General features: G+C 40.2%; 1 protein-coding gene across 1 annotated transcript; it reads left to right on the top strand.

The window, feature by feature from the left end:
• Positions 1 to 13,338: 13,338 nt before the first annotated feature.
• Positions 13,339 to 101,311, top strand: TSBP1 (testis expressed basic protein 1). Its single transcript, XM_036356259.1, has 9 exons — positions 13,339 to 13,375; positions 16,159 to 16,257; positions 16,999 to 17,031; positions 17,788 to 17,820; positions 19,259 to 19,291; positions 19,372 to 19,401; positions 94,558 to 94,578; positions 95,860 to 95,874; positions 100,321 to 101,311. The coding sequence occupies exons 1-9, from the start codon at positions 13,339 to 13,341 to the stop codon at positions 101,109 to 101,111; spliced, it is 1,092 nt and encodes a 363-aa protein (XP_036212152.1). The 3' UTR covers positions 101,112 to 101,311.
• The last annotated feature ends 29,879 nt before the right edge of the window (positions 101,312 to 131,190 follow it).

Genomic DNA, 131,190 nt, shown 5'->3' on the forward strand with positions numbered 1-131,190 from the left:
TGACCTTAGTCTACATGAATATATAGTTACATGTGTGGATTACTATTTTACAAATCTGTATATAGGACCATGTGCCCACTACCCAAAGTCAAATCTTCTCCTGTCACCTCATATTAGGACCCCTTTCTTCCTCCACCTCCCTCCTTCTGGAAACCACTACACTGCTGTTTGTGTACATAAGTTTCAGTTTTATATTCCACATATGAGTTAAATCATATATTTCTTAGCTTTCTCTGTTAGACTTATTTCAGGTCTCATAATGTTCTCAAGGTCCATCCATGTTGTTGTAAATGATGCTATTTCATCTTCTTATGGCCGTGTAGTACTCCATTGTGTATATATACCACATCTTCTTTATCCAGTCCTCTATCATAGGGCACTTTGGCTGTATCCAGTCCTCTATCATAGGGCACTTTGGCTGTATCCAGTCCTCTATCATAGGGCACTTTGGCTGTTTCCAACTCTTGGCCACCATGAATAATGTTGCAGTGAACATAGGGGTGCATATATTTTTGTGTATAAGTGATTTTGAATTTTGCGGGTATATGCCCATAAGTGAGGTTATTTGGCCATATGGTAGCTCTATTTTTTGAGGAATCGCCAGTCTGCTTTCCATAGTGGTTGTACAATTCTACATTCCCACCAGCAGTGAATGAGGGTTCCCTTTTTTCCACAACCTCTCCAACACTGTCGTTGCTTGTCTTGTTGATAATAGTCACTCTAACTGGTGTAAGGTGATATCTCATTGTAGTTTTAATTTGCATTTCCCTGATCGCCAGTGAAGTTGAACATCTTTTCATATATCTATTGGCTGTTTGTATATATTCTTGGGAGAGGTATATTTTCAGGTCCTCTGCCCACTTTTTAATTGGATTGTTTATTTGTTTGGTGTTGAGTTTTATGAGTTCTTTATATATTTTGGAAATTAAACCTTTGTTGGAGCTGCTGTTTGCAAATATCGTCTCCTGTCTGGTTGGCTGCCTATTTGTTTTGTTGTCTGTTTCTTTTGCTGTGCAGAAGCTCTTCAGTTTGATATAGTCCCATTCATTTATTTTTACCTTTACCCCCCTCCCCCCCTTGCCTTTGGGGTTAAGTCCATAAAATGTTCTCTATCACCCAGGTCTATAAGTTTGGTACCTATATATTTTTTATGTGACTTATAGTTTCTGATCTTATGTATAAGTCTTTGTGTGGGGAGCCGGCATGGCCATGGCATACTCAGCCCCAGGGCGCCTTATGTGCCATGCCAGCTCAGCCTGGTTCAGTGACCCTGAGTTGGGGACGTGAAAGGATTGAGAAAAGATAGACAAGAGAATAAAAGCTGGGTCTCGGTGGGACGCTGCCTCCCTGATGAGGAGACAACGATGGCAGCCATAAGCCATGTCTTTATTTTATAGCAGATGTCACGAGGCAAAGTAGGGGCATGATCACGTTGTTTACAGCATTCTTGTGAGTTTTAACCTCACTTAACTACATGCACCCGAACTCTATCACAAGGCGTGTGGGGCCACATGTTTGGACCATACGTTCAAGCTTACAACCACAGCCATTGGCTATGATTGTGCTGGGAGGGCCCTGCCCTCCAGCTGGAACTTGCATGTGGCAATGAGAGGACCCTGTCCTTTCATTAGTTCGAGGCTTGAGCCTGGCCAAAACACTAAGACCATCGGAAAACACATATATAATTACATATTGTTTTTGTGATTAATCACTATGCTTTAATTATGTTCAATTTGTAACAATGAAATTGGGGGTCACCACAACATGAGGAACTGTATTAATGGGTCAAGGCATTAGGAAGGTTGAGAACCACTGGTCTAGAAGAACTGTCCAGGGAAGTCAGAGGGGTTAAAGCCTCCTCCTATGACTGTATTGTTGTCATTTTCTCCACTAAAGTCCTCTAGAAGTTTGTTGTTGTTTTTTAATATATGTAGGTGCACCTATATTGGATGCATAAATGTTTACCATGGTTATATCCTCTTATTGGATTGATCCCTTTAGTATTATGTAGTGACCTTTGTTGTCTCTTGTGATGGCCTCCATTTTTTTCTTTCTTTATTGATTAAGGTATTACATATGTGTCCTTATATCCTCATTGCCCCCCTCACCCCACTCCCTTTCATGCCCTCACCCCCCTGGTGTTTGTGTCCATTGGTTATGCTTCTATGCATGCATACAAGTCCTTTGGTTGATAAAGTCTATTTTGTCAGATATGAGTATTGCTACTCCAGCTTTATTTTTCTTTTTCATTTGCATGGAAAAAATTTTTCCATCCCTGCTGCGACCTGCACGGCATGGTTCAGGATCTGAAGGGGCCAACACACAAATGAAAATGCTAGACAAAAATATGAATTTTTAAGGGGTGGGGGGCAGGTAGAGCCTCTTTCTTGAAGAGACACTAAGGAGTCATGGCATAGTCTGCTTTTATTCAGTTTTAGATACACATCTTGCCCTCAGTAAAGCACGGCAAACAGGTAGCAGACAGACAGTCTCAAATGTCAATAAAGATCAGTAAGGTCCAGTAAACATTTACTTGGAAGCTATCGGGTCAGGATATTGCTTCGAGTCACCGCTATCTCAATATGAACAATTGGTGCTTAGTGTAAGCCCTGCTAACGCTCAAGGTCATTGGCCTCCCGCATTCCTTGGTGCACATTCATGACAGTGTTGGCATGTGGTGGTTTCCCACACATCCTTTCACTTTGATCCTGTGTGTGTCTTTTGTTTTGCGGTGGGTCTCTTGTAGACAGTATATAGTTGGGTTATGTTTTTGTATCCATTCAGCTACCCTACACCTTTTGATTGGAGCATTTAATCCATTAACATTTATGGTTATTATTGAGACGTACTTATTTATTGCCATTTTAATTCTGTATGGCTAGGTTTCTCTCTCTGTTTCTTCTTCTCAGCAATCCTTACAGCAATCCCTTTAGCATTTCTTATAATGCTGGCTTGGTGGTGCTGAACTCCTTTGGCCCTTTTTTTGTCTGGGAAGCTCTTTATTTGACCATCTATTCTGAATGATAGCCTTGCTAGCTATAGTAATCTTGGTCTCAGATCCTTGCTTTCCATTACTTTGAGTACTTCATGCCATTCCCTTCTGGCCTGTAGAGTTTCTGATGAGAAATCAGGTGTCAGCCTTATGGGAACTCTTTTGTAGGTAACAGTTTTCTTTTTTCTTGCTGCCTTTAAGATTCTCACTTTGTCTTTACTTTTTGGCATTTTAATTATGATTATCTGGGTGTGGGTCTGTTTGGGTTTTTCTTGTTTGGAGTTCTCTGTGCCTCCTGAATTTATGTGACTTTTCCCTTTACCAGGTTAGGAAAGTTTTCTACCATTATTTCTTCAAACACCTCTATTCCTTTCCCCATTTCTGACTCTTCTGGCACACCTACTATTCTAATATTGTTACATTTCACATTGTCCCACAGCTCCCTTAAGCTTTCCTCCAGTTTTTTAATTGGTTTTTTTTGGTTCTCTAATTGAGTGATATTTTCAACTCTGTCTTCTAATTCACTGATTTGATCCTCAGCTTCCTCTAATCTGTTGTGTATTCCTTCCAATGTGTTCTTTATTTGTTATGTTATTCTTTATCTCAGACTGTTCTTTTTTCATAGTTACTATATCTTTTTTCATACTGTTGAGCATTTTTACCATCATTACTCTGAACTCTGTTTCAGATAAGTTTCTTATCTCTGCTTCATTTATCTCTTCTGGAGAATTCTTTAGTACTTTTATTTGGGGGTTGTTTCTTTGTTTCCTCATTTGGTTGTCTGTTTGGGTTTGTGACTATGTATTAGGTCAGTGATAGCGAACCTTTTGAGCTCGGCATGTCAGCATTTTGAAAAACCCTAACTTAACTCTGGTGCCGTGTCACATATAGAAATTTTTTGATATTTGCAACCATAGTAAAACAAAGACATATATATATATAATTTATTTTTTATTTTTTATTTTTTTTTTGCGATGGGACCCTCTTTATTTTCCGCAAGAAGGCTGCACCTGTCTCCTCGCCCCATTATCAGTGAGTGTCACTCACAGGGCTGAGCCCCCCCTGGTGCCCGTCTGCATGTCGCCTTCTCTGAGCAGAGCCGCCCCTGGAGGCCACCAGGGAAGGTTCCTCCCTGGACAAACAGACCCTGCTCACTCCGGGGCTGGACGGAGGGCCCTGTGTTCAGGGGACCCTGCTGTTCCTCTCCATGCAGATCACACCTAAGTCTTCACTCCAGCCCCCCGTCGTGCTGGTCTAGACCCCAGCTCCCCTGGGGCGTTCCCTAGCACCACAAACACCTGTGACAAATGACCACCAACTCGGTGGCTTAAAAAGAACTCATCTTGGTTCTGTAGGCTGACCAGACCCAGGCCTCCAGGGCTAAAATCGGGGCTGCAGGGCTGTGCTCCCCGCTGAGGGCTCTAGGGGGCAGTGTTTCCCGGCTCTTTCCAGCCTGGCGCTGCCCACAGTCCTGGCCCACAGCCCCTCCCCCACCTTCGGGACCGGCATCATAGCAGCTCTCCCGCTGCCCCTGACACACCTCCCTCACACCCGCTTCCTCTGCTGCGTGTGGGCCCGCGCTTACCGTGGCTGCACCTGGGCGGTTTGAGATGATCTCATCCGAAGGTTAGTGGGCAGCTGCCTTCATCCCTTCGCCAGCAGCCTCACGTCCGCAGGTCCTGGGCGTCTTCGGGTCAAGCCGACTGCCTGCCTGAGGCTTGTAGCTGAGTCCCTGGTGTGCCTGCCCAAGGGCTGGTGACACCATTCTCCCGGAAACAGCGTGTGATGCTGCCTTGCCAGGAGCCGGTCCATCCTTGCTGTTTCAAGGGACCTGGCGTATATGGCATACTGTTCCTAATATGTTTGCTCCCCTTCTTGGCACTATGTGTTTCAACCAAGGTCACCTCTCTGAGAAAGGCTGTCTCCCCAGGTAGGGATTTTCCCCTTCAAGACTTAAATTTTTGATATTTATTTTATATATTTAAATGCCATTTAACAAAGAAAAATCAACCAAAAAAATGAGTTTGTGTGTCACCTCTGACACACGTGTCATAGGTTTGCCATCACTGTATTAGGTACATCCTATATACTCTCAATCTCTACTGTAGGACAATGTTAAAGGCTGTTTCTGACTAATTGGATCAAAGACTCAAAGCCTCCAGAGACCACCTCTGTCTACAGACTAGTAGGACTTGAATTGCCCCCAGGCAATCATCCGCATGTGTGGCAAGAGTTTTTTCAACAGGGTACAGCGATTGCTTCTGCCTGGAGGCTAATTGTTACTTTTAATCTCTTAAGTGGCTTCAGGGCAAGGTGTTTTCCAATAGGGGTGTCAACTGTCTTCCCTTTAGGCAAGGCAGGTGTCTATGTGGGAAAGATGTCCTCTGCTGTGTGAGGGAATGACTCAGCCCAGGAAACTTGGGGTATCTGCCTTCTGAGCTCTATCCCCCGAGTCCCCAGTCCTGGGTTCTGCTCTCACAGGTCCAGTCCACTTCACCCTCCCTCTGTCAGTGCACAAGGTGGGTGGCTCCACAGGGAATTTTTGTGGTTGGCCCTTCAAATGGGTGCCCGAACTTTCAACTGCCCTTCCCTGGCAGACAGCACCCACGGCTTTTCACAGCTAGATGTTATGTGGGTACCCTCCTCAGATTTGGTGCTCTCTTCTGGGAAGCCCAGCTTCAAGATTAGATCCCAGAGTTCTCAGTGGCACCACCTTCCCCCCCTCCCCACCACCACCACTACAGCTGAGATATCTCCCCAGGACTTCAGTTGCTGTTTGTGGGTGCCCAGCAAAGCCCTTTGCCCCTCCTACCAATCTCTATGAGTCTCCATCTTCGGTCCTTGGGTATCAGTGTTCTCTCTCCATTGATTATTCAGGAAGCCTTTCTGTAGTTCAGTTGTAATTCCAGCCTGGGAACATGTCCATGCAGGATCCTTCTATTTTGCTGCCATTTTTAATCTCCAGCCTTGTTCTTTTTTTTCAGGATTGCTTTGGCTATTCTGGGTCTTTTGTGGTTCCCTACAAATCTGATTATTTCTTGTTCTATTTCTTTAAAAAATGACATTGGTATTTTGATGAGGATTGCATTAAATCTGTATATTGCTTTGGGTAAAATGGCCATTTTAACTATGCTGATTCTTCCAATCCAATGAACACAGAATATTTTCAAACAGGTTTTCTATTCCTTGCTCGGTTTCCTCTCCTTCTGGCACCCTTATTATGTGGATGTTGTTTTGTCTTTGTTGTCCCAAAGCTCTCTTAGACTCTCCTCCTGCTTTTTTTTTTTTTTCTAGTTGATGCGCTGCTTTGATGTTTGTTCTATCGTGTATTCTAACTGGCTGATTTGGTCCTCAGCTTCTTCTAGTCTACAGTGGAAACCTTCCATTGTGTTCTTTATTGCACCTATGTCATTCTTCATTTCCTTGTGGTTCTTACACATGTTGGTGAATTTCTTATCCAAATGTTTGAGCACCCTTATAATCATTACTCTGAAATCTTTGACAAATTGCTTGACTCTATTTCATTTAGTTCTTTTTTGGGTGATCCCTCCTTTTCTGTCATTTGGGTGTTGTTTCTTTGTTGCTTCATTTTTCCTATTCCTTTGTAACTGTTTCTATGTATTAGTTCAAACTGCTATGCAACCCAGATTATTTGAATTGCTCTTATGTAGTAGATGTTTTGTGGATCCCAGTGATGCAGTCTCTCAAGTCTCCTGGGCTTCAAGTTTTAGGGAGGCCCCTACTTGTGATATTCGGGTTCTCCTGATATATTTGGTTATTGAATGTTATTGACCCATATGTGGATGAAGTCTCCTCTCAGGGTGTCTGATTATGTGGCTTGCTCCCTACCATGTCATGTCAACTATTGTGTAGTCACCGACCAAAAAGCACAAAAGACAATACAACAAGACACAACTCTGAAGGAACAGAATACAAATGTACACAAGACACCTATAACTACAATAAAAGTGACCATCTGAGAAAAGAGAATTAGGAAAGAGAAAAGAGAACAGGAATGATAGTGGGTGGGGGGGGGAAGACTATGGGGAGAATACACAACAAAACAAAAAAAAGACACAAAGCAGGTGGTTGGCCCTGCTTATGGTCTTTCTCAGGGGGCTTCTTTAGGCAGATAGGCCTACATTTAGGAAGTGAAACAAAATAAAATAATAAGAGGTGAAAAGAGCAAGAAAAGAGAGGAAAAAATAAACATTGAGTAGTAAAAAGAAAGGTAAGAGAAGGGGAAATGGAGTAGGAGCAAAGAAGAGAAAATTAGGTATATGAATAAACCAACAGAGACTAGAATAATAACACATCAATAAAGCAGATAAAGAAGATCTATTTTTAAAAGGGAAAAAAGGAAATGAAGAGAAAAACTAAAATGGGGAAAGGAGAAGAAAAATGGGTGGAAAGAAAGGGAAGTGAGGAAGAAAAGGGTGCAAAAAAGTAAAAAATGTATATTTAAAATAAAATAGGACAAAATGAAAAATAAAAATAAAAAATTTAAAAATAATAAAAATTTAAAAATTAAAAAGTGAAGTGTCATTCGCTTCAGCCAAGTTTTAATGCCCCATAGGAGCTGGTTAAGGACCCCACTCTTCTGTCTGCTAATTCTGGGCTTTTAGGTACTTTGGTGCTGGCCACTGTCAGACACTGTCTTTTGGCTTTCAGCTCCCTGCTTAAAGCTCCAAGCCATCCACAATTCCTCTGTTTGTATCCGTCTCCACAGGCCTTGGCTGCAAGCAAGCCAAGCGGGACCAATCTGCCTTCTTTGCCTATCTGCCAGCTATCAGACTTAATCACTTAAGCATTTGTTTCTGACAGGGATTTAGGTGGGATTGGTGGATTTTAGCTAGATTATGTTTAGTTTTAGTAGATATTACTGAACAGTTTTCAAAAGTCGCTATAATAATTTGCACCCTAAAGACAGTCTATAATAGTTCTAATTGCATTTACATTTTAAAGATACCCCAATTGTTGGTTTACAAGTTAGTGCTTAGAGGGCATGGCATTAAAGAAAACTGACTTCATTCATCATGAATTTATTTAATTAAATTGCCAACCTTAACTATATTACTGTACCTATTGATGCATAACAAATTAAAAATTTATTTTATTTTTTAAATTAAATCTTTATTGTTCAGATTATTACAGTTGTTGCTCTTTTTTCCCCCCATAGCTCCCCTCCACCCAGTTCCCACCCCACCCTCTGCCCTTACCCTTCCCCCACTGACCTAATCCATAGGTGTATGATTTTTGTCCAGTCTCTTCCCACACCCCCCGCACCCCTTTCCCCTCGAGAATAGTCAGTTCATTCCCTTTCTATGCCCCTGATTCTGTTATATTCACCAGTTTACTCTGTTCATCAGATTATTTATTCACTTGATTTTTAGATTCACTTGTTGATAGATATGTATTTGTTGTTCGTAATTTGTACCTTTACCTTTTTCTTCTTCCTCCTCTTTTTAAAGAATACCTTTCAACATTTCATATAATACTGGTTTGGTGGTGATGAACTCCTTTAGCTTTTTCTTATCTGTGAAGCTCTTTATCTGACCTTCAATTCTGAATGATAGATTTGCTGGGTAAAGTAATCTTGGTTGTAGGTTCTTGCTATTCATCATTTTGAATATTTCTTGCCACTCCCTTCTGGCCTGCATAATTTCTGTTGAGAAATCAGCTGACAGTCGTATGGGTACTCCCTTGTAGGTAACAGACTTTTTTTCTCTTGCTGCTTTTAAGATTCTCTCTTTGTCTTTTGCTCTTGGCATTTTAATTATGATGTGCTTTGGTGTGGTCCTCTTTGGATTCCTTTTGTTTGGGGTTCTCTGTGCTTCCTGGACTTGTAAGTCTATTTCTTTCACCAGGCAGGGGAAGTTTTCTGTCATTATTTCTTTAAATAGGTTTCCAATATCTTGCTCTCTCTCTTCTTCTGGCACCCCCATAATTTGGATGTTGGCACACTTGAAGTTGTCCCAGAGGCCCCTTTCAATATGTTTATATTTTTGGATTCTTTTTTCTTTGTGTTTTTCCAGTTGGGTGTTTTTTGCTTCTTCGTATTTCAAATATTTGACTCGATTCTTGCGATCCTCTAGTCTGCTGTTGGGTCTCTGTATAATATTTTTTATTTCAGTCAGTGTATTCTTAATTTCTAGTTGGCCCTTTTTCATATCCTCAAGGGTCTCACTATATTTCTTGAGGGTGTCACTCAGCAGCTCAAGACAACAAACATTTATTATTCCACACAGGGTTTGAAGAAAGGAATTTAGGAGTGGCTTAGCCAGGTGGTTCTAGTTTAAGGTGGTTCTAGTCTCTCTCAAGATTGCAGTCACGCTGTTGACCATGGTTGTAGTCATTTGAAGGCTTCTCCAGGGCTAAAGATGTGCTGCCATGGTATCTTACTCATAGGTTGTTGGCAGAAGGCCTCAATTTCTTGCCATATGGTCTTCCTCAGGGGGATGCTTATGGCAAGAGAGGTCAGATGGTTAGCAACATTCATCACCTGCTACTTTAATTCTCCTTTGCCATGTAACCTAACATACTCTAGATTCTAGGAATTAGGACATGGACATCTTGTGAGAGGGTGAGCATTTGCTTACCTCTTTCTATATATCAGTCTATCTAAATTCCAATCAATATATCCAACTATCTATAATCTTAGCATTTCTTTAAAAGGTTTCCAGTCCACCAGACTCACTGATATATGTCCACTCTGGATTCACAAGAGTCTATTAGGTTTTAGTGCTTCCATCAATTTGAAAATGTTCAGATTAAATATGAGGATTCCTCTTAAAAATTAACACCATTAGTTGCTGTTGCCAATTCCTCAATGTCTTGCCTCCACTTGCCTTATGACTATTTTTGTATAGTGGGCAAATAATAAATTTCCCTATTATTCTTTTCACCATATTATTCACTTCCACACTCATCATCAATATGTTATCAAAATGTCACAAGAGGTACCCTTGCTTAATATAAGAAAACTTGTAGGAATAAATTAATGGTAAAAGGTTATTGAACAAAGATGTCTGGATTATATAATCAGTAGCCTTTAAGATTTAGTCAATAGGGATTAAAAAAAATATTTTTATTGTTGACAGTGTGATTATGTGCTTGGAAATTTCTCTTTTTAGTTTTAGAAATGATTAGAGAGACCACTGTATTTTTGTAAAAGGTCAGAGAAACATGAGGGATGTGTCAGAGGCAGCATGCTTCGGATTTATTGAGTTATCAGCACCCTCGGAAATACTAACAATTTTAGAGCAGGAGGCTTTAAAGAGAGATCAAATGATGGAAATGGAATGCAAACACTTCAATTTCATGACAGATTGGTGTCACTTTCTAAAAACAAAATCATAAATGCTAAGTGCAGGGCCAATGCAATTTATAAAATTTTCTAATTCTGTCTCTTCCCATTACTGCCTCACAGTCAATCATTCTTCTATCTAGACCAGTGGTTCTCAACGTGGCACATGCCCCACAGGGGGGATGTTTGATTTTTAAGGGGGGCAATTTGAGAATGAGTTATTAAGAGCAAATTGTTTGCATTTCTTATGGTTCTGGGAGCCTCATATATAGTATATAAATACATATTGTGAAATATTTATGTATTTCAGTTCTCAGTTATATGTTTTGAAACTTTATTTGTTATTTTTTCATATCACTTCATTTTATTATTTTTTAAACAATTTCTGTGATATCTTCCTCAGTACTTGAACTGTCCTTTTAATCTTTTTTCTTTTCTTTCATGGATGCCATGTTCTTTAGAAGCTTGTTTAGACCAAGTTAATGGCCTTTTAGGCTTCCTCCACATGAATAGGAGTTCAGTTTTTGAATAATAAGAATTATATGTCACGGGGGGTGGGGCATCAGGATTTTAGAGATGCTTAAGTAGGGCATGGCCAAAAAAAGGTTGGGAACCACTGCTCTACACTTAATGTTCCTTTATTTTTCTAGAAATGTGGAGAGAAAGAGAAAAAAAATATCCATGTGAGTGAGAAACATCGATTGGCTGCTCCCCCAACACCATATGCGCCTCGACCCCAACTAGGGATCGAACCCACAACTTGGGTATGTGCCCTGACATGAATTGAACCTGCCACCTTTGGGTGCCTGGGGCAATGCTCCAATCAACTGAGCCACACTGGCCAGATCAAGGCTGAGTCTTTTAAAGTGCCCTGTGAACTGAACCCAGGTCTCTTGTACCAAAGTAAGCAATGAGGTGATATTTATAGTAAATCAGACTCTCATGTCATTTGGGAAATGTGGGTCAGGCTGACACTGCACTAAAGTGGACCTGTGGCTCTCTGATGTGTAAACAATGAGGCTGTGTCACAGTGCCCGTGATGCCAGTCCCAGGATGCATTGCATATGGTTTGGTGTTCAGTATGAACACATAGTTACTTTGTCATTAGTATACTAGAGGCCCGGTGCATGAAATTTGTGCACAGTGTTGAGGGGGTCCCTCAATCTGGCCTGCACCCTCTCCAATCTGGGACCCCTCAGGGGATGTCCGATTGCCCTGTGAGATTGGGCCTAAACTGGCAGTCAGACATCCCTCTCACAGTCCGGAATTGCTGGCTCCTAACCGCTTACCTGCCTGCCAGCCTGATTGCCCCTAACTGCTTCTGCTTGCCAGCCTGATCGCCCCCTAACTGCTCCCTTGCCAGCCTGATTGATGCCTAACTGTTCCCCTGCTGGCCTGATCACCCCCAACTGCCCTCCCCTGTTGGCCTGGTTGCCCCCAACTGCCCTCCCCTGCAGGTCCAGTTGCCCCCCAACTGCCTTCCCCTGCCAGCCTGATTGTCCACAACTGCCCTCCCCTGCCGGCCATCTTGTGGAGTCCATCTTGTGGCAGCCATCTTGTGATGAAGTCACCTAGGCTTTTATTATATAGGATAGTCCAGGTCTCTCTATCCCAAGAGATAACTGTAGAACTGTGAACAGCATTTGTGATAGAGCATGAATTAGAGGTTTTCTATGAAAAAACAGAGAAGGAGCAGTACTGCTCTGGAGGTGGAACTTTATTTCTCCTTGTTAGAATCCTGTTCGCCCAAAAAGGCAGCCTTGAAGGATGAGAGTGGTTTTGATAGAAGTTCAACGAAATTATCTTTGGAGGGTGTAGGCTTTTGCTTTAAGCCTGCTGATTTATAAGGGGACTTCCTCTCTTTAGATTCTGTCTCTTAAGCATATAAAATCTATGAGAGATTAACCATAAAATGGGAAGATGAGGCTTGGATAGTATATTGGTGTGTTTTTTTGTTTTGTTTTTTAATGTACGGTCCCTGCTCTGGCTGGTGTGCTCAGTGGCTAGAGTTTCATCCCATGTACTGATCTCTCTCTCTCTCTCTCTCTCTCTCTCTCTCTCTCTCTCTCTCTCTCTCTCTCTCTCTCCTTCTCCCTTACTCTCTCTAGAATCAATGAAAAAAACAAAAACACCCTTAGGCAAGGATTTTTTTAAAGAAAGCATGGCTCAAAACATAAGGTTTCGTAGCCTGTCACAATGGAGTAGAGAAATTTTCTGCTTTTAAAAAGAAAAAAAGAGTCTTGCCCTTGCCCAAAAAGTTGCTATATGGCTGTATATCAAGAGTATTTAAATTATATGGACCTCACGTCAATCAACAATTCATAATATGTGTACTTTAGATACTGGTTAGTAATATTAACATTACATTTCCTCTTCTTATCCAAATGCCTAAATGAAAGGACAAGGATGCCTTTAATCTATAAGCCTTGATTACCGCCAGAGGCAAACAAAGGGGATGCTTGCTATTCATTACTCTACACTTCTTAAACTATAACCTCAATCAAGTCAAATCCACTGAAAGTTACATATCTGAACTCTTTCACATTATTTCTTTTTCCTTATTCGTAGTTTAGAATTCCTATTGTGGGTGATCAGTTTTCTAAAATAGATTAAATGTCCTCCACCCCCTGGGACTGTAGAGAGGGCCCATATGTAGTTTTGCTAACACATACACTATATCATATTGCGGACAATTCGATATTTTTAGCAAAGGGGTGTATAAGTCAGGATCCTCCAGAGAAATAGAATTTGAAGATACATATAAGGTAATAAATTAAATAGATTTATTTAAGGGAATTGGCTCACACACTGGCAGGGGGGCAGGGGGTCTGACAATTCTGAAATCTGTAGGGTGGGCCAGCAAATTCATGTAAGAGTTGATACTGAAGTCTTGCGTTCAAAGCTACAGGACAGACCAAGCTGGCCAGAAACTAAGGCAGAGTTTCTACGATGCAGTCTTAAGGAATATTATTTTTTCCTTGGAAAATCTCAGTCTTTGCTCTTGAGACTTACAACTGATTAAAGGAGCCACACACGGATTATGGAAAGTAGCCTGCTGTACTTAAAGTCTTGTGATTGTAAATGTTTATCACATAAAAAAAAATCTTTCACAGAAAATCTAGACAGGTGTTATAGCCTAGTCAAGTTGACACATGAAGCTAGCCATCACAGGGGTAGCAGTTTTGTTGCTTTATTTTGAGTTTGGGTTCAGATTTTATGAGGATAGTAGTAACTCTGAGTGTACTATCATAGAATTACCATGTTTCCTCCATTCAAATTTTGCTGTCAGTTTACATTTATTCTACGGTTGGAGAGCTACAATTCAGAAACCATGCTGAGGTACGAGTCTATTTTATAAAAATGTTATGTAATTAAGTCCTAGTGATTCTATTATGATGTACTATTACCCAAAATTATATAATTAATCATTATAATTGACTATTGGACTTATGATGGTTCTGAACACTTTGTAGTATAATAAGAATGAAACTGTCAAGAGATGAGTCTTCACTGAAATAAATTGTGGGGTGATTGTTGAAATACTAGCAATTTAAATTTATATGTGTAAAAACTTTAAATGACTCCTTCTCCATCATCAACCTAGAGCATATAATAGACTAAATAAGGATTTCAACTATCAAAGTTTATTTTAAAAATTAAGGTAGTCCCAAGCTTCCCAGACCTGGAAGGTGAAGCATCCTGAAACTGGAAGACATCACTGTCTCCCCGAGGCTGACTACTTAGCCTGAAAAATAGCATCATGGACAGTCAGCCTCCAAGACTGAAATGAAGTGTGGCTTTGTGAATACTGTGGGATTTGGAGTCAGAAACTGCCATTTGCTGGCTGGGTGAGTTCAGGTGCCTCAGTCTTGAAGGTTCTCATTGTGAAGGTTATTGAGGATTAAATGAGTTTGTACTTGTAAAGTACCTATTACAGAGCCTGATAGGTCATAGACGCTCAATAAAAAGGGGAGCTATTACTCCCCTGTTCTCCATACTGGCTAGGAAACCCCGTCCACTGGCTCATTCTTCCTATCATCACAAACCTCTGACTTTGCCTTACTATCTAACCCCAACAACTCAGTTTACCCTTTATTTATATTCTTAATATAAATATAGAAATTTGTCTCATTTTTAATCATCAAACATTTATTAAGTGCCTGTTCTATAGGAGGTTCTCAGACACAAGAATTACAAAGATAAATGAAACATAAGCTCTGACCTCACAATCTCTGCAAAATTAAATATTCCAGAGCTCAGAGAGAGTAAGTTTAAGGTCCTCCAAAGTATCCTGATATCTTCCCAGAGTCTTGAGCCTCCTCCTCCTTTCCTCTTGCCTCTCTCAAGTTCTAGTTCTTTGTTATGACACAAATTCCGGAACCTTCATAGGCCACACTTTTATAGCCTGCCCAGGTCTGATCAACCTGAGTCACACAATTCCTCTGTGACTCTCTGCACCTTTGTCTACAAGGGCTTTCCCACATCCAAGTTCACACTGCTCAGAAACAGTGAGCGTGGGTGTTGGTTTTATCTCGGCCGCCCTCTGACAAAGACACCCAGATGACACAGGACCCACCGAAGACAACGCCCAGGAAATGGCAGTGTTGGGTACGGACGGACTCCCCGAGGCCTCCTCGGCACTCTTGGCTCAGGAGTTTTCTCTCTGGGGACCGTAACACAGCTGTTTACCTTTCTTGCCTGCTCTCTTTCAAATTCTCTTCTTTCACTCTTACTGATGCCTCTGGGAGCCTGAGTCACCTCGGCTTGATTCCTCCTTCCGTTTCTGGAGTTTGAACTGCTCAGAGAAAATAACCATCATTCAGAGCAACAGGAAAATTCCTCAGCCTATCATCTCACTTCCTCCAGTATTGCTCACTTTATAATCTGCTCAATTTGTCTTCTTATTTTCCTCATAAATGGAGATTATCTTCTATAGCTAGAGCATCTCACACATCAGTCAAAGGGAGCACTACCTTCCAGAGGTCTGATCTGAGTATACCACCTGGTTATCTCTTCTTTCCCTGATCATTCCACATCAGTTACAAATTCTGTCTTGCATGATAAAGGCCAAATTGATTATTTGCTGTTCATTTATTGGTCCATGACGAGCATATTTTTGAAGGTTGATTTGGCAGGAGATTTTTATCACATAACCTAACACCTAAAAGATTCAGTAGACATTTGCCTAATCTGCCTCAATTGGCAGAGTCATTACATCTTGAGGAGAATTCACCTTTTGATTTTCTGCAGTAGCTTAATCTTGGTATAACTAATTTTCTTACCTTTCAGAGTTCAGTTTTTTTCAGCAATTTTTGCTGTCACAGGCATATTTATTATTGGTTCATTTGTTCATTCATTCATTTACTCACTGACTCTCTCCCTTCACTTCCTTTCTCTCTATTTTAGCATGCAGTTCTTCTATATGTATATTTGTAAATATTATACATATAACTAGTGTACTAATATAGGCTTTAAAATGGAAAACCTAAAAATTTCATAGCTAATAAATCTAAAATTACATAAAAATAAAAACAATATTTTTTTGCACACCCAAGATTGCTTTGCATACCTCTGATTCTCCCTAATCTTCCCCCACCTGCAAGAGTAAGGAGCTCAGTTGTGGACGGAATCTTATATACTCTAAACGAAGGTTACACAGCATCCATGGTTCTCAGTATCTGAGCAAAAGAACCTTCATAAAAGCTAAGAAATGGCCAGGTGAAGAAGTGCGAGGAGGGTAAGATGAGGAAGATAAAAGGAAAAAAGGAATTGAGATAACAGATGGAGGGTGTCTATCTGGTGACAACAGTAAGAGGTGACCAGAAGTCTCTGATAGTGCATGAGCATAAATACAGGTGAGTTTTTGTTTCAGAAATAACTTTGGCTGTCATCCTGACTCTACTGGGACTTGCTATTCTGGCTATTTTGTTAACAAGATGGACACGACGCAAGCAAAATGGTGAGTAACAATGAGTCAAAATGGAGATTCCCTGTGAAAGTCATCAAAGGAGGGATGCCAAGATGCAGTCTGAGTTCATTTCTGCTTATCAGACAGCTAGAGACTTTGCCAATATTCTGGAAATTGATTCCAGTACATGAATCAATGAATCTCTGACCTATTATTGATATACCCTGGCTTTTTTAACTCCCAAAGATCACATTAACAATTATGTCAACTAAAAAATTCAGATTGAGTTTAACAATATTAATAACAAGAATACTCTAAAAGAAAATGATCTGAGCTCCAAGGGAAATTACCTGAGGAGAAAAATGGGAGAGAAGACACTGTGCTCCTAGACATCACTAGCTAGTAATTTAGTTACTTAAAATTGGGGAGGTAATAAGAACAGACAAATATAGAATAGTACTTGTCAAGGAAACGAGGTGGGGCTCATAAAGGCAATGACCTATTTCTAGGCCAGGAGGTCTCTCCAGCATTTTTCTCAGTATCTTTCCTACTTCCTTCTAGTCAGCTGCATCCCCCTCTATTTCTCATCCTCAGTCCCATGGTCCCTCAGAGACTAAGTGGTGTGGAAGGGTAGGTAGCACAGGGCTGGTTGGAGACATTGAAAGAGGTAATGCATTGGATCAAAAGGCTACCTTGGGAGCAATGAAGTTTAGAGTGAGGAGAGTTGGGACAGGAGAAAGAACCTCTCTCACAAGTAGCCAACAGATATATTTTTGCTTAATTCTTCCACAGAAATGGATGTCTCAAGATACAATTCAGAACAAAGTAAGTACTTATGCCAATGAGAAAAAGAAAGAGTGAGCAATTACGGAATTTGCCAGTGACCAAATCTGTCTTGTTCACCATTGTACTGGCAGCTCTAAGTTACTGGGAGAGATCCACCAGCGACTTCTATGGAGCAACTGGCTTGGGCAGAATGAGTTAGTAGCGGAGGTCTGCGCAATTGTGAGGCTCTCTTCAGAAGCCTGTGGTCTGAGAGCAGCACAGAGACTCCAAGCCATGGAAATAGCCGACTCCTCAGGTAGTGAGGCAGAAAATCTAAATTTGACAGCTACGAGGGCCTCGGCAATGTGGCCTGGGAGAAGAACCTAATGTAGCTAGAAATAATGAGAGTGAGCACGACTAAGATCATCATGACTGATAAGGAGAGCACCAAGTTCAAGAGGGGAAGCAGGATTTCCATGGCAATGTCCAGTGAGATGCCCAAGTTGCAGAAAGATAACCCAGAAATAATAAGACAAGGAAAACAGGAGCTAGGTGCTGGTGTGCCAAGAAGGAAAAGCAACTTTGAAGCCCCTTCTGATTATTATTTAGCCTAGCTGAAATGAAACTGTTGACTGGCGTGGTCACTTGTCATCATCTACTCCTGCTACTTATGCAGTCTCTAGTTCCTACAAAGTGAATTAATTTCCATCATTATTCACTACCAGGAGTTCATGTCTACCTTAGCTCTCAGATTCTTAAAGGCCCAATAATTTTCAAGAAGCAAAATCATGAAGCTCTTTCTCCTTTGTTCTCCAGGTGCCAGTCTTCTGGACTATGAGCATGGTAGAGGTAAGTAGATTAGAAACCACTAGAGAATTGATGGAGGAATATGTTCATTAGAGAGCAAAGTATGGTTTGTTAGGTCAGCACATCTTGAGGTGTTAGAATATCCAACCGCCAATGAATTTCTCTATACATGTATATATGTGTGAAACATTTATGCATTTCTTCAGAAGAGGCAAATATGTCCCCTTGTTAAGAGCATTGAAAGAATTCTTTCCAGCCCTAGCCGCTTTGGTTCAGTAGATAGAGCATTGACCTGCGGACCAAAGGGTTTCAGGTTCAATTCCAAATAAGGGCATGTACCTCGGTTGCAGGTTCCTCCCCCGGCCTGGGCCCTGGTCAGGGCGCGTGCAGGAGGCAACCAATCAATGTGTCTCTCTCACATCAATGTTTCTGTCTTTCCCTCTCTCTTCCACTCTCTCTAAATCAAGGGGAAAATATGCTCGGGTGAGGATTAACCAAAAAAAAAAAAAATTCTTTCCAGTTCCTTTTTATCCCAAGATCTTGAAAGGCTAAGGACTCTCTCCAAAACAATTCCTGGATGTGTAAAATAGGAATAAACTACATAATTCATGGGTTGTCATGAAGATTGAATAGCATACATGAAAAGATACTTTGTAAGCTATAAATACAATATAAGAGGTGAACACAACTTATATTATTATCTCCATTTTAGAACATACAATTGATGCTCAAAAGTTAAGAGGTTTACCCAAATTCATGGAAAACGAAGGAGTTGTCTAGGGAACCCAGGTTTGTGGACCTGAGTCCAGTACTCATATTCTTACACCATACTATCCCCACTTGATTTAAGACAAAAACATGTATACTGAAATAAAATATACTATGTTTCAGTATTTCCTCTTAACAATAGAATTATACTCTGTCCCTCAAATCAGAACATGTGGTCTGGAACAAGTAAGGAATAATGATAAAGATTATTTTAAATAAAACATCCAGAAATCTGATGGTTCTAAGGAGATTCCAAGGCACACTGTACTTTTTTGTAGGGACACACACACACACACACACACACACACACACACACATACACACAGATACACACACACATACATACATACACACAGATACACACACACACATACACACACACACACACACACACACACACACAACAAGCGTATAGACTCGTATCTCCCAGAGGAAAGAACAGAGGCAGCTTGGTACTCTGTTTGATGTCCACACCCTACACATGGTCTCTTGATCCATTAATTCTCTTCTTAACTCTAATTCAACTGTCCTGACCAACGAGAATGAGGAGCAAAGGACAATGGCATCCCCTCTTTCTTTTCTGAAATGGATTCCAAAGGAAATGAGAACATCTGGGAAAGTAGAAAAATCTCTTAGCAGAGAGCTTTAGACTAATGATGAAACATTTCTTGATAGGCTGTAGTAAACTTAATCTAGTATTTTTCCCGCAAAGATTTTTCCTCTCAGAGATCTGAAGGAGGAAGAGGTAAACATTTACACCTAATGAGAATATAATGTAGACATAGTGGTCAAGGTAGGTCTCATTTTTTCCATCTTTTCTTTTAGGACTCCGACATTCATATTCGACAGAAAGTGGTAAATAAGCTAGTTACCAAGTTATTAAGAAATTAATACAAGAATATGTTTATGAGAAATTAAGAATCTTATGTTCTTCCTCAATCCTCTAGACACTTCATATGATGATCTACGTAAGTATATTTAGAGATTATAGTAAAATTCAAGGATAATCAATGTTTTTCCTGTTATAACATGAGGGGCTGTAAAACCTACCCAGATTAAACACAAGAAACCAAGAACAGTATAGAAAATTTTGAGAAATGTTGAGAAATATTCATTTTCATATTATGAGACAACTTTTCCCCAGTGCTACCAAGTTCTTCTCCTATCCACCTTCTAATCAGTTAACAAAAAAATCTGAGTACTCAAGTGTAATTCGATGTTGCAGAGTTCAAAAATGCTAACCATTCGGCATGCCTTTCTTAATAGAAATGTTAAGAAGTGGAGGAATAAATCCCTGAAAATATTACATAGGGTATAACATATGCATTGAAATTCTAAGGGCACAAAGAAGTGCTGGTATTTTCTACTGTTGTCACCTATATCTCATGTTTCTTGAAAAACAAACCTCCTCATTGGAACACCATATTTAACCAAGGAGTAACCTGAATGTGAGGAATTGAAGGATACACAGATAAGTGAAATAAAACTGCACACTTGGGAAGGAAGAGAATTAGCATGCACTTGGCACCTACCATATGCTAGTTACTCTGGTGGTCATTTTAAATTTTATTTTATTTTATATTTATAACAGCCTTAGCCCTGCCAACCACACAAGGATGAAGAACCCAAAAAGTTCCCCATGGCTGCCCAAAGCCTCTACTAGCTTATCCGTTACTTTGGTGTGAATTAGAGAGGAGTTCTCCCACCAGGTAGATGCAGCCCCACACCAGAGACGCTGGTAGGGATTTCAGTCCCCATATCCCTTTGTGCAGCAAACAACCTATACAATCATTATACAATGGTCTTGAAGATGTATGAGGCATTTCCATCTTAACATGTCCAAAATCCAAGTCCTGATTTCTACTACACACAGCTACTGGCAGCTGTATCCCCCCAATTGCTCAGGCCATCTACCTTGGAATCATCCCTCACTCTTCTCATCCAATCCACCAGCAAATGCCATTCCTGATATTTTTGAATCACATCCCAAATTAGACCACTTTTTGGCATGATAACAATCTTAACCGAAGCCCCAACCTCTCTTGCCTGAACTACAACTGCCTGCTAACTGGTTTCCATGTTTCTACTCTTGCTTTCTTACTATCTATTCTCCTCACCAGTCAGGGTGAACCTTAGTGAGCAGTTTTTAAATAATCAATTGATTTTCTATAGATTGTTATCCCTAATTTATACAAGAGAAGCATATGCATGAAAAATGTTAGTGACTGGCCCAACGCCATAGGGATGAACATAGAATTGTCTAACTTCAAATTTCATGTCATTACTTTATTCTTACACAATTTAGTGACAATTATTAATTTCCTGGTTACAGCTCTTCAGTTTACAGTCTGCAATCTTAGCTCTTTTCCATTCCAGATTACCCTTGCATTTTTAGGAAAAATGTGCTTTGGTAAACATTTATAGTTGTCTGAATAAGCCATAATTTAAAATTCATAAAACCAAATAACAATTTATTTCTCTGGATTTCCAGTCACCTCTAAATCTCAGTCATCCTAAATATCTCAGTTGCCAAGCTCTACTAGTCTTCCAGACACCATTTCTTGACATAGAAATAGAAATTTGCTCATCAACTTGTGACAATGGAATTCTCTGACAGGGAAATATTAAGTACAATCATTATATTAGTTTAGGTACATTAAATTTAGTACTTAAATCTAAGTGAATTTAGTTTAATTTAAACACATCACATATTATATATTAAAGTTGCTATGGTAATTCAAAACTTTTTAAATGCACTGAATTTATTTTTAACTAGAGGCCTGGTGCATGAAATTTGTGCAGGGGGAGGGGAGTCTCTCGGCCCAGCCTACACCCTCTTGCAATCCGGGACCCCTCAGGAGATGCCTGACTGCCAGTTTAGGCGGGATTGGGCCTAAACTGGGAGTTGGACATCCCTCTTGCAATCTAGGACTGCTGGCTCCTAACCACTCACCTGCCTGCCTGATAGCCCCTAACCACTCTTCATGCCTATCTGATCACCCCTAACCACTCACCTGCCTGCCTGATAGGCCCTAACTGCTTGCCTGCCTGTCTGATTGCCCCTAACTGCCTCTGCCTTGGCCCCCGCTGCTGCGGCTTTGTCCAGAAGGACGTCCAGAATGATGTCTGAAAGGTCATTTGGCTGTCCAGCTAATTAGCATATTATGCTTTTTTTATTATAGATATCAATTTTTATAGCAAACATAAGTACAGCACATGAAAGTATTTATCATCTCTTAATAGTTACTTTCTTTAGTATTTATTATTTTTAAAATACCCACAGAACCATGAGAAATAAGTAACATTAATGTAAAACACAGATTTTTATGTGTTCTGCACTTAATTCCCATCACAATAGCAACCAAGTATGGAAGAAAAAACACTCTTTTTCCAAAAATAAGCTGAGAAAAAAATACACCTTGTCTTTACATTTCTAGATAGAGTTTAGCTACTTATATTTGCATAAACTATCAAATGCTATCATGGTATAACATAACTCAAGTCGCTTCCAGTTTTTATTTATTTTTACACTTTAATGAACACATGTCTGGTTTTCTGGAATTTGCTTTGTCCTCAGATCTTTTAGAAAGTCTGTTTCCATGACATCACTAAGAAACAAATTTTAGGTCACAGGACACTCATGCAATCACCGTAAATATATACATATGTATTCATTATAATTTGCTATACCTTCATTGAACTTATATTCTCAATCAGCTAAGTAAATATTTTGCCATCTTTCTCTTACATGGCCTCAATTTATGTTATAATTAACACTAGAGGCCTGGTGCACAAAATTTGTGCACTCGGGAGCTGGGAGTCCCTCAGCCCGGCCTGCACCCTCTCACAATCTAGGAGCCCTTGGTGGATGTCCGACTGATGGCTTAGGCCCAAAGCGGGACTAAGCCATCAGACAGACATCCTTAGCACTGCCATGGAGGCAGGAGAGGCTCCACCACCACCACTGTGCTTGCCAGCCATGAGCCCTGCTTCTGGCTGAGTGGCACTCCCACTGTGGTAATGCACTGACCACCAGGGGGCAGCTCCTGCATTGAGTGGGATCAAGCCAAAACCGGCTCTCTGACATCCCCTGAGGGGCCCTGGATTGCAAGAGGGCACAGGCCAGGCTGAGGGATCCCACCAGTGCATGATCAGGGTCGAGGAAGAATACGGGAGGTTGGCCAGCCGGAGAGGGTCCACGGGAGGGCTCCAGGGCATGTCCAGCCTGTCTTACACAGTCCCAATCAGCCAAACCCCAGAAGCAAGCTAACCTACCAGTCAGAGCATCTTCCCCTTGGTGGTCAGTGCATGTCATAGCAAGCAGTTGAGTGGCCTTAGCATATTATTAGCATATTACGCTTTGATTGGTTGAACGGACAACTGGACAACTGGATACTTAGCATATTAGGCTTTTATTACATAGGATACTCTCCTGTTGCAGTGCTTCCATATACAGGTTACCATTTCTCCTCATTACTCATTTAACCTTTGCTGCTTTTTCATGTCCTTTGACTCATAAATTAAGCCCCGAGGAAATTGTGCCTCCAGTTTCTTGCCTATTTGGATATTTGAGGTTGTTGATTGGGTAATTGTCTGTAATAATATCAAAACTATAGAAATACAGGGTTGCCCAAAAATGTATATACACTTTAGCAGTTGACAGCTCAGTTTTGAAAATGAAATGTATTTTAATAAATACTGCCTTATAATTATATAAAATGTGAATATATGTTTTAGGGACACCCTATAGATAAAAAATGGACTCATAGATACAGAGAACAATAGATTGATGGCTGCCAGAGGGGAGAGGGGTTGGGGTACTGGTTGAAAGAGATGAAGGGGTTAAGAAGTACAAATTGGCAGTTACAGAATAGCCACAGGTTGTAAAGGACAGCATAGGGAATATAGTCAATAATATTGTAATGACTATATATTGTGCCAGGTGGGTACTTGAAATACCAGTGGGATCACTTTGTAAACTATGTGATTATCTAACCAATATGCAGCACACCTGAAACTAATACAAACTAATACTGAATGTAAAGTATGACTTAAAGTTAACTACAGAAATAGAAAATCCAAACTGATTTTTGTTTTGTTTGTGGTTTAGAGGGATCCAGAGGAGGCTGTAGTAAGCACTCTCTTGTTCCTCAACAAAAATGTGCTTCCCATTAGTAAAATTTCTTTAGATTTTAAATGCTTTGAGGAAAAAGAAACCCTACCAGTTCATGTAAGTACTAAGAGACAGATAAAGTCTCCTGGCTGTACTAGTTTAGGATGGACTATTAGTAACAAACAAGTTTCCAAATTTATTGAGAGGAAAGGGAAAAAATAGGGGAAATGATAAGTGAAAGGGGGAAGTGATAGGGATTGGGGGGAAGAAGAGAAAAAGAGACAAGAAGGAAAAAGGGAAAAGATGAGGACAGAGAAAAATGTAAGCCATGAAGTTTCACAGGAATAGCATCTGTGAACTGAAAGATGAAACCCTTTATAGAGATTGAACGGATGAGCGATAGCTGGTGGGGTGATCTCCAGTACCCACCACCAGGCCAGCGGATCTCCCTGGCCCAGGGCTCACCTTCTGAAAGGAGGTTATAATGACTGAAGCTGATACACTAAGGTTAGCCATCCAGATTCTGATAATTCACCCAATGTTTCTGTGTGTGTGTGCATGTGTGCGTGTGTGTGCATGTGTGTGTGTGTGCGTGTGTGTAGCACCATCAGCCAACTCCCCAGGTAAGATTTTGTGTTTTTCTTTCAATTCTACTATCATCTGGTTTGCAAGTCCTGTGTTTCTGTATTTGTTTTTCTTTCTCTTAAAGAAGCTATAGATATAAAATACAAAAATAATTAACACATAAATTCACACTCTAGATTTGATAAATGATATTTTGTCATATTTCTCAAGTGGCAGATAAAATAAAAGTTTTTATCCACAAACCTAGATCCATTCTACTCTTCATAAGACTTATGAATGTATTAAATTCTTTTAAGCATATTTTCATATGTTTATATAATCTCTATGTATCACTGAATGATATATAGAATTGTTTTGTATGTATTCTTTTAAAAATTTTACTAAAATGGCATCATTCTGAAAGTATCATTGTAAGATCTATGCAACTGATCTTTTAATTTCTCTCAGTAAGAGGCTCAAAAAAAAAAAAAAAACAACCATACCATTGTAATATGGAGATATATAGAAATGCAGGTTACGCATCTTAATTGTTGAAAAATATTCCAACTTATGAATATATGACAGTTATTGTATTCTTTCCCCTACTGCTGCATCTTCAATGTTTCCAATTTCTGCTATCATAAATAATGCTGCAAAATGTCCTTAAGTAAGTGGGAAGCAGCTTATCCGGGGTACACACCCTCAAGTGGGATGCATGAGTCACAGTGTGCCTGACATTGATGTCATTTGGGCACATTTTAACTTACTAGCTATTGTCTAATTGCGCTCCTTGGTAGCTACACAGGAGGCACACTAACATGTGTGAAAGTGTCCCGTTGCCTGGCATCTGTAACAACCCTAGGTTTTGTCATCCTTTCACATCAGTGCCACTTTGATGAGCATAAAATGTTTTCATTTTCATCTTCCTGCTCACTCCTGAAATTGAGCACCTTCTCCTGTGTTTACTAGCTAATTCGGCTTCACTTTATACAAATTGGAAGCCCCCGGCTGAAGCAGTTATGTAGTAATAGTTTGCTGCAACAAAGGATTTTTCAAATATAGAGGAAAAAGGAGAAAGAAAATTGAAGAGAGAGGAAGAGGAAGAGGCAGCGAGAAAAAGAGGGAATGAACGAAAGTAGCAGGATCAGAAGTAGAAGAAAGATAGAGGCAAAAAAGTTTCCATGGACTGAGAAACTAGTGATACCCAAGATATTGTTAGCCTTACTGAAAGAAATTAAAAGATCGGTTGCATAGACCTTACAATTCTACCCTACCACAGAGTGTTCCTGAGAAAGCACACAACATTTGAAGTGTGTACCCCAAAGCAACCCATAAGTGGCTGTCCACCTGCCTGCCTCACTGCATGGCAACTGACACTAGAAAAGGAATGTGACCCTTGCTGCCCGCTCCACACCCTCTTCCTGATGCAGTCGCTTATGCAAACGAAATTCTCCCTGGAAACACAGATCTCATTCTCATTTTGTTTGTTTTTTCAGCACCATCACGAGCAAGTATTGGTAAGTGCCTTACTTCTCATCACTGTATTGACACTTAGCCCTATTTAATCCTGGGGACATTTTCCTAAATGGCCCAGACGTCTTCACTGAGGCACTGCCAAAGCCTTAACTTTAATTTCTTTATTTCTTTTTTCTAAATAACCCAGACACCTCAGTAATTAACCGAAAGCACAGGAAGTAATGACGCTTTCTAGTGGCTTAGCATGATGACACGTCAGCGGGAAATAGGAAACATTTCCAAACGCGTAGTGCTGGGGAAACAGGGAAGGAAGAGGGCAAGGAGCCAGTGAGAAAGATGAGACAAGGGATGTGACACAGTCTGAGAGACAAGAGTCTTATCTGCCTGTGAGGGTTCCGACGCTTTGTGCGGCTGAGCGGTGCGGTGTCCCCACGTCCGGCTGGTGCCAGGCGTCTGATTCCTACCTCCTGTGCGGGAACCACACTCGGGGGTTGGTGCTCCTGGGGTTCCCTGATCTGATGCTCCCAAAACAAACAAACAAACGCGTAGCTTTTGAGCCAGACAACCACATAAACCTTTAGATCTGTGTCTCTTTTTAAGAGAACAATGGGCTGAGGTCCTTTTCTAGTCCCAATTCCTATTCTGTTTTGTGTGTCACGGGGCTGGGATGGTACCCTAACCGCCCAGCTCTTGTCCCTCATCCTCTTCCTTCCCCACCACTGAACATTTATCTGAAATTAATGAAAATTTTAATAACTGAAAAACCTACTTATTAAGAACAAAGAGAGGCCCTGGCCAGTGTGGCTCATTTCACTGGAGCTTTGTCCCATTCACCAAAAGGTTGAGGGTTCAATCCCCATCAGGGTACATTAACCCATGTTGCAGACTAGATTCCCCCATGGGGCACATACCGGAGGCAACTCTCCCTCTCCCTCTCCCTCCCTCTCTCCCTCTCCCTCCCTCTCTCCCTCTCCCTCCCTCTCTCCCTCTCCCTCCCTCTCTCCCTCTCCATCTCTCTCTCCCTCTCCCTCTCAGCCCTCTCTCATTTTAGAGATTTTACAATAAAAACATATTCTCAGATGAGGACTAAAAATTTTAAAAATAAAAAAGGATAAGAAGAGGATTAAAATGGTTTTAGCTGGCCATGATGGTCCCAGCAAAATAATTTTATCTTCTTTGAGATAGAAAACAAAAGAAGAAAGTGGGTTGTGAAGAGGGCAGGAAATGGAAGTAAAGGATGAGGGGAGAATGTAATTAAAGAAAGCCATGTTTATTGAATCCATATTTAAAGGAATTACAGATGAGAAAATTGAAGTTGAAGGACATTATTTAACTTGCCCTGCGGTACTTAGCTAATGAAGGTAAAACTGAGGTTCTAAATTCAGTCTTTGGATGCCAAATTCTGTGCTTGTCCAACCATCCCCAGGACACCATTAAATATATTGAATTTCCAATTCAAAGTATCTTTCTGAAATTAAAGATTTCAAGAAATTTGGGATATTATGCATCTGTAAAAAATATTCAATTTTTAAAATGTAATTTGGAAATTAAAAAGTGTAAATTAACTGAATTTCAAAATTATTTTGCTAGTTCAATACTGGGACATAACCCAATCCTACAAATAAGGCTGTTTTATGTTTTATCTTATATATATATATCATAAGAGTGCCCTTGGAAAATATCAAGCTCAATGTTTTACTACTTTTATAATCAAAAAAGGTTTTATTCAGTTTTGCTCTGTTTCCATCCAATTAAGTCATCAAAAGGATAATTTACTATAGAAACAAAGTAAAACAATAAGCTCACATCTTTCATTTCTCTTGCACTAGTTCCAGGCTCTGTTGCATATGGTTATGGGATCAAAATTGGCCATTGCTCAGAGGGCTGTAGAGACAGTATTTCAAAGGACCATGGGGCTTATTTTTAAAAAGATGGTGAAGAGAACAGCATGGTTGTTGAGATTTTAGAGCGTAAGGAGGGATGGAAAGAAAATCAGAGTAAGGGTTATGCCAATCATTATGATGCTAAACTGTGAGTCACCCTCTGATGATGAAGAAGGTAGAGTGTTTAGCTGAAAGTTGCCTGGGGCCACCAGGGAGCTATTTACTCCTGAAGTTCAATAGGATGTGTGGTCCTGCCAAGTGAGGGTGGCCCTCTTGTGAGATCACCTCACCGGCAGCTCACGGGACTGTGGTAAAATGGGAAAGCGGTCCCAAACCGGGAACTCAAAAGGCTTAAAACTATTATTTCTTTGAAAATCTCAAGCCAGCAGAGTGTCCAAGGCAGAGGAAGCTATGGTCCATCCCTCCTGAGGGACACATAGATAAAGACTGCAATTTGAAACAATAATGTAATAATTAATAAATATATTTAGTGTATGTGCCATGCTCTGCCCCAGGCCCTCTACATCTCCATAGCACTTGTATGAAGTAGACACAAATCCTCTATGTAAAATAAATAAACTTAGGTACCAAAAAGTTAAGGAATTGTGCAGGCTCATACAGCTACTAAGTCAAGAAACTGAGGTTCAAACTCAAGCATTCTAACATCTGGGCACTCGCATTACTTAATGAGAATTAGGATCCCCTTTCTGAAAAGAGTTCAGTGAGAACTATGTGCTTTTTAAACCAATTAATCCAGACTTCGATGGATTTTAATTTTTATTCTTCAGTGTCAACTCCAGGAATCATATTTAAGTCTCTCTTCTATTTCTCAATTTAGGAAACAGAAAGGAGTAAATGGGTAAAAAGAAAGGAGTACATAGGGCGACTAAAGAAAGTTTAAGCTAGACTAAGTCATCCAAGTTCCCAGAAGAGCTTCAACTTTGCAAAGGCTGAAACGCAAGAGGAAATGGCCTCCATGCTCATCACCAGTCCTCCGTCTCTCCGGGCCATTTCCACAGCCAAAGCACAGGATCCTTAAACATCAGTGACCAAATCCTGCCACAGGTGGCATCAAGGATGGAGGGAGCGCAAGGGCTTCTTCCTGATGCTTCTCTTCAAAGGGGATTAACTTGCGTGCCTTTTAGCAGCAGCCCTCATGAATGTATCTGTGTGTCCACTTAGCACAGCCACAAGGGGACTGAGCAATGCCTGGCTGTTCTTCCACCATCAACCCTTGGTGCCTGGGGACCTTGCTCTGCCCGTCTGCTCTTTTCTAGGCACGCCCTACGTTTAGAATGCCAGCCCTTTTGTTCCCCCATGACCCTAGATGTTATCAGGTAAGGCTGAAAGGCCCAGAAATATAGGACTTCAGTTTGTGAATTTGACTAAGTAAAGCATTAAAAGTTGAGCTGAAAAGAGTATTGTTAAACCCTGTCATTTTAGAGATTAGTTAAATAAGGTCCCAAGAGATGGTAGAAATTATCAAACTTCACTAGCAACTTAACACCAACGCAGGCAACTAAGACAAATGCTCAACCTTCTCCGCTGAATACTGCGGGTGCATTTCATAGTAGTTTGCATATTACTATTATTTCTCATGATTAATATCATTAAAACTCCCATGTCTTCCCTATAATTTACATCATTTTTCAAGAGGAGCACTACAGAAATTAATAAAAAGAACAGTAAAATTAGGAGAATCAATATGTAGGAAAAAGTAAATTACTATTTAAAGGAATATTCCAGAAAGAATAGAAAGAGGAGAAAATGGTTTGAAGTACAGAAGAAAAGTACACTGAGTATAGAATCAGAATGTTGGAGGCTAAAACCGCCTACAGTAGTGTCCTGCCTTATCCATGGGGAATACGTTCCAAGACCCCCGGTGGATGCCTGAAACTGCAGATAGTACCGAACCTTATGAAGACTATGTTTTTTTGCTGTACATACCTAGGATAAGTTTACAGCTTCTCCTTGGCATAGCCAAATTGCCAGCATCACTACTCTTGCACTTGGTGACCATTATTAAGTAAATGAGAGTTACTTTGAACACGAGCACTGTGATACCTCCACACCAACCTGATAACCCAGCCAGCTACTAACTAACAGGCAGGGAGTGTCTACAGCATGATGCACTAGACAAAGGGATGATGCACGTCCCAGGGGCACAGGCCAGGACAGAGCAAAATTTCATCACACTTCTCAGAACAGTGTGCAATTTAAAACATCTGTATTGCTTATTTCTGAAAGTTTCCATTTGATATTTATGGACTGCAGGTAACTGAAACCATGGACAGTGAAAACGTGAATGAGGGGGACTATTGTATGATTTCAGCATACACAGGCCCAAGGCTTCCCCTCTCAGACTCGGTTTTCTATTATACGGTTGAACCTTTCTAACATTTCTTGTCTCTGGTTCTTGAAGCAATCCCATTATGGACAGGAGACTTCCAAAATGAAAAGAGGAAGGAAAGAGAGGAGGGAATGAAAAATACGGGATACTGGAAGTATAGTAAACCTGAATTCTCTGCAGAAAACTTGCACTCCTGGCTAGAGTCCAAGGGGGAAGAGGACTCCACACCAGCAGGTGTGCTAACCCATGCGCCCACTGGGCAGTGGAGAGCCTAATGCATTCTGGGGCACATTTCTGGAAAGACTCTTGGGATATGGGTGGATTATTGGAAGCATTAACTCTAGACTGATTTAAATATTTCTTATTGTTCCTTAGCGTTACTGCAAGGATCTGTGAGTAAGTTTTTCTTCTTGTTTGGTATTGTAGGGCTCCTGCACTAGGCACAGAATGCCTCCCTGTTCTACCTGCTCCCTGCATGTCACTCTGACGATTCTCCACCTTCTCCTTCATTACTTACCTTACCCATATCATGCTCACCTGTCTCACTTTTCTCTCTAGAACAATTAAACACCCATGTTGCTTTCAAGCAAATTCCTCCACTCATGCTTTTGACCTCATCTCCCAACCTCACCTACCTCTTCAGCAGTCATAGCTTCTCCCTTCTATCTATATTTTCTTCATCCATTAACAATTCCTTGAAGTACAGAGGTCTGATTTTCTTCTACCCCAAAGAGACTTCCCTTGACTCTGTGTCTCTACCTAAATTCCACCCACAAAGGAGGAAATTATGCTGTCCACTTTGGCTGTGGGCTTGGTAAAAGGTTGTCTTTCACCCTTGCTATGGGAACCATGCATTATTTCTCCAAGAACTGAGAATAGGATAGTAAGACCTCCTAAAAGCCACTTGTAACATGTTGGTTAATTGAAGTGTTTCAGGTACACAGGGGGACTGTTGCCTAGCAGTGACGCACACAGCGCTGCAGCCAGGTTGCCCCGAGCTGCATCCAGCTCCCTCCTTACTGATTCTTTGAATTTAGACAAGCTATTTGAACTCTCATTTAGGTATTAAATCAGTTACATAACTAATTTCAACAACCAGTTGAAAAATTAAAGAACTGGGCAGAGTAGTGAGGGAAATTAGAAGAAATAAATGGAGAAGGGGAGAAATCAAGGTGATAGACCTTAAATCAGTGTCCTAGAACCAATTTCCATTTATTGTCAAAGCAAAATCAACACAATTTCTAAAGGAAGAGAGAAGATTGAGAAATGAGGGACAGAAAAGTGAAGAAATCACCCACCCTTGGCCCACCTCTCACCCTCCCTCAAGCCTCCTTCCCTCTGGCCATCACCACACTGTTGTATGTGTCTATAGGTTATGCATATATGTCCTTTGGTTAATTCCTTCACCTTCTTTCATCTTGTCCCTTCTGAGACCTGTCAGTCTGTTCATGTATCCATGCCTCTGTTTCTATTTTGTCTGTCAGTTTATTTTGTTCATTAGATTCTACATATAAGTGAGATCATATGGCATTTGTCTTTTATCAACTGGTTTATTCCACACACCATAATAATCTCTGGGTCCATCCATGCTGTTGCAGAAAGGTACAATTTCTTTCTTTTTTATGGCCACATAGTATTCCATTGCATAAATGTACCACAGTCTTTTTATCCACCCATCTACTGAGGGGCACTTAGGCTATTACCAGATTTTAGCTATTGTAAGTAATGCTGCTATGAATACAGGGATGCATAGATTCTTTCTGATTGGTGTTTTGGGATTCTTAGGAAATATTCCCAGAAGTGGGAAGGCTGAGTCAGTGAGATAGTTCCATTTTTAATATTTTGAGGAAATCCCATGCTGTTTCCCATAGTGGCTGCAACCGTCAGCATTCCCACCAACAGTGCACGAGGATTCCCTTTTCTCCACATCTTGCTGTTGGTTAATTTATTGATGGTAGCCATTCTGGCAAGTGTGAGGTGATAATCTCATTGTGGTTTTAATTTGCATCTCTCTGATGATTCGTGATGGTGAACATTTTTCATGTCTTTGGCCATCTGCATGTCCTCTTGGGAGAAGTATCTATTCACTTCCTTTGCCCATGTTTTAATTGGGTTATTTGTCTTCCTGGTGTTGAGTTAAATTCTTTATATATTTGGAGGTTAACCCTTATCAGATGTATCATTTGCAAATGTGTTCTCCCATACATGGGCTCCCTTTTCATTTTGCTGATGGTTTCTTTTGCTGTGCAGAAGCTTGTTAATTTGATGCAGACCCATTTGTTTATTCTTTGCTTTACTTTCATTGCCCTAGGGTACATATCACCAAAAATGTTGTTATGAGACATGTCTGAGATTTTACTGCCTATGTTTTCTTCAATGATTCTTATGGTTTCACAACTTACTTTTAAGTATTTTATCCATTTTGAGTTTATTCTTGTGTATGGTGTAAGTTGATAGTCTAGTTTCATATTTTTGTTTGTATCTGTCCAGTTTTCCCAATAATATTTATTGAAGAGACTGTCTTTACCCCATGATATGTTCTTGGCTCCCTTGTCAAATATTAATTGACCTTATAGGTGTGGATTGATTTCTGGGCTCTCTGTTCTGTCCTAAATCTATATGCCTGTTCTTATGCCAATACTGGTCTGTTTTTATCACAATGACTTTGTAGAATAGATTGATATCAGTTATTGTGAAACTCCAACTTTGTTCTTCTTTCCCAAGATTGCTAAGGTTATTTGAAGTCTTTTTTAGTTCCATATAAATTTTTGGAATACTTGTTCTAGATATGTGAAACATGCCATTGTTGAATCCACAGATTACTCTGGGTAGTATGGGTATTTTAATTATGTTAATTCTTCCAATCCATGAACATGGAATATGCCTCCACTTATTTGTATCTTCCTCAATTTCTTTCTTCAATGTCCTATAGTTTTCTGAGTATAGGTGTTTTACCTCCTTGATTAAGTTTATTCCAAGATACCTTATCTTTTGTTGCAATACTAAATGAATTTTCTTGTGGGTTTTTTCTTTCTTAACTTCATTATTGGTGTATAAAAATGTCACTGATTTCTGGGTATTAATTTTGTATCCTGCTATTTTGCCAAATCCATGTATTAGCTCTAGTCATTTTTGGTGGAGTCTGTAGGGTTTTCTTTGTATAATAATATTATGTCATTTGTGAATAATGACAGTTTTACTTCTTCCTTTCCAATTTTAATGCCATTTATTTATTCTTCTTGTCTAATTGCTGTGGCTAGGATTTCTAGTACTATGTTGAATAACAGTGGTGAAAGTGACATCCCTGTCTTGTTTTTGATCTTAGGGAAATTCTTTTAGTTTTTGCCCATTGAGTATGATACTAGCTGTATGTTTTTTATATGTGGCCTTTATTATGTTGAGGTATGATCCCTCTATTCCTACTTTGTTGAGGGTATTTAACATAAATGGATGCCAGATTTTATCAAATGTTTTTTCTGCATCAATTGTTATGACCTTGTAAGTTTTATCTTTCATTTTGTTTATGTGATGTATCACATTTATTGATTGGTGAATATTGTACCAACCTTGCATCTCTAGGATAAAACCCACCTGATCATGGTATGCAATCTTTAATGTATTGCTGGGTGTGGTTTGCTAATATTTTGTTGAGGACTTTAGCATTTATGTTCATCAGAGATTTTAGCCTGTACTTTTCTTTCTTTGAAGTGTCTTTATCTCCTTTTGGAATTAGGATAATGACGGCATTGAAAAAGAAAAGGGGGGGGGGGGAGTGTTGCCTCCTCCTGAATTTTTTGGAATAGTTTGAGGAGTATAGGTATTAGTTTTTCTTTGAATGTCTTAAAATTTGCTTGTGAAGCCATCTGATCAGGACTTTTGTTTGCCAGGAGATTTTTTATTACTCAAACATCATTAATTGTTAACAGTCTATTCAGTTTTTCTGATTCTTCCTGATTCAGTTATGGAAGATTGTATGTTTCTAGGAATTTGTCCATTTTGCCCAAGTTTTCCAATTTGTTGGCATATAGTTGTTCATAGTTTTTTCTTACAACCTTTGTGTTTCTGTGATGTTAGTTGTTACTTCACCTCTTTCACTTCTGATTTTATTTTATTTGGATCCTCTCTCTTTGCTTCTTGATGAGTCTGTCTAAAGGTTCATCAATTTTGTTTATCTTTTCAAAGATCCTGGTTTAATTGATCTTTTGTATTTTTCATTTTTTTTTTTAGTCTCTTTGTTACTTATTTCCATTCTGTTCTTTATTATTTGTTTCCTTCTCCTTACTCTGCTCCTTACTCTGGAGTTTTCTTGTTGTTTTATTTCTTTCTAATTGTTTCAGTTGTTGAGTTAGATCATTTATTAGAGATTTTTCTTGTTTCTTGAGGGAGGTATGTAATGCTATGAACTTCCCTTACAGGACTGCTTTTTCTGTTTCCCCTAGATTTTTGGGTTGTTATGTGTTTATTTGTTTCCAGGAAGTTTTTAATTTCTTCCTTGATCTCATTGTTAACCCATCCATTGTTTAATAACATGCTATTTGGCCTATTATGTGTTTGAATGTTTTGAATTTATTTATTGTTGTTAATTTATAGTTTCATGTCCATGAGATTCAAGAAGATGCTTGGTATGATTTAAATCTTCTTGAATTTGTTAATACCTATTTAGTGGCCTTACATGTGGTCTGTCTTTGAGAATGTTCCATGTGCACTTAAGAAGAATGTATATTCTGCTGCTTTGGAATGAAATGTTTTGTAAATATCAATTAAATTCATGCAAACTATATGTCATTTAAGGTCACTGTGTCCTTGTGGATTCTTTGTCTACAAGATTTTTCCATTGATGACAGTAGGATGTTAAAATCCTATGCCATGATTATATTGCTGTTGATCTCTCCCTTAAAATCCACCAAGATTTTCTTTATATGTTTAGGTGCATATTTTGGGTGCATATATGCTTACAAGTGTTATATCCTCTTGTTGAATCAATCCCTACCTCATGTTATGGCCATTGTGTTGAACTTTATTTTGTCAGATATAAGTATTGCTACTCTGACTATTTTGTTTATTTCCATTTGCATGGAATTTTTTTTCCATAACTGGGAGAGGGAGAGGGAGAGGGAAAGGGAAACATCAATGATGAAAGAGAATCATTGATTGGCTGCTTCCTACACACACCCCCACTGGAGTTTGAACCCACAACCCGGTCATGTGCCCTGACTGAGAATTGAACCGTGACCTCCTGGTTCATAGGTCGACACTCAACCACTGGCTACACTGACAGGGTTGTATTTCTTCCTTTTTAAAAAGCAGTCCCCTTAACGTTGCTTGAAATACTGGTTTGGTGGAAATGAACTCCTTTAGTCTTTTTTGTCTGGAAAGTTCTTTACTACCCTTTACATTTTAAATGATAACATGCTGGATAGAGTATCTGTTTTTCATCACTTTGAATACTTCATACCAATCCCTCTGGCCTTAAGTGTTTCTGTTGAAAAATCAGCTGACAGCTTTATGAGAAATCTCTTGTAGGTAACGAAGTGTCTTTCTCTTGCTGCATTTAAGATTCTCTGTCTTTACTTTTTGCCATTTTAATTATTATATGTCTTAGTATGGATCTTTTTGGGTTCATCTTGATTGGGACTGTATGCTTCCTGAGCTTGTGTGACTTTTTCCTTTACTAGGTTAGGGAAGTTTTCTATTCTTATTTCAGCAAACAGGTTCTCTATCTATTGTTCACTCTCTTCTCCTGCTGGTACTCCCATTGTTATGCTTGGTGTTATCCCAGAGGTCCCTTAGCCTTTCCTCATTTATTTTCATTCTCTTTTCTTTCTCACGCTCTGCTTGGGTGCTTACTGTTATCTTGTCTTCTAATTCACTGATTCAGTCCTCTGTACTCCTCATTTCAGATATTGCATTTATCATTTCTGACTGGTTTTTTTGTTTGTTTGTTTCTATGTCCATTTTAATACTTACTATCTCTGTGTTTAAGTTCTCACTGAAATCATCCATTCTTCCCCTAACCCTGAGCATCCTTATAAGCATTATTTTAAACTCTGCATCTGGTATTTTGGTTGTTTTCATTTCATCCATTTCATTTAATTCTTTTTCTGGGGATTTCTCCCGTTCTTTTATTTGAGCGCTTCTCTTTGTCTCCCCTATTTTTTTCTGTGTATTTGGTAGATCTGCTGTGACTCCCAAACTTGTTATTATGGTGTCTTGTTGGGCTGATTAGCACAATCTTCCAGATCACCTGAGTTCTGTGCTCCAGGAGTATTTCTTGTGGGTTCTGTGCACCCCCTGTTGTAGTTGAGTCTTGAATGCTATTGGCCTTTTTGTGGATGGAGTTAACCTTTCAGTATGGGTGACTACAAAGGTAAACCTTGGGACACTATGCTGGAGCAGACCCATGAAGTGGGGTTGTTCCAAGCAGGGTCTTGTGCCTGATGGAATCCCCCTTAGGATGTGCTGTTTGTGTGGCTAGTTGGGTCAAATTCTGGTAAGGTCTGAAGCCCACAACTGGTTGTGTTTGTTCTGGGTCCACTTGTATGGGGCCCAGGTAGATTTTGTGTGTAACTGGCCTTGAGATACCTGCCAATAGCTACCAAGCTGTTCAATATTTGTGTCTGCATCTATTGGACCTTAGTGTGCATGAGAGGGGTCAATCTGTGCAAACAAGTCAGCTTTTTTTTTTTTTTTCAGCTTAAAGCTGGGAGCAGATGTATAAAAAAACCAAGGCTCCCTGGAGTCTTCCACCACTTGTCAGTTACTTTGCCTCCCCTTGAGGTTGTCAGTCTTCCTCTAGAGCCTTTCAAAGAGAAGCTGTAGGTTGAGCTAAGCTAGCTGTGATAGGGCTTGGGGGATCAAGCAGTCAGGCATTCAATGAGGGGAAAGTAGCCCCTCATTCAAAACCAAACACTTCAGTCTCTGCCAGAGTCTCCAACTCTGTTTCCCCCATGGGAGCTTGCCGAAGGTTCAGATTGGGTACAGCAAACCATCCCCTCTTCAGGGTCACAGAAGCAAGCTCAGTGACCTGGGCTCAGAGGGATAGATCAAAAGAGCCTCCCTTTGGGGATGATGCCGCCCAGCCTGCCAGAGGGGTCTAAGCACTTCGACCCGATCTCAGAGATTCTCACACTTTGAATGTCCCTACTCCAAGCCACTTCCTCTTCCTCCCATAGAACTGTACCCAGTGGTTCTTGATAGGGCTGATATAAACCGTATCCCATTTGGAGGGTGCCCACAACCCTGTAGGAAAGGGGTGGGCACTTCTCCTTCCCCGGGTACTGCAGGCTGAATTTGCAGGGAAGCTTGGCTGTACCTCCCCACAATGTAGCCAAACAGCCCAGCACTCACCCATCTGGCTCCTGAACAGAAGCCTCCCTGGAAGACAGTTTGAAAATCCCAGTTCCAATGGCTCCCCACCCAACCACCCCCTGCCACGAAACCAAACAGGTCAGGGTGAAATTCAGCCCTGCATGGTACTCTGGTCCCTTCTGAGGTTGGTCTCAGCAGAACAGAGCCAAACATCCCAGCTCTGCATGGGTTCTGAGCCCATCAGGACTGGCTGAAAGCCCCAGCCCTGCCCAGCTCCTCTGAGCTGTCAAACCCAGCAGAGTGGGGAAGGCCAAGCTGCTAAACCGGTGGGGGAAGGAGCGCTGGCTATGTACTTGAGGTGGGGGAAACCAGTCCTCTTTCCAAGTCACACAGTTTAGTCACTGTCTGGGTCTCCACCAAAAGCCTTCCCAGAAAATAGAGGGGCCCCTTAAAGTCACTGCTGGTGCAACCAACAGACCCATCTTCAGAACCCAAGTACCGCAGTGTGACCTCGCCAGCAGTTGGAGTCCAGACCATGAACTCGCCAGGCAGGTGAACTCTTATGAACAATAAGAGTGTTCATCCCTGAGAGGGTGCAGTCCCAGTCTCACAGGTAGACTGAATCCCCACTGATTCCCATCACCAGATGCTATGCAGACTCCTCTTCCCATCTATGTTGCTCTGGGTTTGGGATTCCCACACTCTTAGGAGGAGGGAGTTCCACAGCCATGATATCCCTCCTGCTTCTTAGCCTGCATGAGGGGGCTATCCCTTTCCATGTCCCCATCCTTCTTACCAGTCTCTATGTGGCTTCTTCTGTGCTCCTTGGTTATATTTCAGATCATCTAGCCTTCCATTGGTTTTCCAGGTTTATTGCTCCATATTTAATGGTAAATCCAGTTTGGGGTTGGTAGCAAGTGGCACATCTTGGAATCCCTCATTTTTTTTCTTCTTTTCCCTTCATTATTATTTTTAAGTAGTTTCAGGTGTGCAGCATAGTGGTTAGACATTTATATAATTTACAAAGTGATTTCCCATAATTCTAGAGCACACCCGGCACCATACATAGTTATTACAATATTACTAACTCTGTTCTCTATGCTGCACTTTACATCCCCGGGACTATTCTGTAACTGCCAATTGTACTTCTTCTATTCACCCTTTTCACCCAGCCCCCTACCCATCCCTCTAGTAACTATGTTAGTTCTTTGTACCTATGAGTCTGCTTCTGTTTTATTTGTTCACTTATTCTGTTCTTTAGCTTCCACCTATAAGTGAAATCATCTGGTCTTTGTCTTTCTCTGTCCGATTTATTTCACTTAGTATACACTCTCTATGCCCATCAATAGACAACTGGATAATGAAGACATGGTACATACATACAATGGAATATTATTCAGGTACAAAAAGAATGAAATCTTACCATTAGCATTATTTTAAATTTTGAATTTGAATGCCTCTAGATATGGGGTGGCCAACTTTTCAAATGGCCAATAGCCCCACTATATTGATAAATCTCCCCTTATAATGGACAAATTCCCAATTCATGAGACTGCTGGGCCCTCACAAAGACAACCAGTATTTCTGTCCAGTATGGTGCTCTCTAAGAGAACTGCTTCTGATATCTTCATTAGACAGAATATCCAAAAATACACAATAGTATTTTGGCAAGATAATCAAGTCTTTATGTTTTTTACCTGCTTCTCCACTCAGAAAATCAATAAGCAGATACCTTTGACTATCCTACTTATTTGTCTTCAGCTGAGCAAGGCCACAAAACTCTCAGTTCAAAAATTTTCTTTGTCCTCATTATTCTGTATTACTTTAGATCAGGAATAGTAAATACATGATATGGTCCACCTATGCCCAGGCTTTTCCCCATGGCAGACTTCAGTAATTGATAATAGTTCTCTTTCCTGCTCAGTCCACAGGCAACCTAAAATTCTTCTCATCGCCAAGGGCCTACTACTAACTCAACACAAGTAGCGCATAACTCATATATATTTGCCATTCCTAAATAGGCTAATATTACTAAATCTTAAAAATCTTAAATATATGAGAGCTGTCTTTTTTAAATCATCTGTATTTGCTAGTGGGAATGCTGTATATTACTTCAGTTTAATACCACATAGAAAAACTGACATCTCATTCCAAGTGCTAAGGTAGATCTTATCGCTACGATTTCCCTCAAAACACAACAAAATAAAAAATAAAAAGAGCCATAAGTACACAGGCAACAACTGTATGTAATTATTTTAAGAGACATCAATTGCCAATTTTTTAAGTCACACAAAGCTTTCTAACTAGATATGATTTTTTTAAATAATGCTTCAACACTTATAGAAATTTCAACAAAGAGAACTAAAGGCACACAAAGAGCAGAGAGTTGAGCAGGTAAAAGAGGAAGAGTGGTAAGAAAAGGGAAAAGGAGAATTTCAGTGAAAATCTTCAGAACAGAAAAATGAAAGACCAAAATAGTTTCTAAGAGTGCCAGTCATAATTTCACATACATGCAAAACCTTTGAAATTCCATGGAAAAATTAATTCATTTCATAAATCAACTTGCTTCAATATAGAGGTTTTTGAGTTAAGATTAGTGATTATTGAGACAGAAACAATAGTCAGACCACTGAAAAAGTCACTGGAATTTCAAAGGACATAATAAACTCTCAAGGTGACTAAGGAATACAGAGAGAGAGAGAGAGAGAGAGAGAGAGAGAGAGAGAGAGAGAGAGAGAGAGAGAAACAGTTTATTTAAAGAGTAAAATCACACAGATTAACAAACCAAAACAATTTTTTTCATGAAATGCAGCATTCAGACCTTTCCAAATGACAATAAGGAATAAAAGAAAGAAAAAGAGATGGTAGGAGAAAAGTTAAATGAAGCAGAATGCCTCCAATGCAGTGAACACTTACCACTTTGCAGAAGAGTTTTATAAATCCTGTGTAGCCACTCACTATTTCTCTCCATATCATTTCTCATAGAACTTCTCAGTTTTCCTGTCCGTTGCCTTTCATTTTTCACTGCAGCCCTGCAGTATAAGTCAAACAGGAGATACCATTACCACTTTAAAGATTAGAAAAATAATGTTTCACAGGTTTAGAAACTTAGCCAATCATAGAACTAGAGAGGAGCAAAGCTGAGACTCGGGTCTTCAACATCCAGAGGATTTGTAGGTCACACCTGGGAGAGGGGAATGGGATTGCCTACACTCCATGCACTCTGAAAATTTAAATCAAACTCTTATATTTGTCAATTTTCTTTTCTTTCCTTTTTGTTTTAAGCAGCAAACATTTATTTTTCTCAGTTCTTGTCAATTTTCATTATAGGTGATACAAAAAGCTTAAAAGCAACTCCAGGACTTTTTTGTAAGTTTCACCTATTTCTCAACCCAGTTCTTTTTAATCTTCTACAGAGTACCTACTATTAGGGTGTGGGGGAAGGGGATAAAGAGGCTCATAAAGATTGAGGAAAGGAGGACAAAACTCATTATTTTACTGTTCTCCTTTCACTTACCAGTGTAGGAAGTAGAGGCTGATTCTAGGATCCCCTAAAAACTGGTGATTTTCTTATTAGCAAAGTGAAAACTCTGCTAATCTACACAAATAAAAGACAAAGATGCTAATTGACCATACCTTCACTACGCCCAAGCCATGCCCACCAGCCAATCAGAGCAACTATATGCAAATTAACCCAACCAAGATGGCAGCCGGCAGCCACGGAGCTAAAGCAAGCAGGAGGCTTGTTTGCCCCAGCGATGAAGGAAGCCAAGCTTCCCATGGCCGGCTGTAGCCTCCACAAAAGGCAACAAAGTTTCAATTATAGAAGCTAAATAAATCCCAGTTACCTGCTTCCAGCCAGCCTCCACTGGGAGCTTGGGTGGCTGGGGGCCATAGCCAGCCTGCAAACAGCCATCAGCCCCTCACCCAGGATGGCCACACCCTCATGAGGTGAGGGTCCCTGCTGGGGGGCTTGGCCAGCCTGCAGCCATCAGCCCCTAACCCAGACTGGCCAGGGATCCCAGCAGGACCCTCCACCATGAAGGAGCTGTGGCCAGCCTGCAAACAGCCTTCAGCCCCTCACCTGGGCTGGCCAGGCACCCCAGCAGGGACCCCAACCCTGGGGCTGTGGCCAGCCTGAAAACGGCCCTCAGCCTCTCACCCAGGCTGGCCAGGCAACCCAGCCAGACCCCCACCCTGATCCGGGACACCCTTCAGGGCAAACCAGCCAGCCCCCACCCATGCACCAGGCTTCTATCCTATATAATAAAAGGGTAATATGCAAACTGACCCTAACAGCAGAACGACCAGGAATCACTGGTCACTATGACACACACTGACCACCAGGGGGCAGACGCTCAATGCAGGAGCTTCCCCCTAGTGGTCAATGTGCTTCCACAGAGGGAGCTCTGCTCAGCCACAAGCCAGGCTGACAGCTGCCAGTACAGCAGTGGTGGTGGGAGCCTCTCTTGCCTCCTCAGCAGCGCTAAGGATGTCCGACTGCAGCTAGGCCTGCTCCCCACTGGCAAGTGGACATCCCCGAGGGCTCCCAGGCTTCCAGAGCCATGTCTGACTGCCAGCTTAGGCCCATTCCCCCGGGGAGTGGGCCTAAGCCAGCAGGTGGTCATCCCTCGAGGGGTCCCAGACTGCGAGAGGGCACAGGCCGAGCTGAGGGACCCTCCTGAGTGCACAAATTTTTGTGCACCGGGCCTCTAGTAAAAATAATAATTAGTTAGTTAATTAATTAATTAATTACAAGGTAAAAGAAAAATCCTGGGGTTGGATGGAGTTGTTTATCAAAAACAAACAGAAACTAAGAAGGATCTGATAGCAAGAACATAGTAAAAATTGAAAACCAAAAAAACTAATTGCAGGGTCTCTGATCTCATCTGTCTCCTAAAGAAAAAGGGGAGGAATGCAGACTTACCTTTTGTTAGGTCCATGCCAACAGGAGCCAGGCCAAAAGATGTGAGAGTTTATGAAATTTTATTACATTCTCTCACAGAAGGCTAAGACTGGAAACTGGAATCTGTTAGTCATGTCTTGCAAAACCAGAAATGAGAATAATAGGAATGCCACAGGGAGGTTGAGAACCCCAAGCAGGGGGTAATGGAAAAGTACTGAGCACAGGGGAAAGGTAGAGAATATGCCTAAATTCCAGCCTCTCTTTCTTTTCTTATAAGCTGGGGTTCATGTACACTGGGACTCCTCTAAGCTGGGGATGAGGAGGGAGGCCAATCTCATTCTTCTGTAGCTTCATCTTGCTTAGGTGGGATGTAGAGATGTCCCTAATTAGTCGGTGATTGAGGGAGGGGATGGTATCTGGTGTAGGTCTGGAATAGCATCACCTCCCCTGTAAGTCTATTGGCAATTGCATGAATGTGGTTTTGGAGGCAGGAGGAAAGGGTTGTTAGGATGCGCAGGCCAAAGATGAGTGCCAGGAAGAGCACTGGCGGGGACTGATAGAGGTAGAAGTCAGGAGGCCCAGTTTAGATTCTGTAGCAAGGTGTCCCAGAATTCTGAAAGTTGTGGTTGGACTTAGAGGCCCTATAAGCTAGTTTATTGGCCCCTTCCATTATCTAGGAAATTGAGAAGGGCATGGATGTGTAGTTGGGAGGGAGTTAGAGAAGAACTGCATAACAGAAGATCATTGACATATTAGAGGAGGGTGCTGGGAATTAAGTCAAGGTGTGGAAGGTCTGAGGCTAAGGCCCGACCAAATAGGTGAGGACCATCCCTAAATCCTTGTGGCAGGACAGTCCATGTTAGCTGCTGTGATGTATTGGTGTCAGGATCTGTCCGATTGAAAGAAATAGGTTTTGGAAGTCTTTACCCAAAATTTAGAATGTATGAGGTTGTGGGAGGGAAGTTGATGACAGTTAGATTGTAACTGTGAGTTGCAACTCTGCCATGGGAAATAGCTAGCACAGGAAAGAGGTCAACCTGAACAGAACTGGGAGTTGTCAGTTGTTGGGAAGGTTGCTGATATGGTAGGCCAGGCTGAGAACAGAACAGGCTTTGAGAAGTGGGTGGTTTGGGTAACTGTATAGTTTGTCCAGCACTTGAAAGAGGGCTGAAGTTCAAGAGTAAAGTTTCATAGGAGTTGATCAAGATGTCCCATATGACAAGGTCCGCCAGTAAGAGGTCTAAGGGGGCAGCTTTAGGGCTGGCGGTGGGTGTCAGGAGGAGGAGGAAGGCCGAGGCTGACAAGTGGGAAGAAGGTGCAAGGGAACTTAGGGTGATAAAGGCAAGAAATTTGGAAAGAATATCCCTCCACAGGATAAGGGTCAGGCACCAATGTAGGATGAGAAAAGAGTGGATAAAGGGAGTGTTTAGTAAAATGCAGTATAGAAGTGAGGCAGCTAATGGCTGTGAGACTAATCTATCAATCCCCATAATAGAGACTGAGGAGGGGACAAGGGTCCCAGTGAATTCAGGGAGGATAGACTAAGTGGTCTCAATGTCAATTAAAAAGGAGATCAGCTTACCTGTCACCACCATCATTACCCGAGGCTCTGTCCTGGTGATGTCAGTATGTGGGGCCCTGTCAGGGCCTGGGAAGTTTCAGTCTTCGGTGGCCAGTCCCAGGAGGTCTGGGAGCTCTTAACTGGATCCAGAGGGCACTCTTGCTGGACTGGCCAAGGTCCGACCTAGAGGGGCCAGACTACAGTCTGATTTCCAGTGGCCTTCCCTTCTGCACCTCGGGTGGGGGTCTCAGGTTTGGGCAGGACTTGGCCCAGTGTCGGTCCTTGTTGCATTTGAAGTGGGGCCCCAAAGAGGCTTAGTCCCTGACTTACCCTTGGTAGAAGGACAGGCACCCTGTATGGGGTTTGTGGGAACAGTGGCTGAGAGCTGAAAGGCCTCCTTCTGGGCCTCAGCCTTGGCCTGACCTCGCCTTTGTTTTTGGATTTGGGTCTCCTCATTTTTATTATTAAAGACCTTGAAGGCCAGGTTAACGAGGTCTTTTTGAGGGGTTTGTGGACCTGTGTCTACTTTTTGGATTTTGCAACATATGTTGAGGGCTGATCTATATAATAATCCTATATAATAAAAAAGGTAACATGCAAATTGACCTTAACAGCAAAACTACTGGGAATGACTGGTCACTATGACACACACTGACCACCAGGAGGCAGACGCTCAATGCAGGAGCTGCCCCCTGGTGGTCAGTACGCTCCCACAGGGGGAGCTCTGCTCAGCCACAAGCCAGGCTGATGGCTGCCAGTACAGCAGTGGTGGTGGGAGCCTCTCCCGCCTCCTCAGCAGCACTAAGGATGTCCGACTGCAGCTAGGCCTGCTCCCCGCTGGCAAGTGGACATCCCCAAGGGCTCCCAGGCTGCCAGAGCCATGTCTGACTGCCAGCTTAGGCCCAATCCCCCAGGGAGTGGGCCTATGCCAGCAGGTGGTCATCCCCCGAGGGGTCCCAGACTGTGAGAGGGCACAGGCCAGGCTGAGGGACCCCCCGAGTGCACAAATTTTTGTGCACCAGGCCTCTAGTTGGGATAGAAAATGGGTGTTCAGAAGAAGGGCTCCCTCAGGGGAGGTGGGGTCTAAGGTGGTACATTTCTGTAAGGCCTCCGTGAGGCAGGAGAAGAAGAGAGCTCGGTTTCCGTCAGGGCCCTGAGTGATCTCATTAAGTTTGCCATAGTTGACAGCCTTATGGGCAGCCTTTATTATGAGAGGCAGGTAGGAGGAGGGAGCAGGCCCCACTGACTTGCCAGCCACTTGGATTCAAAATCACCACATTCTTTCCTTGCAAGGGGAGAGGCTGTATTCCTCCCTGTAGCTTCTGAAAGGCATGGCTGCAGTTGAGGAGTAGAGTGAAAGGTTAGCATTGAGGATGCCCATTCACCCCAGTGATCACACAGGTTTTGGAAGAAAGAGGCCTTGGTGAGAGTAAACAGCCCCCATCTTTAAAAAAGAATTAACTGTCTTACCTGTCACATCGAGGCCACCCTTGGCCCCATCCCTTCAATGGTGATGCTCTTAGTGGGGGCTGACTGGGGTGTTGGGCCCCATCAGTTCAAGGCCATCGTGTGGGTAGGCTCTGGTCCTGGGGACCTTCCAGCCCTGGGGACAGTCCCTCTTCCAGTGGCTACATTTGTGGCAGAGGAAGCACGGCCCTTGAGGTGACATATGGCTTCAAATTGAGCCATTTGTTCCTATAGGATGGCTTTCATGCTCTTCCTCTGCCCAGTCTCAGGTGTTAAAAACACTGGAAGTTATTTCTACCAGTTGCTCAGTGGGAATCTGGGGTCCTAAGGCTAGTTTTAGGTAACGTTTTCCTAAGGCTTGAGGCTGTCTATTGGATAAATTGTATCCCAAAATTTCTCGGCCCTTAACAGACTCAAATGATTTCTTTATCATGCTTTCTATGTGTAACTTCCTTAGAGAGAGCATGCTAAGGTTTGGGTGATAATGAGCTCTGCTCCTGGTAGTGGCTGGACTGTTAGGCAAGTGCCTGCAGTTCTGCAAACAAGTGTCTGCAATCTTGTAGCAAAAGGTTTAAACAGCTGCTGCTCCCTGGGAAAGTGGGGCGGTGGGGGGGGGGGGGGTGTAAATCAGGAAAGCAGGCTGTTCTGCCTTTGTGAGAGGCAAGCAGTTTGCCAGGACTATAAGGAAAGTTTCCTTTAAATCCCTATCTTGGTAAAGGAGCTATAAACATTTGCAAAACAAAAAATTTAATTGGAGAACAATGCTACAATTTAGAGATTCATTTATAGGCCAGAATCATCTGCTTTAGAGTTGGTATTGGGGCTTAGTTGTATTACAAGAGAAAATCAATATCTCTTTTTTAAAGTTTGAGGGTCAGATTTTCCTAATTATTCAAGAGACAAATACTGTGGTTTTCAATTTGAAAGAGAAGAGAAGAGAGGAGACTGCAGGAGAGAATGGTCAGTAAGAGAGGAGCAGTAGGTCTTGGCACCGAATGACCAGCTCGGTCAAAGAGAGGTTCAACCCGAGGAAGGCTCAGAATGAAAAAGGAGCATTTGCTAAGCTGTCAGTCCTGGCAGAGAGAAGGGCAACTGTGAAGAGGGAAGGAGGCCTGGATGTAGGGCTCACCCAGCACTTCCCGGAGCCCTGGCAGCAGCTAAGTCAGTGAGGACTCACTGTTCAGTTTCTATTGGGACCAGGCCGTGTTGCCGTAGGAAATGAGCCATCTGGATCTGATGTCATCTGTGAGGTTAAGGCGGTTAAAATTCCATAAGAGGCAACCCAAAGGGATGCTGGTTCCCCACAATGGGTTGGTGTGGGGAGGGAGAGAGATGAGTAAGAAGCCCATCCTGGAGATGAGAGGTCCGAAGGGAAGGCATCCCAACCATGGGACAAGCACCAGAGAGAAGAGGAAGGCTGACCGCTATGTTAGGGCATCCCACAGACAAGGTAGCCAGGGACCTGGTCCGGGAAGAGTGGACCCGCTGGCCCCAAGCACAGGACTTTTATGAGGCAAAAGCCCACAAATCAGAGGGTTAAGGGAGGTGACTCTTCCCAGAAATTCGAATGGCGGTGCGGTCTGGAGAAGCCTGCGCTGGGAGTGGGGGTCCCCACGGGCTCCCTCGGCATATCCCGGGTTTCAGCACCAAAATATTAGGTCTGCACCACCAGGAGCCAGGCCAAGAGGCATTGTGAGAGTTTAGGAAATTGTGTTACATTCTGAGACCAGTGTGTTGGTGTCAGTAAGCAAGAGTAGGGAGAGCGGGATATTGTATCTCCCAGGCAGGTCAGACCAGGTGCAGGTGGACTGGAAACTGGAACCCGTTAGTCATGTCTTGCAAAACCTGAAATGAGAATAATAGGAGAGCCGCTGGGAGGTCGAGGACCCCATGCAGGGGGTGATGGGACAGTACTGAGTGCGGGGGACGGTGGAGAACATGCCTTACACCTTCACTGCCCGCCTGTCAATCTAGTAGGTGTGATGCCTGATGTGCGCATCCCCTCCATCTGCTCCCTCTGACTTACCTATTTGTTTTGTGTTGCAGCCAGCACTGCAGGAGCCATAAGTAAGTACTTTCCTGCGCTTTCACTCGCATGTGCTCTGCTCGGGGACACGTCAGGATGTGGGAGTCCTCTTCCCGGATGTCTTTATTTTCCTGCACAATTACTCCACTCCCTTCCCCTTCTGTACTCCCATTGCTATCTTAGTGGCTGGGTGACTCTGTGAGGAAGTACTATGCTCTTAATTTTCTCAACATTTGAGATTGAACAGCAAAAGTAAGTGCTAAGAATAAGTGTTAGAAAGGTCAGAAGGCTTCCTGCTGAAAGTCCCAGCAACACTCAGAGGAAGAGGGCAGTAAGCCCCTCCCCCTGACTGAGGGTCCCGGCTGTCACGGATGGGTGTGTGGAATGCACATGCCCAGCTGTGAATAAGTCTGGAAGAAGTATCCTGACAGCATTTTAAGTGATATCACCACATACATCTCTGGCAGAAGCACTGGGAGGAAATAGAGGGGAGGTGGCTGGGAGGACTGGATGAAAGAAGGTGAAGAAGAGAATAGCCAGTGGACACGGACAACAATGTGGTGAGGTCCAGAGGGAGGGGGTGGGGGCTGGATAGAGGTGGGCAAAGGGGGGAAAATCAGGAACATCTGTAATAGTGTCAACATATAAATAAATTGAAAGGGGGAAAAAAGAGAGTGATGGATGAGTGAGAGGCAGTGGATCTAGAAAAGAAAGTCAGTGGTACATGGAAATGTGTGTGTACTCTGAGACGTTGCCAGTCCTTTGTGGCCTTGCTGCTTAAAGTAGGTCCAAAATTCGACATGGGCATCATCTTGGAGTTTGTCAGAAACGCAGAACCTCAGCCTAACAGCCATGCTCAGAGCTACTGAATCAGAATCTGCACGTTAACAAGATCCATGTGGGTCTAGAGCAGTGATGGCGAACCTATGACACGCGTGTCAGAGGTGACATGCGGACTCATTTTTTTGGTTGATTTTTCTTTGTTAAATGGCATTTAAATATATAAAATAAATATCAAAAATATGTCTTTGTTTTACTATGGTTGCAAATATAAAAAAATTTCTATATGTGACACTGCACCAGAGTTAAGTTAGGGTTTTTCAAAATGCTGACACGCCAAGCTCTAAAGGTTCGCCATCACTGGTCTAGTGCCCCCATCCCTTCACCACTACCCATACCTACGAAGGTCTGGAGTCCATCTAGCAGTTCCCATCCCCTTTTGGACTAAGATACTCAGGCCAAGTCACTCTGCTGAATAAGGGAGCCACGGTCACCCACCCTCAGGAGACAGAACTTCCCACTGCCTGCTTCAGAAGAGTCTTCGTAAGCATGTTCCAAGGAGCCCAGCTGGGAGAAAGGCAGCAGCCTGTGCAGTCGCAGAGATGCAAACAGGACACCCACCCCGCTACCTGCTGCACCCGCAGCTCCCCTGTCAGATCACAGTAGTCACTGAGGTCCCCCAGGGTGAGGATGAAAGAAGAAACCTTATTTGCTCCTCCAATGGAATGGAAATTTTGCTCCTGTTGCCTACATTTCTGATGTTTTCCCCCAAATAATTGCAATGCATACTGTATCTCCTATGCCAGAGAACCATTCTAATTGTCTTGTTTTTGTCCTATTTTAGCTGGAGCTATTGGACCCATAAGTGAGTTCCTTTATTGTTTCTTAATTCTGACAAGCTTGGGTCTTCTGTGGGACATGGAGCCGTCTCCTCACTCTAGATATTTCCTTTTCTATAGCTGTAGGCTTCCCATTCATGCCTCTTGCTTAGAGTTGAATCTCCTGACACTTCCTGTTGAAAAAAGGAAAAAAGCCCTGAATTGTCACTGAGCTTAAGAAAAGGGAAAGCCAAATAATTTTATTTCAAATAATTACCAAGATAATCAAAACAGCTATTTGTTGGCTCTTTCTAAGCTGGGGGAAGGTCAAAAACAGGTCATTCTAGGAAAAGGCAAAAGAATAAAGCATAATAAAGACAAAGGAGGCAGTGGTGATGAAAAAAGAGATAAACTGACATGTTACCCCATCCTAAAGAATCTCTACCCCCTAAGACAACTGAGGGGTGGACAGGGAAGAGAGAAGGGATGGGAGTGAAGAAGAGCTGACAAACTTCAGTCTGATTCCTCACTTACTATGAACAGTGAGTGACGTGACCTGGTGGGAGGGTTATGGTTTTCACACTACAGGTGCTGCAGTAATAGTTCTCCTTCTGTGTGAGTTGCTTCACAGCTTCTTCAAAGAGAATATCGGTGGCTTGAGAATTCTGTTAATATAAAATCACACTGATTTTTCTCCTCTTGTATTTCAGTGCAATTTTCAGCGCCTATTCGTAAGTATCAATTTTTCCCCCTTCTGGTTCCCCCCTTCCTTTGACTTCTGACCGGCAAGGCCTTAAGGAGTGACCTATTTTTTGCACCATATTTCCCAACTCCCTTAACATTCCTATGACACCATTTAACGGGATCTCTGCATTGAGTAGCAAGAAGGCAAAACCCATGGGCCAACCTAAGAAAATAGAAAGAAGAGGACCCTCTTAGCACTCATAATGCTCTCTCAGCAAGGGGGGTCCACTTTTCAAATAACAAGTCCCTAATGGAATGGGGTGGGGCACAGGAAGAAAAGAAAACTGTAAGGAAAGAAGAGGTATTACAGATTAGTGTGGAATGAATCTTTCCCACTCTTCTTAAATGTTTTGCCATCACTGAAAACAAGGGGAGGCCTCTATTCCTGTAGGACCCTATACTGTGCACCATGGTGCCTGACCGAGGACTGCAGTACAAGCAACCCTCGATCTCCCTCAGATGTCCATTCTGACATCCCCTCCAGAGTGAGTGTTAGAGGTGGGTATTTCCTTCACAGAAGTGGCGCATACTGACCTGTCTCTCCCTCCCTCCCTCCCCCTCGCTGGTTCCTCAGCTGGAGCGACAGGACCTATAAGTAAGTTTACTGATTCTCTGCTGAGGGGCATTTTAATTCCCAGCAGTGTTGTGGGGACCCTCCCCTGATTTCATGTTGGGATTGCAGGCTTTGAGGTCCACATTTCCTTGGCCTTCCGGTTCTTTCTACCTAGCATTTCAGTAGGTCACTGATGAGCCTGTGACTGTACATGCCACTGCTAAACATAAACTGTGGAGTGGAGGGTGAGCCCTTGTAGAAGGGTTCCAGTGCCTTATCAGTGTTACCCAAAGGGCTTTTAAAAACAGAGTGAGCTAGACATAGTGAAATAATGAGAGAAAGGAAGAAAATTAAGTTTAAATGGAGAGGGTTCCTTTTCAATCCTCTACAAGGGTTTAAGTGGACTAAATGTATGCTCTCTACCTAGTACCTTTGCTACTTATCCTCTTAGTGGCCCATCAGAAGAGGAGGCCCTTATATGTATGAGATTCCCTGAGTATCCCAGTAAGAGCCAACACCCCCACTACCCAAATGCAGTGAACCCCAGAGCCTTAAATCACTTACTGATTTGTTTTACTTCTTTTCTCTTCTCTTTTCTTTATTTATTTTAGAGCTCACTCAGAAAACCATCGGTAAGTCATCTATGTCTCAGCTATGCCTGTTGATCCTTTACAATGCTTAGAATGTCATTCTATTTTTATTTCAATGATTCAGGCCCACAGGCTCCAGTATCAAGTGGTTCCACTGCCTCATTCTCCTACCCAGGATTCTGAGAGCTTGGATTTGCCCAAGTTCCACATTTAGAAAAATATTCACTTTGAAGCTGAAATACAAACTGAGAAAAAGACCCCCATGGGATGATCCTTTCTGAGCCATTACCACTTAAGTATATAATCTAGCTCTTAAGAACCAATATATAATAAAGATTTAGAATATGGCACAAAACTTCTGTGCAAATAATTGTTATTATTAGATTAAATTCATTTTGTAAAATAATGAAAACTTTAAGTTACTTTGCATTTCTAATTTCTCTGACAATTTCTCTCTAAGATAGTTAGAATCTATCTTCATCACTCCTAGCAACTTGCCCTAATGCATTTTTTCATGGAAATATTACAAGTAATGGTTAGGTTCCAAGATGAGATTGTCCATAATTACATGTTTATAAAGTAACAGCAAACAATTACAGCTTCACACACTCAATTATAGTATTCCTAACAAAACTTAAGAAATTTTTAATTATAAAAGTAAAGTAATATGATTTGAGGTCCCCCTATAGTCATCTGACAGAATGACTATGAGTCCTGTATTTATACCTACCATATTCCTTGAGTGACTTCTATAATGTCTTCCAGTTTTCCTAATTCTCAAATTATTGGGTCTACAAACGTTCCACTAGTAGTGGGGGAAGGAGTTACATACTCATCTTTAGAAATGAGGAAACTGAGGCTCAGGAATCATTTCTCAAAACAATCGGGAGAGGGGTGGCTAGCTAATGACAAAACTAGAATTGAAGTTTCCCTGACTCATAGTTGAGATCCTTCCACTTCCATTTTGGGTGTTTTAATGGTTTATTAGCAATAAACCATAAAATGAATAAAATGAACTTCAAATGTTAGAATTCAGGGGACAAAATGACTTATGGGTAAAGGAAGTGAGAGAAAGTACAATACAAAGTATAAAAGAGAACGAAGATATGAGTTAAGAAAAACATCAAGAGAAAGAAAATTGGAAGGCAAGATTAAGTAAATTAGGCAGATGTGACAAAAAAGAAGAGTAAATGAATGTAAATAAAGCTGAGAAAAAGAGGAAAGGAGGATACAAAGAGTCACAAATTAAAAGTGGAAAAGGGGAATAAAATATATAGAGAAACTGAAGACACAAAATAAAATTTGAAATGATTATCTGTCCAAAGATTTAGTGGCTCACACCAAAGGGCAAGAATCCTAGAAGTTCTAGTCCAGGATCACGGGCACTTTTTTATAGAGACAATCAAGGCAAATATTAAATTACTTTTGCAAAATACCTAAATTTCTAGCTTGACTACAGCTCAGAGCCCAGGATATTCAGAACTGGTAAGCTATCTTCTAGTTTTGGGGGGAATGGTTTGTGGGTCAGAACCGGAATTTTTCCCATCATGAGTGCCATGCATTGAGGAGCTGTGGAGAATAAAGATGCTGCAATGCCCACTGAGAGGAGGGGTGATCTTTTTAAATTCAACGAACCATGCAGACTCAGAAGATTATCACAGCCCTCACCTGGCACCAGACTACTCATAGGACACAAGGCACACTTGCCAGCAGGGCGGCACCAGCCATACCTCTGGGGTGGGAGTCGTCTTCCCATGGTCTCTGCAGGTGTCCACAGAGCCAGCCAGGAACTATTCTCTTTGGCCTCCATTGGCTCAGGACTGGAGCTGCCCTGGCTTAGAAGATCCAGGAGCCAAATTTCCTGTAAGAACTCCATATACATAACCTTCAGGGCTCTCAGACACATGCCCAAATACATGGTCACTGCATTCAGTGAAGCCAAAGGTATGGCTTTCTAACAGGAATTTATAGTTCTCCCAGTTCATGTGCAATTTACCAATCAAGAATAATTCTTAGGTAAAAGCAATGTTGGCAAATAACACAGCAGACTTACAATATCTATCAGGTCACCAGGGGATCAGTGCTAGGAAACCAACTGAAGGCCAAATTCTCATTTAAAAAATGGAGGTTTATTGACTCTGCCCACAGACACTAAGCAAAGCAACAGTCAGATGGAAACTGTGAGACAACGGATCCTTCCCTCCTACCCAAATGCCTATCCCGGAACATATTAGTTGGTCAGAAATAAAGATTTTAGTACAAGGGCAGTCCTTTGAAAAAGCAGTATCTTCTACTGTTACTGACAGGAACGAAATGTATAGAGCTTCAATTTTCCCTAATGTCTTCTAGGTTCACAGGATCCTAGAGAAACCCTCACTTCAGGCTGAAATATCACAGAATATGCTAAGTGCCCCTTCTGGTCTATACTTAACATGACTGGATTAGTTTTCCATAATGACCTCATTACAGACACCACTTCCTCTCCCCTACTCTACCTGCCAAAGGCCCACCCTAGAATAAAACTAATGAAAACTGTATTCTTCATCCGAACACCCATACTAAATATGCCAATTTCAATTTCTTTTCAGTGCAATCTCCAGGACCTATTGGTAAGTCACCTGTATATATGTCAACTCATATGTATTACTCAAATTCCTAATAGGTAGCATAACATTTTCCTAATAGTGATTACAGTGCTTTGTCAATAATCATTACAAGAACGTTCCAAAACAAAGATGCAACAGAGAGAATCTGGGAGAGGGTGTAAGAAATGAGCAAGAAGACAATAGAAAGATGGCTGAGTGAAACAAAAGTGATATGAAGAAAAAATAGTGAGGAAGATGGAGGGGAGGGAATACAACTAAGATTTCACCTCAGACACCTCTAATGAAAGGCAAGAATGAAGTGGTTTTCCTTCCAACTAGAGTTATGAGTTAGGACTTCCCTGGAGGAAAATCCAAGTCTTATGGAAAGGCTATAGTACAGCAGAATTAAACAGATTTAATCCAAAAGGTTGGGGTTTAGTAATTCCCGGGAAACTGTTTTCACTGCTCTCCTATCGAAAATATCAGTGATGCATGTGTTTTTCATGTTCAATAGCCACAATGTGTTTGTTTCTATTTTTAGTGCAGTACGCCGGATCCAGTGGTAAGGCCCTTGTCTAATTTTCCCTCTGGTGTCATTGATCTTCTTCAGTATCTGGAGAGCCTGTTTCCTACCCCAAACGTATCTATGGCCATAAGAGCACTGGTATTAAATGTGTTTTCATCCTTCCAAGTTTCCACCTGCTGAAAGTTCTCCAGGGTTACTTTTTTAATAAAAAGAGTAATAAAATTCCCCTAGTAATGGTGATGATAGCTTCTATAACAATACAGAATTCTAAAATAATAAGGGTAGGCCTGGTCGGCATGGCTCAGTGGTTGAGTGTTGACCTATGAACCAGGAGGTCAAGGTTAGATTCCTGGTCAGGGCACATATGCCCAGGTTGTGGGTTCGATCCCCAGTGTGGGGCATGTAGGAGGCAGCTAATCAATGATTCTCTTTCATCACTGATGTTTCTATCTCTCTCTCCCCTTCCCTTCCTCTCTGAACTAAATAAAAATAAGAATTAATAATAATAACAAGGGTAGCTTTCCAGTTCTGGAGTGCTTTATAGCTTACTAGAGGCTCAATGCATGAAATTCATCCAAGGGGCTCGGCCCTCACAGTCCCGGCTTCATCAGGAAGGTCATCTGGATGGTTGTTCCACAGTTCGGCTGTCCGGTCTAATTAGTATATTATGCTTTAATTATTATAGATAAAGGACCTACTCAAAGAAAATGGAGATAATATAGAGAAAATGAGAAAATGAAGGCAAATTTTAAAAATAAGTATGCAAGAGGGAAAAGACAATCAATTTGAATATTCTTCCCAGTATCTCAGGGGAAGTCTACCAGTGAATACTACTCAGGGCCTAGTCTATCCTGAGTTGCCCAAGGCCTTTCTTTTTCCTCATGTACTAGCCTGCCCTCTCACCCCAAACATGCGTGTACACACTCACACACACACACACATACACACACACACACAGTCAGAAAACAGGCTATGACAGGGAGGCTGCAGTTACAGGATTTGGCAGAAGCATCAGGCAGCTACAAAACAGGAGCAGAACAGATGAAGAGGAAGTCCACTCTGTGACTAGCCAGGCAAAGACAGTGCCAATGTCTAGTATCAAAACCAACCCCCAACTCATAGGAAATTCCGAGTCTGGACATGAAGTGACAGCGACAGCATTCCAAAGTTTAAGCCAAACAGGAGGAAATTATAGAAGGCAAGTCAGAGGTGTGCAAGCATTTCTTCACTAGCTGTGCTCCTCCTGTGAATCAGAAGCTGTGCCAGGCACTGGGCATAAAGCCATGAATTAGAGAGAGAACAGTGTGATTAACCTCTGGTGCCAAGGAGTGCACAGTCCTATGAGAGGTCTTAGCAACATGAACTCAAAGTGTGGAGAGGGCAAGCAATGTCCAATACAAACACGCTCTGACACCAAAGCTGATGGTGCGCCCTAAATGCTGGTCTCAAATACCCCACCTGTTGTCAGTGATCAGAGCCATCAGTCACCGACTAGTCCCCTCCATCCAGGCTGCTCTTTCAGTCTCCTGATGATCACCAAGCCCAACAGCCTTGGGAGGCCTCATAATTCCTTATAGGCCTTATAGCATAAGGAGAATACGTAAGCCAGCTCACCTCAGAGAGTCTCACTGTAGCTAAAGTGGGGGTCTCTTCCAGCCCAAAGTTCCCTAATAACCACCATGTGCCAGAAAAACGATATGGGTATGTGGATTCTACTACTTTTCTTCCCTGCTTAACTCCTCCTCCCCTGTGTGTAAACACTTCCAAAATAAAAAATGTATACCTGAACATGGACTGCTACATTCGTTTCTTCCCAGCTTCCCCCTTAATCACAAAGCGTTTGAAGAAAGTGCAAAATGCATTGATTTTTCTTGATTAACAAAAATGAGTGCTCCAAATGGGACTCGTAAAGAGGAGTAAGAATAATATGTTCGAGTGAGTTGAAAGGTTAGGTGGAAACTGAGGTGAGTGGAAATGAGAGTGACAGAAGTCCAGTAATGGGGTGGGCCTCGGGGCTATTCCCTGCCACAGACCAGAAGGATCAGGCCTGAGGATGTCAGGGCGAGGGGGGTGCTACGCCCAGACACGGGAGCTGTGGGCAGGATTTAGAGCTCACTGCCTCCGCTCTGCAGTTACCCTTTCTGGACCCATCGCGGGAGAACTGACGACTCTTGGTTCTACACACACTAATTTCTCCCTTCTTTTTTCCTTCCATATTCACATCAGCTGATACTTCAGATATGGCAAGTAAGTTCCATGCCTATTCTTATATGATAGTTCAGTTCAGCTCCCTACAGAATCTGGAATACTTTGTGTCTTAAGGGTGTAGAAATTCATGTTTCCCCTTCCACTCTCTAGCTGCCCCTACTAAGGAATGAATAAATTGGGGGATATATAAACCCTCAATCGAGGCTGAATATATATATTCAGAAGAAGCTATCCAAAGTTTCTTGTGGCTTTTCAACAAGGAGGGAGGCTATTTGCATTACTGAATGAAAGCTTGCATTGGATGGCAGAATTAGGGAGAGGTGAAGCCACAGAGTTTAACCTACTAATAGCCTATAGGGTTTTTTAAATTACCAGTCAGTCCTTCACACAGGGAAGAGATATGTCATCTCACTGTCCTGCAGCCTCTCAGACTAGGCAGGAGGCAGACCCACCAAGGCCTGGTGGCAGCCACCTTCCCAGCCCCTGCACTGCAGCATCGCAGGGGTTTGCTGCTCCCCGCCCCCGCGCCCCCCTACCCACCCACCCCACCCCTCGCAGCCATTTCTGACCTCCCTCTCAGAATAGCAGGGAAACTGGCTCCTCTCTCAGCAGCCTTTCCATGCTGATTTCTCTCTTTGTTTTTCAGCTACAGAATCCTCCTGTAAGTTTGACTCTCTCTCTCCATGATGGAACTCATCTGTCTCCAGCAGTATCTGACAGATCTTGGACCAGAATTCGCCTGTCTGTATTGGGACTGTAGTAGTTTAAAGCTCCTAATTCCTCGACCCCTTATGTTTCCATGACTCAGAATTCCACTAGGTTACTAAGAAGTTTCTAGAATATTCACTGGCTCGCATACAAATTAAAAAGCAGAGAATCTTTCTCCATGGTTCTAAAGATTCTCAATTAGTGACTTTCCATACAGAAGGGAAACAAATGAATGAAAGTAAAAGGTATAGAGAAGATTTCTGCTTTCCAGATGGGTCGCCTACACAAGCAATTAGTAAATTGTCCATTTGCTTCTCTGTGGGGCCCTGGTCGAAGTCCAGCGATGTCTATTGGAACTTGATTCCAGCCAGAAACTTGAAACTCCTATTTTCTTAGCCTTTTGATTCCCCAATAACCAGCATGTCCCCAGCTGATTATAAGTTTTTTGGAAAGTTCAAATGCCTGTAATCAGAAAAACTTTACAAGCAGTTATATCACTAAGAAATATACTGATAGAAAAAAATGAATAGTACAATAAGTAAGAGAGGGTAATAAGGAATCTCTCTGCTTGTGTTTCAGTGGGAGCAACTCCTCACAAAACCCGTAAGTCTGTGTGTTCATGTGATTCTCTGCTGCGGGGCTCCATTGGTCTCCAGCGGGGCCAAGAGTCTGTGCCCTATTGAGATGGGGAGGGAGCGAAGTCCATCTTGGCCTCTTGCTATCTCACTGTCAAAATCCCTCTGGGTTATTAATGATGTATTTGAAAGTTCTAACACTATTGATTTACATAAATTTGAGAGGGAGAAAATGTGCTTAGTCATAAAGACCATCAATAGCAGATTGTCTACAGAAAAGGGAGATGAATGGTAGGAGAGAAAGGAAGAGAGAGGAAGTTTCTAAAACAGTTCTTTCTTTGAACTTCATACCTCACCAGGTCTGTTCTTCCACATTTGGATTCTAAGATATCTGAGAAAAATTTCCCTGAGTATATAAGGGCTTTAGGGGTGTAACATTTTGATATCTTGCCTGCATATTAACAATAATTATCTCAGCTTCTTCATAATTTTATGGAAAACTTCCAACTCCATAGTTTACATAAAAAATCAAGAACAGAGAAAAGGTTTCCCAGCCGTTTAAAATGACCTGTTACAAGGGACTTCACACAATGAAAATCAAATTGAACAGGGACGAAAGGAAAAGGAGATAATTTTCTGTTCTGTTTTCCAGATGAATCAACTCCACATGCCCTGGGTACGTCTTTCCCTGGTCCCTCCACTGTGGGCTCCTGTAACCTGGCTCTGCGGGCCAGCACTGGGGTTTCTGGCCATGAGATACATCTAGCTTCCCGTTACCAAAGTTCCACGACATTGCTAATTATTTTTTGGGAATTTCAAAAGCTGCTGGTTTACATTAAAAGTAAATAAAACCAAAGGGACAGTTTCCCTGTTGGTATAATGACCGACTGAGAAGGAATTCTGCAAATAGAAGGGAAAATAGTGGGAAGAAAAGGTCATAAAGATGCGTCAGCTGCTCCACCTTCGCTGCCCGGGGGAACTGCAGTCGCTCCCACTGCTCTCTGTCCGTCTTGCTCTCCACAAGGCCAGGCGCCGTCCCTGGCCTGCTCGTTGCTAACTCTTGTGCAGCAACCGGAGACCCACCGCTCTGTTTCCTTTGCCTGCTGCGCATCCCGCTCTCTGCTCTGTGAAGTAAACTTACATTGACTTACTATATATTTACATGTCCTGTGTGGCACAGGTGCTTTAATTACGTTATCCCATTTCATCTTTTCCCCTTTTTATTGAATTTGTTAGGATGACGTTGGTTAACAAAATGATACAGGTTCCAGGTGTACAATTGCACAACACATCATCTGTTCACTGTATTGTGTGTTCACCACCAAAGTGAAGCCTCTGTCCATCACCATTTATCCCCCTATACCATCCTCCACCTCCTTCCACCCTCCCCACCCCTTCCCAGCAATCACACACTGTTATCCATGTCCATGAGTTTCTTTCTCCTGTGTGTGTGTGTGTGTGTGTGTGTGTGTGTGTGTGTGTGTGTGTGTGCTCATTCTCACCCCCTACTACTCCACTGACAGCTGTCTATTTAACCTTTTGGGGGAAGCAAAGGGAGAGGGGAAAGAATTGGCTAAAAGGCTTTATTCAACATTTTTATATACATTTTTTACAATCCATTACTTCCTGCTGGAACTAGCATTGTCCTCTTCAATGAACCACTAGTTGAACAGCCTGACAAGCATGACTTAAGCATACAGCACTTGTAATCTGTGAAACCTCTTTAGAATGTTAGCATAAAATAGAAATATGATGGGTCTATTTAATCTTTAGAGTAACTCCGCTGACTCTTTGTAAGGGCTGAGAAACTGAGGCCACATACCTGCCTAAGAATACATAGTCACAGAAGCATGATCTGAGCAAAAGAGCTGTGTCACTATCAAGCTGTTCCCCAATACAAATAATCCTGTTACGCTTGTTTCTTTCCATCAAGTATCTAACAATATCTAATTTGTTTTTTCAGGTCAACCCCTGGCACCCATAAGTAAGTACTACATCTGCTCTCTACTTTGGTCTTCAAGGTCAGAGGGACTTAGTTCTGTTAAAGTGATATGACTTTCTCATTGCTCTCTTGCTTCCTATGACCCAGCTTCCCCTACGTTGCAGATAATTTAAGAGAATACTGATTAAAAGGAAGACTAAGCTAACATTGGTCAACAAAAAAACATTGAAGAATATTTTAAAAATCATAGAGTAGGCAGAATTTTTGAGAGAGAGACAAGAAGTCCAAAAATGATGTTTAAATGGAGAGAGGCCTTTGAGTGTTACAGTGCTATTCAAAGAAAACAGAAAAGTCCAGTGGTTTTCACCTGAGATTATACCCAAAGTTGTTCAGGTCCAATAAATAAAGAGGCCTTTTAAGGAAACGCTATTGGCTTCTTCATGCATCATTACGGCTTAATCTTATATCTAAGTTTGCATTGAATACTTTGGGACACTTTCTTCTTATGCCCATGCAAGTCCTCCCCTCACAGATGACAGATGCCAGTAGACTATATTAGACATACTGTTTTTTCTGTTTAAGAAAAATTACATGAATTTCTTTTGCTTATTTTTTAGCGATTTCACAGAGAACCTCAAGTAAGTTCTTTATTTATCAGTTGGTCATATGTGGGACTTTTTCTGAGCTTTGATGTTTCTATCTCTACGTACACAGGAGAGCGAGACTCATGTTTCTCATATTTGTTTGCATCCACCTTACCCAAAGGCCTCTAGATTAGAATTGCAAGACAATCTCTTTGATTCATAACTGTAGGATTTACCATTATTTCAGGTCTTAACTCAGTTTCCCAGGTAACAGACACCAAAAATGACAATATTTAAACCAGATCAAGCACAGACAGGGTGACATTGAATACAGTACTCAGGAAGTCACTTTCACACTGTGCACTAATTTTCCATAATTCAAATCTCATATGTATGTTAAAATGATTGTTATGCAATCCCAATATTCCCTGGGTTTCCCAGATTGAAATTAAATCACATTAATATTAAAACACTAAGTTCCTATCCAGGTTAAAATTTCAGTATCAACAAAACCTAGGCAGGTAACGGAAATGAGTGAGATGAGTCACATCCCCTAGGAACTGTGCAGAACAGTCTAAAGGGCAGCTGCCACTCAGCTCCAGTCAATCTCTCCATGCAAAAATGCAGATCTAGAGTTGCCAAAGCATCTCTATTAATCCCGACTTTAGGTAAAGTTTCCCAACTTTTAAGTCATGATGGACATCTTGATCACTCTGACAGATTACAAACATACCCGTATACATCCATCCCACACTTCCATCTATAAACATGCTGAATATATTTTATAATAATATTTTTTTAATAATTTCAATAATGTTAGGACATGGGGATTGGTATTTGAAAAGGAAGAATTGGAACTGTTTACTCAGAATGATCTAGTGTCCTTCTGAAGTCCCCATCTACACATTCTTTCTGAATTGTAAGCTAGGAAGCTGATTAGCCAAATATTCTCCGCACAGATGAAAATGCTTAGTCTACAGAGTCAATGACGCAAACCCAAGGGTGAGATTGAAAACCTCAGGCATCCACATTTAGGCACATGCCCCATAATTGGGAACAGAGACCAAGGCCTACTTGATGTCAGCATTGGGTTTACTGGTCCTGCAGATAGAAATCATAATCCAGAATCTAAATTGAATAAATAGTGTTCCTTTCAGTGGAGGCATCAGAAAGGATGGGAAGGCAAGGAGATATAAAAATCCAAGACCCAAGGGATTAGGAGGAGGGAAAGGGTATGCTAAAGGAAGTAGGAAATATGCCACCTGACTTGGCTGTTAATTTTTTTAATTAAAAACTAGAGTCCCACTGCACAAAATTTAAGCACTTCAAGGGGGATTGCATCTCTCAGCCCGGCCTGCACCCTCTCACAGTCCAGGAGCTCTAGGGGGATGTCCAACTGCCAAAGATGCAGAAGAGGCTCCCATCACTGCCACTGCACTTGCCAGCCGTGAGCCCAGTTACTGGCTGAATGGTGCTCCCCTGTGGGAGCTCACTGACCACCAGTGGGCAGCTCCTGCATTGAGCATCTGCCCCCTGGTGGTCAGTGTGCATCATAGTGACTAGTTGTTCTGCGGTTTAGTCAATTTGCATATTAGTCTTTTATTATATAGGATACACAGACAAGCTTAAGCATAAAAGGGGAGATTAGATGATTTTCGAGGAGCATAAACTGAATAGAAATACATTGTGAGGAAAAGCTGAAGATAATCCCCTTAGCAAGAATGGTGAGCAATGAGGACAGAGGGAGCAACTGCACCCCAGAGACAGAGTTAGAGTTTCAGCATCTGACAAGACAGCACCAAGGTCTCAGGACTCAGCAGAGCGAGAGCTGGAACTGAGCATCCCTGAGTGAAGCGAGGAGCAGAAAATGCAATGCCTGTCCGGGAGAGGAACCAAAATATATCCACACATCTACCCCAGCCTGGAAGCAAGGCCTGCTGCGTGGGTGAAGGCCTCATTCTGACTGGGAGCAAAGCCCTCCTGGGAGTGTGCTACCCATGCAGTGTGGGAACCTCCAGTCAAATGGGTGAGCTCATTTGGTGAGCTCTCAGTGGCTGGGGCAGTAGCAACCATGAAATGCCCCACAAGAAGGGATCCACAACCCATATTCATAGGATAAAAAGTCCACAAAGATAACTACCAAGGAATAAGAAACTTCCAAAAAATTATTAAATGTATGAGGAAATCCAGCACCTTATGACTGACACGTCACAATCCCCAACAAACTGGAGGATTCCAACCCAGAGAAACGCAGCTGTAGCAATCTGAAGAGCATTAAAGTGAGAAACTTAAAACCTTCAAACATATTAATGCATTTACTAGATATATATTGTTCCAGGCCAGGCATTACCTGGGCACTGAGAATGCAGCAGTGAAAAAGACAAAGCCCCTGCATGAAAGGAGGTGGCATTTTGAAATGAAACCAGGCAAATAATAGTAAGCCAATACATACTAGATGTCAGGTAGATAAATGCCATGCAGAAATGTAAGTTGGATAATTGACTAGGCCAGAGAAAGGTGAGACAGAGAGGGGATAAAAAGAGTCCAGACAAGAGAAGCAATTTCACGGGGCCTGCTGTGGGGAGCACATTCCAGCCTGGCTAGAATGCAGAGAAGGAGGTAGAGCCGTAGATCATGAAGTCAGAGAGACAGAGGCCAGGTTATGTGGCCCTTGAAGCACTTGGTAAAAATGCAAAGTGTGTGTTGAGAGCCCACTTCAGGGTTTCAGTGGGGAGTCATAAAGTCTGCTTTACAAGTTTACAAGATCTCTCTGGCTCCTGTATTGAAGATTAACTGGGGTGGGAGTGACAAGGGCAGGAGGCTCAAGAGAAGAGTCAGGAACACCAGTTAGAAGGACTGGAATTCTAAAAATACCAGTTACAGGTGAGTGTGGTCAAAAGTAGAGTAGAGTGGTCATAGGGGAGGTCACAGGGCCTGCTGTCGGATTGAATGTGGGTTTAGCAAAACAACAACAAAAAAAAAACCCACAAGTTATCCTTAGGTTTGGGGCCTAAACAACTGGAAGAATGGGGTTGGTTATTTACTGAACTAGGTAAGTTGGAGAGAAGAGCAGGTTTAGAGGAAGCAGTCTTGAGTTAAGTTTAGCATCTGTTAAGTTTGATATGGCTTGGCCATCCATGGCTAGTTTATTAAATAGTCTGCACTTAGTAGGTTATAAGCATGTTCTCTGACACATATCTTTTTTCCATTCTGTGATATCTTAGGTACAACCCATAATTATCTAGTCACTTTAAATCAATGAAAATAAGCCAATCTTAGGCCACTAATCAGAATAGGAAGGAAGTAGAATCTGCTTTTCCATCCTGCCCACCCTCCTTGTGGCTACTGTTCCCACTGAGCTGAGGCTGAGAAGTGGATTTTACTTAATTGAGCTTGCAATTTCTCTCCTCTGTTAAGTGTAGATCCTTTTCTCTAGGGTATGAGAATGACTGTTTCCACATCACAAGAGCAGGCACCCAAATCTTTGTAGAACACATGCTTGAGTTCTTTAAAGGAATCTGCAAGAACTTGGCCAATGCTGAGGGCTCCACTGCATGATTCCTGATGGGGGAGGATTGACTGAGTCTGGCCTGTCCCAGAGCCCCTCAACTCCCTTCCCTCAGTACACCTCATAGCCTGTCACTGCTGAGGGGCCCTCACCAAGTAGGCCACTGACAGGTGCAGTAATAAACACTATAAAAACTATATGCCAACAAACTGGAAAACCTGGGCAAAATGGACAAATTCCTAGAAGCATACAATCTTCCAAAATTCAATAAGGAAGAATCATAAAACCTGAATAGACTGATTACAACTAATTAAATTGAAAAGATAATTTAGAAGAAAAAAAAAAAAAACTCCCAGGAAACAAAAGTTCTGGACCAGATGGCTTCACAGGCAAATTCTAAAAAATTCAAGAGAAGAGAAGATTCCCAAGCTCTTGTTACTAGGCCAGTAATATCCTAATTCCAAAACCAGATAAAGACATTACAAAGAAAGAAAATTACGGACCAATATCCCTGATGAAAATAGATGCTAAAGTCCTCAACAAAATATTAGCAAATCAGATCCAGCAATATATTAAAAAGATCATATACCATGACCAAGTGGGTTTTATTCCAGAGATACAAGGTTGGTACAATATTCACAAATCAATAAGTGTGATATATCACATAAACAAAATGAAAAGTAAAAATTACATGGTCAGAACAATTGATGAAGAAAAAGCACTTGACAAAATCCAACACCCACTTATGATAAAAACTCTCAGCAAAGTAGGAATAGGGGGATCACACCTCAATATAATGAAGGCCAATATCTGACAAACCTACAGCCAAATCATTCTCCATGAGCAAAAACTAAAACCATTTCTCTTAAGATCAAGAACAAGACAGGGATGTCCACTTTTACCACTCTTATTCTACATAATACGTGAAGTCCTAGCCACAGGAATCAGACAACAAGAAGAAATAAAAGATGTCAAAATTGGAAAGGAGAAAGTAAAACTCTCTTTATTCACAGATGACATGATATTGCACATAGAAAACCTTAAAAACTCCACCAAAAAACTACTAGATCTAATAAATGAATTCAGAAAATTAGTCAGATACAAAATTAATACCCAGAAATTGGTGGCTTTCTATAAGACAATAATGAACTCTCAGAAAGAGAAAGTAAGAAAGCAATCCCATTTACTATTGCAACAGAAAGTAAGGTACCTGGTAATAAACTTAACCAAGGAGATAAAAGACCTGTACTTGGAAAACTATAGGACACTGAAGAAAGAGATAAAGATACAAACAAGTGGAAGCATATACCATGTTCATGGATTGAGAAAATTAACATCAATAAAATGTCCATACTACTCAAAGGAATCTATAGATTCAATACAATTCCTATTAAAATATCAATGGCATATTTCACAGATCTAGAACAAATATTCCAAAAATGTATATGGAACAAAAAAAGGCCTTGAATAGCCTCAGCAATCTTGAGAAAGAAGAACAAAGTTGGAGGTATAACAACACTGACATCAAACTACACTACAAAGCCATTGTAATTAAAATAGCCTGGTATAAGCAAAGAACAGGCATACATGTCAATGGAACAGAAGAGAGAGCCCAGAAATCAACCCATGTCTTTATGATCAATTAATATTCAACAAAGGAAGCAGGAGTATACAATGGAGTAAAAACAGTCTTTTTAATAAATAGTATTGAGAAAACTAGACAGGCACATGCAAAAAAATGAAACTAGACCACCAATTTCCACTATACACAAGAATAAATGCATAATGGATTAAAAACTTAAATGTAAGTCATAAAATCATAAAAATTCTAGAAGAAACATAGGCAATATAATCTCAGACATCTTGTGTAGCAATATTTTTACCAATATATCTGCTAGGGAAAGGGAAACAAAGGGAAAAATAAAGGGAACTATATCAAGCTAGAAAGTTTCTGCACAGCAAATGAAAACATCAACAAAATAAAAAGGGACTCTGTCCTAACCGGTTTGGCTCAGTGGATAGAGTGTTGGCCTGCGGACTCAAGGGTCTCAGGTTCGATTCCAGTTTCAAAGGCATGTACCTTGGTTGCGGGTACATCCCCAGTAAGGGGTGTGCAGGAGGCAGCTGATCAATGTTTCTCTCCCATCGATGTTTCTGACTCTCTATTCCTCTCCCTTCCTCTCTGTAAAAAATCAATAAAATATATTTTTTAAAATAAATAAATAAATAAATAAATAAATAAATAAATAAAGGGAAACCACTGTATGGCAGAACATATTTGCTAATGATTAGGGGTTGATTTCCAAAATATATCAAGAACATATACAACTCAACACCAGGAAGACAAGCAATCCAATTAAAATATGGGCAAAGGATCTGGATAGACACTTCTCTAATGAAGACACACAGATGGCCAATAGGCATATGATAAAATGCTCAACATCACTAATCACCAGAGAGATGCAAATTAAAACTACATTGAGGTATCACCTCATACCTGCCAGCATGGCTACTTTCAATAAGTCAACAAACAGCATGTGACGGTAAAGATGCAGAGAAAAGGGATTCCTAGTGCACTGTTGGTGGGAATGCAAAATGATGCACCCACTGTAGAAAACAGTATGGAGTTTCTTCAAAAAATTAAAAATGGAACTGCCTTTTAACTCAGCCTTCCCACTTCTGAGAATATATCCTAAAAATCCTGAAACACCAGTCTGAAAGAATATATACACTCCTATGTTCATAGCAGTGTGACTTACAATAACCAAGATCTGGAAACAGCCCAAGTGCCCATCAGTAGATGAGTAGATTAAAAAGCTGTGGTACATCTATACAATGGAATACTATGCAGCTGTAAATAAAAAATTCCTACCATTTGCAACAGCATGAATGGAACTAGAGAGCATTATGCTAAGCAAAGTAAGGCAGTCAGAGAAAGATAAATATCACATGATCTCACTCATATGTGGAATCTAATGAACAACATAAACTAGTCAACAAAAATAGACCCAGAGACATGGACACATCGATCAGACTGTAAAACCTCAGAGGGAACGCAGGAGAGGGTGGAGGGGGGGAGATCAACCAATGAACTCATGTGCGTAATGTGCATAACCCATGTACACAGATGGTAGGGTGGTGAGGGATTGGGGGAAGGAGGATTGGAAAGGGCAATAGGGTAAAAAGGACATATGTAATACTTTCAACAATAAAGAATTACTTTTTAGAAAAACTGTGGCATATTCACACAATGTAGCTATAGAACAGAAGGAAGGAACTCTTAACCTTTGCAACAACATAGATGGACCTAGAAAGTATTATGCTATGTGAAATGTCAGTGAAACACAAAAACCATATGATCTCACTTGTATGTGGAATTTAATGGACATAATAATTTGAGGAACAAAATAGAACCAGAAGTATGGATACATGGAACAGATTGACAGAGGTCAGAGGGAGGGGCAGGTGGATTGCGCTGGATGAAAGAGAGTAGTCAAAGAACATATATACATAGCCCTTGGATGCAGACAACAACAATGAAGACCAGGGGAGGTGCATATGACACTATTACATATGAGGACATCTGTAATAGTGTCAATAATTTTTAAAAACTGCTAAGAGATAATATTTTTTAACTGAGAATTGGTCATTGAATTTTAACAATAAAATGGGGTTTGTTATTAGCCTTGATAGGCTGGAGGGGACCAACAGCCTAATTGGAGGTGGTTAAGGAGAAAAATAAAAGTTAGAACGGTATATAGCATATAATATGGTATATAGCATATGATAGAGCTAATATAACAGGAAAGGGTAGCAAAGACTAGAGTTCTTATAGGTTGTTGCTTCCCTCATGGGAAATAAAATAAAGTCTATCCATTTAAAAACTTAAGAAAATAACATATATTCATTGTAGTTTGGGAAAACAATAGGCAGATATAAAAAAGAACAAAGCTGAATTTGTTTGTTTGTTTGGGATTTTATAAATATTTATTCTTGAGAATATTACAATGGCCCTCTTATTCCCCTCATTACCTCCCTCCACCCAGTTCCAGCCCCACCCCAAGCCTTCACCACCCTATTGTCTGTGTCCATAGGTAATGCATAAAGACCTTTGTTTAATCTCTTCCTGCCCCCTCTCACATCCCTACCCTCTGGGAATCACCAGTCTCTTCCATTTCCATGCCTCTGATTCTATTTTATTCACCAATTTATTCTGTTCATTAGATCTCTTATTCATTTATTTTGATTTTTAGATTCAATTGTTGATAGATATGTATTTATTGCCTTTTTGTTGTTGTTGTTGTTGTTGTTGTTGTTGTTGTTCTTCTTCTTCTTCTTCTTCTTCTTCTTCTTCTTCTTCTTCTTTTTCTTTTTCTCCTTCTTCTTCTTCATCTTCTTCTTAAAGAATACCCTTCAACATTTCATGTAATACTGGTTTGGTGATAATGAACTCCTTTAGCCTTTTCTTGTCAGTGAAGCTCTTTATCTGACCTTCAATTCTAAATGATAGCTTTGTTGGGTAGAATAATCTTAGTTGTGGGTCCTTTCTGTTCGTCACTTTGACAATTTCTTGCCACTCCCTTCTGGCCTCCATAGTTTCTGTTGAGAAATCAGCTGACAGTTGTATGGGCACTCCCTTGTAGGTAACTAACTGCTTTTCTCTTGTTGCTTTTAAGATTTTCTCTTTGTCTTTAGTCCTTGGCATTTTAATTATGTTGTGTCTTAGTGTGGGTCTCTTTGGGTTTCTCTTGTTTGGGATTCTCTGTGCTTCCTGGACTTGTAAGTCTATTATTTTCACCAGGTAGGGGAAGTTTTCTGTCATTATTTATTCAAATAGGTTTTAAATATCTTGCTCTCTCTTTTTTCCTCTGCCATCCCCATGATGCAAATGTTGGTATGCTTGAAGTTGTCCCAGAGGCTCCTTATACTATCTTCATGATTTGGATTATTTTTGTTTTTGCTCTTCTGGTTGGGTGTTTTTTGCTTCCTTATATTCCAAATCTTTGATTTGATTCTCAGTATCCTCAATTCTACTGTTGAATCCACGCAAATTATTCTTTATTTCAGTTAGTGTATGTTTAATTTATGACTGATCCTTTTTCTTTTTCTTTTTTTTCATTATTACTAAGATCCTTGAAAGTCTTAATAAGGCCCTTGGAGGTCTCATGAAGATTCTTGAATAACCTTATAACCATGGTTTTGAACTCTATATCTAGTAGTTTGCTTTCTTCCATTTGTGACATGATTCTTCATCTCATTTGGCTGCTTCCCTATGTTTGTTTCTATGTATTGGGTAGAGCTGCTATATCTCCTTGAGTTGGTAGAGTGGCCTTGTGTAGTAGGTGTCCCCAGTTACCTGAGCTAGACACTCTAGGTGTGCCCCTTTGTGGGCTGTGACCACTGTCTTATTGTAGTTGAGACTTGATTGCTGCTGGTATCACTGGGAGGAGCTGACCTCCAGGATAATTGGCTGTGAGGCCCAAATGAGACTACAGTGGGAGAGCTGCTGTGCAGGAGACAACCCTATGGAGCAGGACTTGCTTCAATGTTGCTTCAATGGGGCTTTGGTGTTCACTGAGTCTGACCCTTCAGTGTGTCGCTTATGAATGTGTAGAGTTGTAATCTGATATGGTCTGAAACTGTCCAAGTTAGCCACTGCCTGGGGCTACAGAAATATCTGCAAATTCCTTGGATTTGTATCGGGTTTAGAAGGGCCCAGATGATGCCCAGCTATGAAGCAAGGCAGGCTGGAATTAGTGCTGGGTCTTGGGCCTTTTATTGATAGGTTTGGGGTTCCCTGACCAAGCTGCAGCTTGTTTGGGAGATTTTAGTATAGTCTGAAGCCTGAGCAAGGACAGGCCATTGCTATGCAAAAGCTGTTACACAAAGGTTGGGTGGGGTTGCAAATTGGGTGGGTTGGGGTCTCAGGGAATCACCAGGGCATTGCCAACAGAAATGGCTTCTGGTCAGCCTTGTGATGGGGGAGGTCCCAGCATAGGAACAATAATCCCTGTGAGCCCCTCCATCTGGGAGAAAGCTGCCCCAAATTCATGCCCTTTTGCCAGACAATCCAGTTCCCCTGTATATGTCTGGGTCTCCCAGAGCCTTGCCTTAGTGCAGCAGTTCTCAGCCTGTGGGTCACGACCCCTTTGGCAGTTGAACGACCCTTTCACAGGGGTTGCCTAAGACCATCCTGCATATCAGATATTTACATTACGATTCATAACAGTAGCAACATTACAGTTATGAAGTAGCAACGAAAATAATTTTATGGTTGAGTCACAACATGAGGAACTGTATTTAAAGGGCCAGAAGGTTGAGAACCACTGCCCTAGTGGGACCTTGTAAGTTCAATTTATGTGCCAGCCCTTTAAGAAGATCAGCTGGATCTCCAGCAGCCTCCATGTCACAAGTTCCAATCACCGCTGGTTTATACAGCCTGTAGTTACAGAGACCTCTTTTCCCAGATCTGGGAGCCTGAGCTGGGGATCTGGTGTGGGGTTGGGACCCCTTTTTCCTCCCGGGGGGCCTCTGCAGAGAGGATCTCCTTCTCAATTAAAAAAGTGGTACATGTGGGTGCCAGTCCAGCCCATTCAGTGCCTCTGCCCCTTCTACCAGTCTCAGTGTGCTTTCTTCTTTATTTCTTTAGTTGCAGGCCTTCCATTCAGCCAGATTTCCGGCCATTCTGGATGGATGATGGTTGTTCTGTATTTTAGTTGTAATTTTGATGTAGTTATAGGAAGTGAAAGTACAGTTGTTTACCTACACCATCTTAGTTCTCACAAAGCAGAATCTTAGAAATAAAAATTAGTTACTGAAATTGAAACAACAGATACTTACATAATATATTAAAATGGTGGAAACATTTTATATATGTAATACTTAAGTATTATACTAATCATAGCTAAAATGAGTGAATTGGAAGATAGAACTGAGGAAATATCTCAGAATTGAACACAGACGTGAAGAGCTTGAAAATATGAAACCGAATAAAGCCATGGTTGAACAGAATGAGAAGGTCAAGTGAAATAGGAATTCCAGAAGGGAGAAATCAGATAACACACCAAGTAATAGTTTAAGAGATAATAATTGACAATATTCCAGAAAAAAAAAAAAAGAGACTTAGCTCCACAAATGATCAAAAGTGAGGCCTAGAATGTGATAACTTTAAAATACACACACAGAGGTATACATGCTGGCCAAGACAAATATTGCACTGACAGAGATAAAAAGAAAATCATAAAGACCACCAGAGAAGCAGATTATTTAAAAGAATCATGTTAATACTCAACTATTCATTGGTAATAATAATGTTCCAGAATTCAATAGAACAATATCATCAAAGAACTGATGGAAAATTACTATAAATCTATATGAGTCAACCAGCCAAATTATCATTTATGAATGAAGGGAAATGAAGCCATTTTCCATATATTCAAGAACGTAAAAGTTACTAACAGCTGATTCTCAGTGAAAGAATTATTTCAGTGAAAATAAGAACTCAAGATAAATTGGCAAAAATGATGTTCAATTTATAACATGAATATAAAGAGAAGAAAAGAAGGAAAAGAGGGGAAGGAGAAGAAAGTGAAGGAGGAGAAATGTATTAGTGTGTTTTAAAATCAATAGACCTAAAGTATTAGAAAAATAACTTAGACACAAGGTTGGTGACTATGGATGAAGACCATTTGACAGAAGGACAGAAGTACTTAATTTTATACTTTGTTAAAAAATGTGTATATATATATTTGAGTATGTACACTAAAAAATAAAAGTTAACTGTTAATATAATAAAAGTGAAACACATATATTTTAACCCATAGGGAAAAAATAAAAGGAATACAGAAAATTTTATTAATCCAAAAGAAAGAAAGGGGAAAAAAGATAGAAAAAAAATGTTTAAGTGAAGTAGCAGAGAAAATACAGTAATGAGTTAGATTAATATTAAAAACTAGACCAATCAGAAAGAATATATGCACCCCTATGTTAATAGCAACTTTATTTACAATAGCTAAGATTTGGAAACAGCCCAAGTGCCCATCAGTAGATTAATGGATAAAAAAGCTGTGGAACATTTACAACAAAATATTATGCAGCTGTAAAAATCAGGGATCTCTTTTACCCTTTGGGACAGCATGGATGGACCTGGAGAATAGTATTCTAAGTGAAATAAGCCAATCTGTGAAAGACAAATATCATATGATCTCACTTATTTGTGGAATCTAATGAACAAAATGAATTGGCCAGTAAAATAAGCAACCCAAGAGCCCATCAATAGATGAGTGGATAAAAAAATAAAAAGTTGTGGTACATATATACAATGGAATATTACTTGGCCATACAAAGAATAAAATCTTACCATTTGTAACTGCATGGATAGACTGAGAGGATATTGTACTGCGTGAAATAAGTCAGACATATTATTGTTCCACTTATATGTGGAATCTAAAGAGCAAACTAAATGAACAAAGTACAAACAGATTCATAGATACAGAAACCAGACTGATGGTTGCCAGAGGAATGGGGCAAAATCAATTTCCCAAAGACAGAGCCTTGTTATATGACAAAATTATCTCGAAACAGTTGGAGGCTTCAATAAATAACCATGGGTCAATTGGGTATCTTTATGGAACAACAATAAAAACAACAAAAAAGATGTTCTACCTCACACATTTCCTAGGAAAATAACATATTAGCCCTAGCTGGTTTGGCTCAGTGGATAGAGTGTCAGCCCATGGACTGAAAGGTCCCAGGTTCAATTTTGGTCAAAGGTACTTAGCTCAGTTGCTCAATCCCCAGCCCTGGTCAGGGTGTGTGCATCCAAGGACTTTTAAAAGTAATTTAATAGGATATGTTTATCAATGTCTCTCTCACATCAATATTTCTCTCTGTCTCTCCCCACCCTTCCATTCTCTCTAAAAATCAATGGAAAAATATCCTTGGGTGAGGATTAACAACAAAAAAGACAAGAGGCAGTCAGACTGAGAAAATTTTTGCAGTATGAATAATTATCAATGTTATCAGCATTAAAAATATATATAAAATCCCACAATCAGTAAGAAAAATAAATTAAGTAGGATAAACATATCCTATTAAATTACTTTTAAAAGTTCTTGGATGCACATTGAACTCATAATAGTGGTTGCCTCCAAAGAGCAACAGGAAGGAAATGAACCTGGTATTGGCGATTCGAAGGGATTTTAGCCATCTCTATAATACTTTTTTCTTAGAAGAAGCTAGTAACAAAATAGGGAAGATTGATATCTAATAAACATAAGAAAAGTTTAATGATAAAAATACGATGTAGAAATGAGGTACTACTTTTCTCAAAATATATTGGCCAAAACTTTGAAGCCTGATAAAATCAATTATTTATTGGGATGTGTGGCAAGTAGAACTCTCATTCTCTGAAAAGTAATTTGTCAGTATCTAAACTAAATATGCACATACCCATGAATTCTACTTCTCATTATAAACTCTAAAGAACAGTTTTAACTATGATCATAAGAAGACATGTAGATGTTTTTGTGACATTTTAGTAAGAAAAAAATCAAAAATAAATTAATATACACCCATAAAAGAGACCTATACAGCCATTTTAAATGAATAATAACTTTGTGTGTCTATGTGTATAATAAAAGAAACTTCTCAACATATAGTGTTGAACGAAACAAGTCAGATGCAAAAGTAGGTGTACAGTTGTTCATAAGGAAAATAATATAAGAATAATAATATAAGAATAAAGTCTATTTTGCATACTCACTGCTGGAAACTTACTTTGCCCCTTCCTGTATTTTGAGATATAAAATAATATTAAAGATGACACATGCAAATTAAAAAATATATTTAAACCTACAATATTGCTTAGGAATCCACACATTTATTAAATTACTTTTAAAAGTTCTTGGGTGCACATTGAACTCATAATAGTGGTTGCCTCCAAAGAGCAACGGGAAGGAAATGAACCTGGTATTGGCGATTCGAAGGGATTTTAGCCATCTCTGTAATATCTTTTTTCTTAGAAGAAACTGGGAACAAATATGACCAATGTTACATTGCACATAGTACGACTATTGAATCCTGATATTGCTATTTGAGTGTTTTTAATATCTCAAAATGAAAACAAAGCAAATAAAACAATACACTGACCTAAGGAAGTGGGTTGTCATGGCAGATTGGGCTGTGGATCACCACTGTGTCCGCCTGCAAAAGACCCAGCCCCTCTTGCAGTACATCTCCCCTTCAAGCCCTGGGATCTCTAAGGGAGTGAGCACACATCCACACCCTAGTCTATGAGAGCCAGCCTTCTCTGGTTTCCTTTATTTTCATCCCTGTCCATGAGGCTATTTGAAGGAACTCCTCTTACTTCCATGGTGAATGCTCTTCTTCTCCAAGGTGCAGCCTCTGGTGCTGAAAAAGCCACTGATCCACAAGGAATGAGGACTTCCTTCTCCAACTGAGCCCCAAAAGTTCAATTTTATCTCACATTTCAATAAAGTTGCTTGCTAGTGGTATTTGAACAGGAGCACGCACACACTTACACACTGAATGAACATTTTCAACCTTAGTCCAACCCAAATTCATTCTGTACAATAGTTTCCTTCTGGGTAGGTTTTCTCATTCTTACATGGAGCGGTTTGATTACTCGGAGCTATAGGCTATCAATTATTTCCTTTGCAAATCTCACTTTCCATATTATTATCCCTGCTTTGCTTTTTCCTACCTGGCCCTTCCCAGGATTTCCCAGAACAAAACAGCAAGCTGCCCTAAATATCTATTAATTATTTCTCCTCTTACAAACAGGAAATTCTTTATAACTTTGAAATTATTATTCCTAGCCTCATCAAGTTTTCAAAACCTTACAGCTAAAATTCTGCCAGCGCTTAGGCACAAAATACCATGTGATCACCCCTCCCCAGCAGTCTCTTTTGTTCAGCCTCGTGCAGGGCGTGGCAGGGATCACTTCCTGTCTGCAGATGCCCCTGCCCTTTCCCTGTAAACACAAAATCTTCCTGACCAGTGGGAGCCTGGGGAGCACAGAGCGGGAGGAAGAGTGCGCTGCTGCTGGCCACGGTTGGAGAATTTCTTCACTGATTCAGCATGCATTTAAGTGCCAGGTCTCAGAGACCATGCTAAGTGTGCGATTAATGGAGAACAGAGAACTTGCTCTCGGACAAGGGAGTGACAGCCTGGGCAAATCTAAAATGTTGGTGGAGGCTGGGAGAGAAAAATGGCAAAAGGGGGCCAGGAAAGCTCAACGGAAACAGGTGGGGGCGGTGACATACTCCCTGACGTGACCGACTCAGAGCCTTGGGTGGGAAAGGTACCAGGAGCTCCATCACTAGCTGTGCACCTCCTTCCGCAAGTCCCGAGGCAGTAGTCCTGCCTGACCCGCCTCTGCCCACTGTTGTTCAGTGTGTGATGCTCATCCTGAAAAGACATCAGTGAAAATGTGTTTCTGTTTCATCAGACAACCACACTAATTTGCTTGTTTGCCTTTTTTATTTGAAGCAAGACCTGGGATTTCTAAAGGTGAGTTCCATGTTGCTCTCAAATTCTATTGTTATCTTTGGTTTTGGTGCTTCCTAGAAGCCCCTCTGTGCCCTGTTTTTAGTGCGAATGTACCAAGAACAAGATTCATATTTCTGACTCTATGGTTTATTAATTTTTTTCAGCATTCCTCTCCTAGCTTCTTATTTCCCTATTCCTATTTTCAGTAGCTGGCTCCATTTCAGCTATCAATGTCATTTGGAGGCTATATTGAAACTAATTGGTACTAATTGTGCTACTAAAGTAATAAATAATATGTATTACAATGTACCAGGCACTGTACTCAGGACTTTATACATAAACTAGACCCCAGGTGCTCGGATTCATGCACTGGTGGGGGGCATGGCCTGCGGGGATCAGCCCGCTGTGGAGCGCCACTCATCCCAGTTAGCTGAGTAGCGCTCCCACTGTGGGAGTGCACTGACCACCAGGGGCAGCTCCTGCATTGAACATCTGCCCCCTGGTGGTCAGTGCACATCATAGCAACTGGTTGATTGGTCATTCTGGTTATTCTGCTGTTTGGTCGCTGGGCTTTTATATAGAGAGATATGCATTATATCAGATAAGCATTGTTATTCCTATTATACAGAGAAGGAAATAGTGAGACTAGGTGACTTGCCCATGATCCCACAATTATGAGAGCAGAGGCTGAGATTCAGATTCAGGTCTATTCACCTGAATCTAAATTCAAGCAGTGCCTCTGTCCCAGTCAGATGGTGAGAAATATGGCCAACCAGCCCTCAAATATTTATGCTTGCAGAAAAAAGAAACATTTCTAAAATTAACCTAAAGAGCAGGAATTAGCAAGCAAGAATTATAATGATCATAATAAACCAGCACAATAATTCCAAATAAGTAATAAAAAAAGGAGGAATAAGAAAAAGACAATAAAGTCTTACCAGTCAGTGATGTTTATCTATTTTGTTTGTTAGTTTATATTGTTCATTAGATTCTACATATAAATGAATTCATATGGTACTTATCTTTCTCTGACTGACTTATTTCACTTAATATACTACTCTCCAGTGAATGATTTCTGAAAGTTTGAATTAGCAGACAGAAGTCAAAAGGAAGGAATAGCTTGAGTGGAGTATCTGAAGACTTTTATTCCCTCACTATATTTAACTGATTCCAAAAAGGGTTTGTTGATCTTTCAAAGTCCTGTATCTAAGACTTCCAGTATAAAAGTTTGATAAGTAACCCTGTTCCTCATCCAGAAACCTCTTATTCATGTATTTATTTCATTTTGTTTTCACAGTAAAACAAGAGCAGCCACGTAAGTTCTATAGATATTCATGAATTCTGGGGTTGACTCCTGTACTGATTGCATCCTTTTCTGAACTTGCAAGATCTTGACATTCAATTCTTTTCAATCTTTTTGTTTTTAAATTGAATTACTTCCTCTAAAGTTACTGGTGAATGTTTTAGAAAGTAAAAATCCCTCTAATGGGAGATCAAATAATGAGGTGACTAAAGGAGGCCTGAAATTAGAAATAATGCTTTGAACATGTTTTTTTGTAAATTGTCACATATGGAAAAATATGCTAGCTGTTAATATTTTTGTTATTAGAGTTTATAAATGCTTTTTGTAGGGAATAGAAATGTGGGAGACGACAGAAATAGAATTAAATTGACAAAGTTAAAGTAATTGATATCGTATTTTTTAAAATACATTTACTGAGGGCCTACCATGTGCCTGGCACTGGGAATAGAGCAAAGACCAAAGCAGAAGACCCTCTCAGAGCTAACACATGAATTTAAACATTTCTGACATGTTTCTCATCCACAGAAGTTGAGGAGAATAGGAAGAGAAAGTAGTTCATCTATCCCACTTCTAGAAATGGGGTTGTTGCATCTGAAAAATACGTTTGGTAGTACTTGAGAATATATGTCTGTCTTCACTCCCTGAATGCTATCAATGAAAGCCACGTTCGCTGTGTCCACTTTAATGACACCTAAGAAATTCACTTTCTATCTGATATTTCTGTTATGCACCCACTATGGGCTTTTTCCTAAACATGGCTGCTTTTGTTTCAAAGGAAAGAACGACATTTTTATTTCTTATACCCTTTCCCTAAATTCTGCTAGAATATTTATTAATTTATACAAAACATAGACCATAAAGATTATTGGCGGGGGAAAAAGGGAGGGGGCAAACGATTGATTTGTTCCTAGTAAGTTAAAATGTCCTACTAGGAACAAACAAGATTTTACATGTTGAAAAGCACTCCTGGTCAGGACAAAGTAGCGATGACTGAGGAGGAGCAGGAAGAGTGAAGCTCTGCTCACCTCTGGCTGTGCTTGAACTGCTGGCCTTCACTCACTCGGCGCACACATCAACCACTTCTCCCTCTCAGATTACTAAATAGCACCTGAAAAATGAAACTGATGAACAGAAATAGTTTTGTAGGAAGTATAAATGAGAGGGATGACAATCTCCTAGGACTGGCCCTATTGACTTTTCAACAAAATAGTTCATTTTCAACTAAATGTAAGGTAGAGATGACAAGGAAAAACTCATGGAAGTTAGCAATGAGAAAGGGGAGTAAAATGAAAATAGAATCAAAATTTAAAGGAAATGAGGTTTTTCCAACTCTGTGGTATTTCAATTTCCGAGAGAAGTTGGATGACAAAAGGAAAATAACTTACCTCCCTCCCACCCTTCCAAAGTGACTACACTCCTAGAAAAGGGGACTAAATAACTCAGGCAAAAGGCTTTGGAGTTTGCTCACCCTTTTCATTCCAGAAATTCCTTTCTGGAAACAGTATCAGTAAGAATTCTATTATCAATGTCAATTCTGTTATCAGTGTCAACCCATGCTAATCATTTGTTTGGATTCCAGCACGTGCAGCTGTACCTATCAGTAAGTTCCCTTTTCTTTCTTAAATCTGGTACAAACTGGGAATCCCAAAAAGAGGAGAAACTTTTTTCTAATTCTGACCAATTCCATTCAATGTTTTTACTTATAAATATTCCCTGTCCCTCTTACTTGGCAACTTGATGGGTTATTAATCATTCAATAATAAAATAACAAACTGATTAAAAGACTAAGTTTAAAAGAAATACTTTGTTTTCTAAAAAAATTTTCAAATAGCTTTTAATAACAAGCTTTTCATTCTGCAAAAAAGAAAGATATATAGGGTGGGATACAGCAATGTGGAGATGCCAACAAGGAACAGAGGAAGCTATGTCAGTGTGGAAGCGGAAAGAGGTCACCTGCAATTAGCATTCAGATCTGTAATTGTTTAAAACTTCAAATCCTCCATGGGAGGAAAGAGAGGAAAAGAAAGGCCAGGCACATGTAAACGAGCTCTCCGGGCCTTTCTGCTGCACGGAAATACACTGACGCCAGTCACGTCCGACTGGGGCTCCTTCACAAACCAACGCCACCCACTCTGGTTCCACCCCGGATGTCTTCCCGGGAGGTCGGTGTCCTCCGAAGATCGTTCTGTTAGTGCCTTGGAAAGAATAAGAAAGGGAAGAATATATATCTATAGCCTTTATCCAAAAACTCTGCTAATATGTTTTTATTTCATGTTGTTCTGCCAGTTACAGCAATACCTATTGGTAAGTTGTTATTCATCTATTTGCTAATCCCAGTGTCCTGTAGACATTTTCCCTGATGGAAAGGATTTCACGCTCACATTGTCCCACCCCCTGTGCCTCCCTATTACATAGTACACTTAAGTTACTGAAGAATTCAGAAGCTATAATTTGGCCAGTGAGTGGCAACAAAAAATCTGAATAAGAAACAGAAAATTAAGACCCTGACGTAATATGTTTTACCTAATGAAGAGAAAAATTTAAATGTAATAAGCAAGGCTTTGCTAAAACTTATACATTCATACATCACGGATCCTGCTTAAATTAATCTAACCCTTCCAGAAAGGAAATTTGCAGTATGTTGCAAAATACATAAAATATAGTATCCTTTAAATTTATAATTCCATTCCAGAGATGTGCCCTAAGGAACAATTTAAATATGGGATAAAATAATTTTCATGATATCATTTGGTTGAGGGAAAAGGCCTGGCCTTTGTGGCTCAGTGGTTGAGCCTAGACCTATGAACCAGGAGGTCACACACACAAAGCGAAAGGGCCGGTGCATTGCTAATCAATGAGAACTGAATACATAATTCAGAAAGATAATAATTTGTTGTATTTTCTTTTTCAGCATTTGCTCCAGTAGCAGCTGGTGAGTTCATTGTCTTTCTCAGTTTCCTCTGGTCCTGTTACATCTGGGTTCCTTTGTTTGCACTGACACTCTCGACATCTGACAACACTGAACCCAGAGAGTCAGGTTATCTTCCATCTCTTTCCTCCATGTTTTCTCGTACTTCTTTAAGTTACAGTGGTTTGGGAATAGGGGGGTCGGGGGTGGTTTCTTTTTAATTTTGGTTTTGGTTTGGGCTTTGGTTTTGGTAAGTCAGAGGCCCATAGGAATAGGAATCAATGTGTCAAGAACAGAGAGAAAAAAAAGTTGTTCATTTGTTTAGAGAATGAGGTTATGGAAGAGAAACAAAAGGACACAATGCTGGCAAACATGTGAGGGTGAGAAGACAGGAAACACCAAGGAAATAACACACTAAGACATTTATATTCAATCTGAAGCTACAGGGTCACAAAATAAAACTCCGAAACATAAAGGTGAAAAAGTTAAATGAGAAGATATGAGTAGAAGGAGGGACAGGCTGCACAATGTAAACAAGGGAAACACTAAGTAAAATGGAGTGGAAGACAGAAGAGGTCGGCCTTTGCCCTCTCCCTGGAGTTTATCAGATGTAAAGCTGGACCATCACTGCCGCTCAGAGAGTAAGGGTTAGGAGCAGCACCCAGAAAGCCTTCTCGGACTTCTCTCTGAATAAATTGAGTTGGTACTTGCCTTTAATAATGCTCAGGCAAACTACAAACCTTTGTGTTTCCATTTTTTAAAAAAACACTGCTGGTCTAAATGTACCAATTAAAAATCAAAAATTAATAAAACACAAAATCAAAGCCGAACTAAATAAATGGAAAGATATTCCAAGACTCAAAATTGTCAAAATGTCATTTTTTCCCAACGTGGTCTGGCCACAACATCCTTTAGATCATCAGAGCCATTGGCTGGAAAATGGCACTTTTGATTTCCAAATCTTAACTGATCTCGACAATTTAATTCAGCATAATGGCAAGTGGTCCGAGGTTCCGTATGTCCAGGCTTTCTGGACACTTAGATCTTGTCCTTTCCTCTGTCGGTCCATCACCTCTTTTCAGATCCTACTTCTTAATGAGAAAACTCCTGAAACTCAATCCCCTCTGGTAATTAATAGGACACCAGTCAATGACACCTCCCCCACCACCATGATGTTACTTCCTCTGACTCTGCAGACCACTTTCCCCATTCTCCCCTCCACATGCAAGCCCCTCTTCGCCTTCCTCACCCTCACCCTCTGCCCCCTTCACTTCTCCACTTCTTGTTAAGCCCCCTTCTCAACCCATCCTCTATCCTCTATGCCCTCTAAGAATCCTGCACCAAGGGAGCCTGTCACTTCCACTCAAACCTCCATGCCATCTCCCCCAATACTCATTCTTGGGGTCCCCCTCCCCCTGAGACCAAAGCTCCCTCCCCCTCGGGTCTGTACACCCTACGGGAGGTTGCAGGACGACAGGGCATCATGAGGGTCCACGTCCCATTTTCCTTCTCGGATCTCACACAAATAGAAAAGAGATTAGGCTCCTTCTCGGATGATTCAACCAAATTTACAAAAGAATGTAAATACTTAAACATATGGTCTGACTTCTCCAGCTGTCCACCCATCCTTACCTCCACAACCCCCCAAGGAAAGGGGTCGCATCTGGGCAGCTGCTAGGGCTCAGGCTGACAAATTATTTGCTGAAAATTCAAACGAATTTAGGGGAATGCAAGGCACAATGCAATTCCTGCAGCAAGCCAGGCTGGGTCTGTCAGGAGCTTCCCCTCCTCCCCCACAGGAAGAGGACGGTGCATTTCCTCACTTGTCTTTCAGAGGGAATGTGGAAGGCAGGATTTAAAGCTGTCAACTATGACAGAGTCTCAGAAATCACCCAAATGTCCTCTGCTGGCCTGTCAATCATATTAATATCACATAAAATACACCTCAGAGCAAAAATTTACCAGGGACATTACGTAATTATTCAAAGAACAATCAATACGCCAAGAAGTCACAGAAATCCCAAATGTGTACCAGTATGTCCCAAACAACAGGGTTTCAAAATTCATTGGAGAGAAAACTGGTAAAGCTGAAAAGAGAAACAGAAAAACTCAAAATTATAGCTGGTGAACTCAACATCCTATTCTCAGCAATTGATAGATCATGAAAGAGGTGAATTAATTAGCCATACAGATATCTGAGGGGAGAATATTTCAAGCAAAGAGGCCAATAAGTAAACCACTCTGGCATAGAAATATTTTCAGACTCTTTGAGGGAAAGCAAGTGAGGCTGGAGCAGAATGAAAAATAAGGTGAAGGGAAGCTATCAAAGAGTTATAGGGGATTTTGACCTGTCATGTTTTTATTTATTTTCCCTTGAGCATGTTAGCCATGTATAAATAAAACATTTCTTTTACATTCAAGAAAAAAGTTATGGGGGACAGTCTGTGTTCCTGGGGTCTTCCTTTGAAAGGTGCTGGGAGCCGGTCCATGCTTGCTGTTTCAAGGGACCTGGCATATGGCATACTGTTTTTAATATGTTTGCTCACCTTCTTGGCACTATGTGTTTTAACCAAGGTCTCTGAGAAAGGTTGTTTCCCCAGGTAGGGATTTTCCCCTGAAGTTAGGGAGGGAATAAAACCACTTAACTAAGTGCCAGGTGGGTAATTAATCACTTTAACTATGAACAATCATGCTTAAGCTACATAATCTTTACTCCCTGGAATGGAGATAAGAAACGCCCTAACCTTTGTAATAGAGATTGATAGGATTGAATCAACTGGTATAAATACAGATGTAACAAGACAGCAAAAGTCAGAACTTAGAACACAGAACTTAGGACACAGAACTCAGAAGAAGACAGAAGGAAGAACACAGAACCTACAGACAGAAGAACTTCGCTGGAGAGAACATGGCAAAAGATCCTGGACTGAACCTGACTACAGAAATTGGCAAGAGAACCTGACTAGAACCTGGTAACTGAACCTGGCTGGAGAACCTGGACAGAACCTGGCTGGAGAACCTAGCGAGGGAACTTGGCTACAGAACCTGGCTGGAGAACCTGGAGAACCTAGCAAGAGAACATGGACACAGAACCTAGCTGGAGATCCTAAGCAGAACCTCTCTGGAGATCCAGACCAGAACTTGGCAGGAGAGCCTGGCTAGAGATCCTGGCTAGGCTGCTGATCAACTGAACGCTGTCTCCGTGTCCTTCCTTCTTCGCCGACTCCGTCCACACCTTTGGGGACCCCTGGACCTGCTGGGGTTGGACCCCGGCAGAAAGGTGTGGTATGGTAATGACTTTGGTCAAGCAAGATATGGCCAGTCGCTGGTGGGTCTTAAGCAGGGGAGTGACCTGGTCAGACAGGAAGTGTAAGAGGTGGCTACAGACCTCTGGGAATGCCCCAATCAAGGACCCCACCAGCCTGTGGACACTCTCCAAAGCCAGAGGGGTGTTAAGCCATATCTCCCCCAACTCTGCTGAAAGCGCCTGTGTGTTCCCAAGTGCAGCCCCAGAGCCAGGTCCTGGAGGAAATACCACAAATTAGTTATAGCCTCACCTTCTAGAATAAAAAAAAAAGAGGGTGCTTTCTTTAAAATCTTTATTATTGAAAGTATTATATATGTCTCCATTTTTCCCCATTGACCCTTTCAAACCTGCCCCCGCCACAGGCAAAAAAAAAAAAAAAAAAAGTTTCTCATTGCCAGCCTAAATTGTAAGAAACAAAGTAAATATAAATTCTTAACTAGGATGTGTTTGCTACTTCAAATGCAAAAGCAGAAGCACATATCATCAAACACCATGTAAAATAAATAAGTATCACAAAAAAAAGAGAATAATAATTTTTCAGCAACCAAACTCTGAGGCACAGAATATTACATTATACCTCATAAAGAATTTAAAATTCTGTTATAAAGAAATTTAATGAGCTAGAAGAAAACTCAGAAAACCAATTCCATGAACTCAGGAATGAAATCAATGAACAGATGAAGTTATTTACCTAAGAAACTGAAATTATAAAGAAGAACTGAATAAATTCTAGGGCTGAAAAAGTCATAAATGAGATGAAGGAAGCAATAGAGTGTATACTAGTATGTGGCAAGGCAAACCAATGGAAGAAAGAATAAATGACTTGGTGGATAGGAATATAAAAATAATTCAGTTATAAAAGGAGAGAAAACAGATTTTTTAAAAGTGAAAAAACCACAAAAGCCATCAGATTCTATCAAAAATGCAAATATAAGAATAATTGGTGTGCCAGAAGAAGATAGGGAGATGGGGACAGGGTTTAAAGAAATAATAGCTGAGAACTTCCCAAACCTTGGGAAGGAATTGGACATACAAATCCATGAAGCTAATAGGACATCCTATTACCTCAATGCAAAAAGACTTTTCCAAGACACATTGCAATGAAACCATCAAAAGTCAATGATAAAGAAATAATTTCTCACAGACAGCAAAAAAAAAAAGAAATAACCTGCAAAGTAACCACCATGAAGCTAACAGCAGATTTCTCAGCAGAAACTCTACAAACCAGGAGAAAGTGAAATATATATTCAAAGAGTTGTAAGATAAAAGTTGCCAGCCTAGAATACTTTCCAGCTGTTATCTTTCAAATATGAATGAAAAAAATAAAAGCTTTCCCAGAAAAACAAGATCTAAGGGAATTTACCAACACTAGACCTGCCTTACAAGAAATGCTGAGAGGAATTCTTCAAGCTCAAATGAAAAGGCACTAATCACCAACATAAAAACATATGAAGAAGCCATCTTTCTCAGGCAGAGCACATGCCTCCATGTGACATCAGCTGGAGGAGGGGAGAGCAATAGCCCGGCCCTCTGGGATCCCTCTTGCCCCACCCTGTGAAGCTTATACTTGTCTGAGGAATAAAGCCAGAGGCTCTTTCAGGGACTGAGCCTAACAGGCAACTTGCAGGGGAAGGAGAGATGGATCTCTGGGTGCTCTGAGATTTTGGTGATCTGCCCCCAGGCCCAGTGCTGGTAAAAGCCAGACTTGGTGCACAGCTTGGTTCTTGCCACATGCATCAGGCCCAGCAGAGGTGGTCACAATATGTGGATCACTGATAGCTCCTAAAGGTTGCCAGAGCTAGTCACAGACAGCACCTGCCATTAGCCTGTTTCAGAGTCACCCCCAAGAGGCCCAGACCAATAAACTCTGTGTCCAGCTTCAGACAACAGAGCAGGAGCCAATAAGTTTCTCAAACAGCACATCCAAGGGGCGATCTCAATAGGCACCAAACCCTGCTGAGGGGAGTTCTGCTTTATATGCTCAGCACCTGCACAGTAGCTTGCATGCCATGTTGGAGGTTGAGCCTCACAGTCAGCCAGCCTCAATCTCATGCACAAAATAGCAATCAAGACTCAATTACAAAAGGAGGGCCAACATAACCCACACAAGGAACACTCCTAAAGCAGGTGATCAGGGATACTGTGCCAAAAGACACCTACTACATAAGACCACCCTAGCAAGCCTGGGAGTCTTAGCAGATCTACCTAATACATAGTAACAAACACAAAGATGCAGCCAAAGAGGAGAGACAAAGAAAGAGGCCCAAATGACAGAACAGAAGAAATCTCCAGGAAAAAAAAGAGCTAAATTAGGTGGAGGCAAACAGTTTATCAGCTATAGAGTTCAAAGTAATGATTATAAGGAGGCTCACTAATTTGTAAAAGGATATAGAAACCATAAAAGGGGGCCAGTAGAAATGAAGAATGAAATATCTGAAATCAAGAATACACTGGAAGGAATAAACAGGTTGGATGAAGCAAAGGATCAAATCAGCTATTTGGAAGACAAGGTAGAAAAAACACCAATCAGAGCAGCAAAAAATAAAATGAATGAAGATAGTTTAAGGGACCTTTGGGAGAACATGAACTGCAACAATATCCATATCAAAGGGGTACCAGAACAAACAGAGAATGAGCAAGATTGAGAACCAATTTAACCAGGTGAAGGAAAAAGACACACAGGTCCAAGAAGCGTAGAGAGTCCCAAACAAGATGGACCCAAAGAGGCCCATACCAAGACACATCATAATTAAAATGGCAAAGTTTAAAGACAAAGATAAAATCTTAAGTCACAAGGGAAAGGCAGTTAGTTAGTTACCTACAAGGCAGCTCTCATAAAGCTGTCAGTTGATTTCTCAAGAGAAAGATTTCAGGCCAGAAGGGACTGGCATTAAATATTGAAACAAATGAAAAGCAAAGACCTACAAAAAAGGCTACTTTACCCAGCAAGTCTATCATTTGATATTGAAGGAGAAATAAAGAGCTTCTCAGACAAGACAAAGCTAAAGGAGTTTGTTACCACCAAACCGGTATTATAAAAAATGACAAAGGGCTTGTAAAGAGGAGGAGGAATAGGAGGAGGAATAGGAGGAGGAGGAGGAGGAGGAGGAGGAGGAGGAGGAGGAGGAGAAGAGAAGAAGAAGAAGAAGAAGAAGAAGAAGAAGAAGAAGAAGAAGAAGAAGAAGAAGAAAGAAGAAGGGTTTAAAAATAAAATGACAATAAATACTTATGTATCAATAATCACTTTAAATGTAAATGGCTTAAGTACTCAATCAAATGGCATAGGGTAGCTGAATGGATAAGGAAACAACTCCCATATATATGCTATCTGTAAGAGACCCACCTCAGAGGAGATGGGAAAGGTATTTCATGCAAATGGAATTTTTTTTAAAAGCTAGGGTGACAATATTTATTATATCTAACAAAATAGACTTTAAAGCCAAGGCTATAGTAAAAGACAAAGAAGGACACTACATAATGATAAAGGGAGCAATCTAACAAGGCAATATAATCCTTGTAAGCACCTAAATATGTCAAATCTTTGTGACAAAAAGAAAGAAGTTGACAGCAATACAGTCATAGTAGGGGATTTCAACACCCTATTGACATCAATGGATAGATCTTCCAGACAGAAATCAACAAGGAGACAGTGGCCTTAAATGACACACTAGATTCAATAGATTTAACTGATATCTTTATAGCATTTCACCCAAAAGCAGCAGAATATGCATTCTCTTCAAGTGCACCTGGAACATTTTCTAGGATAGACCACATGTTGGAACACAAAACAAGTCTCAATAAATGTAAGAGCCTTGTCTGGTGTAATTCCGTTTATTGGAGCATCGTCCCCCACACTAAAAGGATGTAGGTTCAACTCCCCGTCAGGGCACATACCTGTGGGTTCTAATCCTCCTCAGGGTGCATGTGGGAGGCAATCGATCGATGTTTCACACATCGAAGTTTCTCTCCAGCTCTTTCTCTCCCTTCTCCTCTAAGATTAGTGAACATAACCACAGGTGAAGATTAAAAATAAATAAATAGCCCTGGGCAGTGTGGCTCAATTGGTTGGAGCATCATCCAGTGCACCAAAAGGTGGGGGGGTTCAATTTCCAGTCAGGGTAAATTCCACGGTTGCAGGTTTGATTCAATCCCCAGTCAGGGTTCATGCGGGATGCAATTGATTAATGTTTCTCTCTCACATTGATGTTTCTCCTCTCTCTCTCTCTCTCTCTCTCTCTCTCTCTCTCTCTCTCTCTCATTATATATATATATATATATATATATATATATATATATATATCCTATCAAATTAAATAAACAATAAATATAAATAAATGTAAGAAGATTGAAATCATATCAAGCATCTCTGACCATAATTGTATGAAACTAGAAATCAACTGCAAGAAGAAAACTGGAAAACACCTAAAGACCTGTAGGCTAAATAATGCAGTACTAAAAAATGAATGGGTTAACAAAAAAATCAAGGAAGAAGTTAAAGGATACCTTAAACAAATGGAAATGAGAACACAACAACCAAAAATCCATGGGACACAAAGAAAGCAGTCCTAAGAGGAAATTCATAGCATTCCAGGCATATCTCAAAAAACAAGAAAAATCTTCCCCCCAAAATCTAACTTTATACTTAAAGGAACTTGTAAAAGAACAACAAAGTCCAAAGTGAATACAAATTAGGGAATAATAAATATCAGAGTGGAAATAAGTCTAACGAAACAATAAAAAAGATCACTGAAACCAAAAGCAAACCTTTAACCAGCTTATTAAGAAAAAACAGAGAGGACGCAAATAAATAAAATAAGAAATGAAAGATAAGAAGTAAAAACTGACAAAAGAAATTCAAAGGATTGTAAGAAAATATTATGAACAACTATACAACAAATTGAACAATCTGGACAAAATGAATAAATTTCTAGAAACATAATCTTCCAAAACTGATTCAGGAAGAATCAGAGAATCTGAATAGACAGATGACAATTAGTAAAATTGAAGCAGTAATAAAAAAACTCCCAAAAAATAATAGTCTTGGACTGGGTGGCTTAGCAGGTGAATTTTACCAAATATTCAGACAAGAAATAAACACCTACCTTTCTCAAACTCCACCAAAATATTCAAAAGAAAGGAAGACTCCCGAGCTCATTTTACAAAGCTAACATTATCATAATTTCAAAATCAGATAAAGACACTACAAAGAAAGGGAATTACAGACCAAGATACATGATGTACATAGATGCTGAAATCCTCAACAAAATATTAGCAAATTGGATCCAAGAATATATTAAAAAGATCATATAACATAACCAAGTGGGACTTATTTTAGGGGTGCAAGGCTGGTACAATATCTACAAACTAATAAATGTGATATATTACATAAACAAATTGAGAGACAAAAGTCACATAATCATATCAATAGATGCCAAAAAAAAGCATTTTATGAAATCCAACACCCATTTTTTATTTTAAAAAACTCAACAAAGTGGGGATAGAGGGATCATATCTGAACCTAATAAAGGCCATATATGGCAAATCTACATACTCAATGGGCAAAAACTAAAGCCATTTCTCCTAAAAACTGGAGCAAAATAAGGTTGTCCACTTTCACCACTTTTATTCAACATAGTAGTGGAAGTACTAGCCTCAGTGATCAGACAAGAAGAAAAAATAAAAGGCATCCAAGTTAGAAAGGAAGTTATAACACTGCCATTATTTTCAGATGACATGTTATTGTACATAGAAAACCCAAAAGATTCTACCAAAAAACTACCAAATTTAATAAATGATTTTGGCAATGAAGCAGGATACAAAATTAACACCCAGAAATCGTTGGCATTTTAATGAACACTCAGAAAGAGAAACTTCACAGATCTAGAACAAACACTCTAAAATTTATATGGAACCAGAAAAAGACACGAATAGCTGCAGCAATCCTGAGAAAGAAGAAAAAAGTTGGAGGGATCATAAGAGCAGATATTAAGTTGTATTACAAAGCCACTATAATGAAAACAACCTGGCATTGGCACAGAAACAGACAAATAGATCAATGGAACAAAACAGAGAACACAGGTATCAACCCAAGCCATTATGCTCAATTAATCTTTGATAAAGGAGGCAAGAGTATACAATAGAATAAAGGCAGTCTCTTCATAAATGGTGCTAAGATAATTGGACAGCTACATGTAAAAAAATGAAACTAGACCATCAACTTACACCATACACAAGAATAAACTAAAAATGGATAAAAGATTTAAAGTCATGAAACCATAAAAATTCTTGAAGAGAAAACAGTCAGTAAAATATCAGACTCTTATGTAGCAAAATTTTCACTGATACAATCCCCAGTGCAAGAGAAACAAAGGAAAAAATAAACAAATGGGACCACATCAAAATAAGAAGCTTCTGCACAGCAAAAGAAATCAGCATCAAAATTAAAAGGGAACCCACTGTATGGGAGAACACATTTTCAAATAATACACCTGATAAGGGGTTAATATCCAAAATATACAGTGTGCTCATACAAATCAACAAAAAGAAAACAGCCCAATTTTTAAAAAATGGACAGAAGACCTAAATAGACACTTCTACAAAGTGGACATACAGAGGGCCAAGAGACATATGGAAAAACGCTTAACATCACTAATCATCAAAGAGATGCAAATTAAAATGACAATGAGGTACCACTTCACACCTGTCAGAATGGCTGCCATCAATAAATCAACAAACAAGTGCTGGCAAGAATGTAGAGAAAAAGGAACCTTAATACACTGCTGGTAGGAATCAGACTGGTACAGCCACTATGGAAATCAGTGTGGAATTTCCTAAAAAAATTAAAAAATCCATTTGACCCAGTGATACCAATTCTAGGAATATATCCTAAGAAGACTGAAACACCAATCAGAAAGAACATATGCACTCCTATGTTCACAGCAGCATTATTTATAATAGCTAAGATCTGGAAACTGCCCAAGTGCTCATTAGTTAGATGAGTGGATAAAAAAGCAGTGGTACATCTACACCATGGAATACTATGCAGCAGTAAAAAGGAAGTATCTCTTACCCCTTGAGACAGCATGGAGGAACCTGGAGAGTATTATACTAAGTGAAATAAGTCAGTCAGAGAAAGACAATTATCACATGATCTCATTCATATGTGGAATCTAAAGAACAAAATAAATTAGGAACAAATTGGTTCAGAGTCATAGAAGCATGAAACAGACTGTTGAATCTCAGAGGGAAGGTGGGGATGGATGGGTGGGTGGGTGGGAAGAAATCAACCATAACCCATGGACACAGACAGTGGTGTGGTGAAGGATTGGGGCGGGGGTAGGTTAAAAGAGGTCAATAGGAGTGAGAAGAGGGGGACATATGTAATACTTTCAACAATAAAGGTTAAAAAAAGAACTACAAATTGGCAGTTACAAAATAGTCACAGAGATGTGAATTACAGCATAGGGAATATAGTCAATAATATTACAATAACTATGTATGGTGCCGGATGAGTACTTGAAATATCAGAGGAGTCACTGTGCTGTTAACATGAAACTATTACAACATAATATTGAATGTAAACTATAATCTAAAAATAAATTTAAAAAATAAAAAATAAATAAAGGTCATAGATGACAAATGCACAGCCAACAATATATTGAATAAGTAAAAACCACACGTGTTTCCCTTAAGAATGGAAACAAAAAAAAAAAGTTGTTTGCTTTCACCACTCTTATTCAATATAGTATTGGAAATCCTAGCCATAGTAATCAGACAGAAAGAAGAAATAAAAGGAACCCAAATTAGAAAGGAAGAAGTAATTGCATGCCATGCAGATGACATGATACCGTATATAGAGAATCCTACTAGAAAAAACTACTAGAATTGATAGATGAATTCAGTGAAGTAGCAGGATATTAAATAAATATGCAGAAATCAGTTGCATTTTTATACACCAATGATAAACTATCAGAAATGGAAACTAAGAAAACAATCCCATTCACAACTACCTCAGAAAGAATATAATACATAGGAATAAATTAAACCAAGGATGTAAAAGACCTGTATTCAGAAAATTTTAAGACACTGAAGGAGGAAATTGAATAAGATACAAATAAGTGGAAGCATATACCATGTTCATTGAAAGGAAGAATTAATGTTTTTAAAATGTCTGTACTATCCAAAGCAATCTACAGATTTAATGCTATTCCTATCAAGATACCAATGACGTATTTCATAAAACTAGAACAAATATTCTAAAATTTTTTATGGCACCATAAAAGACCCCAAATAGCAACAGCCATCTTGAGAAGGAAAAACAAAGTTGGAAAAATCAAGCTATTTAATGGCAAACTATACTACAAAGCCATAGTTATCAAAACAGCATGGTGCTGGCATTAAAAACAGGCACACAGAACATTGGAACAGAAGAGAGAGCCCAGAATTAACCATCCACATATATGGTCAACAAATATTGAAGAAGGGGGCAAAACCACCCGAAGGGAAAAGGACAGTCTCTTCAACAAGGGTGCTGGAGAAACTGGATAAATACATTCAGAACAATAAAGTTGAACCCCTATCTTAAACCACTCACGAAAGTTAATTCAAAATAGATCAAAGATTTTAAAATAAAACCTGATACCAAAAAACTTCTAGAAGAAATGTAGATCTTGGCATTGATTTTCTGGATATGACATCAAAAGCACAAACAATAAAAGCAAACACAGACAAGTGGGACAACATCAAACTTAAGAGCTTCTGTACAGAAAAAGAAACAGCAAAATGAAAGGCAACCTTCAGAATAGGAGAAATTTTTTACAAACTAATTTCAGATAAGGGGTTAATATTGACTTTACTCATATGTGGAATTTAATGAACAATTTGAACTACCAAAAGAAAAAATAGAGACAGAGTCATAGATAAAGAATAAACAGACACCTCTGGTGGAGGGGTGGTGGTGTGGGGGTTGAGGGTGGAGGGGTTGAGTGAAAAAGAGAGAACTCATGGACAAAAGTATGGTAATTGTGGGGAGACAGAAGGGGCAAGGGGGTGGATGAGGGAATAGAGGGGGAATATGGTGATAGAAAAAATAGAACAGAACAGGAATAGAATAGAATAGAATAGAATAGAATAGAATAGAATAGAATAGAATAGAATAGAATAGAATAGAATAGAATAGAATAGAATAGAATGGAATACTCATACAACTCAATATCAAAAAACAATCCAATTTAAAAATGGGAAGAGGAACTGAAGAAAAATTTTGCCAAAGATATCCGAGTGGACAACAGGTACATGAAAAGATTTCATCACTAATCATCAGGGAAATGCAAAGCCAACCACAATGAATTATCACCTCACATGGGTTAGAATGGCTACTGTCAAGAACACAGAGATAAGTGTTGAAGAGATGTGCAGAAAAGGGAACTCTTATACATTATTGGTGGAAATGTAAATTGGTTCAGCCACTAAGGAAAACAATATTGAGTTTCCTCAATAATTAAAAATAGAACTACCAGAATCTTTACAACCTGGACCCAACAAAATGGCTCCCACCAAGAAGGGTGATGAGAAGAAGCGCTTTTCAGCATCAATAAGGTAATGACCAGAGAACACACTATCAACATTCACAAGCTTATCTATGGAGTGGGTTTTAAGAAGCACACCCCTCAGGAACTCAGAGAGATCTGGAAATTTGCCATGAAGGAGAGGGGGAACTCCAGATGTGTACATTGACACCAAGCTCAACAAGGCTTTCTCAGCCAAAGGAATAAGGAATGTCCCTTATGTGTCTGGGAGTGGTAGTCCAGAGCACGTAATGAGGATGAAGATTCACTAATCAAGGTCTATATGTTGGCTACCACTTTCAAAAATCTATAGTTAATGCTGATTGTTGAACAAAGTTATAAAACTACAAAAAAAAAAAGAAAATAGGTTCTCCAAATGGTACAGCAATTTCCAGTGTACACCAAAGAAAGGCCTTGGGGAGGGGCCAGGAGTTGGGAGGGAGGAGGTCATTGGAGTGGAGGAAGGGGAGAACATCTGTAAAACTTTCAACAATAAAGTTAAATTTTTTAAACAAGGAAATGAAAATGGGGTATTAAAGAGATGTATGTACTCCTTTGCTTATTATAGCATTATTCAATAGCCAGAACATGGAGACAACCTAACTGTCTGTATCAACTGATGAATGGATCAATTAGATGTGCCCTATATACACAGTGGATATTATTCAGCCATGTGAAAGGAGGACATCTGCAATTTGCAACAACATAAATGAACCTTGAGCATATTTTGGTAAACTAGATGCCCAGTGCATGGATTCGTGCACTGGTGGGGTCCCTCAGCCTGGCCTTCACCCTCTCACAATCCGGGACCCCTCGGGGGATGTCAGACTGCCAGTTTCAGCCCCATTCCCGCAGGCCAGACCGAGGGACCACACACATGCATGAATCTGTGCACCAGGCCTCTAGTATGCATATAAGATCTTTGTTTAATCTCTTCCCACCTTCTCCCCTCCCACTTCCATCTGAGATTCATCAGTCTGTTCCATGTTTCCATGCCTATTCGTTGAGTGTCTGCTTCCTGGTGGTCAGTGTGCATCATGGCTACTGGTCAAATTGTCAAACAGTCAAACAGTTGAACATTTAGCCAGTCACTTAGGCTTTTATATATATAGATGAACAAGACAGACAGAGGAAGACAAGTACTGTATGGTATCATTTGCATATGGAATCTAATAAAGCCAAACTTATAAAAACAGAAAGTTCCAGAGAGTAAGGGATGTGAGATAGGACAGATGTTCAAAAGTACAGGCTTGCAATGAGTCATAAATAAGACCTAGAATAGCGGTTCTCAACCTGTGGGTCACGACCCTTTTGGGAGTCAAGCGACTCTTTCACAGGGGTCACCTAAGACCATCGGAAAACACATATAAAATTACATATTTTTCTTGTGATTAATCACTATGCTTTAATTATGTTCAATTTGTAACAATGAAATTGGGGGTCACCACAACATGAGGAACTGTATTAAAGGGTTGCGACATTAGGAAGGTTGAGAACCACTGACCTAGAAGTTTAATACACAGCATAGTAAATGTAGACAATAATATTGTATTATAATCATCAAACTTGCTAAGAGACTAAAACATATGACTCCAACCACAAAAAAAGAAAGGATCATTATGTAACACTAGAGGCCTAGTGCATGAAATTCATGCACTGGGCGAGGGAGGTCCCTCAGCCCGGCCTGTGCCCCCTCGCAGACCGGGACTCCTCGAGGGGTGTCCACCTGCTGGCTCCTTACCGGTCGGTTCTCTGCTTCTTAGCGGCAGGCTCCTTACCAGCAGACTCTACAGCTCAGCTCATTGCTCCTTAGCGCTGCCGCAGAGGTGGAAGAGGCTCACTAGTCATGAGCCTGGCTTCTGGCTGAGCAGCTGCTCCCCCTGTGGGAGCACACTGACCACCAGGGGGCAGCTCTTGCATTGAGCATCAGCCCATGGTGGTCAGTGTGCATCATAGTGACCAGTCGTTCTGGTGGTTCCACCGTAACAGTCCCTTAGGCTTTTATTATATAGACTAGAGGCCCGGTGCACAAAATTGGTGCATGGAGGGAGGGGGGTCCCTCAGTCCAGCCTGCACCCTCTCCAATCCAGGACACCCAGGGGAATGTCCAACTGCCGGTTTAGGCCTGATCCCGCAGGGATCATCCTTCTTGCAATCCGGGACCGCTGGCTCCTAACGTCTCACCTGCCTGCCTTCCTGATTGCCCCTAACCACTCTACCTGCCTGCTTGATTGCCCCTAACCATCTCTGCTTGCTCGTCTAATTGTCCCCTAACTGCTCCCCTGCTGGCCTGGTTGCCCCCTAACTGTCCAGAAGGAAGTCGGATGTCCAGAAGATGTCCAGTCAATTGGTCTAATTAGCATATTACCCTTTTATTAGTATAGATTGTCCCTACACTGGCAATCATATTACTATATGTAAATGTGTCAAGTTAATGTGCTGTTCACCTTAAATGTGCAAATATATTTCAATAAAAAGTGTTTAAATAAAGCAGCTAAAGGACAAGAGCAGTGGAAGTTGCCCACATTTAAATAAATGGAACTTAAATGCATGTCACAAATTCTACCCAGTGCAGAGACTTATGGGATGGAAAATATAGGAAATCCCAGTATCTACTGATGTGTTTGTCTTTCTCTTTCAGTTGACGATTCTGGAAAAATCAGTAAGTTTGGATCATTTCCTTACCTTACCTATTATTGTATCCAGGACCCTTGAGATTTTGTTTCCAATTTTTTTTGTATTCCACATTCTTCTAACTTAGTCATTATTTCTTAAATTATATTCTCATACTTTGATTCTCTCTTATCTATGTTTATTTTATAACAAAATAGAATGGTCTTATATTTTATTTGGGCTATTTACTACCAAAGATTGTTGGCATATATTCCCATCAAGTCTACCCACAAGATAGCCTGTTTTCCTTGTGTTATAATCTGGCAATGAAAAATTTTCACTAAAAAAGAAAATCCTCTAAAACTGATGTAAAGAATAGGTGTCAGTCATCTACTGATGGGCACATGGGCTGTTTCCAGACCTGAGCTATTGTAAATTGTGTTGCTATGAACATAGGGGAGCATACATTCTTTCTGATTGGTTCTTCAGGTTTCTTAAGACATATTCCTAGTGGTACATTTACACAATGGAATATTAAGCAGCAGTAAAAAAGTAGGATCTCTTACCCTTTGAGACAGCATGGAGGAACCTAGAGAGTATGTTAAGTGAAATAAGCCAGTCAGAGAAAGAGAAGTATCATGTGATCTCACTTATATGTGGAATCTAATGAACAAAAACTGATGAACAAAATAGATTCCAAGATAAAAGCAAAGAACAGACTGTCAAATCTCAGAGGGAAAGTGGGGAGCCGGGGGGAAGATATTAACCAAAGAACTTGTATGGGTATACATGGACACAGACAATAGGTTGGTAAAGGCCTGGAGGAGGGGGGTGCAACAGGTGCAGTCTAGAAGGAGTCAATGGGGAAGGGAAGGGGGCATTTGTAATACTTTCAACAATAAAGATTAATAAAAGATATAGATTAGCTATGCATGTAAAAAAGAATAGGTGTCAGGACAAGACACAATATTGACAATTGACCAACAACACACATTTTCAAACTGATCTGATGGAGAACGTGGTGGGGGGCGAGGGGGCTGACTTGTGAAAACAATGAAAGTAGGAAATTACAATGGGAAGGTATGAAATTAGTAAAGCGGATATTGCTTATCAAGGATTCAATCCCACACACCAACTAAATGACACCCTAGTGTTGCTGTGGAGGAGGATAGAGCATGGGCCAGCAGCAATCCTGGGGCTGAAATTACTGGGGGATTCCACATTCCCCGCTGGTCCTGCAGAACATTTACCCACAGAGGGTATCATTAGAACTGGGTTCTCCTTGAGTTAGAAAATTCCCACTAATCTTTCTTTTGTGTTTTATTTTTAGCATTATCTCCTATGGGTAAGTTCCTTATCTATTCTTAAATGATATTGTACATTGTTTATAGTTATTTTCTGGCCTGGCTGTTTCTACTCCCAAAATACATACTTGTGCTTCTAAGGCCATTTTAAATGTCCCCATTCTCCAAAATGAAGCAATATTTTCGATAACTATTTCTGGAGAGATTGCTATAGAGGAGATGAAGTTCACACAAAAGAGTGGCATAATCTCTGGCCCTCTTCCTGACTCTGAGTCTCCTCACTGACTCCCAGCAAAACACGATAAAAGAAAGATTGGTTCTGAATTCCATTAGTTCCTCGCTGGTAATTCAAAACTCTTTTTCAGTTGTAAGTAAAGGCCTACTGTATTATATGAATAGAAAAAAAATAGTTCAGAACAAAATCTTATCTATTTTCTATTGCCTCTAAATAACTTGACTTTGAGGGATAGTAGGTATTGAACACCTACTATATACTAGGCACTGTGCTAGGCATTTTCAAAGCCCGTAAGTATCTCTTATTCTTACCATAGCCCTGCTTGGTAGCTATTATTACCCCCTGCTTTACAGATCAGGAAACTGGCTCAGGCATTTCCGAGGTTAAAGAGTTGGTAAAAAGCAGGATGCAAACACAGGGCTTCCTGTCCCAAAGTGAACACACCTTCTGCCTCTACACACTGCATCTTATACTGAACCACAAATGCCTTTGTTGTGATTACTCCGGAAGCCTTATCTATAAAGCAAATATTTGTAAGTATAAATATGCATCTACTAGAGAAGCTGTAAATTAAATGCACACAAAAGGTTAAAAATAAAAGGCATCCATTTAAATTGATGCATGGCTTTTAACTGTTTTCTAAATTCAAATTTCTCTATGTCGGGATTATTTAATGTAGGCTCAGCTCTTCAAGGAAATCCATCATATGAAATGAAAGAGAAAGGCAATTTTTAAAACTCTGTAAACATAAGAAGCAAGTAAGACTGAGATGTAGTGACATACACTCAAGCATCTCAAACATTCTAACCACGGGCAAACACAAAGATGCTCCTATTTACACCTCACTCTTCTTCCTCAGTTTCCACTGGAACGAGGGTTGGCTTGTGGTTGGGGGAGAGGCCGTGAAGTTGGGAGAGAGGGCATTCCCAGCAGTCATGAGGTGCCTGCTCCCCAAGTGCCCTCCCCACCTGGGGAAGGTGATAAGGCCAAGCATGTCCCTTAAAAAGGAAGGGGCGATGAGAAAGGCTCACAGGCCAAGTCCCTTCCTAGAAATGAATTCGTTCTTGGTAAATGATTTTTAATTGCCAGAAATACAATCTGTTTAACTTTTTCATTTCTTTACTTTAAAAGATATATTGTTATTGACAATATTTCAAACATGTTCTTCCCTGTTAATATTTTTAATAAAAGAGGGTTAAGGTTGAATTCCTTTATTCAAAGAAATATTTATGACACATCAGCCCATCAGACTTGATCACCTCTCAGGTTGAGACCCTAATTTTCTCTCCTCTATAGTCAGCTGATAAGTATGTGACCTTTTAAATGTTGGTTCGTGGTCTGAGAACCAGGATGCTTCATCTTCTACAGTCCAGATCTGACTGTGCTCTCACTGGCGGGCACTGGATTAAGAACCAAGTAATGTTAGTTTCCTAAGAAAACCCCTGATCTATTTTCTACATTATTTAAGAATCATAACAATTATGATGGTTAAATGTGATAATTATTTCTTGATATCTTTCAGCTTTGACAAAACTTATCAATTAAAATGTTTTTTTCAATTTAAACTTTTTAATCAGCCTGAATACATTACAATGATTTTCAAGGTCTTGATTAAATCTTTTAATTTTATTAGAATTTTGTTGTATAAGCTACCACCTGCAATGAATGGACACTTAGCCAGGATTTACAAAGATTTGTATTATGGAACTCGTGGGGAGCAAGGGGGAGGAAAGACTGATGCACCATCTAGAAATCTGGAAGAAGAGAGAGAGGAATTTAGGGTTTGGTGGAATGATGATTTGTGCCTTCCTTCCGTAATACAAAGTTGAAATAAAGGGAACCTCACTTTATGGGATAACTAGATTCCTAAAAAATACATCCCCAGCAAAACTAATTTCTTTCATTTAGTTTGAGATCAAAAATATTAAAACATTCAAGGGTATGAAGATCCTATGAGAAGTGACTGGAGGTATTTTGTATTGGGAAAAATAATAAACATTTTATAAATTCTACAAAATTGTAGCTAAAACAGACACTGATTGTTTCCTTAAATACTAGAATACTTAATTTTGATTGACAGAATCTATATTATTTAGGAGGTAAATTTAGGTTAAAAATGGGTAATGCAGTAGTATAAGTGACAGTAAATAAGGAATAAATTACCTCCAAGAGATGGTAAAACTAAAAATTATTCATAAACTAAGAAAAGTCAGTTTGTTTCGAAGTACATTCCACTGAATTCATAAAGTTAGACGCTTTGGTGGAAAAATACACTCTCTTCACTCCACACCACACCCCAAACAGAAGGTGTCCACTGGCGATACTGACAGATAGCAAGATATCCTGGGCTGTTTTTCTCAGTACGGAAGCACCAGGGATATAGTAGCACTGACTTTCATTGGAAAATTGGAAATGAGTTTGTCTAAAATAAAATATCTAGTTTCTATATCTTAATGAGCAAGGTAGAGAGGAAAATACACCAAAAAAATAAAAAGTTCAGAAAGCATTAATTCAGAGTTTCAAATAAAATTTTTATTTTGGTGTCAAAAGTTTAAAATGTCAAACAGGAAACACTGAACTACGACATCCATTTTGATTCAGTTACCTCTCTATCTAATACAGGTGTGTCTCACTTTTTACTACTGATAAAATACAGTTCTATATATGTCAATTTTTCAAACAACAAACTCTAAATGTACCAAAAAGCTTTTAATATTGAAAAAGTCAAATAATTAGTTATTATGCAAGAAGTCTTCCTGTAATGTATATATCATTCCTCTAAATTATTTGGTTGGAACTAATAATAACTCGTCTTAATAGTTTTGAGAAAGTTTTTGCCTGGTCTGTCTCATTTGGTTGTAGTAATAGCCAATACTTATTGACTGCTTACTATGTCCCATGCACTGTACTGAGTGCTTTACTTAGATGATATTATTTAATCCTCACAACACTTTTGTGAAGAAGTTACTACTATTGCTCCCATTTTACAGATAAGAAAGTAAAGTTTACAAAAGGTCACCCAGCTAGTTAGGTATGGAGCCAAGATTTGAACTAGTCTGACTCTAAAAGCCATCCTCCTTAAACTATCTGTCTAGAAAACTTAACTCTACAAAGTGGGCAGAGCAAACAAACTAAATATGAGGTGTGAGTCTTTGGGGGTTAACCGACTTACCTAAATAAACCCTGCTGGCAGGAATACTAAACCCAGGTGTTCTGATTCGGCTTTTAAATTCAGTATTCTTTCTACTATATTAATATTGAATGTTAGCTTTGTTCAAAGCAAGACACACCTCTGCTCCATAGCATGAATCCACACAATTCTTCTTGATAGCACAGATTTTGTTTTTCTTAATTCAGACAGTCAAATTGCTAAAAAATAATAATAAAAAAATTTTAAAAACTAGCTTAAAAATTCAATCTTTTTAGGTAACACATAAATAAGACATAGCAGAGCTGCTTTGCCTAAACATAATAAAAAGTCCCTGAAATTTTTGCAAAGTGAGTTAGCCCATATTGCAAGAAACAGTCTAGTAGTAGTGATTAAAACTGAACTCTGGAGTCTAACTGCTCAGTTCAAATCCTAGCTCCACCACCTGCTAATTTCATGACCATATTCACACTTATTTAAACTTTCTGTGCCTCAGTTTCTTTATCTATAAAATGGGGGTAGTAATAGTCCTTACCTTAAATGGTCATCGTGAGGATTACATAAGTTAATGTGTATAAAGTGCTCAGAACAGTGAGTGCCTGGTATGTGGTGAGCACTTAATTAATATCAACTAGCACTATTATTACTTTTGCACAATGAGATGTGCTTTTATTTAATATGGAAAGTATATTTTGAACTTCCTTTTTCTATTTTAAGAAACAATATTGTTTCTTTCCACAATTGTTTCTAAAATTAAATTATATTTCTTTTCCGAATACATCCTTCTTTAGCTCCTATTCAGCATTATTCATTTGGTAGAACATACTGAACAAATGCCAGCTCGCTTATACTACATTTTACTTTATCTTTCATTAATCTTCCAATTTATCGAAAGAGTCTGGAATGTTATCAACACTTAATATAATTTCACGTGTAGCATTCCACCATTTTATATTTTCAGGAAAAACTCAAGTTATCTCCAGCCTGTCAGTTTTAAGACACAAAAAAAAAAAAGAAAGAAAGAAAGGAAACCACTATCAGGGGGGAAAGTAGGAATATAGAGAAAGTACTTATCTGAATTGTGCACTTTTGTTGTGTGCTCAGTTATATTTCCAGGTTACATGGATGGAGAACTTGCAAAAAAATCAGATCCCAGAGTCTCGATTCTAAAAACTGGAGGCACTGCAAAGTCAAAGCGTAGCGAAGACAAAAACAAGGAAGCACTAAAGAAGGAAATCTCCTTCACAGGTTCTGAGGAGTCCTTGGTGCACAAAACAAAGTCAGAAAGAAAAGCAAAAGACACTGATTTGGACACAGGGAAGATAGACATGGAGGCCAAGGTAAAGGGAAGTGATATGGGAATGCCAAGAAGAGAGGAAGCCCAAGTAAAGGCGAGTGAGGCCGGAATACCACAAGGACAAGCATCTCAAGAAAAGGAGAATGAGGTGGAAATACCACAAGGACAAGCAACTCAAGAAAAGGAGAATGAGGTGGAAATACCACAAGGACAAGCAACTCAAGAAAAGGAGAATGAGGTGGAAATACCACAAGGACAAGCAGCATCTCAAGAAAAGGAGGGTGAGGTGGAAATACCACAAGGACCAGAATCTCAAGTGAAGAAGAGTGAGGCCAAAACACCAAAAGGACCAAAAGCGAAAGTAAAGAAGAGTGAGGCTGGGACACCACAAGGTCAGAAACCTCAAGAAAACACTGAGAGTTCTGAAGCTAAAGGAAACCAGGTCAAAGAAAAGGAAGATGCAGGAAAGACTGAAGATACGAAAGAAACTGATGCCAAAGACAAGAAAAGTGGTGAAGGAAAGGACCAAGTTAAGGGAAAGAAAGAACCACAAGTCAAGCGTAAAAAAGCAGAAGCAAAAAAGGAGACAGGCAATTAAATGAAGGAAGTACAATGAAAGGAGGCAGAGTGAAGATAAATGAAAGGAAAGCCCGTGTGACAACTGATTATTATGGATCCTATCGCCCAGATCCGAGTCATATCCCAGCCATTGCTTAAATGGATTATAACTATAGAATGCTTATGATCCATATATCTTTAGAAGTTTCACCATTTTTAGACCTCTCAGCCACAAACCTGTTTCCAACCTTTTTATAAGTTGATACTTATATTACTTAGTCAAGAAAGCCTGGATACTTTCTGAAATAAAACATTTTTATTAAAAATATGTATAATGTTTTTTGACAAATATTATATTTGTGATAGCCTAACCAACCAACCAACAAATTCTCATGGTGGGCCTAATGCTTGCAAGGCACTGTTCTAGTAATATGGGATATACAGAAACAATGTCAGAGTCCCTGCATTAAATTGCTTGTAACATATATAGTGACATAATATGACAATTTTTAAAAAATAGACTAAAGTGTCAGAATGTAGTTTAGATGGACAATATAATAAAAGTTATCAACTTCTTGGTATAAGAAGGCAAAGAGATTATCTTCATGGGGAAGGGAAAGATGGTATGTGACATGTCTCAAAAGATGGATAAGATGTTGCTAAGCTGATGGTGTAGAAAGAGCAAAAAAAAAAAAAAAAAAAAAAAAAAAGGCAACGGGGTAAAGACTGCTGTGCCATGCTCCAGGGGAAGAAGGAACTGAATTGTTGCAGCAGGTTTATGGGAAGTATTCAGGGGTACAATCTTGAAAAGGGGGGTTAAAAGAAAATTCTGAAAGTATTGGCAACACAAGCTTGGAATTGTATTATACTCATCAGGCAAATGGAAACTTTCTGAGGTATTTGTGAAGAAAAGTCAAGTGAATAAGGTTGCATTACTAAAATGATAATTTTGTGATTGTGCAAAATAGAGTGAAAAGGAAAAACATCATAGGCAGTAAATCTAGTTAAGAGGTGCTTGGAAGAATAAGTGGTGGAAAGAGAATAAACAGAAGGATGAGATGTGAGATATTTTTTCAATGAAGAATCACTACTTCATGATGACTGACTACATACGAGTAAGGGGGGAGAATTTATGACTCCCTAACTTTTGAAACTGGGTGACAGAAAACCAATAACATACTAGGAGCTAGTTTTAGAACAGGGAGGGAACCACAAATTGAGTTTGAAGGGGCAAACAATAATATTTACCATTCAGGAGAGATCTGGAGTCAGTCCAACAGAGGTAACAATTGAAGGCCTGAGAGTAGGAGCTCCCAAAGGAGCAAGTCCAGAGCCAGCAGAAGTAGAGCTCGAGCAGGTGCAAGAACTACACCTGTGATACGTAGTGGGCTGAAGGAGAAAACTTACCAAGTCAGGAAGATAGAGGGGAAACCTGCACAATGAATGAGTTGCAAAAAGAAAGGATGATTATAGCATAGCCGGGACTTCGAGGAGACGAAGGACTGAAGACACCATTGCAGGGGCTGTTTGTAGATAGCTGACGAACTTGTAAAGAGCACTTTCCAAAGACAGGTAGCGAGGAGGTTTTCAGAAATTTTATTTTTACACTATTCACTCTGTGCTGGTTAGTCCTTACTCTGAATATTATACTCATTTTTGTCATGGGATATGGATAAATGAAAGTACCTTCACATGACAGATGATGATAGTAAGGGGACCCAAATCATTTCAAGAGAGTAGGCAGTTCCACAGTTTCACCTGGGGGAGAAAAACATACAAGGAGACAATAAGAATTATTTTCAAATATATGAATGCCCATCATGGATTAGGATATTTTGTACGGCTCCAAGGAAATAACACCAATGAATGAAAGGTTCAAGGTAACAGCTTTTTGTCTCAACGTAAGGGAAGTGTTTAAGACTGGAAGAGATTAAGGCTGCGTGATCAGCCCAGCCGATGTGGCTCAGTGTTTGAGCATAGACCTATGAACCAAGAGGTCCCAGGTTCAATTCACAGTCATCGCACATGCCCGGGTTGCGGCTCGATCCCTAGTAGGGGCATGCAGGAGGCAACTGGTCGATGTCTCTCATCAGTGTTTCTATCTCTCTCTCTCTTCCTCTCTCAATAAGAGACTGCATGATCGTTGGTGGGTGTGTTGTGGAAGAGATTCTTAGGAATCAGCTGAGTGGTTGGAGTAGATTATTTTCTGAGTCTATAATTTAGAGTGTAAAATTATTTTGGACTCACCAGATGTCTTCCAAGGAACCTTTTCAAACCAATCTAATATGCTAGAATCCTTTAGAGGTTTGGCAAGAGAGCCCATACTTTAGTCCCTGCCCAACGTATAAAATGTTTCATAGATGGCTCGTTCTAAGTAACTACAAGCTGAAGACAGCAGCTCCACAGCTTCTAGCACAATTCAAACCACTGTGTGGATCCCCACCACGTGCTCACAGCCCAGCCACAGGGAAAGCCTAAGTTACTAGTAATTTTAGAGGTCACAAATGAACCACATCGATTTAGCAAGACTGCACTGCAAATAAGAGGGCACGATAAAACTATGGAACATGGCATTTTTATATTGTAAACTACATCCACGACTCTGGAACATTCACATTTAGAATTTTACCAGCCTTAGTTGACTTATCTTTCATATATATTATGCTATTATCAGGGGGAAATGTGACAAGAAGGCTTTTCATATAGTAAAGATATTCAGGTTTTCCTGACCCATAAGTCACTTTTCCATAGCTCTCTTTGGTTCACCTGCCAGCTAGCTAGCAGGTTTAGAAGGCAATGAGAAACTCAGCTTCTCTCAGATTACTGCGAAGAAGCAGGGACCCTGTCAAAATCAACTACAAAAAGCAATCGTCCAGCTCAGGTGACTCCATATCTGAATGCATATCCCATTGAACCAAGGACTCAAAAGAGATAAACTCATAGACACCTCTCTGTATCACCTCTATAATGTCTAACTTACAGTGAACACATTCCCATTATGTCAGTGAAGGCCAGTTAAGTCATGGAATAGGAATTCCAACTGTGAGAACTGTGTGAACCATCTAATGGCCACCAAAAACAGGCCAGTTGAAAACAAATGTTAATCCTCTAAGATTCAAGAATGGAAATATAAAAGGCCTCCAGAAAAATGAAAGAATAAGGGTGAAATATCAAAATTACACCATGTTTAGCAAAATGATACAATGATATTAAGAAAATAAGTATATGTACTTTCAACACAGTTTAGATATAAAGGTAGAGCTTAACAGAAAACTAATGACAAAAAATTTTAATTTACAGATAAACTAATACAAATGTCAAACAAGCTGTTCACAAAGCAAACAAAAACATACATCAAAAACTTCAAGTTGGTTGCTAAGAAAGTAGACCTTAAAAAATCTCATTACAAGGGAAAAAAAGAAAATTTGTAAGGTGATGAATGCTAACTAAACTTGTGATAATCATTTCACAATATGCACATATAGGGTGTCCCAAAACTGTATACATGCACTTTGAATAATTACAAAGGCAGTGTTTATTAAAATATATTTCATTTTCAAAATTGAGCTATCAGCTGTTAAAGTATGTATACATTTTTTGTGACACCCTGTATATCATTATATTTTTGCACTTTAAACTTATACACTGTTATATGTCAGTTATATCAATAAGCCTGGAGGAAGGGGAAATGAAGTCTTACACCTTAAATATATACAGTTTTTGTCAATTATATACTAGCAAAGATGGGAAGAAAAAAAAGAATGAGTGAAAGCCTGACCATTAGTCACTTTATGTTTAGGAGAACAGCATAAGGAAATAAAAGCAGGAAAGTGAGTTAAAAGATAACAAAACTGAATAAGAAATGCAAAGATATTAAGAAATCAGCAATTTATATAAAATTAGTGTGGCTGGTATTAATTAAAAAATATTTTTAAATGGAAAATACATTTCCTAGACTAGAATTGCATTAAAAATGTGATCTCTCATTGCCTCAAAATATCTCTCACCCCAGGTTGTAACTGATGTATCTAAGAAGTAAATGCAGGGAGCTGGTAAAAGGGAAGGATAGAATTTGAAAACAGGATCCAAAGAGAGAAAAGGATAAGCTGAAAAGTTGATTAGACTATTCAGTTTTATATTTAACCAGTAGCCCGGTGCACAAAAATTTGTGCACTCGGGGGTGAGGGTGAGGGGTGGGGCCAGACCCCTCAGCCCGACCTGCACCCTCTCTCATGTTCTGGGATGCCGGCCACTCCTGGCCTAAGCACAGGCCTACAGGCTTGGGCGGCCTGGCTCCCAAGGCCCCATTTTATCAAGAGAACAAAGTTGGCATTAGTTACAGCCCTCACCAAACCCAGTACACTGCATCTGTGCGTACAGCTGCCTCGTTCATGTGCCTGCTTCACCTACTGAATTACTAACACCTTAAGGACATAGCTCTGTCTTATCCTGCTTCAACTTCAGTGCCTGGCCTGGTGCCAGGGACCTGAGAGGGTTTGCTGAGTGAGTGAGTGAATAATGAGTGAGTGAATGAATGAATTTGCAAGTAAGTGAATGAGCAAGCAGCTACAGGGTGGGAACTTCTGCCGCGTTGCCTGAAGCCCACCCTGGGGAGTTCCCACCCTGTTCCCAGCGGCCAGGTGCCCCTCTCCCAGCTGCATAGTTCACACCCTGCTCTCAGCTGCCTGACACAAACCCCAGGAAGTTCCCGCCCTGCTCCCAGCGGCCCCACGCCCCTCTCCCACCTGCATAGTTCTCGCAGGGGAAAGGCAGCCCGGGTTCTCTGCCTTTGCCCTGCCACCTGGCTCTTGCCTGCCGGCTGGGTTTCCAATCACCATCAGCGGCAGGCAGCTTCTTTCGTCCTTCCCCTTTCGCCTCCCATCATTGTGCCTATGTATGCAAATTAACCACCACCTTTGTTGGCGGTTAACCGCCATCTTTGTTGGCAGTTAATTTGCATAACACTTTGCTGGGGTCCAGCCCCAGCGGGTCCAGGGGTCCCCAAAGGTGTGGATGGAGTCGGCGAAGAAGGAATGACACAGAGACAGCATTCAGTTGATCAGCAGCCTAGCCAGGATCTCCAGCCAGGTTCTCCAGCCAAGTTCTGGTCTGGATCTCCAGAGAGGTTTTGCTTCAGATCTCCAGCCAGGTTCTGTGTCCATGTTTTCTTGCTAGGTTCTCCAGCCAGGTTCAGTCCAGGTTCTCCAGCCAGGTTCAGTCACCAGGTTCTAGTCAGGTTCTCTTGCCCATTTCTGTAGTCAGGTTCAGGATCTTTTGCCATGTTCTCTCCAGCAAAGTTCTTCTGTCTCTAGTTCTGTCTAGGTTCTGTCTTCTTACATCTGTATTTATACCAGTTGATTCCAATCCTATCAATCTCTATTTCAAAGGTTAGGGCGTTTCTTATCTCCATTCCAGGGAGTAAAGATTATGTAGCTTAAGCATAATTGTTAGTAGTTAAAGTGATTAATTACCCACCTGGCACTTAGTTAAGAGGTTTTATTCCCTCCCTAACTTCAGGGGAAAATCCCTACCTGGGGAAACAACCTTTCTCAGAGACCTTGGTTAAAACACATAGTGCCAAGAAGGTGAGCAAACATATTAAGAACAGTATGCCATATATGCCAGGTCCCTTGAAACAGCAAGCATGGACCGGCTCCCGGCAACACTTGATTAGCAATGGGAAGCGTAGTGGAGGTACGGTTAATTACCCTTTTTGTCTTTTATTATAGAGGATGAAATTCTATTATTCTCCCTCTTTAAAACAGTTAAGAATAGAAAGAATGACCAATGTCCCTACTCTGTAGCTAGAAGGTTCCAATTAGGTTTTGAAGAAATATAAGCCTATTTTTCTAGTGTTTAAGGAGTAGAGATACTTTTATTCATCATCATCCAGAAACCTGAGCATCTGCCAAGACTGGGAAGTCAAACTTATGGATTCCACACTATAGATTATACGCTTTGTAACCCAGGTCTCAAAACTATTTTGTTTAAATCTTTATTAAATTACTCTTCAAAAATTAAAAACTCAGTGTCACTTATCAATGTTAACTTCCTATGAAGCCTATCTTAAATCCATGCTACATAAACACATATGCAAATCGGGTCAAACTACACACATGATTGGGCAAGTTGATTTCTTCGGGTAACAGTGCATCATGTAAATCGCTACAGGTCAGCAGACGTCACTCTAGACTCAGCATCATTGTCAAGGCACAGCGCCAGCAGTCTGGATGAATCACTGCTTATTTGTTTCCTTAAAGATGGACATTTGGGAGAAACCAAGATGGCGGCATAGGTAAACACTGGAGATTGCTGCCTCGCACAACCACTTCAAAAACACAACTAAAAGACAGAACGGACACCACGAAGAACCACAGGAAGGCTGGCTGAGGGGAAATTCTACAACTAGAAGGAAAGAGAAAAGCATACCGAGACTCAGAGGAGGCACAGTGCGGAAGTAAAATACTAAGGTGCGGAGGTGCGCGCGGAGCGGGCTGGCGGTTGTCTGTTTCATTCGGGAGGGAGTCTCAGGCTCCAAGCTCCAGGTCTGGGTGAGTCTCTGGGGACCCAGACTCAAACAGGAAAAGCAGGACTGTCTGGCATCGGTCAGAACTTGAGGGCAGCTTTCTCTCCGAGGTTTGCAGCAGTTGCTGAGACACTGAGAGGCAGAGCCTCTGGGAACGGGACTGAGAGCAGCCATAACTGCTTGCTCCGCCCTTTTGATCCCCTGAGACCCACCCTGCCCAAGCTTTGCACAGAGGCATTTGCTGGATAGCCTCAGGCAAAGGCTAGATTAGAACCTCCCTAGAGGACAGAAGTTCTCCCACTACAGACACAGCTGATTCTCACAGCCAGTTGGCCTGAAGGTCAAATCCCTCCCAGTATTACCTACAACAATCAAGGCTTAACTACAACAAGACTGCACAAAAAGACCACAAGGGGGTGCACCAAGAAAGCATTAAAAATGCAGAGACAAAGAAACAGGACACAAATGACAGAAATGGAGGATATAGATTTCAAAACCACATTTTTAAGGTCTCTCAAGAACTGTCTAGAAGCCACCAATAAATTTAGTAAGGCCCTCGAAAAGACTGGTGAGACCGCCAATAAATATAGTGAGATCCTCAAGAAATCTAATGAGACCTTCGATGTTGTGATAAAGAACCAACTAGAAATTAAGCATACACTGACTGAAATAAAGAATATTATACAGACTCCCAACAGCAGACCAGAGGAGCGCAAGAATCAAGGCAAAGATTTGAAATGTGAAGAAGCAAAAAACACCCAACCGGAAAAGCAAAATGAAAAAAGAATCCAAAAATACGAAGATAGTGTAAGGAGCCTCTGGGACAGCTTCAAGCATACCAACATCCGAATTATAGGGGTGCCAGAAGATGAGACAGAGCAAGATATTGAAAAACTATTTGAAGAAATAATGACAGAAAACTTCCCCAACCTGGTATAAGACATAGACTTACAAGTCCAGGAAGCGGAGAGAACTCCAAACAAAAGGAATCCAAAGAGGACCACACCAAGACACATCATAATTAAAATGCCAAGAGCAAAAGACAAAGAGAGAATCTTAAAAGCAGCAAAAGAAATAAACTCAGTTACCTACAAGGGAATACCCATATGACTGTCAGCTGATTTCTCAACAGAAACTTTGCAGGCCAGAAGGGAGTGGCAAGAAATATTCAAAGTGATGAATGCCAAGAACCTACAACCAAGATTACTTTATCCAGCAAAGCTATCATTCAGAATTGAAGGTCAGATAAAGAGCTTCACAGATAAGGAAAAGCTAAAGGAGTTCATCACCACCAAACCAGTATTATATGAAATGCTGAAAGGTATCCTTTAATAAGAGGAGGAAGAAGAAAAAGGTAAAGATACAAATTATGAACAACAAATACGCATCTATCAACAAGTGAATCTAAGAATCAAGTGAATAAATAATCTGATGAACAGAATGAACTGGTGATTATAATAGAATCAGGGACATAGAAAGGGAATGGACTGACTATTCTTGGGGGGGAAAGGGGTGTGGGAGATGCGGGAAGAGACTGGACAAAAATTGTGCACCTATGGATGAGGACAGTGGGTGGGGAGTGAGGGTGGAGGGTGGGGTGGGAACTGGGAGGAGGGGAGTTATGGGGGAAAGAAAGAGGAACAAATGTAATAATCTGAACAATAAAGATTTAATTTAAAAAAAAAAAAAAAGATGGACATTTGACTTGTCTCCAGGATTTTGCCTTCAGCACACAGTACAATTGTCGGGTGGTGCTGTAATAAACACCTTTGTACATGATAAGAATTTTATTTCTCTAGGGTGGATTTCCAAAAGCGAGTTGCCAGTCGAAGGAGATGTGTATTTTTAATGTTAATAGGTGTTACTCAATCACTTTCCCAAAAATTTCTGAAAATTCACATTCTGACCAGAAAGTGTGAGTTTGACTTTCCACACTATCTCACTGACACTGTAATCAGTAGCTATTTTACATTTTTGTCTATTTAATGAGAAAAATGGCATCTAACTCTTGCTTTAATTGCTTTCCTGTCTACTGGTGAGAATGAGCATTTTTTTCGTAGGCTTTATGAAGCTCTTGGACTTCCTCTTCTGTGAATTACTCGTTTTTTTTAACTGGTTGTTTGTCCTTATTGTTTATAGGTGCTTTATTTTTTATATTAATGTCTTATCTGCCATTTTTGTTGAAAAATGTTTTCCCAATCTGCTAGTTTTTTCTCTGTATCAATTCATTCATTTCCCCTACAGTTTTATCTTGAATCTGACTTACCTCCTTCATCAGGTCATCCAGGCCACCACCACGTACTGCTGTGGCAGCCTCCAAACTGAACCTTTTTTTTTTTTTTTTAATAAAGAACCTGAATCATTAAGAAAAGGTTAAATTACAGGGAGCATTCTTCAGCTTAACACAACAGAGAGACATGTGCTATTTCCAAAATGTTTTCATCCAAACAAACATGAGGCTTTTTATTGCACACATCACACCCTTTCCTGCCAATCTGCTTGTGTGGGTGTAAACTGATACAACTTTTATGAATATTAATTATCAGTAGCTCTAGAAATTTTGAAGGGGATATTCTTTGCCCCAGTAAATCCACTTTATAAAGTTCTCTTGCACACACACAGGGTGTCCCCCCAAAATGTATACACACTTTGAATAATTATAAAGGCACAAACTGAACTCCTTGATGCCACTCTCCCCTACAGTCAGAATCATACCTTTAAAATGTTGATTAGATCATGTTACTTCTCTCAAAACCCTCCAAAGGCTTTCCAGTCCCCCCTCAATGTAAAAATCCAAAGTTCTTATGGGCTTAGAGGCCTTACGGCACCCAGCTCTGGCTCCGCTCCACCCGGCCCCCCTCTCTCCCTCCCACGGTGGCCGCCTTGTTCCTCACAGCTGCCAACCACACCCTAATTCAGAATGGGCCTGGAACCCTCCCTCAAACATTCTCACAGCTCACTCCCACATTCTTTAACATGTCGACTGAAATATGACCGACTAAAACAGTGCATGCCATTCTCTATCCCTTCGTCCTGATGTATTCTCTTCCCAGCATTTATCACCGCTTCACATTACATATCTATTGGACTGTTCATTGACTTTGTGACCCACCAGAATGTAAGCTCTAAGGGGCCTGTGTTCACTGCTGAGGCTCCAGAGTTTAGAAAGGGTCTCACTCATAGGAGATGCTCAATAAAAATTTGTGAAATAAAATAAAGGTGCCTGTTACTGTACAAAAAGGTGCTGCATTTAGTCAAATGTGTCTGCCTTGTCCTTGATAATTTCTGGGCTTTCAAAAGGGTCTCAACTATTACTGTGATACATATATTGAGGTTTTTTTCTCTAAAACTTTTCTCCTTCATCCTTATTTAATCCAGTTGGAGTGAACTAGGGGCTTCATTTTCTTTTCTTGCAGATAGAGAACAAATTTAGCAGCAGCAGCACTTGTATAATGAGCCAACCTTTTTCCATTATACTACACATTCTCAATGGGAGCGATATTGCATTGCAACAGGCAAAAATCAGTTCTTGAGGATAAATCGTATTCTCTTCATCCATAAATCTTGACTATTCATAAAGTACATAAGCAGATATATTGTATATTTGTGGTATTAAAATTTTATTAGAGAAATGAAGATAAAAAATATCCTTAGAGGGATGATAATAAAAACATTTCCAATATTGTGCTGCTTTGATTAAATAGGTTTTATAGAAAGTTTGACTATCTAGTAGAAACATCCTATTCTATTCTTATTTTTTCATTGTTTTCTTGCCTTTTTTGGACATATATCCTGCCATGTGAACTTTAAAATAATTTACCTGGCTCCCTCCAAATCAATGTCACATTCTGACTGAAAATGGGTTTGATTTATATAAGTATTGGAGACATTTTATATTATTTTTAATTATTATTTATTATTTAAATCGCCACCTAGAAATATATGAATCTTCATTAGTTTCCGTCTTGATTTTGGTCCTTTCACAATACTTTATAGTTATCTTCTTGTTAATTCTTGTTATATTTATTCCTAGGTACTTAGTTCTGTTGTAACCGTGAATGTGATTTCTTAAATTTTCATTCTATTTAGTTGTAACCAGTATAGAGAAACGATATTAACTTTGCATATTTATCTTGATTCATATGCCTTACCAGACTTTTATATTAATATGAATAACTTTTTAACCATTAGGAGGTTTTCTAATATACTTCTGTAAATACAGAAAATTCTGCTTTACACATCTTGCATTTATACATTTTGAACATGTGCTATTAGGTGTATATAAGCTCCAGATTCTTCTTCAAGAATCATTGATTTTATTAATATTGAATGAAATAATATTCCTATTAAAGCTTTCTGATTTAAATTCTATTTTAATTGATAGTTTTATTTTGGTTACTATTTTCCCTACTATGTCTTTCTATTATTTCACTTTTCAGATTCCAATGTATCATGGGAATAGAAAATAACTGAATTGTTTTCCCAATAGAGCATATGTCTTTTAAAGTTTTAGTCATCTACATTTGTGATAATTACTAATGTATTTGATTTTTGTTAGAACTGGGAATTTGGTATCTTAAACCTTCAGAATCATGTTTTTCATTGACTTTGAAAAATTCATAAATATTATCTGTTCGAATTTTGCTCTTCATGGTTTCTATGTTCTTCTGGAATTCATATTAAATTGATTTTTAACTTTCTCATTCTAGTGTCTATTTCTGTTAACCTTGCTTTTACATTTTGAAAATCTCTCTGCAATGTATTATAGGTAGTTTCCTCAGTTCAGTAATTTTCTATTCAGTGTCCAATGTTCTGATTAGCCTATTGAGTTTTTAGTCCATTACTAATAGTTCTCACTTCTAGAAGTTCTATTTGAACCTCCTAGTGTCTTGTTGGGATTTTACTAGTTTTTATTCTTTTGTTAATCACTTTAGGGTCTCTTTATAATTGCTCTATAATAGGATAAGCAAACTTTTTCTGTAAAGTGCCAGTAAATAAATAGTTTCAGTTTTGCATGCCATACATTCTCTGTTGTAACAATTCAGCTCTATTATTATAGGGCAAGCATACCCTAGGCAATACACAAACCATTGGGCATGCCTGAGTTTTGCCTCTGGCGAGCTGCATTTGACCCGTGGATTAGAGTTTGTAATCCGTGCTATGTAATCTTACAGCCCTAAAGTATTAAGCATTCCTTCTAATTCTAGTTTACTGTCAACAATTTTGTCAAATGCTGTTTCTACATGTATTGAGAGTACCATGTAATTTTTCTCCTGTTAGTACTGAGAATTACATTGATTGATTCTTTTTTTTTTTTTTTTTTTTTTAGAGAGAGAGAGTGTGTAAGGTAGAGGGAGAGACACATCAATAGGTTGCCTCTCATGTGCATCCTGACCAGGACTGGGGATTGAGCTTGCAACCAAGGTACATGCCCTCGACCAGAGTCAAATCCAGGACTCTTCAGTCCATGTGCCAACACTCTAACCACTTAGCCAAACCGGATAGGGCTAAAGAGATTGGTTTTGATCCCCACTAATGCCACTTTGACCTGAGGGGTCATCTGTGACTTGCCTGCTTGGCTGCAGTGGAGGTTCCTGTGTGGGTGCTGTGGCCTGGACTTATAGCAGAGTCGCCAGGGAGCAGCCCCCAATACTGCTAATCCACCCCTGAATCATGTGACTGTTGGGGTCCAGCCCCAGCAGGTCCAGGGGTTCCCAAAGGTGTGGACGGAGTTGGCGAAGAAGGAATGACATGGAGGCAGCCTTCAGTTGATCAGCATAGCCAGGTTCTCCAGCCAAGTTCTCCATTGATTGATTCTTAACTGCCTCACCAACTTTGCATTCCTGGGTCATGGTATATTAAACTTTCTATATATTGCTGGATTCAGAAATGATAATATTTTATTAAGGATTCGTGCATCCACATTCATGAGGGATATTGGTCTATAGTTTTTTCTTCTTGTAATAAGCCTTTGCTTGGTTTTGGTAAAATAAGGAAGTTTTCACTCTTCCTCTATTTTTCTATTCAGTTTCTGTAGAATTGATATTATTTCTTCTTCAAATGTGTAATAGAATTCACAGTGAATCCATATAGGCCTGGAGTTTTCTTTGTAGGAATGCTTCCAGTTGAAAAAGTAATTTGAATCAGGACTATAGAGCTACTCGATATATTTATATATTGATTGACCTAGTTTTAATAATTTGCGTCCTTCAAGGACTATGTCCATTTCACTTCAGTTGTCAGGTTTATTGACCAAAAGTTGTTCATAATATCCCTCTGCTGTAGTCTGCAGTGATCACTCCTTTTTTCATTCCTTATATTGGTAACATGTCATCTTCTCTTTTCTTAATAATCTAACTGTAGAGGTTTATCAATTTCATTAATGTTTCAGCATAGCTTCTGATTACATTGCTTTTTTTTTCATTAATCTCTGCTCTAGCCAGTTTGGGTCCCGGGTTTGATTCTGGTCAAGGGAACATACCTGAGCTGCAAGCTCATGTTAGAGACAACCAATCGATGTGTCTCTCTCACACTGATGTTTCTCTCTGTCTCTCCCCCTCCTTTCCACTGTCTCTAAAAATCAATGGAAACATATCCTCGGGTAAGGATTAACAAAAAAATTATAGATAGATGATAGGTAGGTAGGTAGATAGATGATAGATAGATACATAGATATAGATAGATGATGATAGATAGATAGATAGATAGATAGATAGATAGATAGATAATAGGTAGACAGATATAGATAGATTATAGATAGATATGGATAGATGATAGATAGATAGATAGATAGATAGATAGATAGATAGATAGATAGATAGATAGATGATAGATAGATAGATAGATAGATAGATAGATAGATAGATAGATAGATAGAGATGATAAATAGATAGATGATCGATAGATAGCCCAACTTGGAGTTCAAGCATTTGCTGGTTCTCACTTGCTCATTATTCCCAAGGTTCTAGCTCAGAATTCTGGTTATGACCTTCAGGGAACACTAGTTAAAGTTCAAGCAGAAATTCAGAATCAGGGCAACTTGTGGGGGTGGACTTGAACACAGGCGAGCCGGTGGGAGAGGCAGAAGTAGGCATTGGGGTAATATTCTGTGAAGAAACAGCTTCTTCACGCCTGCACTGTGATTGCCACCAACATTCTCCTGGTCGATGGGATCTTGCGAGCTGGAGTATCTTCTCTAAAAGGTTGATTGAAGCTCCCCCTGTGTTACCTGGATAATGAAGACTCCCGAGTGAGCCTGAGAATACCGCTATGAACTTTTGTTCAAATGATTTTCAAAGGAATTTTCGTTTCCCATATGAAGGAAGGCACCTATTCAAATTCCAGAGTCTGAAATTATAATTACAGGCTTTTCACTGCACTCAGCGTACACATTAGAGCTGGCCCTTTTCACCCAGCGCACAGGACGTTTTGCTGTAGCTTCAGGTATAAAAAGACATGTTAGAAAAGCATGCTCTCTACCTTATTAAACACTCCTTAAAAACATATACAGTGCCTTGATAAACTAGCACTTTTTCATTTCTGCAGTTTTAATAAAACTATATGTCTTTGAATTTTCCTAATTGGAAATTAGCAATAATTTTGATAGACTAGGAAACTCTACTTTTGCATTTTCTACAGAGAAAGGATTTTGGAAACAGGACTTATTTTAAAGTATAATTTTCCAAAGTATATTCAACAAATATTAATGAATATCTACTATATATAAGATACACTGACACCAAGTTGTTAACATTGTCCCGCCTTTAAGGAACTCAGAAGTAATTTGAAGAAAAATATACACATAACTACAAATTAAAGTAATCAACTAATAATCTAATTTATCATATTTCTTTTTTAAATCAAATAACCTATGGAAAACAATTGGATTACATTCTATTATTGAACAGACTTGATTCATTGTGTATATTAAAAATAAATAGACTCTCCCTTTTCTTTACAGAGCATATATAGCATTCAACCATCACATAATTCAAAGAAATGAATTCTCTACAAATTAAGAATCCAAATTATTTACCACTACAATAATGATGCAAGATATAATGACAATAGCTCCATGGTAACAATTTGAAATGGGTTCAAGTCTGAAGGAAACCACCAAATATGCCAAATTAAGGATTTTATAACTAAAATTAAGATTCTCATAAATATATATATGAGCCCACAACTCGATTGGGAATCAAACCCTGACTTCCTGGTTCATAGGTTGATGCTCAACCACTGAGTCACACTGGCTGGGCAATATTCTCATAAATATTAACCATGGTCTCTAGTTATTCCACCATGCTTGACTCAATATACTAGGATTATGTGGTGTTAATGACAATCTCACATCAAATGTCCTACGTAAATGAGTAGGAACTGTCCCATAACCAATAAAATCTGTTAGTTTTTTCTTTTTTTGATATTATAACAAAAAATAAACAAGAGAAGTTGCCCTTGCCTGCCTGGTGTGGCTCAGTGGTTGAATGTTGACCCATGAACCAGGAGGTCACAGTTTGATCTCCGGTCAGGATTGTGGGTTCAATCCCCAGTACGGAGCATACAGGAGGCAACCAGATCAATGATTCTCTCTCGTCATTTATGTTTCTCTCTTTCTCCCTCTCCTTCCCTCTCTAAAATCAATAAAAATATATTTTAAAAAAACATGTTTTAAAAGAAAAAAAAGAAGCTGCCCTTAAATCTTTTCTGAAATGGGAATAGTATGAAGAAAAATATACACATAACTATATTTATGTTATGCACACATATAGTGTATATACAGGATAGGGCAAAAGTAGGTATATAGTTGTGAGTATGCAAAACAGTTAATAAAGCTATTGTAGTAATCATGACCTGCATGTCTTTTTCCATACAAACAACTATAAACGTACTTTTGCCCTACCCTATATATAAAATCATACATGGTTTTTGTTTTTGTTTTGTTTTTAATATATTTTATTGATCTTTCACAGAGAGGAAGGGAGAGACAGAGAGTCAGAAACATCGATGAGAGAGAAACATCGATCAGCTGCCTCCTGCACATCTCCTACTGGGGATATGCCCGCAACCCAGGTACATGCCCCTGACCGGAATCGAACCTGGGACCTTTCAGTCCGCAGGCCGACGCTCTATCCACTGAGCCAAACCGGTTTCGGCATATACATGGTTTTTAAGTCATAGGAATAAAACCTCTGACTATTACTTATACTGCCTTTTCAACAACAAATGTTCTGTCTTTGTAGAGTGAGGATAGCGGTGATGTGAGTAGGTAGTGAGAGTATAAGAAACAAAATAAGATAAAACAGAAGAAAATGGAAATGGAAGTACAATATAGTGTAGTGCTTGAACATCTCAGGGGCTGGATTCAAATCCTAGTTTGCTATTAAAGAGAAGTATGGGCTTGAATAAATCATAGACAAGAAGAAACATAATTTCCTACTCAAGGCAAACCTCAGGCATTTCTTTATTTTGGTAGGCATTTGGGAAAGGGGGGAAGCCGTGCAAAAAACTATTAGAAAGTCTTTACCTATTTAACATATATAGTTTCCTTGTCCATGATAGGAACAAAAGTTAGTATTAATAACTGGATATTATCAAAATCTTGCTGTTCCTGTATCTAATTCCCTGTTTTCTCTTGCCCAATAGCTAGCATATCACTTGCTTATTAACAATTGGCAGAAGCATATAAGTACAGTCATTAACAAAATCTATTTTTCCACCACCCATATTTGGTTAAGATGTTCTGATGTGGGCTGCCTAACAAATAAGGAAAAGGTTAAAATATGATTAGAATGTGAATGCAGCAAGATTCATATGTTCTTATGCCTTAAGCCAGCGGTTCTCAAGCTGTGGGTCGCGACCCCTTTGGGGGTCGAATGACCTTTTCACAAGGGTTGCCTAAGACCATTGGAAAACACATATATAATTACATATTGTTTTTGTGATTAATCACTATACTTTAATTATGTTCAATTTGTAACAATGAAAATTCATCCTGCATATCAGGTATTTACATGACGATTGATAACAGTAGCAAAATTACAGTTATGAAGTAGCAACGAAAATAATTTTATGGTTGGGGGTCACCACAACATGAGGAGATGTATTAAAGGGTCGCGGCATTAGGAAGGTTGAGAACCACTGCCTTAAGCCAACACATTAGCACTGTTCTTCAATCACGACAGGAACCACAAGCTGATTAAATCTCCGTAAGCTGACTTTTCCCATGCTACACTATCGGTTCATTTTCTGATGTTCCCCACTGAAAAAATATAAAGAGAAGCCTTGTTCTTAATTAAAAACATCAACAAAGAAAACCAGGTGGTACTTTTGTGGCAGAACTTTCTAAACAAACTTTCTATTTCTTAGCAAATTTATAGAAATCTCAATAGCCCTTGAGAAAAGAAGAGAGAAAAGGGAAAACAATGGATACACAGATTTCCCAAACATATGGCATTCCCACTATAGAGTCTAAGAACGCAGACAGAGATGAGGTGGGGCTTCAAACAGTCTCACTTTAAAATAGGTGCCCTCCAATGGAGTGAGTATTAGAGAAAACTGTGACATGGGGCTCCTTCTCCCAAGTTTGCATTTTGTGAAAGACTTGGCACCCTCAGCAAGTCCCGGAACTGGTCCTTAACGCTGCTGGACTTTAGTTTATTAATTATCTCTATTTACTAATGTGATCAGTCCTGCAAGTCATATGCCAAAATAATATTAAAGAAAAATAGTCTTCTTCCCTTAAGCAAATGATACTTATATACTTATTTGTGTTTATATTTCAGGAAAAGCTCCAGAACCCAGCAGTAAGTTCCTGTTTATTTGTTTGTTTGTTTCTTATCTGTGATTGAGTTAGTATTCGGTCCTGCAAGTCATATGCCAAAATAATATTAAAGACAAATAGTCTTCTTCCCTTAAGCAAATGATTCTTAAATATTTACTAGTATTTATGTTTATATTTCAGAAAAGTCACCAGAACCCAGAAGTAAGTTCCTGTGTTTGTTTGTTTCTTATTTGTGATTGATTTAGTATTCAGTCCTGAAAGTCATATGCCAAAATAATATTAAAGACGAATAATCTTCCTCCCTTAAGCAAATGATACTTACATACTTATTTGTGCTTATATTTCAGAAAAAGCACCAGAACCCAGAAGTAAGTTCCTGTTTGTTTGTTTGTTTGTTATTTGTGATTGAGTTAGTACTAATGGTGTGGAAGATGTTTTACTCCTCTGTTCGCACTTCTATGTCCATCATGTTTAAATATGAAGCCCAAAATGAGTTCAGGGTGGGTGGGAGAGGTTAGTTCCAGTTTAACAAGGCAATTATTCAACTCCCTGCTAAAATACCACTGGAATAAAAATACAGAATTAGAAAAAAACATACACACAAAGGGAAAAAATGGGGGAAGGAAATGAGAGGAATTTATAAGTGCTGAGAAAATTTTGAAAGCAGATAAGTAACCGACTTAGGAGACAGGAGAAACCTGAGTGTGAGCAGTAGGAAAAGACAAGGAGAATATTAACTGAAAATGTGTAACTCTGGGAAAGCTCAAGAATTAAAGACAAAAGTGCAATTAGAAGATGGCCAATTAGAAGTCTTCATCAGAGCCTTGGGTACTTCACTCCATCCCTGACAGCCAGGCAAGAAGCCTAATGATTTAATGGAGGTTAAAACAGAAGGTTAAAACTTCTGGACACCATCTACCGTTGAGAGCAGAGGGAGTGGTCCTAAAATTCAGCAATTAAATAAAAGGATATATAATAAGCACAAAAGACCCCAGAATCCTTCTACATAGCTCTTGTTATAATGGCAAGCAGGCATATACTTGCATACTAGGGAAGAAATGTTATGGAAACTCCTCAAAGAAAAAGCATACATATTTAAAATATTTTAAATGGAGACCCAAACCAAATAAGCAAAACAAAACAAAAAGCCAATTCACCTTACAATAAATGCCACTAATAATATCCATCTCTCCCAATGTATACTCCCAACGAACATTTTTATTCTACATTATTAACTTCAAATGGCAAGCCACTGGTTTCTGACATTTGAGGAAATACCCCATAAAAGACTAATAAAAGGAAGGTGGACAGAACTCTGAAGACCTAGAGAAAAGGCAAGGAGCAGGGAAAAACTTTTTAATGTATAATAACTATCCACAAATAAGAGAAGAAAGAAGATAAGAAACATCCATAAAATAAGAATGATCTCAAAACACTTCAGAAGGAGGGAAAGTGATGGCGAAGAGGCAGGCCTGTCGTGCACCTCCTCCCTCGCCAGACTGGACCTAAAACTGAGGTGGAGAACATCCTCCTGAATTCCCAACTGCGGTCCGGCTGAGGAGGCGGCACATCAAGGACAGAAACACCTGGAGACGGGTAGGAAGGATGAGGTCACAAGAGGAGCTGACCCAGCTCCCGGGGTGGCAGGCTGGGGGGCGAGAGAGGAGGGAGCGCTGGGCTACGGGAGGGTCCGTCCCTCGGAGGGCAGAGGCCCAGAACCCAGGATGCGCTGCAGGGCCCGGAGCACCAGAGCCAGACCACAGCCCGCACAGCTTCCAGCCGCGGAAGGCGGCAGGGCTGCTGGCCATGGCAGGGTCTGGAACCCGTAAGAGGAAACCAGCAGGAGTTTGGGGGGGTGGAGGGGCAGGTTGGGTTGTTTGTTTGGTTGTTTGTTTGGTTGGTTGGTTTTTTTCCTCTATGAGCACAGGATTGTTCATTTGCATCTCCTGACCCGAGGCTTTGGTGTAGGGAGGGAGGCGCGGACTTGAGGTTCCTAAGAGAGGCGGGGTGGGGAGCAGTGTAGGGAGATGTGGAGAAGCAGCAGCCAGGGGTCCTGCACTTGGTCATTCACACGCACCCAAACCAAAATGACCATTTTTCCTGAGCGGAGCTGGCGCCTCCCAGTAGCCACAGGGCAGGTAAAGAAAATAACCCGCCCCAGGTGATACCGCCCGCCCCACCCTCCCGAGCCCTGCCTGCCACACCCTGCGTTTTGCCCTTTTCAGAAGAAACCAAAGCAGAAGCCAATTCTGCGGGTTTGAACAGCCTCAGGAGCCCTCAGTGACTGGGTTGGGGGAGGAGCCATCCGCCCCACTGTCCTGGGCACTAGTCTGGCGCGGGAGAGCTGATAGAAACCAGGTTTCCAGCCCATCCCGCTGGACTGCATAAAGGACCCTGCCTAGCCGAGGGCACAGTAATATGTGGGGCCACTTGCTCTGGGAGTAGCTCTGGGTCAGGGAAACACTCCAGCCACATTCTCTGAAATCTGAACAGCACCTCCCCCGCCTAAAGCCCTTTCAGAAACAGACTTGTGAGTGATTAAGATCGACAGCTGGCTGACAGGCAAAGGCGCGCAGAGGTGGAGCCTGGGGAGCCAGGGGAAGCATGCTGACCAGCCCTGGGCCCCCTGCTGCTAACAAGCCTGCTTCAGAGGGCAGCCTGGCCCCTCCTGCTGGCAGCCAAGGCCTGTGGAGATGAACACAAACTTGGAACTTAAGCATGTTGCTGAAAGTGAAAGGAGGACAGTGTCTGGCAGTGGTTACCAACTAACCATCTCACAGGAAGCCCAGAATAGGCAGCAGAAGGGTCAGCCAAGGGCATCAGAAGAGTAGGACCCACAGGGAGCTCCCATGGGGCACTAACCTCGGCTGAAGCAAACGCCACTTCACTTTCTTCTTTTTTCTTCTATTTTTCTTTTCCTTTTTTAAAATTTTTTCTTTCTTTTTCCTTTTTTTATTTATCTGTTTTATTGATTTGTTATTATTCTAGTCTCTATTATTTCATTTATATATCTAATTTTCCTCTTCCCTTTTCCTACACAATCTTTTTTTCCCTTTTCTTTTATTTCCCTTCTTACCTCATCTCTTTGCTTTTTCTTATTTTGGGGTCTATCTGCTTTCTCCTCTATTTTCCTTTTCAAAATTTTTTTTACTTTTCTTCCTCCTTTTCCACTATTTTTAAACTGTTTTCCTCCCCCTTTTCCACTAATTCTTTATTCTTATTTTCATTACTTCAGCTCTGGACCTACATATTTCTTTTTCTCTCCATCCCTTTCTTTGGTTGTGAGGGGTCTTTTCATTTTGTTTCTGTTTGTGTGTGGGTTTTTTGTTTGGTTGGTTGTTTTGTTATTTTTCTCCTCATATTTTTCTTTCTTTCTTTTCTTCTATCATTCTTGCTCTCTTTTCTCTTTCCTAATTCTCTCTTCTCTGGTGGTTGCTTTTGTTGTTACTATAGATGTCTTGTGTATGTTTTAGTTTTGTTTCTTTTGTTTTATATTTTGTTGTATTTTATCCTGTTCTGTCAGCACCTCCACAACAGCTCGCACAATGTGGTTGGTGTGAGCCACATAGTCAGCCATCCTGAGAGGAGATTCTATCCACAAATAAGACAATAACATTCAAGACAAAACTACAAGCGAATCCAAATAACTCAAGCCAGGGACTTTCCTAGAGCACCCAGCTCGGGAGATCTAAGAAACTGCACCACTGGGTCCCACAAAACCCCAACTACATAAGGCCACCCCACCAAGGCTGGGAGGCATAGCAGTTTGATCTAATACATGGAAACAAATACAAAAGGACAGCAAAAATGTTGAGACAAAGAAACAGCCCACAAATGAAAGAAAATGAACTAAATGAGACAGAGGCAAGCAATTTATCTGGTAAAGATTTCAGAATAATGGTAATAAGGGTGCTCAATTCATTGAGAACTACAAGCAACTTAATGAGAATTATAAGAAATAATGAGAATATTAAGGGACTTAATGAGAACTACACCAATATGAACAGAGTGATTGAAACAATAAAAATCTATTGGAAATGAGGAACAACATACCTGAAATAAAGAACACCCTGGAAGGATTCAACAGTATAGTAGAAGAAGCTGGGGACTGAATTAGTGAATTATAAGACAAGGTAGAAAAAAACACCCATTCAGAGCAGCAAATGGAAAAAAATAAAAAACAGGAGGAGAGTTTAAGGGAATTTGGGGACAATAGGAATGATTTTCAATGAATTATTCTGTACCCACAAAAAATATATATATTTACATTTTACAATAGCAAATGTGAAAATCAAATGATTCAAGGTCTTTCAGCCTTTCCTTCTATAGGAGAAACTGGAGGATGTATTCTATCAAAATGAAGATGTAAACCAATGAAGAGGAAATCAAGAAATCCCAGAAACATGCAATTCAATACAAAGTAAAATCAAAATGTGATTTCCCAATTGTGGGATCTTCTGATATATCAAATAGGCTAGGCACAGTTCATTATCCAATCAAAGACTAATCTAGGAGTTGTGTTGTGCACCCTTCGATAGCTTAGGTGGTAGCATCAAAGACTCTCAACATCCTTAGAAGTTGCTGTGAAGGTGCTTTGCAGATGTGATTAAAGTCCATAACAAGTTGGCTTTAAGGAAAGGAGATTACTTCTGATAATCTGGTTGGTCCTGACTCAATCCATTGAATGTGCTCTAGGAGCAGAGCCGAATGAAAGAGCCGAAGCAGTGATCAGAACAGCCTGGCTCAGACACTGTGGTACTGCTAGTGATAATGGTGTCTCCCTAGAAAAGAAATAGATGGATACTCTTCTTACTAAATTCTTACTTCATCTGTATATATGGAAGAGTTCCAGGCTAGAAACTACAAATATAACTTGAATCACAAGAAAGCCACAGTCCCTCAATCAATTCCCAGACCAGAGCCAATTTAGAGATCCAGAACTCCTTGAATGAAGTGGAGCCAGATCCCCTTGACTAAAGGCCTGTTATAGAGCCAAAAATGCATCTTACTAATTTATTTTCAAGCCTTCCACAAGATGACCTAGGGCCAATTACCGAGAACACTGTGTATTTGGGAAAGGGAAATAATTGCACTTTTCAGGGACACTGGCTCTAAATTGACACTAATTCCTGGAGACCCCAAACATCACTGTGATCTATCAGAGTAGGCGCTTCTGGTCAAAGGATCAGTGGATTTTAGCTCAGATCTGTCTCACAGTAGCACCGATGGGTCCCCAGATCAATCCTATGGTTATTTGCCCAGTTTCAGAATGCGTAACTGGAAGAGATAGATTCAGACACTGGCAGAATTACAACATTGGTTCCCTGGTCTGTGGAATAAGGGCTACTACACTACTTATGGCCAAATGAAAGCCTCTAGAACTGCCTTTACCTAGGAAAATGGTAAACCAAAACTAACAGGACATTCCCAGAGAGATTGCAGATGTTGTGCCATCACCAAGGATTTGATTCCCACCACATTCCCACTTAACCCACCGATTTTTCCTATACAGATAATAGATGAATCTTAGAGAATGACCATAGATTATCATTAGTTTCATCGGGTGATGTTTCAAATTGCACGGCTACTCCAGTTGCTTGGGCAGATTAACAGCTACTGCCAAATGATGTGCTCTCTATACTCCTTAGTAAGGACCACCAGAAGCCATTTGCTTTCAGTTGACAAAGCCATCAATACACTTACACTGTCCTACTCCAACCTTACGTCATACTTTAATCTTTGGGGACTTGGATCCCCTTTCCCTTCCACAAGACACCACACTTGACCATTATATTAGGGATGTCATGCTCACCAGATCTGACAAACTTGGAGAAGCAACGACTCTAACCATATCAGTAAACCATTTGTATATAGAGGTGAAAAATAAATCCAGCAGTAAATCAAGGCCTTCCACCTCAGGAAAATTCCACCTTCCATGGTGAAGGATAAGTCGTTGCATATAAAAAAGGCATAATGCCTAGTGGCCTTCTTTGTACTCTGAAGGCAACATAATCCTCATTTTGGTGTGCTGCTTCAGCTCGCTTACTGAGTAACCTGAAAAGCTGCTAGTTTTCAGTCGGACTCAGAACAAGGAAAGACTATGCAGCAGGTCCAAGCTGCCATGCAAACTGCTCAGCCACTTGAGCCACATGACCCAGCAAATACGATGGTGCTCGCGGAGTCAGTGGCAGACAGAGATGCCGCTGACAGGTCTTTGAGATTTGAAGTAAACCTGCCATCCTCTGCAAATAACTATTTTCCTTTTAAGAAAAATAATTTTGGATTTCTACTGAGTCTTAGAAGAGACTGAATATTTAGCCAAGTTATGGTGAGGCCTGAGCTGCCCACCATGAAGTGGGTGTTGTCTAAACCAGCAAGCCATAAAATTAGGCATGCACAACAGCACTATAACCTTTTCTGAGACAAGCTTGAAGGAATGTGGTGAAGGAGTTCCTCCCAGTGGGCAGAATTTTGGGCAGTTCACCTAGTGTTTTATTTTGCCTGAAAGAGGAAATGGCCAGATAAGAGCACATGATCTTGTGGGCTCATGAACAAAGCGACATGGTAGCAGAGGTAATAGTTATGCACGGGCTCAGCAATATTGACTTTTACTCACCAAGGCCAGTCTAGTTACAGCAACTGCTAACTGCTCAATTTGCCAGTAGAAAAGATCAGCATTAAGTCTGCAATATGACCACTCACCAGGTGGCTTGTTGAATACATTGGGTTGCTTACATCATGAAAGGAGTAGCACTTTGTTCGTACTGGAGTAGACACCTACTCTGGATATGGTTTGTCTTCCTTACATACAATATTACCATCAATAGGTTTATAGGATGTCTTCCACCACCATGATATTCCACACAGTATTGTTTCTGAGCAAGGAATTCACAGCAATTGAAGGCCAGCGTTGGGCCCATTCTGGTGGAATTCATTGGCCTTATCATGTTCCACAGTAGCCTAATACAATTTTCTTGGTAGGTTAGTAGAAGGTATTTGGAGACTTAGTCACAGTGCTATATTGCAATACCTTGTCTGGCTGAGGCAATGTCCTTCAGGATGCTACATACCAGAATCAGGGCTCAGTGTATAGTCAGGAATCAAATGGAATTGGCTTCCTTCACTATTACGCCCAGTGGTTCACAAGAAAAAAGTTTGCCTTCTATCCCCATAAACTGAGGCTTTGCTAGTCTAGAGGTCTTAGATCCAAAAAGAGGAATGCTTCCACCAAAATACAACAATTCCATTGAATTAGAAGTTGGAAATGCCAACTGGGCTCTTTGAGCTCCTCATGCCTTTGAAACAAAAGGCACATAAAAGAGTTACTACACTGGCAGGGGGGATCAATCCCAATTACTAGGGGGAAATTAGGTTGCTACAATGCAATGGAAGTAAGATTCCTCAGGTTTCTCTTAGTATTACCATATCTTGTGATTAAAGTCAATAGATAACTAAAACAACCCAATTCAAGCAGGACTGCTAATAGCCCAGACCTCTCAAAAATGAAAATGTGGGTCACCCTAGATAAATAAGGCCAGCTGAAGTGCTTGCTGAATGCAAAGGATATAAGGAATGGGTAGTGGAATGAGATAATTATCAACACCAGCTACAATCATGTGTGACCAGTTGCAAAAACAAGGTTATGAGTATTTCTTTCTTCCTTTTTTTATTAATATGTTTATATACATACTAGAGGCCCGGTGCACAAAATTCATGCGCTGGGGGGGAGGGGGCGGGGCCTGAGCCCAGCCTGCACCCTCTCGCAGTCTGACACCCTCACTCCTTACTGCCTACCTGCTCACTGCTCCTTACCACTTGGCTCACTGCTCCTTAGTGCTGCCATGGAGGCGAGAGAGGCTCCCACTGCCACCACTGTGCTCTCCAGCCATGAACCGGCTTCTGGCTGAGCAGTGCTCCCCCTGTGGGAGCACACTGACCACCAGGGTGCAGCTCCTGCATTGAGTGTCTGCCCCCTTGTGGTCAGTGTGCATCATAGTGACTGGTTGTTCTGGTCGTCCTGCCATAATGGTCGGTTAGGCTTTTATTACATAGGTCTACTAAATATTCTTATTTTTCACTCTTATCCACTTATCATATAACAAGATGGATTAATAACTTTATATCACAGAGTTTAAATTACAGAATATCAAAGGAGAATAGTGAACATCCCTCAAGATCATTGCATACTCCTCTGGGAAAACTTGGGCACTTTTTTGTTTGTACACATGCTATTTGCATCACATGAACTGGAACTAGAACTTTGCTACTGCCTTTATTTGGAGTTTAATATGATTTAAGGAAATGTGTATCAGTGCTAAAATACAGTCTCCAAGTATTAAAACACTAAGAGTTACTGTGAAGGCTTTTTGTAGAGATGATTAAAGTTTATGATTTTATTAGAGGCCCATGGGGATTGGCCCAAAACCAGCTCTCTGACATCCCTCAAGGGGTCCTGGGTTGCAAGAGGGTGCAGGCCAGGTTGAAGGACCCCACCAGTGCACACTTGGGGCCAGGAAGGGACACGGGAGGTTGGCCAGCTGGGAAGGGACCATGGGAGGGCTCAAAAGATGCTCAGTCCTGATCAGCTGGACCCCAGCAGCAAGCTAACCTACCAGTTGGAGCATCTACCCCCTGGTAGTCAGTACACATCATAGCAACTGGTCAACTGGTCAACTGTCTGTCCCCTGGTGGTCAGTGCACATCATAGTGAGCAGTTGAGAGGGCTTAGCATATCATTAGCATATTACACTTTGATTGGTTGAACAGCCAACTGGTCAACTGGACACTTAGCATATTAGGCTTTTAGTATATAGGATTTTAAGTAAGGGAGGTTATCCTAGATGATCTGAGTGGACCTAATTCAGTTACTTAAAAGGCCTTCAGAGCAGAGCTGAGGCTTCCCTAACAAAGAAGCAATTTCCTGTGCAGTCCTGATGTGTAGGTGATTTCATCTGCTAATGCACTAAAATGACTAAGAAAGAGTAATAAAAGGCAACGTGAAAAAATGTTCAAAGAAAACCTCCAAAAGTCAAGAACCAATAAGAAATAAAATAATTTTAATAGGAAAGTTGGCACAATACATGATTCCACAATGAACATTATTTATATGATCATGGCATTGCTAACAGCATATTGATTTATCATAAAAATGTGAGTTCAGTTCTTGGAAAATAAGAAGACAGAAAGTGAATTAAGGAAAGGTAAGTCCTTGTGGCTCACATAGAAAGCCAATGTAAATTATCCAAATTTGGGCAATCATGAAATATCATACAGATATTCTATAATTAACTATTAGTTTTAGAACCCCCTTTAAAAAGTGTAAATAAAAAGGAAATAGCCCTAGCCAGTTTGGCTCAGTGCATAGAGTGTTGGCCTGCGGACTGAAGCGTCCCAGGTTCAATTCCGGTCAAGGGCATGCCCGGGTTGCGGGCTTATTCTCCAGTAGGGGGCATGCAGGAGGCAGCCAGTCAATGATTCTCTCTCATCATTGATGTTTCTCTCTCTTTCCTTCTCTCTTCCTCTCTGAAATCAATAAAAATATTTTTTTATAAAAAGGAAATAGGAGGTATCAAGAGATGGATCAGAAAACTGGTGGTTTTATTTACATTAAATAAATTTTAAAATTATATGTACTTTGTTATACAAAACTAAACTTAAATAATTCATGTAAACTTTATATTATATAAATTTATTTTAGAGATATATTAAGGAAAATTAATCTTTTAATAGACAATGTTTTTTTTTTTCCTATTTCAGCTGTGCCTTCAAAACCTGACAGTAAGTTCCTCATTTGAATCTCAAATACTCCATGCTTTCATAACAACCTAGAAGGAACTCTTGCATACTTTGGTCATCATCATTTCTAATTTTTTAAATCAGTTGAGAGAATTGAAGAAATAATAATAACATTAAGTTCCTTACATGTTTGTGTTTATTTCTGTAGGGACTACATCAGGAAAGAGAAGTAAGTTCCTTTTCTATCTTATTATTGCTAGTAGACATTGGTATCTGAGGAACTGAAAAAGATTTTGCTCCTATAGTGAATGTAATAATAATTTAAATCCCATCATTGTAAGAGTTTTGCTGGGGTGCTGAGGTGAAAATGCACACTTAAACTTAATTTTCCTCCATGCGCTCTTGGAAATACCAACTTGAGAGAAAAGATTTTTTAGGGCAAAACTATATGGCTAAGAAATAATAGAAATAAGCAGATAAAATTTTGAAACGAAACAAAGCTGAAAAGCATATGGATGAATAACAGTTTACCTAATCAACAAAACACGAATCCTAAGCAAATTTAGGAGAGCTAATCCTAAACAGTAGAGCCAGAGGTCTCAGGATTTCCGGGGACCAGGTAACTATTAGTCAAGTGTGTAAAGGTGGAAATGAAACAGGATAAGTAGCTAACAGTTTGTTAAAAGAAGCTATAAAAATCACCTCTTCCACTCCTCTCAATCGAACTTCCGCTTTGGCCCCACACTGCGATAGAGTAGAAGGAAATGGCTTATGCTCAAGGGAGGTTGGATCAAAGGAACCCTGGGTACATCTGAAATCAGGGTAACATCTGACAACAAAAAAACAAAGTAAGAGTCTAAATCCTACATTTTTCCCATGAACTCATAAAATTCATAAAGATAAGACATGTTTAGAGAAATAACCTCAGAAGGAAGGACTCATCCAGAGAAATCTGACTGGCCCAGATGGCAATTCATACCATTGCACACAAGATCGGGTATTTAAAGTTCCACTTTCTAATATAATGGACTTCCTCCAAGGATCACAAGACATGGTAGGACAGGCTCTACACCCAAAAACCAAAAAATAAATCACCATGCAATCAATAAATAATTGGGGAAACAGAAAATGTAAACTTTAAAAATGTCCTTTAGTTGTATCAGAGATAAGATGTTGCACTTATAAATCAAGAGTATGTTGACATTTGGAAGGCACATTTCCTTCATTCAAGGAAAAAGAGAGATTGGATAAATATGTAGAAGCGACATATCAATAATCTTTAAAATGGTTGGAAGATGATGTAAACTTTTAGAGGGTCAAATGAATAAAATGAAACAAGACAGAAAGTGGTAGGTAATAAAGGCAGAGCTCCGAAAGATCTGTCCCCTTTAACTGAACAGGATATAAGACTTGTTTAATGTGCTGGGAAGGGAAAAGGAGATGCAGAGAGAGACAGATGAGACAGTGTCCCAGATTTCAGCATAATGAGTATTAAAATTGAGCCTGCCAAGTACGCAGCACAATGAAAGGAACAGACATGCATCAAGGCGTAGCATCACATGTATTCAGAACAATACAGCTAACGAAAGTTGACCAACAGGAGATAAGAAATCCTAATCTCATCCGATTTATCAAAAGCAACAGAGGAAATGAGGGGGCAAATGAAAAACTACTCTAAAACTCTGATTAAAGATTTCCAGTGGAGAAACCTGTACCTCCTAAAATCCTATCTAGCAAAGTTAAGGTCTGATGACAGCTTTTTCCTAAAGCAAGATTTTCATTTCTCATGCACTCTTCTTTCAAAAGTAACTGGAGAATGTGCTCCATAAAACAGAGATGTGAACCAAGGAAGCAGAACTCAAGAAATCCCACAAACGTGTCATTTTAGTACAAAGATCAAACCATGTCTTCCCGATCTGCTGGTGGTAAAATCCCACAATGACTACTGTTCTGAGATCTGAATTAGCGTTTTTGTTTTATTTAGATAAATTACCCAGAAGTGGACTTGCTAGATGATATGGTAGTTCAATTTTTAATTTTTTCGGAACTGCCATACTGTTTTCCATACATGTTACATCACTTTACATTCCAACCAACAGTGCACAAGCACGCCTTTGCCACTTCCTCACCAACACTTGCTGTATCTTGTCTTTTTATACCAGCCGTTCTAAGTGGTGTGAGGTAATATTTCTTTTTGGTTTTGATTTGCATTTCCCTGATGATTAGTGATGTTGCCCATCTTTTCATGTACCTATTGGCCACCTGTATGTCTTCCTTGGAGAAATGTCTATTCACATCTTGGTTTTTTAAAATTGATTTCAGAGAGAGGAAGGGAGAGGGAGAGGCAGATAGAAATTTCAATGATAAGAGAGAACCATCTATCAATCGGCTGCCTCCAGCACACCCCTCACAGGGGATCGAGCCTGCAACCTAGGCATGTGCCCCGACCAGGAATTGAACCATGACATCCAGGTTCATGGGTCAACGCCCAACCAGTAACCACATTGGCTGGGCCCTCCACCCATGTTTAATCATGGTTTGAATTTTTGATATTGAGTTGTATGAGTTCTTCATATATTTTGAATATTGACCCCTTATCAAATATATGATTTGCAAATATCTTCTCCCAGCCAGTAGATTGCTTCTTCATTTGTGGATCATTTCCTTCTCTGGGCAGAAGTTTTTCCACATGATATAGACCCATTTATTTATTTTTGTTTTTGTTTTTAGTTGCCTTTGCTATTGGAGTCAAATCAATGTCATACTTTTCAGTGTACAAGTCTTTCACCTTTTTGGTTAAATTTATTCCTAGGTATTTGATTATTTTTGTGCCATTATAAGTGGGATTATTTTCTTATAGTTTATTATTAGTGTATAAAAACACAACAGATATTTGTATATTAACATTGTAAACTTCACCTTTCATGAATTCATTTATTAGTCTAACAGTTTTTTGGTGGAGTCTATAGGGAGATATATATTCATCTGAAAACAGTAACAGTTTCCGTACTTCCCTTCCATTTTGAATGTCTTTTGTTTCTTTTATGTCTGGCTAGGCCTTCCAATACTATGTTG

Source organism: Myotis myotis, unplaced genomic scaffold (assembly GCF_014108235.1).
Source record: "Myotis myotis isolate mMyoMyo1 unplaced genomic scaffold, mMyoMyo1.p scaffold_m19_p_26, whole genome shotgun sequence".
In the NCBI taxonomy this organism is placed as follows: Eukaryota; Metazoa; Chordata; class Mammalia; order Chiroptera; family Vespertilionidae; genus Myotis; species Myotis myotis.

What these genes read in the sequence shown, in the direction of transcription:
- TSBP1 (XM_036356259.1), top strand. Translation starts at nt 13,339, where the DNA reads ATGGAAAGTAGCCTGCTGTACTTAAAGTCTTGTGATT. An exon ending in GTACTTAAAGTCTTGTGATT is followed by an intron (nt 13,376 to 16,158) that starts GTAAATGTTTAT and finishes AATACAGGTGAG; the next exon opens with TTTTTGTTTCAGAAATAACT. An exon ending in GAGATCTGAAGGAGGAAGAG is followed by an intron (nt 19,292 to 19,371) that starts GTAAACATTTAC and finishes CTTTTCTTTTAG; the next exon opens with GACTCCGACATTCATATTCG.